General features: G+C 51.8%; 1 protein-coding gene across 3 annotated transcripts; it reads right to left on the bottom strand.

The window, feature by feature from the left end:
* Positions 1–29,649: 29,649 nt before the first annotated feature.
* On the bottom strand, positions 29,650–110,439 carry LPIN1 (lipin 1). Of its 3 annotated transcripts, none has more exons than XM_042933649.1 (21): positions 110,151–110,439; positions 82,342–82,542; positions 81,503–81,598; positions 77,583–77,890; positions 75,611–75,736; positions 73,172–73,279; positions 69,797–69,926; positions 68,149–68,458; positions 66,940–67,033; positions 66,114–66,304; positions 64,327–64,420; positions 63,596–63,665; positions 60,144–60,236; positions 57,032–57,111; positions 51,725–51,851; positions 50,581–50,729; positions 50,017–50,103; positions 40,079–40,231; positions 33,693–33,807; positions 32,812–32,915; positions 29,650–29,892 (listed from the first exon to the last, which is right to left on the bottom strand). In XM_042933649.1, the coding sequence occupies exons 1-21, from the start codon at positions 110,193–110,195 to the stop codon at positions 29,733–29,735; spliced, it is 2,841 nt and encodes a 946-aa protein (XP_042789583.1). In that variant the 5' UTR covers positions 110,196–110,439; the 3' UTR covers positions 29,650–29,732. The 3 variants fall into 3 exon arrangements, with proteins under 3 accessions (XP_042789583.1, XP_042789584.1, XP_042789585.1); XM_042933650.1 differs by lacking the exon at positions 110,151–110,439 and adding an exon at positions 98,411–98,432; XM_042933651.1 differs by lacking the exon at positions 73,172–73,279.
* Between the last annotated feature and the right edge of the window lie 23,539 nt (positions 110,440–133,978).

A 133,978-nucleotide genomic window follows, 5' to 3' on the forward strand; every position in this document is an offset into this window, starting at 1 on the left:
GAACTAAGACAGGAATGGTGTACATGTGCTTTATTAAGGAGTTCTCAAGAGAACCCTTGAAGAGGAGCGGGAAGCAGGAGAGGACAGTGGGAAAAGCTAAATGAAGATGCGGGCTCAGCTGAAGTCTACGTGGGACGTAGCTGAAACCACAGAGTCGTCTCGCCTCGAAACAACGTCGGTCTGGTCTTCGGTATCCCATTGGCTAGAAACCATCCTCAGGGACAGGGCATAACCTTCAAAGCACTTCCAGGGCTGCACCCGCCATCCAAGGCAATACGCAAGAGGAGGGAGCAGCCGCAGCTAAGAACGAACTATCAGCTAAAGGGATCTAGACGGGTGCCCACAATGGCTGCCTGGGTCCACTGCCTGCACCACTCAAACGCCCCTGCCACTCACATCAAGTTCACCCCATTTAGCTTCTTCAGGATTCTGACTGGCCATAATTCCTGGGGAAGCTTACAAGAGAGAGGCTGTTGCATTGGTGCCAAGGTCATGTCTGAAACTCATCACTTCCCTCCTCCTCCACCCACACTAAGTTTCTCTCCCTCTTAGCTGGCACCTCTGCTGATCTCTGTGGATTTTCCCGAGGAAGACGGAGACTTTCATCTTTGCCTTTCTCCTAATCACTGTGCCCTTATCAGGCCACAGCTTGCCCATTTACTGTGAAAACTGAGTGTGGGAGTACCTTAGAGATGCCCAGGGGACCACCTCAATGCCAAACTCATTTCTCCCGGTCCCCATTATGAAGCAGCAGCCCCACTTCCACCTGAGGGTCAGAACCAATTCCCGCTACCAATATGGCAACTCCTTCGGGCGCCTGATGGTGATTGGCACCAAAACACCAAAATGGCAGCGACGGCTGTAGCTTCAAGTCGAGCGGGCTTTTGCTATATTGCCCGGTGGTAACGTCTCCACTGTGGGACCCAAGACCTCTAGACCCTCAGAGCCTGAAATTGCAGAGCGGACAGGAAGCACAAATTCCTTTAGCGGGTCATGAGGGGTGATGGTGAGCAGAACTCTCGTCTCCTAGCTGCTGGACCCATGGGTCCTATGTATTCTACAGCTTGACTCGTTCCAGAAGCTATGCTTGTACCTGTCTTCCCGTGCCTCCTTGCCCAACGGCTCCTTGAGGGCAGGTCTGTTTTTCTTGATCTCTGTATATACAACAACCCACATTACCCAGGGAGAAGAAGAGCAAAGTGCTTTCTCATACCATATACATCATGCCTCTGGATGGGCTGACTCATATTCCACCCACAAAGTATCAGGAGGATGGTCCTAACACCTAATACAGGGACCGTGGGTCAGAATGTTAAGTTGGGACGACCCAGGATACCTGAAAACAAATGACTATCCAGTTTTGGGGGCAGTGCCGTAAAGAGCTAGCAAAGTTAAAAATACAATGAGCAGCGTCTGTGTGGTCTGGAAGAAGGAAGGAGATGGCCAAAGGCAAGGGTTTCCAAGGGCTCTGACCCTGGAGAAAATCAGACTTGGAAGATGAGATCCGTTTCCCTGCCAGGCAAGGCTCCCTGATGTGGGAATCAGGGCTGAAAGGGGTCACAGCAATGTCAGGTCTCTGTCCCCAGGCCACATCTGTTCTGGCTCTGGGAGCGGAGGCAGGATGGGCGGACGGGTGACTATGGAAATCTCCCTGGCCACAGCCAACCGTGGCCAAAGGGGGCCTGGAAAGGAAGCAGACTCAGAACAATTGGGAAAGGTCTAAAAACCACAGGAGTCTGATGAATAAGGCCACGAGGCGGCCCAGTGATGCAATTCACGGTAGACAAAAAAAGAAAGAAAAAGAAAATAAGAAAAAAAGAACCCTCCAGTCCTACCCAGGAGCATTCATCATTCAGCGTGACCTTCCAGGAATCTGCTGACAGACACAAAGTGTTCTGTGTGACTTTCTGCCTGGGTCCTGCAATGACTGGGGCCCGCAGAGAAGGGGAGGAAGACAGGAAAGGGGGCTGGAGCTCAGGGAGGTTGGGCCGGGTGGCCTCCGTCCTGGCACAGCATGGTCGGGCGCCATCTGCTGGTGGTGTGGGGAACCACACCCACCTCCCTGCCTAAACGTAACAAAACCACGTTTCTGAGAGAAGGTATCTGAACCAGAGAGGAACAAAAAACACATTTCCACCTATGATGAGCCAGATGCTTCCACATACCTTTCACCTCCTTCGGATGTTACATTCCTGTTCGGTGAGGACTGCTATGCTAGTTTTAGAAGATGGCCCACTGAGGTTCGGGGAGATGACTGATTTCACCGAGGGCTGGAACTGACCAATTTGTTCTCCTGGGAGAATCGTTCCTCGTTCTGAGCGCACGAGAGCTGAACAGTTCCTGGAGTGTAAATGCTCGCTGAGGGAATGACTGCATAAGGCCTGAGCAGCCTGTCTTTTTGTCATTTGTCTGCAGAACAGGAGAAAGTAAATACGAAGCTGAGAATGGGGGCTGTCTCTGCAGAGGGCACTCGGGAACCGCCCAGGGCATTGCCTGCGCCCCTTACCACCCTCCGGGATCACAAACTACTGGAAAGCCTGGGATGGGTTGTGTTGCTTGTTGACCTCTTCCTAGCACTGCGCTGTCCTGGAGAGGCCACAGAAGGAAGAATCGGGGACGCTGAGCTACACAGGCAAGTGCCAGATTTCAGAGACTCAGAGAGGTCAAGGTGACAGGTAGCAGGCCACCACGGAGGGTTCTGAAAAACCATTCGCTACTGTGACAGTTTTGCTCCAGACACCCCCTTGTGTCCTGTCCACACTGGGACCCTCCTTCCTCCCAAATGTCTAGCGATATTCGGGTACATCAAGCCTGTTCATGCTGGGCCCTACCTACCCTTCCATCCGTCTTCTCCTAACCACCGTTACGAGCGTGCACACACACACACACACACACACACAGAAACGCACCTATGCACCCATACTCCCATATACAGGCAAAAACCACACCAGTCATGGACTGTAGCACAGTCAGCCTCAACATCCCCAAACACACTGGGATCCGTCACATCTTTGAATCTTTATAATACTTTTATTTCTCTTATTCTCTCTGGCTGGGATGACTGCCCTCCTCGGACAAACTCCTATCCAACCTTCAAGACCCATCTCCAACATTACCCCCTTGCGAAACCTCCCCATTCACTATTTAGTCATCCCCTCCTCTGAATGCCCAGAGATTTTTTTTCATGTTTTGCTACAACACATAAAGCATCGTCTTCATCTGTGCCTGCCCTAGATAGAAGTAGATACTCAGAAAGTGTTCACTGAACGAATAAATGAATGAATGAATGAGCGCAGGCTTCTCCCCCTAAGAAGAGAGGGGAGGAGTCAAAGCTGGCTTGAAAGGGAACCTGCATGCCGCCAGCCACTACTATCCCAGATTTGGGCACAAGCCGCTCCCAACATTGTGGTCTGGTCTGGAGCCTCTCAACAGGTACGGCTGGGTTTACTGGAGGGGAAGGGGGAGTGGGAGGCCCCTAACTTTTGCAGGAACAACGCACAGCTAGTCGAGGAGAAGAATGATCCTACAGTCGGCAGCACAGGCCCTCCCAGGCCTCCCGCGCAGCCCCTGCACAAGTCTGGCCTCACTGGGCACTCGGTTCTTGTGCCCAGGCTCTGCTCTCTTGATTCGTACCTGGGAAAGGTGACTCCCAGGGTGCCTACGCTAGGAAAACAACACCTTAACTTCTTAAATGAACGGTTTAAAAATGAGAGGATAAACAAACGACCAAAACCAACGGCGAACGCACTGATCTGAGATTTTCATCCCTATCCCAAGACCCGGAGTCCTAGACTGCCACGGTCCTTCCAGGCAAGGAGAAGGACGTCAACATTTAGTAGCATCTACTGTGCCCTTGCTACTTGACCGACGCAAAGTGGCTTCAAGGTAGATGTCACCATGCTCTTCTGGAGGACAGAGGCTCAGAGACACAGAGAAACTTCCCCAAGGGTGCCCAGCATGTCAGTGGGACAGCAGGTCTCAATCCCAAGAGGTTGATTTCCGTTCCACCCCCTGCCCCATCCCACCGCACGAGCTGGCCTCCTGCTGCATACAGGGGGCTGGAGACCAGGCAACAAAGACAAGTGATTTCTTTCGGGGCTTGTCCTCTAAATGACCCCTTTGCAAATCTTTATCCCACTCAGGGATGATGTCAACTCTACAAAGGGTTTAAGAGAAACCTCCATCTACTGGGAGGGAAAACTGCAGGCAGGAAGGCAGCCCCTGAGCCGCCGGTATTCGCTCAGCGAGCACGGGCACCGCATGCCCGTCATGGGCCAGGTGTGGACCGGCCGATGGATGCTGGGCTGACAGACCAGGGGCCGAGGCCAGCCCACCCACGGCACACCGTGGATCAACCAAGCTGCCCATACCTCGTCTGGGAAGCCGGTTCCTCACGCTTCGGGAATCTAACACGAATTCTGGGTTGCAAACAGGCATGCCACCACTTTTTACTTAAGCTTGGCAAAGGCAGAGAAGCGAGATCAAATTTTGCAGGATGTGAAAGGAAGTTTCAGGCTAGCAACACTTGTTCAGCCTTTCTGTATTGTCACAGAGCATGACGGAAACGCTCATCGTAGAAGCCAAAACCGGCCTCGTTTTTGGAACACAGAGGCAAGGAAAAACACTGAGATCTGACTCTCACGGCGAGAACAAAGGGTTGATTCATTTATTAACAAAAACGCACTGTGTGATTCCCAGGTTCTGGGCACCGTCCCAGGCCCCAGAGATACCATGGGGACGAGGTGGACAAAACCACCTGTCTACATGTAGCTTCCGTACCAGCGGAGGAAGACAGAGACGAAACCGGGGAGTGAGTCACAGGCGACATGAGACGATGTGCACCACGGAAAAGACACAACCAAGTGGGCGAGGGGAACGAACGCGCAGGCAAGTGTTGTGTGAGGCCCGGAGAAGACCAGGGTGAGTAACGTCCTTCCTGTCCCCTGAGGAGCTACCGAGAGAGGACAGGAAAAGGCAGGCTTCCCAGAAGGGGTGACCGGAGAGTCAGTGTTGGGCCCCGCCACTCGGGCGAGAAAGGCCCAGGGCACCCGACCAGGCAGCTGTCCTTGGGGGTGTTGGCCAGCCCAATGTCATCGTCAGCTTGGGCTGCTGTAACACGATTCCACAGATGCGGACTTAACCAGCAGAAAAATTTCTTTTCTCACGGTTCTGGAGGCTGGATGTTCAACATGAAGATGTCAGCAGGTTTGGTGTGTTTGACTTGTGGATGGCCACTTTCTCCCTCCGGCCTACAAGGTCTTTTCCTTTGGGCACGTGTGGCCTTGGTGTTTCTGAATATTCAAATCTCCTCTTCTTGTGAAGACAGCAGTCATACTGATTAGCGTCCACCCCCAAAGACCTCATTTTAACTAAATCCCTTCGTTCAAGGCCCTGTCTCCAAATACAGTCACATTCTGAGCACCGAGGGTCGCATCGTCAACATGTGAATTCGGGGGGAACACAATCCGGCCCATAACCCTAGCTCATTAAGAAACGCCTTCCCCCCTCCCCGGGTCACGGGCTCGCTCTCTGAAGTGAGGTGTGTTCCAGTCCAGCACGGGCACACTGGTCCCACGCTCCTCCCACGGTGACTCCCGCGCTCCTGTCCCCAGGCTGGGTCCTCCCGGGGGGTGCAAACGGGGAGAACAACTACACGCCTCTGCTGTCGTCTCTCACCCCAGGACAACTAATACACCTGCCGACTCCCCGCACTTGGCCCAAAGGGGCGTTCGGAAAGACCCACCAACCCCCTCCCCCCACCATAGGCCTCTGGACAAGAAAGGGTAGACTGCTTCCTCTTCGGCTCTGGAAGGGATGCCTTCTAGAACACACTCTTCTAGTTGCCCAGAACTCCAGGCTTCCTCCTGTACCAAGGAGGGCCCAGGTCTCTACTGTGGGACCCTGGGTCTCTGTTGACCATGGAGGCTGGCTTAGCTCTGGAGGGTACCGAGGTTGAAAATACGGTCGCTTCACGTTCTGAAAATATGATTCCCACTCTAACAATAATAGCTAATATCTAGCGATCACTTATATGCACCACGTAGAGTGCAAAGAGCATTCTCTTCTCTTGTTTAAACTTCAAAGTAACCCTCAGAAGCCCAGCTTTATGGACGAGGAGAGGGGAAATGACTTGCCCGAGATGACGCATCTCATAAGGTTCAAGTGGTGGTGACTCGGGCACTCTCGTGCCTCAGCAGCACGGTGGGAGCTCCCCGGCGTGAGGACCTGAATTCCGATAGGCAGCCCCATCACCTGACCTGACTCCCCCCCTTCTTCTCTGACATCTCACGTGCCTGGAAGTCCCAGGCTCCCGGGCCAGCACCATTCCTGTCCCCCTTCTCTGGGCGCGTGCTTTAGGCTGATGGGGCACAGGCTCTCTCCTCCGTCCAGCCTGCATCATCCCAGGCACGCCTTCCGACCTCCCGACCACTCGCCTTGTCCCTGTTCACCTCTGCCGCTGCCCTAACGGGACGACCAGTCGCCACCCTCTGTGCTGGTGTCCGTCCTCACTGGGGACCATCTTTGCCCCCGTCAACCTCAACCATTCGGCCGCCAGTGCCTTCTGGGCATGTACCTGACAAGGACCACACCCCCCAGGCACTCTCAACTTCCGCTTCCCCTAACTGTCCCCTCATTTCCAAACCGGCTGCCCTAGCATCCCCGATGGAGCACGGCTCTTGCAGCGATGAGGCCGCCAATCCTGTGACCCCACCCTTATCCCCCCAGGCCATCTCTTCTTCCCTGTTCTTCTGCCCCTCAGTCACCCAGCCTTGCTTCTGCGGTCCTCCTTGTAGTCAGTCCGTGGCCCGCCCACCCGTCAGCCCTCCACTGGTTCTGCGCTGGATAGACCCCAAACCCCGTTAAATACAACCATTCGCCTCCTCGGGGCCTCCACCCAAGTTCCGGAACGTTACTGAAGAAAGTCCATGTACCCAACGCCCGCTGTTGGTTCCAAGTTCATGACCACAAATCTCAAACATGTTCTCACGGCTGCCCGGCTGTCTCTTCCCCTCCCTGAGACACTGTGTAACTCCTCCTCTCCTCCCCTCCAACTTCCAGCAGAGGAAGCCACCAGAAAGAAATCCTTTCATTGGCCCTCTTCTCCCCCCATTCAGAGGAAAAGGGCCCAAGGCGGATCTTTCATCTGTATGCCGAAAACTGGCCCCCTTCAACTTCTCAAGGACTTTGCTTTTCTATGACCTCCTCTCTCCTCCCCATCATGCTCCCCCTTTCTCTGGGGTCACTGCCTCCAGTGATCACGCAAGCCCACCTACCTCCTGTCTTCACCAACAGGGAGAGAGGCCACTTGGGTACAGGACACATGGTCCTGAACCATATCATTCTTTCAACTTTTCTGGAACTTTGAATTTTCCAAAATAAAAAGCAGAAATAACGAAGAACGAAACAATGTCCGGAAATGGGTTGAGCGTTTCGGATTGGATCCCCTCGGATATTTGTGCGGGAGTCCAGGAAAGATTTGAACTGCTTTTTTTAAAAAACAAACAAACAAAAACTCCCCTTGACCACACCACACCCATCCATTCACTCTTCTTGGCCGCTGAACTCACCCAAAGGGTCTCCCATTGGATAATGGGATAATAATAACTCCCATTACAGTTCCACTGCCCCACTTCTGTTCCCCTGAAAATGCTTTTGTTGGGATTTTAAAGACTCCCATGGTACCAGGCCCGGTGGGCCCACACATCCAACCACCCACTGGGTATCTTAAACCTTAACATGTCCCAAACCATGTTCAGTGGGCTCTGCCCTTAGTCTCCCCCAACATCATCTAGTTGAACCCCAAACACAGGAGATACCCTTGATTTCTCCCTGTCCTTTAAGACTCACATCTAAATAGTCAAACAGTCCCCCCTGGATCTACCTCTAAAATATTTCCTAAATCCTCCTATTCCCCCCTGTCTCCACTGTCCCCCACTGATCCCTTCGTCCCCCGCCGCCTCCTTGCTACTTATTCTTCCCATACCATCTCCACCCCCCAAAAGTACCTCAGTGACTGCCCCGCCCCACCTCCTCACTACAAGGCCCCGAGTAATCTGCCACCGGCCTTCTTGTCCCACCTCCTGTCACGTGACTCCCCTCTCCTGCCCGTCCTTCACTTCTCTGAACACAGCTGGCCCTCCCAGCCCCAGGTCCCTGCACCTGCCCTTCCTTCCGTCTGGAACGCTCTCTCTCCGGCTCATCTCACGGATGAATCTTTCTTCAGTGCTTCCCTCAAACACAGACCTTACCTGATGACTTAGCTAAAGTGGCCCACCGCCAGCCCCTGAAATCATCCCGCCTCACCCACCAGATAGCTTCCTTCACGGCTTCCTCTCGCGCGTGGTATGATTGTCTATGCTTCCAAGCACGGAGGCAATGCCAAGGTGGCGGGGACTTTGCTCCTATCGCTCCTGCCACGTGAACGGCTTGAAGCAGCCACAGGAAGGCAGAGGGATCGTGAGGAGACGTGAATGGAAGCAACGGGCCCCGAATGCTCACACGGCACCGTCCTGGACAAATACACATTCGCAGCCCTCGGAAGCCCCAGCATCACCCGGCTCGGGCCGCTCGGCGCAGGTGTCTCGGGAAGGCGTCAGTCCTGGCTGTAGCTATCTTAGATGCTCCGGAAGCACATCTCCAGCCACCTCCCTGGAAAGCATCCTCCCCCCTCGGCATTTAGGGGAGACCCACCAACACAAAGACTTCTCTCTCCACCTGTGTCCCTGAACACACAGGACAAAAAATTCTCATTGCTCAGTTTCGCTTTTCTCCCTGAATCCTTCAGCTGCTCCCTCTCACCGACAGGTCCTCGGATCCGGCCCCGGTTGCCCATTCGGGCCTCATGTCCTACCCCCGGCTCACAGCCGCAAGCCTCAGGACACCCCACAAGCCCCCATTAGGGCTTTGCTTACACCCGTCCCCCAACCTGAATCGCTCGCTTCACTTCTCCCCACCTCTCTAGAATTAAGCTCTTCTGCTCCCGAGGCAGCGCTGCACCTTTAAATGTATCTTTCCCCGCTGGGCCGCTTACATCGACTCTTAGATCAACAGATACCAGTTCACCCCCACTAGATGGTTGTAAGACCCTAACGCTAACGCTAATGTGTGTTAATAGCGTACGATCGGCCACGTGTCACCGCATAGGAAGGTCACGGCCAGGACAGGACAGCTAAGACGGATGCTACGGCAAGGAACACACAGAATGCAGCGGGAGGTGGTAGCGGGGCGGGGGGCGGGGAGAGAACGGATTTGGAGTCGGGCAGACCAGAGTTCAAGTACCACCTCTGACGCTTAACCAGGCAGGCTCACCCCCGACCTGCCTTCGCCTCTAAGCAAGGTCACGGGCCCGTGTCACGGTGTCACATGACAGTGAAGCAAGACCAGGTAGGGAAAAGACATGGCACCCGACCAGGCATCGTTCACCCCTCTTCACCTCCCCTCCCTGCCTCCCTAGGGACTCTGCAGAGAGCGGGCCCAGAGTAACTCATCTCCTTGCCCTTCCCCCGAAGGCATCTCGAGAAGTCGCACACTTGTTCCGGAAGAGAAGACCAGTGTGGCCGCTCTGCTCCCGCCTCCCGCTGCCGGCTCCGGGCTGAAGTTCTGGGGCTTCTGACGGACGTGTGCTGGGACGGTGCCGCCCCGGCCTGGCTTAGCCCTCGTGCCTCACCTGCCTGTTATTCTGAGGAAATAAGGCGTCTCCCTGCTCCAGCCCTGCCCCTCGCCTACCCCGGGGCCGGAGGGCACACGAGACTTCAAATCTCAGATGCCAGGCTCCGGTCCCAGCTCTGCCACGCCCGGGGTTGTGTGAGCCTAGCCTAGTCTCACCAGCAGAATGTGGCCTCGCAGGGTAGTCCCAACCCACTCACCAGCCCTAGACCGAATGCCCACGGCTCACGTGCAAATGCGCTTTGTCACCGCAGACCACACGCACACTCACCGCCGTCATCCTGAAGTCAAGAACGGCGTTGTCTCCACTATTCGCGTACCCGTGGAAATTAGGGTACTCGGCCCAAATTGCAGTCCTTTTCCTGTTATGGCATACCCCAGGATAATCTCCCTCTCTGCTGGGCTGTCTCTGCCACCTGACGGAGGGTCTCTCGCAGTCTCCTCTCTGTCTTCCACCGTGGAGGCACAGTCCTTGCCACAGAGGAGGCGTGCTCAGGATAACTCCGTTGTGGGTCAATGACTCACGGAATGAATGACTCCGATTGAACTAAATCTCGGCCCCAACATCTCTGGGCCCATTTCTTCATGCAAGATGGAGACCATAACACGTCATGAGCCAAATGGAGTGAAGGTTGTCTCTCTCAGCTTCTAGTACACTCTCGGGAATTCTCCCTGGTGAGATGCTCACCTCCTGCCCAAGTGCCAGGGGTCCTCGGGTTCCTAGAGGTGCCTCCAGCCAAAGGAAAGCCTACATGATGAACTGTAGACTCATCACCCTGCCTTGTAATAATATCAGCGCCTCTCTGAGCACCTCACCCGTTCAGGGACAGCTACACTCTCACAGAAAACCGATCACTTGGGATCAGAGGCGGAGGGAAGTAAATCCTGAAAACGGCTGGTGGTGACAATTCAGACACAATCCCTGGCAGGGAGGAATTCCCCCAGAGGAATACGTCTGGAGGACCTGATGTTGACCACCCAGCCAAATACCCATGGTGGGGGGGACAATTCAAGCCTGGCTACTTTCTAGCCCCCCGAGCCTCGGTTTCCTCATCTCTATAGAAAAGTGACAACAATACCTACGTGAAGCGTTACTGGGAGAATAAGTAGAGTTAAATGCACAGAGTGGATGGAATAAGTAGGTAGAAGAAGTCGAAATACAGAATAATTAGAAACACGAACCCATCATATAATGGGTATATTATTGGCCTCACAGTAAGTACGCAGCAAGGGAAACTAAATTTAGTATCCTGACTCTAACACGTCTCGTGTGACTCAGGCCAGGATATTTATTCTGTGGACCCTAGATTTTTCATCTGGAAATTAGAAACAACTCCTACCTGGCGATCCTGCGGAGAGCATAATACATGGTCACGGGGTAAAACCATTGAGCCTGCCAGGTGCAAAATGTAATTTCCTTCCCCTGCTCTGCCATCAGACAGGGAGTCTGATGTCCCATGCCCCTTCCTACGGCTCCAGGCAGATACAGAGCTGCCCAGAATCGATTCTGGGATTCCAACTGAGGCTCAAAGCAATTTTTGAAAACGACCCAATGAACCTCAAGTTGCCATCGGTTGACGTCACCACACCTACTACGCGCGAGGCCCTGAGATGACCGCTTCCCGCCTCAGTCCCAGGCGCCTGCGCGCGAGAAAGCGGACCTGAACTTGGTGAACGACAAACCTGTCGACAGGAGCCGGGAAGGCCTCCCGTGGAGACAGATCGGCCCTTCTCGGGCTGCAATCTGTCCTCTTCACAGAGTCTCGTAGACTAGGAGAGCCAGAAGGCACGTACTTTTTTTTTTTTTTTAGTTATTTATTTTGAGAGAGAGAAAGAGAGAGAGCATGCAAGCAGGACAGAGGAGGAGAGAGAGAGAGAGAGAGAGAGAGAGAGAGAGAGAGAGAATCCCAAGCAGACACCATGCTGAGCTTGACTCAGGGCTCACACCCACAAACCCATGAAATCATGACCTGAGTGAGATGCTTAACCGACAGAACCACCCAGGCGTCCCCAGAAACCACTCACTTAGTAGGTGCTGGGTAGTGCTCCAAATGTTCCCGAACATTAACTCATTTAACCTGCACGGGCAACCTCCGGGTACCATCCCCATTTTAAAGGTGAAGGAGCTGAGGCACAAGGAAGTTACGTAACTTGCCCAAGGACACAGAAAGGAGCCCGGGGAGCCTGGCTCCCGAGTGATTGTTTTCAATCACTGCGTACACGCACGGGGTCACCCTCCCAGGGTTCCAGTTATCCCTGCACATGTCACATGAAATCACACCGATTTACTTGTTGGTCTGTCTCTTCCACCACCACCCCTACCAACAGCCTACAACCTCCTCAAAGCCAATGATCCGTTCTTTGTGTGGTCATTAGCTATGCATTGGCTTGGCCTGTGCCCAGGGGGACAGGCCTTTAGCAAATGTTGAATGGACAGGTGCCTGAAGAGATTTCTTGAAAACAAACCCCCACATCAGTTTGAAACACACACACACACACACAGTGGAAAGGTACAATATTCAGTCGATATTAAATCTTTCTAATATTGCAAGATTTATTCTTATTCTAATATTTATTCTGATATTAGACAGATTTAATATTGACTGAATACATATTCTGTATCAGAAACTTTATGCATCTTATCATGTTTTAATATACAAGACAGCTCAGGAAGAAGTATCAGGCCTTATTTTATAGATGGGGAAGCTGGGACTCAGAGAAGTTAAATAACTTGCACAAAGCTCTTATCCTAGGATTCCCCAGGGTCAGAAGCCAATTTTGTAAGTCTATCAAATGGGAAAAAATGGATTCTTGGGTGTTCTTTCTAGAGCATCTTGGCAAAAATCTGCACCCGCTGCACATCTTCGTGCTATTTTCCAAACTCTGTAATTTGTAGAAAACTGACAGTAATGCAAATAATTCTTGTCCACGGAAATGCAAATGAAGTTTGGTCCTTGGAGATACAATTGATTATTGCCCTGTGGACACTGAACTGCCTTGCATCTAATTGTACATTCATTTCAGATGCCTGACTGCCTATATGTTTGTGTTCTCCCAATTCCTCACTGAATCTGTTTTTACATTTTACTGGTTTCCTCATTAATTAACGAGCGAAATAAAATCCTTGGCATGTATTCATTATATATTTCCATGAGAGTCATAATTTTACCTTATTTCAATTTTAGCACCAATTAGGATTCAAATCCGAGGCTGTTGGTTCTTTCCAATTAATTATACACAAACGCGCATGCACACACACACACACACACATCACTGTACTTCATCATTAACTTCTCTGTCAAAGGCAAACTAAGCTCTGTTAAAACATAAAAGCAATACAAATTTAAATAGGTCTTTTTAAAACTGTATTTTTCAATATTGTCTCATAAGAACTGAATCAGTGATGTCTGCCTTGAACACTATGGCAGGCCATCCATCAGTGACAGCCCTGGATTCCTACTTTCGCACACAAATTCCAGTCCTTTTAGTTCCAAAATTTTCTCTGCTTGCCTGCCTCCAGCTCCAGCAGACCCAAAGGGCATGAGCCGTGTGTGTTCGTTTGTTTTCTTCCTAAACTACACTGTGGCCCAGAGCAAACTGGCACATAATCAGAGCTAACTAAGGCAGGTTGGATTGAACTGCATTGAACTGAATTGACCTGAGCTTAGCTTCCTGCATCTATCCATGAATACTTTTGCCTCCCCGCAATGCCAGGTCCCGGAGAGCAGTCTTCCAGAGATACTCTACTGAGTCTTTTCTATAAACACAAATCCAGCAGGACGCCTTCACCTTTGAGGAGTTGCGTGGTGATAGTTGCAAATTGACTGTTCCCTAGAAAGCGACATTAGAGACACCTCTGTCTTCCGGAAAACTTGAGAAATTTGCCGTGTCCGTATCTTACCTGGGAAAATCCCAGGTTTCTTCTTCTATAAGGTGACGGGCAGTTTTTCATGGCAGGAAAAAAATGGCTGCTACAATCAGCAGACTCGGGCTAATAGTCCCAGTGCAACACACACACACACACACACACACACACACACACACACAAACAAGATAGGGTGATTCAATGGAACAAATTCTGGAGTCAGACAGCTCTCACATCCTAGCTACGCTAGTCAATACTTCGAGATTAAACGTTATCCTCTGTGCTGGTTAATTTTATGCATCAATTTGGCTAGACTATGGTGTCCGGATGCTTGGTCAAACACCAGTCCAGATGTCACCGTGAAGGTATTTTTAGACGCGATTAACATTTAAATCCGTAGACTTTGAGTACAGCAGATGCCCCTCCAGAGCGTGAGTGGGCTTCATCCCATCAACTGATGACCTGAAGAGAAAAAGCCCGAGGTCTCCTGAGGAAGAAGGACTTCTGCCTGCTGACTGCCTTTGGACAGCAGCTTCAACATCGCCTCTCCCCAGGTCTCCAGCCAGCCACGCTGGCTGCAAATTTCAGACTTGTAGTTTCCACAGCGGTGGAAACCTATCCCTTCATCTCTCCTCCAACTCTGATAGAGAAAATTATTATATGATGATCCGGGGGGTGGACTGCAGAGAACTGGGTTTTCCGGGATGTTGGAAAATAAGAAATTTACTTTCCTAGTCCCAGCAAGAGCCTGCCTTACCTGGCTAGTGTCCTGCAGATAAATGAAGGGCCAAGGAAACTCTAATGCATCGTAGCCCTCAGCTCTGTGTGACCACCTCAATTCCAGTAAATGTCTACATCTTTGGCTGAATAAATAGGAAACTCAGTCCATCCACAGAGTGGATATGTGCCTGGGATAAGGGGGTGTCAAATCCACAACCCAACCGAAATGTTGCACAACTAAAAATATTAAAGACGATTTATGACAACTCGATGTCTTTGGGGGACATTTCGCGAACCCAAGGAAGGTTAGTTTGTGTGCATGTTGTTGGAAGGCATTTGAATGTTTCATGGTGCCCACAGATCCCCGGGCGATTCTACGTGGTCAAACACAGACCAGAACCAACAGACTGGCCGCAGTCACCGGACATGGGACGCGTTCACCGGACATGGGACGCATTCACCGGACCTGAGTCAGCCGTACAAGCATGTCTATGTGTGCAGCTGTCCTCCCGAGGGGGCCCTCACTCCCTGAGCCACGAAGCCACTCCCTCCACGCCTACTGCTGCATCATGTGTATCACCAAAGGTTTTGAAATGGGAAAGAACAGGATATTAATTAACCCCCAGGTCACATTTCCCTTCTTCTGAAATTCACCCTCATTCGATTCCATGTTGTAAAGAAGTCGGTCCATATTGTCTAATACAGTCCTGGAGAGATTATACAGTGAGCCCAAATATATATCGAGGCGCACACACACACACACACACACACGTAACAGCTCTCCAACCGGTCTTAATTGTTAACTTGCTTGAAGCTAATGCATTCCTTGCTTGCTTACCCAAACTTCATGGTTTGTAGCAGAACTAACCTACTTCCCCTGAGATCCTGCAGACCGCTGGCCTTGAGGAACAAAGGACCAGACTTTCCAGAAGATAAGGCCTGATGGCACGCGAAAACAGCCACCATGGACCATGGGATCCTCGGCAAGAGATCCCTGGGAGCCTTGACTCCTGGTACAGGATCAGGAGTCTGGACTGCGCTGCCGGGATGCGGCTTATTGGCTGGGCTGCAGGGGTACCCTTCACTGAGAGACACCTGGGAGCGTTGACAACTGGCAGAGCAGAGGAATCTGGAAGCTATCACAAGGACAAATGGTTACCTACGGAGCACCGGCGTCTCCTGAACGTAACCCCCTCACCATCTCCCGAGCTTTTCCCTTTAAAATGCATTTATTTTGAGAGAGAGAGAGAAAAAAAAAACATGCACACGTGTGTAAGAGAGGTGGGGGAGAGGAGCAGAATCCCAAGCAGGCTCTGCAATGTTAGCACAGAGCTCCACGCAGGGCTTGATCTCACAAACCGTGAGATCATGACCTGAGCCGAAATCAAAAGTTGGACACTTAACCCCCTGAGCCACCCAGAAGCCCCTGAGTCTTTCCCTTTAAAATCCTCCTGCTTCACCTGGATGGGGAGATGGGCTTTGAGACGTTAGTCTGCTGTCTTCCCAGACTGCTGGCTTCCTGAATAAAGCAACCTTTCCTTTCCCACCAATGTCTGTCTCTTGTGTGTTGACTTTCGATCAGCTGAACCTGAGTTTGGAACCAGTCCTCTGTCTGGCCACATATATATGTGTATACAGATGTATATATACACACACACACACATATACATATGTATATATGTAATTGTATACACACAAATATGTGTGTATATATGTATGTATACACACACACGTATATATGTGTGTGTAGACACACACATATATGTGTATATGTGTCTATATACACACATGTGTATGTGTGTGTGTATATATATTCTATATATTATATATATGTACATATATATTCTATATATTATATATGTACATATATATTCTGTATATTATATGTACACATATATTGTATATATTTTATATATACAATATATGTGTACATATATATATTCTTTTGTATCTCAAATATGGACACGGTAAATTATTTCCCATTTTTTAATCTCAACATGGAAATTAAAGGCCAAAGAAATTGAAGTCTAAAATGATTCTTTCCAATTTCTCATTTTTATTGTACACCTGAAACTAATATAACACTATAATTAACTATATTAGAATTAACATTTTTTAATTTAAAATTTAAAAAAAAAAAACGAAAATTTTCATTCTGCTCAGTGTTTGAGGGAGAAGGTCCTGATGGAATGGATTTGAGATGGGTTTGTTCTGAAGCTGCCACTTACCAAACTCCTTCCAGTGGAAGGGGTATGATTTTTAGCTCCTGCAAAGGGACAGAAATCCAATGCCCATCTCTCATATGTCCCATTTTCCCAAAGATCCATTAACAGCCACAAGATTATCTTAGCGCCAATCCCACACCCATGAAAGTTAGAAAACCCTGGCAAATTCCAAGCCCTAGAGGATTATGATGGCAGAACCAGCCCCCGTAGAGGTCAGAGCTCAGCCAAACACCATAACAGAGACTTTATAATTGCTGGGAGAAGCAAAATAAGTGGAAAATACATGAAAAGGCTACATATCCTTGGTTTCAGCCTCACCGGAATACCAGCGTGTCTGGCCAGTTGTTTGACATGTTTTTTTCTATTAACACAAATCCAGCAGGACGCCTTCACCTTTGAGGAGTTTCGCAGTGATAGTAGCAAATTGTTCCCTAGAAAGTGACATTAGAGACACCTCTGTCTTCCTGAAACCTCGAGAAATTTGCAGCGTCCATATCTTATTAGAGGCTCTCTTCTGCCTCTTAAAACCTCTTCGTTTCTGTTTCCCCAGATGTTTCTGGCACCCTGATGCTGAACCAAGTATCGGATCTGTCTCCTCTCCCTCCTGCCAACTGAGCATGCCACATTTATTTTTAGCTTCTTGTTTCCTGATAATTCCATTTCGGGTTTTTTTTTTTTTTTTTTTTTCTCTGCATTACCCAAGAAGATGGAAAATCCCTCAGAAAACAACTGCTTCCCCTGGGTCACAAAGGTCTTCATCTTTTTATAGATAAAACCCACCATCATGCTGCTGTGGTTGAACCCACAGTCTGGGTCTTTCGAATCTACAACAATCGAGAGCTTATGATGCAAGCAGTACCCTGCCAAGCTGACCCCACTGGAGGGTGGAGATTCAGAGCCTCAAATTCGTTGGGTCTGGGGTAGGACTCAGGCATCAGGGATTTTTTTTTTTTTTTTTAATGTTTACTTATTTTAGAGACAGAGAGAGACAGAGTGCTAGCAGGGGAGGGGCAGAGAGAGAGGGAGACACAGAATCCGAAGCAGGCTCCAGGCTCCGAGCTGTCAACACAGAGCCCAAAGCGGGGCTCAAACTCATGAACCCCAATATCATGACCTGAGCTGAATTCGGATGCTTAACCGACTGGGCCACTCAGGCGCCCCTGGGCATCAGTGATTTTTTTAAAAACCCCTTCATATTAATTTTAATGTACAACCAAGGTTAAGAATCCCTGCTAGTGAGATCTAGAAGGTTCTCTACTCCTAATACCCCCCACCAGCATCAGCTACAGCTGTTTTCTGATGGCAGGACACAGCTGCTGCCTCCCCTCAGGACCAGTGAGACTCGAGGCCCACAGAGAGAGTCTGCCTCTCCACCAAGAATCTCCGCTTCGTGTAAAACTTGTAAGGTTTATTCTCGAAGATTCCTGGCCAAAATGCACCAAAAATGTATCAGTTACCACCCCCACTCAATCCCTCAATTATAATATGGATACACACAGAGAACTAACAGGCATGTAGGACGTAGAAGCTGGGAAGGAAATCACAGAAGCAGCTAGAATAAAGGAGAGCAGGAATGGAGAACACCTCTGGACCAGAGGCCAGCTGAGACTCTCTACCTACTTCTCCTCAGGTGTGAAGATGCCAGGGCCACTCCATCAGGCTTGGGCTGAGATGTCGAGGGAGAGGAGAACAGAGGCCTGAGGGCCTCACACAGGCCTTCAGGGCTGTGCCCCAGGGGGGACTCTAAGAGGGTCCAACACTTGCTCAACCCAGAAGTGAGACCTGTCCTGGCTCAGGGGAGGCCTCACTAAGCGTATCCGCCCTTCCTCTTCCTGTGAAAAGGCAGCCAGGCATCACGGCGGTACAGGGAAAGGGCGGAAAGCAGCTTTGAGAGAGGAGCCATCTTGGAACTCACCAGAATGGAACTTCTCTGGCAGGACCCGTGTCTCAATCTCTCCTGACCACCTTGCTGGAGACAACAAAGTTATGTCCAACCCGGACACCTTACCTGCTGCTTCCTGCCACCAGGTGGGGGTTCCTCAGGGGTCAACTACACGGCATGTCTCCAGCTGACGCTACAGCTGCCCCATCGGTGCCCTTGGCTGGTTCCGGGCACCTAGGTCCTATGATGGCTATTTGGGAGTTGTGCCGGATTCCCCCTGGGCTCCCCTCTGCGGCTGCTCCTTTGCCCCATGTCACTGCCCAGGTTTGGGCCCTCGGCCTTGCCCATCCGAGCTGCCCCAACAATCTCCATGAAGTCTCCCTGACGGCCCAACCCTGGGTCCACACTCACCTCCGGAGTGAGATTTCTAAATCACCACCCAACCCGGTGCCCCTCCTGCCCCGGCCTGACCCCGCTGGCTGCAGCCACCTCCAGGCAGGCCTCCATGTCACCCCACACCCCTCCTCTGACCATTGTCTGCTCATGGCTGCTTCCAGCTCACCACAGGACGCTCCCCAGCTGGAAAAGGTCCAGTCATCACTCCAGACTCCGTACAGGCACCCCCGCCAACCCCAGAGAAGGTCTTCCTCTCCCCTAATAACACCCACTGTATCCCCACCCCCGGATGAACTTGACCCTCCCTCCCTGCTCCCCTCCCAGGGCACATTTCTGCCACGGTACCTGCCCCACAACAGCGCACGATTTCTTTAGATGTCCTTCTTCCGCTGGCCACGAGCTCCTGACATTTCATTGGTCACATAGTAGGTCTTCAGTGTGTTTTATCCCTTCAAATGCTTTTTTTTTCCTCCAAAGTCCTAGCCCTGCAGTATAAGACACTACTCAGCCACAATGGTGATCATTTCAGACACACTCACTCCAGACATAACGCAGCTTATGAATAAATGGATTGGTACTCTCAAAACTGGCCACTAGATGGAATAAAAGGGATTGTCCTCGGAGAGACTGACTAGTGAGGAAGGCTGGTCCCTTAGAAAATACTCAAGAATGGAGAACAGGAGAGGCAAGGTCCTGGTCTGTTCCTCCCGCTAGTTCCTTTCTCCTCCTCTTCCTTCTTTCCTTCTCCTCTTTCCCATTGTTCTTTGGTTCCCTTTTCAATCTATTCTGTCGGCACCCTTATCCTTCTATAATTTTCACTCGACTTTTTTTCAAACCAAAATAATATAGTCACATCGTGCTAAAAGTCAACGAGTATTAACAGGAAGACACAGCACAAAATCTAACCCTGCCTTCCCCCCTCCCCTTAGCCCCACCCCACACCCCCCCCCAACCCTCTCCTCTCCTCGGAGTTTGGCTATTTATTCTGCTGTTTGCGTATAGATTTCTAAATGATATGAATATGCTGTCCTATTTTGATTAGTCCAATTTAGATACTACGCACTGACTTCCAGTAGATTTTCCCATCCCCCCAAACTCCTAATTACACATTTTTAATGTCTATAACTTTTGACTTCTTCTGGGGCTGATCGCTCCATTTTTTTTTTTTATTGTGCATCATCTTTTCAAAGTAGTGCTAACACCTCCCTCTCCCCCCGCAACACGGTACCCAAGAAAGCTTCCCAGAAGCATTTTGCATGTTGTCAAACCTATATGTCCTTTTTTCCCTCCTTTTAAAAACGAAAAAAAAAAAAAAAAAAACACCCTGTAAAACTCAGGCTGAAGCGCACTGACCCTCCCCGTCGCCAGCCCCCTCCCTGAGGCTGCTGGGCCACCGTGTCCCTCTCCTGTGAGACTCTTCCTTCATCCGCCCCCTCGCCCCGCGTTCCAGGTGGGTATGCTGGCTGCTGTCACAAATAAGCCTCTGAATCTCCGAGGTTATCACCATGGAAACATATTTCTCACCCCACAGCATCCATTTCAGTATCTGGAATCCTAGCAGCCACATAGTGATTCAGGGACCCAGGTTCCTTTGATCTGGTGGCTCTGCCCTAGAGACCCTGACTTCCCGTTGATGGATGGAGAGGAGAATGTCAAAAAGGCACACCTATTTTTTTTTTTTTAACTGCTTTGGCCCAGAGGCGATCACATCCCCATTGCCAAGTTGTAGTGCGGCGTGACCCCACCTAGAGGTGGGGCTGGGGCTGGGCAGCTGAGTCCTTGGGAGGGAGTCGCTCTTCTACCACAACTCCACAGGAAAGCGGGACTCTGATGAGGGCAGCTGGCCACCTCGGCCACACTCCTGAGTCTCAGGGTCTCCAAACTCCCTGTCCCTGCCCCATTTTCACCGGAAGCCCCAGACCAATGAACGTTTCTGCCAGGATATTATACACCAAACCCTCAGCAAGCACACGAGTGTTCTCTTCCTTTGCGTTGTTATGCTGTTGTCGTACATCGGAGGCAAACAAAGAACAGAATACAACTCCTTTAGTCCCGTGCCCCAAACACCATGCCCTCAGCTCAGCTGATGGGTCCGATCGGTAGGTTTCAGGCACCCTGGCAAATCTTCCGGCTCAGCCAGGAAGAGGGTGCCTCTGGCAAGAGCTTCATTATATATGCCTCAACCTCCCCACCCAAGCATGATGGGTCCTTGAGGGTATTTCTGAGCTGAAAGGCCCAGATCGGTCGGCGAGAGGAAGAGGGTCTGGTTTGCATCTGTTTCTGGCCCAAACAGGAAGTGCTTACCCCCATCTTATGAAACGTGTTAGCTTTTTTAAGAAGCAGTGAGTACGCTGTGGCACACACAGTGGTTTGACCCTGAGGGACAATGTGGCAGCTGCCTCAAGTCTCTCCACGGCCTGGTCCCTGCTCTTGTCCTCTTGTTGCCGTCAGCTCAGCCGGAAGGGACGTTGGAGCCTCTCCTGCGTGGACAGTCCCGGAGGCTGGCTCGTGTGATGGGACACGGTGGGACAGCCGCCCTGATCTTTGCACACTTCACCTCGGTCGTCCCAGTGGCCACCCTTACGCCCCCCATTCTGGCAGGGGGGGCAGGGGAAGGCTGATGATGCTTGAAATTGCACTGGACTTGGAGACCTGAGTTCCAGCTCTGCCTTTTCCGAGTCAGAGGCCCTCCAACCGTCTCTCTGAACTTCAGTTTTCTCCTCAATAAAAAGGAGTGCGTGACGGCAAAAAGTGGTCTGAAATAGCAATGATTAATAAAGCTCAGAGGTGTGCCAGATCTCCCAGTAGCTAAAGCACACGCCCCGCTGTATTATGCCGTTATTTGCTTCGTGGCAACCCCGTAGGACCAGCAGGAAACACGATGATCTCCCACTTCACAGGTGAGAAAAGCGATACCCAGGGAGGACACTGGAGGCCACGAGGAGAGACTGCAAACGGAATAGGAGACAGTCCAGATCCTCTCAAGTCAACCTTTCTGGGAACGTACAAGGTGCCAGGCGCTGCGCCAGATGCTTTGCCACGAAATATAAGAGCGTGACCTTACACGGGGCTCAGGGTTGACCGGGGATGACGCAGGACAACTGGACAATCCCCATTCCCTGGCCCGGCCAGGCCTGGCTCGGCGAGTGTGGATGCACCGAATGAGGTGCCACTCTGCAGCCAACCAGAGGGCCTCGTGGGGGCCAGTTTGCAAGAGAGCCTGGGGAAGGGGAGGCCAGGCCCAAGACGTGCTCGAGACGCGCGGCGAGGAGAGGCGGCCGGCCAGTCGCCAGAGAACGTTCAGGCCTCCGCAAACTGTGATGACACGCTTCGGGTGCGTTCGTGTAAATACAGTCCACGGGCACGCCGGTGGAGGGCTCAGGGCCCGCTTCACTGAACATATGAACAAGCCTCTCAACCGTTTGTAAACTGGCTCCGAACAGCCATGCTTTACTCACGTGCCTGGATGAGACGCTCCCCCGGACACGTAGGGACGCGCTGTTTCGACGTTTGCCCTTTTCATAGCTCGTGTCTTCATCCGTTGTCCGTGGACAGCTTCAGACCACGCCTTACGTCCGGATTTCCATTTTTATACATTGGCTGAGGACTTAACTCTGCCAAGATGTTACCAATCGCCAGGTGCTGCCGCTGCTGCGGGAGAGGAAGCCAGGACTCCTGTGAAGCGCGAGCCGAAGCCATTGTCCTCTCCTCCTCCTCCATGGGGATGGCAAGGGCACCTCAGGAAGGGTACTTCAGGAAGCCCCAGGTCTGGAGCTTTCTCATCGGCCCGGTGTTGCAGGGGTTGGGTGGTGCGGTGGCTCAGGTGGGACAGAGGAGACCCAAGGTCCCGCTATCTCAAAGTGTCAAGGTAAGATCCCTCCCCCAACCTTTTCTCCAGGTGCTGAGTCGATCGGGACAGACACTGGGGTACTGGGGGAGCGCCCCAGGTCCCCTGCTGCAGCTCCTGCCAGGCCAGCATCCCCAGTCCCCAGAGAAAGCCACCTCGCATCCCAGGGTCCCCCCTAACTCCATATCAAAGGCTCTCACCCGACCATCCCAACTTGCTCCCAAAGCAAACAAAACCGTATTTCCAAGTTCCAAAATAGCTTTGGCCCTCTAGAAGCAGAACCGGCCGCCCTGAAGGGTGTAGGTGCACGCTGAGACCACAGGAGGCTCCACATTGTTAGAGTGACCACACACAAGCAGGTTTAGAAGCGGCCGTCCCAGGGTCTCCGCTCAGCGGCCCCTTCTTCCTCCCCACGAACGGGCAGGTCTGGGCGGCGGGATTCCTGAGCCTCTGCCCACGGGACCAGAGCGCAGGCCAGCCGTGCCCAGAAGCAGGAAGCGTGCTCTCTCCCTTTCCAAGGTGCTCAGGCACTGGAGGCGGCTCTTGAACCGGGGAAAAGACTACTTGGGAAGCCCCCCACCTCCAGGGAGCCCGAGAGGGGAGGCATTCTCCAGCTTTGAGGGTGAAGAGATATTTAAAAGCTTCAACTTAGCTTCAGGCAACTTCAGGAACTCCCATCGCTTTGGACAGCAAAGCTGACCCACGCGTGCTCATTTGAGTCGGCTCACGCTCCATCAGTCAGAATCTTGGAGAAGGGTGAGGGGCGCCCCACACCCAATCCCCAAGTGTGCTGATGCTTGAAGCACACAAAATGATGGCAGTAACGTCCACACGGAGCTCTTGTGGCACGTCAGAGAAAATTAGGACAATGGAGTCTGGGCGGTTCAATCCAAGCCGGTGCTCCATTTGTCCCGGGACAGGATTTACCGAAGGCCCCCCCCCGCTGCTTGATGTAAAAATGTCTAACAGTTCACTGGCGGCCAGCGTAGACGGAAATAGGTGATAAGAACTTTCCAACTGCTGTATTTGGTGGAAGTCAGTGTCAACAAAGATTTGAATGGTGACCTACCATGCTCAAGAGTTGAAAAGACTCAAGATGACAAATGAAATATCAAAAAGAAACACAAATGCCTCTCTTAAAAGCCCGAATCCAACATCATTCCGCTAGGCTCAAGTTTCCATGATACAACACTCACGTTGATTTGTGTTACGGCTGTAGTTTAGCTGCACGCCATTTTAACTGCATTTTGGTTTTATTGTTACTTACGAGCTACGGTTTTACGTTTGTACCTATCTGCGTTAAATTACACAAAAATAATATAGTTTGTTGCAACGTGTTGAAGATGACCGTGTTATTTGGAGAGAAAAAAAAAGTACTGTCTGGGGGTCTGTCCGCTTAGCACCCCCTCTAATCCTAAGAAATGCTTCTATTCAGATACCACAAACTGAGTTCTGTGCAAAATCAGACGAGAACGTTACCGTAGAAGACATGACCTCCATCAGTCATCATGCTTTGTGCCCTGCGTGAACGCGAGAACACAAACTTTTGTCCAGAACTAAGTCTCTCTCAATAAATCAGAGGTTAACCACCTCACTGAGTCAGCAAGCGCTGTTTATTTTTAGGATATCCCTGAAATATGCATCCAGGAGACAAAGAACAAAAACAAAACTATCAAGCCTGTCTGGAAGGAAAAATACGAAGTTCCCAAAGTGAACGTGCGACTCGCGAACCATAGAAACCATTTCTTCTTAGCTTGGCTCTGTCATCCGTCTCGGAAAAGGATGTTTTTACAATCAGAGCAGAAATATGACTGGCCCTCCTGCATTTACATTTCTTTGTTGCAAAATGAATGTAACTTGTTCAGATTCCAGCAGCGGAGAAAGCAGCAGAGGTGGTGGTTACTTTCCAAAGTGAAACTTAAAACCACAACCTCCGGGGCACAAAAGGCAGAGTGAGTCACCGGAAGAGGCCACTTGCTTGCAAAACTCATTAAAGGCAATGCAGGGCTGAATGGACTTCCTGCACCAGTGAAAAGAGAGCTGGCATCAGGACAGCCCCTCCAGGCTCCCACCATTTGGGGGAGGAAGGGAGCCATCAGCAAATCTGGGCACGGCCCGGGTCTGCTGTTCACACGCACCCGGCGGCCCGGGCCGGCTCGGCAGGCGGAGTCCCCTGCCTGCCACCAGCAGCCCACAGAGATGCCGGGGGAGGTGGCTGAGCCTCAAAGGGTTACCGCAACACCTTGTGACTCACTCGAGCTCCCATACTGGGTTTCCAGGGGCCACTCTCCTGCAGGTGGTCCCTTCTGTCACTCTGGCCAGGCCAGGTTGGTGCATTACACAAGCAGCCCCCCCCCCCCCCCCCCCCCCCCCCCCCCCCCAGGGAAAGGATCTGCTCCTCAGCTGCGCCCTCCGGAACTTGAGCACGCATCAGAACCCTGGGCCGGACTCACTAGCACGGGACGTGGGACCCACGCCCCTGGTGTGGTTCAGTGGGTCTAGGGTAGGGCCCAAGAACTTGCATTTCTGACAAGCCTCCCGGTGCTGGAGCTGCAGGCTTTAAGAACCGCGATCTACGCGGTCCTTGGACCCAGACAACGGTCAGCCACAAACCGCTCCCTCCTCGGAGCTGGTTGGTGATGTCTGACCTTGGGCTGTGCCGACCGGAGGCACCTCGGTGCCTGAACATTCCCCATGGGGCACTCCCCCCCCTCCCCACAGGCCGTCAACACACCTGGCTGGTCTCCAAGACAAGCACCAGCCGGAGGCGCCTTTGTCAAAGCCGCCGGGATCAGGTTTTGAAAGGCTGTGCCTCCAAAGCAAACCTGATTGTGCCCCCAGGTGGCCATACGGGGCCTGCTGACTTCCGGCGATCACTTCCAACAGGTCACGTTCAGGCTTCCTGTGGACACCAAGCTTTCCCGCCCGAGCATGGGGGCCTCACCACCAATTCTGGTTGTCGCCGGAGTGTGAAAAGGGATCCGAAGCAGGAGGGAGACATTAATGGTGTTTTAAGCACTTGTGTTCAGGGCAGGGGCGGGGGATGCCCTCCTCTCCACCACCCGCCCCGCCAGGCCCAGGCCCACAGAAGCAGGGCAGTATGGCTCCCACTCAGCGCCCCCCCTGGTCTGAAGACAAAGTACAGACGTACGAAGGGAGGAAGAGGAATGAGTGCCGGGTGACAGGACACAGCTCCTGGAGCAGCCGGTTCAAAGGACGCTCCTGCTGCGAGGAGATTCAGACTCCGGTGGTTTTTCATTTTGACGAGGCCCGCCTCCCTTCCCTCCACGACTGTTCTCCCGTCCCAGCGATGCACCATGGGCCTCACGCATGACCTTTTCTAGGAAAGGGCACTTTGAGGCCTCACGTGGGTGGGCACTGGCCCCCCCCATGTCAATGTCCCTCCCTCTCGGGTTGAAAAGGGCGATGGGCCTGGGCGGGTGTGTCGATTTCGCACTGACAAGATACAAAGTATTTTAAATCTTCCAGGTGATTACAGCTGAGACCCTGGGAAAATTCAAGCGGCCCACGAGTTTTTCCAGCACATGTGTGAGAGCGGCCTGCATGCCGACAGAATGGCCTAGGGGTATATCACTGAGGGAAGAGTGGCCCAGGGCGGGAGCAGGTGGGGGGCCACCGGGCCCAAAGACTCCAGTTCACGCTGATTTTGATTCTACGAGATAAGAGAGCCTACACGGTCTGAAATCAGTGGTGGAAATCAATCGGTGATGTTCCCGGGCACGAGAGGGCTTGTTGTGTTTTTAAGATACACAAGCATTAACCCGAAGACGCCCGGATGGCCCGCTTGGCTCTCGCTTCATGAGAAGCTCAGGGGGGCCCCAGGGATCCATCATTTACCCATGTGGGGACCAATACTCATAAACATTTGTCCCCAAACACTCGGGCTGACCCAGGCAAATCGGCGGGATGTCTCAGGCATGCCAACGATGCGCAAAATCCAATCAGGAAAAACGACGGCTTTCGAGGGATCTGGGTCAACTAGTCAAGGGCTCGGCCTGACTCAAAATGAAAAACGAATCAGGTATACCACAGACGAGCGTCCAAATTGAGGACAGTGAATGCGGGCAAGGGAACCTGTATAGTCTATACATTTGTTTTCTGTATATTATTAGTGTTTTGACATCTTAAAACCCCTCCTGGTGGGGAGACACCGGCTTAGCCGCTTCCAAGAGGTAGCAAGGGGCCCAGGCAGAGCCTGCCTGTAACGTGCAAACTAACCCACCCACAGCCCGCCCTCCTCTATCTGGTCTATGCACCCAGAAGGCATAACCTTAATAATCCTTAAATATCCCAGGATCTGCTTGTGTTGAGCATCAGTTACGGGCCGGGCCCGGGAAGATGTGCATATGCAACATTTAACCGAGCCCACCCGGCTCTCGAGTCCCCTCCACCGGGGTAGGGCGAGCCCCGGACACGGGCCCCTCCCCTCTACTCCCTCCCAAGTGCACACGGAGGCTCAGTATTGCACCAAAGGCATCAGAAAAGACTGGCTCTTTTATTCCAAATATTGAGCAGTTCATCACCTCAAGGATTTTTTTTTTGAGAATAAAATATGCTTGATCTCACACACTAGAAAGTCAGCAACTCAATAACTTACCAGAAAACTCTTTAAAATTCACACGCCTGACTTTCAGAGGAGTCTCTCATCCGTCTCATTTATTACGTTTTCTAGCTTCGCATTCAGCACAACACAGCGGAGCATCTCAGGGGTGTTATCGTGGTACCAGCATGTACAAACACAGACCCAAGTTTGTGGAGAAAACACATTTAAAGTGGGAATCTAAGCCTAAAACTAAAGAGGGAGCTCCCTCTGAAGGTGCAGCCATCCCTCCGTGCACCAGGTATATAGTTTTCTATACAGCGGGTATATATGTTCTCCCTCGTCACACGGGATGATCACCTGATGACGCCACTAGGGAGGGATTCGTTTCCACCGGGCGACCTTGAAATGTGTGCTGCAAATACGGCATTCCAGCACGTGACCCCAGGGTTGCCGGGTGAAACACACACACACACACACACACACACACACACGTGTGCGGCCGTGTACAAATCCCATCTTCGGAACCCGCGAGGGGTCACGCCCCGAACTTGACGCACATCCGAGCGTGCGACCTTCTGGAAGCCATGCTCTGTTCCGGAGTGCGGGGGGGTGGAGGTGTAAGGTGCATCAGAATCAGGAACACAGAGTTGCATGCCCTCCTACCTAGAGAACGACTGCAGCTGGTCATCCCGATGAAGGGCGCACGGGACGGCACGACGCGGGACACGCTACGTGTCCTCAAAGCCCAATCCCTCCCAGCACAAGGGACAAACCACGTCAGCCTCCGCAGGCCCGCGACCTCACACGCGGTTCACAACACTTCGAGCTCACCCCAAGATACCCTCATGACGGAAGTCACGTAGCTTCGAGAGGTCACTAATGAACAAGCCTGGAGCAGTTAAGGCAGAACAATTTTTAATCATTTGTAAAAGGGAATCTGCACATGCACGTTCACGTCGCTAGGCAAATCCGGGATCCACAACACGCACGTGTTTGCCTTTCTCTGCGCGGCCACGCGAACCGTTCAGGAAAGGCACCCCTTGCTAACAGAGCCCTCCCCCCCCCCGGTCACAATGAAGGCCACACGCCTGGATTTTCTTTCACAGAAAGAGTAAAATGTCATTCAGCTGTTGCCTTTTCTGCCCCCTAGGACTCTAACAATATGCGATTTAAGTAGGAAAGCACTTCAGTCATTGGAGTAAAACACTCTTTAAAAAAATAATACTTCAAAAAGTAAAGCAAAATCTTTTACCAAAATAATTCTTTCACTTTTCGAACTGTTCTCTCCACAAGCCAATTTCACAACCAGGGAATGGAATTCTCTTCCGCCGGCTTAAAGAATGTCACTCAAATTATTATTTATCCCCTTGCCCTTAATTCGAGGCGGAAAAGTGAAGGAAAACGTATTACCCAGAAATTCCAAAAGAAGGTCACTGTCATGAGACATACAGAATAAGGCTCTTTGGATGGTCTCACCTCTACATCTTTTTAATATATTAACGACAGTTATAATAGGAGGGATATGGCTAAAATGCTCGTAACAATAACCCAGTCAGAGTGAAGTAATAAATAACCGTGCCTACAAAGAACATAACTTCTTGGAACCATTTTCATAAAACCACCTCGCTTCTTCTGAGAGCTCCCGACAGAGCTCCCCATCGTTCCCGTGTGGCACGAGCTCAGTTCAAGTCCACGTCCACGGCACCGCCCGGCTGGATAGAGGCTGCTGGCAGGGAGTCGAGCGGATGGCAAGCACTGCCCTAGTAACGTCTACTGTCATCCGAACTTAAGGCGCTACAAAGTTACAGACAGCTGGACAAAGCACATTCTAAATAAAACGTCTGCCGCAGGTGCATTAAGGCATAAATATTCCAGCCTCGGGCCACGAAACTGAGGAGGCGGGGAGGGGGGGCGGCAAGGGAAAGACGCCCATGACCTAGATTACCTTTCACCAAAGGAACCCCAGAACTCCTCAGCTAACAATCAGACCCGTCGGCAAATCCTGCAGGGGGACCCCGCGGGCCAAGCCAGCAGGGTGAGGGCGGAGACCCCGCAGAGCCAGGGACCCTCAGCCCTCCCTGCACCAGCAGGAGGTGTGGCACACAGGCCACCAATGGACACGTGCCCCTCCTCTACCGAAGTCCTGCGCATCTGGCGTTCCTCAGCCGAACTGTCATCGGCAGGGACCCCCCCCCGCCCCCCCAGGCAGCCACCTGTGCCATATGGCCCGTCAGCCCATAACGAGCTGCTGCGGGAGCGGGCGGGACCGGACGGGACCGGACAACGTTGCCACTGGCTTTCAGCCATGACCGAGACATGCCTCCCACGCTTTAAACGCACCTGATCCCCCCGCCCCCCAAGCCTGCAAAGCACCCCCTTCACACTTCACTCAGAAACGCCAACCCCGGGGCACCGGGAAGGGGGAGAGACGCCCCTCCGATTTCTCTGCTCTTAAGCAAATGACGGCACGTCAGGCTCCTGGGCTCCTGCTCCACGGCTCCCAAAACCTATCCTTTAATCGGGGGCGCCGGGTCTTCACACGACGTCAGGAGGCTGCTTGGGACGTTTCATGCGGAGGAAGAATGAACATCCTGGTTTTCGAAAGGTGGCGGTGGCTCTCTCCAAAAGGTGAAATTACTGAAAGTATCCGAGCAGGGGAAGTCCGAAGAATGGCTTCTTTTCAGCAGCGGGAAAACGTGGTCAACCACTTCGCAGAGTCGCACGTACCTGGAAGGAAAACGGACAGCGTCACTGCCCCCGAGGGACACCCAGCCGCGGGGACACCTGCCTGTACCCTGCGCAGGGCTTGGAAGTTAGGAGACATCCACCAACCCGGGGACACAAGCCACCTGCTAACGCTATGGCAGTTGTTCTAGAACAATTCCTCACCAATTCACAGGCAGTCAGTGAGGATGGCAAGAGGCGTGGAGAAGGCCCCCTGGGCAAGGCGGGTGGAACCTGACTTGGCAGGAAGGACAGAAGAAGGGGGACAAGCGGGAATCGCTGTGGAGCTCACGGACGAGCACAGGGAGAAGAATCTCAGATAAAGCCCATCTCTGGAGCATCAAACAGAGACTGCTGCCACTGTGCAAGGAAAAGAGCCTGGGCCTTGGGTCAAGGGGACACAGACGTGACCTGCAGCTCTGCTGAGTGACCCTGGGCAAAGGGCTTCATCCTTCTAAGCCGTAACGTCCTCAACCGAAAGGGAAAGGAAAAGAAAACTGCCCCAGTGTTCGCATGAGAATTAAATAAAATACCAAATGTGACAATAAAATAATGCAGATTCAGTGCTCGAGGAATTTCTTCAACATACATTATTAACATTAGGAAATAATCAGCCCTCGCTAATCATCAGCCTTAGGGAAAAAGCCTCCCACCTTATTTGCTGTGCAACCTTAGGCAAGTGTCTTGCCCTCTCTGGGCCTCAGGCCCTTCATCTTTACAGAATATGGAGTTGGGGCTAGATCAGTGTTTCTCAACATTCCCTGCAATAGTCTCCCATGCCATTTTGTGTGTATTCTCAAGACGCCGCGTGTTAGTCTCTGTGGCCTATGCTACAAAAAGGAAGTTGCTACACTGAATATGCATTTTCAGACCTCCGGGCGCCTCCAACTAGAAACTCCGACAGGCCCAGACCTCTCCGCACCTCCCCAGAGTCCTCCCCGACAGTCACTGGGTCCCCCTCCGGTTCCAATTTTCTAAAAACCAAAATGGGCTTTCGACACAAACTCCGGGAATTCGCATGTTCTCAGGCGTCAAATAACTTATTCCATAAGGACAAGAGTGTGTATTTAATAAAGGACCCCCGAAGGGCTTATGCGGAACCTCGTGCTTGCACAGAATCTCCCCTAATGAGCAAGAATGATGCGTTTCCTGGGGAGTGAAACAGATTTTTAAAACGCCTCCCGGCTTTAAGACCCATTTGAGCTCTGTGGCTGTGGGAGGCGCCCCCCCCCCCCCCGGCCCCCCGCGGGAACAGCCCCTCGGTGGCAGGCCTCAGATCCAAACTGTGGAGTGCTCCGGGTACAGGCTGGGCCCGTCTGCGCTCCACTGGCACTCTACCCGGGCCCCGCGGACCGGCAAGGCTCCATCGGAAGGCGGCTCAGGGGTTTCTCAGGGACAGCGTCCCGGGATCCGAGGTGACGGCCCCAAGTTCAGTGCCAGAGACAGGAAGGAGAGGTGCTCCCGCACAGGGAGGGCTGCGGCCCCCACCCAGCGTGGGGATGACAATGGACAGAGTCCCTCCCGCGCAGCCCACGCAGCCGCCCACCCTGGGCCCAGAGACTCAGCGAATGTGACAACCTCACAGGCCTCGGGGGCGAACCCTCCTCCCACGCCCCCTTGTGACGGACCTGCTACGTGCAGCGTCCCATCAGTTCAAGTTCTTTGTGACCCTGAAAAAGAGACTTCTTCTTAGACCTTCTCCAGACCAGGAAACCCTTGCACATGGAGGGCGCTGTGCTGGGGAACATGGGAGACGGGAGACCCAGGTGGGTGCTGTCGGGGCCAGGCCGAGCACGGCGGGCAGAGAGACCCTGCACGGCTGGTGGGAAGGAGGCAGTCCGTCCCCACTCTCGTCCCGCCAGTCGCCAGTCGGGAGGCAACCTCACGTTCCAAGGACGGAGGAGGCCCCTGGCTCCATTGTCCTTTCTCCCCACGTGTCTTGCGAACTGCCTAGAAGCAGGCACGACTGGGGGAGGCAGCTGAGGGGGGCAGGCCCCAGGGCTCCCTCCAGCCTGAAGCTGGCCCCCGTTTGGGCTCCACGAAGCCTGAGCAGGTAAAAGGATCATCTTGGAAGTAAAAATGTGCTCTGGGGGGAACCTAAATCTCTCCTCTACCTAAAACCACTGGAGGTATCTGCAGAACACCAACCCCCCAGCTCCCCTCCTCCCCGTGAGGAGGGTCCCACAGGCCCCCGTGGGGTCACTCGGGCCCCGGGCGCTTTTCTAGGTCTGAACACACCCTGCAGCCTCTGGAACAGGCCAAGCAGGAGGGCAACCGTGTGCCCGGGGTCGCCCGGTGGTCAAAGCTCACCACCACGAGGGCCAAGGAGAGGCTTCCCACTCTGAGGAGCTAGGAGGCCAGGGTGAAGCACCCCAGGGTCCAGAGAGATCCTGCAGCCGGCCAGGACGCCTCGTTTCAAACGGGAGCCCAAGTCAGCCCCCTGCCTCAGGCGGACGGGGCTCCGACCAAGGGGACGAGAAGAATTCTTACATTTCTGGTAAGCGTCATCTCAGGTCCGTGTGTGAAAACACCTAGAGTGTCTCGCCTGTAAATACAGCTTCACAGGCTAGTTCAGTCTGGTTACATTTCCCGTTTGCGTGCTAGGCTTTTCAAGCCTAGCTTGGCAAATCTAAACCACTAGTTTTGAAACTCGTTCCGTTCCACTCGGTGGCAGAACCTGTCCACGAAGTTTAGACTGTGGGGATCCAGAGGGCATCTGAGTTCATGCAGACGGTCCAAAAGTGAGGTTTTGGACAAAATACAAGGAGTTAAAATACATTTTCTTGGCAGGAACTGAAGATTAAAATACAGGAAACAAAGGATAAAAAGGCATACTGTGAACCTTAAAACATCATTCCAAGAGGGAGACCGCAACGACAACGTAATGACCCAGGAATCCCACAAAACGTGCGCGATACTCACGAGGAGGTGTTGGTCTTTGCGTGCTCCTGTACAAGTTCTCCTTTGGGATTGACAGTAAATATTCTGTTCAAAGACACTCCTACTTGCTTATACGAATACACATCCTGTATTTGGTGAAGTACAAATTAGAAAAAAAAAAAAAGAGTTCATTGTAAATACGAATACGCAATATTCCGGATCTGATGCAGTCTTATAAAACTCTCATTAACCACAACTATACTTCCAAGGAGTGTAGAGGAAGAATATCTCTGGATGTGAAATTATTAAATCAGATTTCCCCCCGGGCCTCGGTTCGCTCATCCATGCAAGAACTGAGCTAATGAGTAAACAGCCTACCTCGTCACCTCGTCCCCTGCAATTCTCACACCCCTTGAGGCTGTTTTATTCTCTGACCCGTTTTCTCAGGCATAAGTTTCAAAAGGGGAAGTCTCTTCCTGGGAAGTTAGTACCCAACTGTATTATCCAGACTGCTAAACTCTCCAGCAAAAATGTGGGTAGTACACATTAAAATCTTTTACCGTAGGCAACAGTGCTCTTAAAACCTGTGATGCCAAATTCACCGTGGCGTTAAGGCTTGGCTTTGTGGTACCCTCCTGGTAGAAAGGGGCCAAGCCTATTCGATGTTCTTGTTTTACTAATTCAGCAAGTCATTTGGAATCTGAAGTTTCTAGTCCGACACTGCAAGCTTCAGATTGAAATCCACTAGCCGAGCTTCCAAGGAAACAAAAGGCCACGAAATAATGTGCAGTCTCTCCTTACAACTACTGCTGGTGGGAGGGGATGCTGGCGCCACACTGTCACCCAGGCCCACCCTTCCGATGACCGCTGTCAGAAAAGACAGTAAGTTTCAAGAGCTCTCACGCAGCCCGTCTGTTACTTACGGCCGGTCGGTTTCCAAAAGCAGCGTAAAAGGGTTCCGTGTTTGGAAAAAACAGATTTTTGATATCTGTCAGACACTGGACTTTAAACTTCTCGGGCTTCTTTTCAATCACTTCTCTGTGAAAACAAATAAATAATCAATGGATCAGCCTGAGAGGAGGGGCTTCAGGAGCATCAAACTACTTTTAGACGCCGAAGATGCCGTGACGCCAAGAACATTCCCGTTATCTTCAAAAGGCAACCATGCGTAAGTCAGGGCGGCGGTCCCCGAAAAGCACGAGAGAGAAGGCAGAGAATCTGTACTTTCCAGTCTTCCCACAGAGCAAACACTGAGGACAAGTGATTTTACCAAAGACCTCCACCAGGCACCCGAGTTACAAAGAATTCCAGACACACAAGAAGGGAGAACGTCTCGACGCTCATTTTATGAGGCTAGTGTCACCTCAAACACGAGACTCAGAGGAGAAAAATATGAGCAAAGAGGGGGCCAACCTCACGAGTGAGACGTCAGTGCAAACGTCCTAACTAAGTATGGACGTGCAAACTGACTGCAACAACTTTTTGCGCATGAGTTTTATTCCAGGAACGCAAGAGTAATTCGATACGCTAAACCAAGTAACGCAGTATAACAGGGTAACAGATTCAAGTACCAGAAAATATACCGGGTCAATAGACACAGGCAGGGCATTTGATACAATGTGGTATCTACCCAAGATGAAACATCTTAAACCCGGAATAGCAGGGAATGGTCCACACGCACGGCAAGTGCCCCGGTAAGAGTGGAACAACAGGTGGCCCCTGTGGCCATTTCGCCCCGACAATGCGCTGCGGGTCCTCATTGGCGCGGTGATGTAAGGAAAACATAAAAGTTATCAGGATAGGGAAGGAGAGAATAGAAGCTCTCGCTATTCACACACACAAAAATAATAATAATAATTGATTAAAAAACTAATCCACAGACGAATTACCATTATTGATAAGAGATCGATCCGATGCTGGCTGTAAAACTGGTATAGAAAAAAAATTAATGTACAAAAATCAATTGCATTTTCACGCATCAGAAGAAACAAACAGGTAAACATGTAATTCTGTACACACAACTCTAAAATCTCAAAGGTCTAGGAATAAACCTACTAGAAAGATGTGCCAGACTTTTATGGATAAAATTATAAATGTTATTGAAACATAATAGGGAAGACCTAAACGAAATACACCATGTAAGTGAACTGGGAGATTCAATATTATAAGGAGATACTAATTCTCCCGAAATTGAGCTACAGATTCACTGTCATTTCAGTCAAACTCTCGACAGGATTTTGTCTGTATGCTCTTGTAAGACTTGATAGTCAGTTACACACAAGAGCAAAGGCCAGAAACCAAACCACACATTGATGGACACTTGATTCACGAGCACGACGACAGTTCAGAGCAAGAGGAAATGGGCAATCATTTCAGTAAATGGTGCTGGGACAACTGAACATCCCTTTAAGGAAGACAAAAAAAAAGAAGGGAAATGGACTCTCCCACACTCCACACGCAAAAATCAATTCCTGGTGGTTTACACGCCGAAACCTGAAAGGCAACACCTTTAGATAAAATACAGGAGGCTACCTTCATGCCCTCGGCCAGGGAAGCCCTTTTTTAACACACAAATAGCACAAACTACAGGGGAGATGATATGTTCAAGTACATGAAACTGAGAATTTATGTTCATCACAAGCGATAGACCGGGGGCCAGCTGTCTGCAGCGCTCATAACAAAGGCTACATATATACAATCTGTAACACACACTTACGAACCAAAAAGGAAATTGAGAAAGAAACGTGAACAGGCACCTCACAGAAGATGAGGCCCAAACGGACAACACACACACGCAGACAGACATTTCACACCCACCGGACGAGCAAAAATGTAAACAGCTGACGTGCTGGCAAGAAAGTAGAGCGGGGGGGGGGGGCATTTCCACACCACTGATGGTGCATAAATGGGTTCGACCACTTTGGAAAACAGTTTGGAACAAACTCGTAACGCTGAATGTGTGCCTATGCTCTGTGGCCAGAAATCCCGCTCCTAAGTGTTCACGCTAAAGCAGCTAGTGAGTGCGCCCCCAGCGGGCACACACAAGAAGTGCAGCTCTCAATGGTAAAAAGCTGGAAGTGACCCAAGTCTCCATCCGTAGTGGCACGGATGAACCGTGGTAGGTCCTACAACAGGAGCGCAGACAGACGTAAAATGAATGGGTTACAGGTCTACTCAACAGTCACGGGAACATATTGTTGAGCGAAAACAGCCAGCCCCACAGAACACACGGTAGGTTTACATAAAGTTCACACGCGTGCACGATTAAACGTATCGGTTAGGGTCACAAATGTATGTGATAACACAGCTTAGAAAAGCAAGGGATGTTTCACAAAGATTCAGGGACAGTGGCTAACGTCACTACTAGGATTTCAAAAGGAATGGTCTGTCCCTTTGCTTTCACTGGATGGTGGGTATGCTGGTGTTCACTCTTTGATTATCGTTTATACCCCGCATATATCTTAGAAATAGTCTTCTGTATCTGCTCAAAATGTAATTTAGGCGTGCCTGGCTGGGTGGCTCAGTAGGTTGAGCATGTGACTACGGCTCAGGTCATGATCTTGGGGTTCGTGAGTTCGAGCTCCACGTCGGGCTCTGTGCTGTCAGCACGGAGCCTGCTTCGGATCCTCTGTCTCCCTCCCTCCCTCCCTCTCTACCCCTCCCCTGCTCGTACGTGCTCTCTCTCTCTCTCAAAAATAAACAAGCATTTTTTAAAAATGCAATTTAGATGCTGCTGCTGCTGCTGATGGTGGTGGTGGTGACATAGCTTTAACCTGAGTGTCAAAAACCCCAAAGGCTGGTCCTGGCTCTGTACTGACTTCTGTGGACTCCAGAGCCCTTCTTAACCTTAACACTAAAGAGTTTTATATTCTATATCTTAGGACCCTTATGGGTAGAAACATGGCTGAGGTCTGATTATGAGTCTCAAACTTCAATCCACCTGGAGGACACCATCCAAATTCAGCTTCCTGCTTCAATCTCTCTCTCTCTCTCTCTCTCTCTCTCTCTCATGCACGCACATACCCACAGCCTGTGTGCTTGAGGGTGTGGGTAAGTGGCAGGTGGGGAGGAAGGTGTCTCCACGCGCACATACCGGGTAAAAAAAATACACACTAAGAAAACACGCCGTGGCCCCACGCCACTAGTGCAAGGCTCCTCGTGGGCACTAAGGTGACCCGGGAAGAAGCGGTGAGGGCTCCTGTCCAGAATGCTCCCTGGCACGGCCTGTCTTCAGTGATCTGCATTTGCAATTAGTCCCTGGTCACTCAACTCACCCTTGAGGTAATCTTCCTCCAGGAAACAATTACGTGTCATTTATCCAAGTCTCCGAGCACCTCAGCAAACCCCGAAGGGAAAACGTGGTCGCTGTTGAAACAGCTTCTCGTTTCCCAGAGACGGAGGCCAGCCTCTGTCTCTGCCAAACTCCAGGAAGGTCACATCTGCCCAGGAACCCCGTCTTGGGACTTGGCCAAGGCTAATCTGTCCAACCTGCCTGTCATCAGTGAGATCCCCCCGCCATGAGATGCGCCGTGCCTTACTAGGAATGTGCCCTGTGTTCACAGAGGGCTTATGAAAATGATCTAAAATGCCCTGACGCCACAACAAAAAAAAAGGCCAGCTGACTAAAAAGAATCACATGACTCACAGCCAATTTCTACTTTAAAAGAAGAAGCTCCTGAACCAAAAGATCAGGTGTGTGAAACAGATTCCATCGGCTTCTTTTTTTCAGACACGTTTCCTCGAATCATAGCATTTCAGGGCTGGAAGGGACACTTGAGATCATCGAACAGAACCCTCCCATCTGGCAGGTGAGGAAACAGACCCAGGAAGGGGAAGCACCGCTTGCCACACCACCAGTCAGTCTCCAGGCAGCATCAGAGCTTGGGGGGGGGAGAGGGGGGCGCGGAGAAGGGGGGTCCACTTTGGGGGGGGGGTCTCCGTCCTCACTTCAGAACCCTCTCTGCTATCCCTACAGACCGTGCTCTGCCCACAATGTTTATTTTCCTTCATTCCAATTTAGACCCAGGCGGTACAATCAAAACTGCCCCCGGGGCACCTGGGTGGTTCAGTCAGTTAAGCGTCTGACTGAGGCTCAGGTCACGATCTCGCGGTTTGTGGGTTCGAGCCCCGCGTCGGGCTCTGTGCTGACAGCTCGGAGCCTGGAGCCTGTTTCCCATTCTGTGTCTCCCTCTCTCTCTGCCCCTACCCTGCTCATGCTCTGTCTCTCTCGGTCTGTCAAAAATAAATAAATGTCAAAAAAAAATTTTTTTAATTAAAAAAAAAAGAACACCCAATGAAAGCATCTTGCTAGGGAAGGTCATTCTGGCTCCCACAGACTTGCCCGTCAATTCTAGAAAATCTGCAGGGCAGCTAATACCCAGAACAGCTCGGGCTGGAAAGTAGTATTAGAAGGAACAGGCTGTTGGCTGTGACCATCATCTCCGACCTCTGAGAGGGCACACACATTGTGAGGTTTCCTGGTTTGGTTTAGTAAGTCCTCACAAGGAAAAGGCAATAGATCTTGGACAGTGCTATTTAAATAAGAGGAAAAAATGAAAAGGATTACCTTAAACATGTATTTAGTGGTAGGATATCAGAGTAATAATGTCAACATTCTGCCTTGCCTCGCAAATCCTCAGTACTTAATACCTGATAATGAGTAGCTTGCTACAAAGTGTCGACATAAGTCAGGGACCTCATTTCACTCAAGTCTGGATTTGTACCCAGACCTACACTGTCAGGACAGCTCTCAGGATCTGAAATGCACTATGGCATCCATAAGTTTTGCCCAAATTTCTTGCCCAGAAACTACAAGTTTCAACGGGAGATCTTTTACTACAGGAAAAAAAAAAAAAAAAAAAAAAAATTACAAATCACACAAAGCAAAGCTGTGATAGAAAAGGGATCCACAGATGGGGTGCCTGGGTGGCTCAGTGGGTTAAGCGTCTGACTTCGGCTCAGGTCACGGTCTCACGGTCCGTGAGTTCGAGCCCCGCATCAGGCTCTGTGCCGACAGCTCAGAGCCTGAACCCTGCTTCGGATTCTGTCTCCTTCTCTCTCTGCCCCTCCCCACTTGTGCCCTGTCTCTCTCTCAAAAATAAATAAATACAAAAAAAAAATTTTTTTTTTTTTAAAGAAAAGGGATCCACAGAGCTGAAGAACAAATACCCCAGGAGGAGCCAATATGGCGCTTCAGGCCCATCTGGATGTTTCTGTCGTTTGCATGGTTAGCGGCAGCAAGCAGCTCATCGGGTCGTCAAACTGAGGCAGAATCATACCAAAGCCTGTCACTGGGTCTTGAAGACAGAATTCTCTGATACTTAGAACCAGCCTTTGACAGGACCAACGTCCTATTACGACCACAGTAGATTGTGCTTTGAGAGCAGTCAGGGAGGCTGTCCTGGGCCTCAAGCTACCGGGAAGCCCGGTGTTCTCCTCTCCAACGCCAGGAGGCCAGACTCAGTTTGGCCCGGCTTCTCTGAACGCGGCTGTGGCGGGGAAGGGGGTGGTGTAGGGAGAAGGGTAATCAGAGGCTGGCTAGCGACGTTAGAGGGCCATTAAAACAGTGTTGGGCGCCTGGATGGTTGAGTCAGTTGAGCGTCTGACTCTTGGTTTCGGCTCAGGTCATGATCTCACAGTTTGTGAGACTGAGCCTCATGTCAGGCTTCGCAACTCCCAGCACAGAGCCTGCTCTGCCTCTCCCTCTCTCTCTGCCCCTCCCCTGCTCACTCGCTCTCCCTCCCTGTCAAAATAAATTTAAAAAATTAAAAACAAAACAAAACAAACGGCGTAACCAGAACTCCCAGAAAGGGTGAGTGTTCTGGGAGACCAAGGCCAGGCGGCGGCTGGTCGAGGGGCCACTTAACCCGGTCCAGGCCCCCGATTAGACAGAATGCAAGTTGATTCTCAGAATCCTTAAGACTCAGACCGGCCACGGTGGAGGGACAGCTGCCCACACCGAGGGAACAGCATGTGCGCACACTGGAGGCTTCAAGTAGAGAACTCTGTTCTGGAGAACGAGTTTCAAAAACTGCAAAGCAGGGCAGGGGCGAGTCAGGAAGAGTCACGTGACCCGAGCTCATGAATGTGGACTTGATCCTGAGAGCCACGATGAGCTGAAGGGTGTGGAGGAGGTGACAGAACCAGACCTGCATCTTAGGACGAATCTGCTGGTGCCCACTGTGGCTCAGGAGATGGGCCAGGGCAGACCAGTTAAGAGGCTATGCTTGCAAAACCTTGCAGGGAAGAGGGGCGGGGGCGGAACTGGCCGGCAGATGTGGGGCGGGAGGTGTGTAAGCGAGAGCCATACCTGTGCAAGGCCGAGAAGAGACTGCTTGGGCTCAGCAGCAGGGGCCCCTGAGGCAGCACCGTGCCCCTCTCGTTGACCCAGTGCAAATAGCCCCTCGTCATGTCCGCCATCCCGATGGCACGTGCAGAACAGTAGAGAAACTTATATCCGTTTCTGCAAAAGAGACAAAGCATTCGGGTGTCACGGCATCCCGCGACCGAACCGCTCTGCGTTCACACACCCTGACCTGTGCTTCTCGAAGAAAGGCATTGCTGCAAGCTTCCTCACCAGCAGAAGGCCACCTCCTATACAACACTATTTGGCACTGAGAGGGAAGCCTGAATGCTTTTCGCTGTCCCTCACTGAGCCCACGTCCCTCACTTGGTTTGATCCTCACGGCAAGTCCGTTCGGTAGGGCTTTTCCCTCCGCTTTATGCTGGAGACGCTGAGGCTCTATGCAAACTGGCTGGGCTACCTGCCCCTGCACTGCTCATCTTCCGGGTCCCTGCTCCCCGGAAAGGCCACCCAGCCACCAGCACACAGGGCCCCTGCAGGTGCACCGCAGCACGGAGCCCGTCCCCCCGCCCCCGACACACGCCATCAAATCCTCCCGTCGGCGGGATGATTCCTGAAAGCACATAAATACGTACCCGCCCCCTCTCATCTCGTCCTAAACACAACCACCGCCTTGGGTTTTCCTTCTCAGCACCGATCCCCGTCGCCCCGCTCTCTCGGCCTTGTGTCTGCACTGACCACACTTCTCCACCCGCGTCACCCCACTCCAAGCGGACTCAGTCCCCTGCCTTGCTAGCCCCCCCAGGTCCCTGCGACGCCGCATAGGAACAGACTTCGTGGCACACCCAGCACGTGTGACGGTCCCTCCCTCTGGAGCGTCTCCGTCCCCTGGCTTCCGGTCCCCACCGTCCCCAGTCTTCCAGCAGCAGCCGGCTCTTCCCAGATAGGCCTGGGCCCCGTCTCCACCCAGGCTCTAGGTGCCCGAGTCCTGGGGTCCTCACCGCCTCACTCCCCGCGGGATCACACCCACTCCCCGACGGCCCTGAATGCCACAAACAAACCGGAGCGGCGTGCGCTATTTGTGATGTTGTGATACGATACAGATCTCTGTGGTCCTCATCCCCGGGTCCCAGCACAGAGCTTCCAGACCCTTGGACTTTCTGAGTGACCAGGCACCTATTATCCAACACAAGCCCCTTCCTCCACACACCCCTGAGTTTATGCTGATGAGGGAGGCCACGGTTGCCATAGGGACCAGCCATGCAATCGGAGGGCTGGAACTTTCATCCCCACCAACCCCCCCCCACCCATCCCCCCGCCCCACGCACACAAATTCTGGGCAAGGCAGAGGGGCTGGAGACGGAATTCAATCACCAACAGTCAATGATCTAATCAATCGTGCCTACACAAAACCCCTCAACAATGGGGTTCAGGGTTGGGAGAGGCAGGTTGAGTGCCTCCACGTGCTGGGACACACCCCCACCCCGTGGAGACGAGACCCTTCCAGACATCGTTCTATGTGCCTCTGCAGCCGGCTGTTCATTTGTATCCTGTAGAATAAACCCGAGCGTTTGCCTAAGTTCTGTGAGCCTTTATAGCACATTATTAAACCCGAGAGGCGGTTGTGGGGACCCCTGATCTGTAGCCAAGTTGGGCACAAGCGGGGATAAACTGGGGACCTCCTATTCGCGGCTGGCATCTGCGGTGGGAGGTGTCTTTGGACCGGGCCCCTAACCTGTGGGGTCTACCCTACCTCTGGGCAGCTGGTGTCAGAAGTGGACTGAATTGTTGGGACACCCAGGTGGCGCCTGTAGGGAATTTCAGAACCGCGTCGTGCGACAGCCCCACACGTTGGGTGCCAGCAGTGTTGGGAATGAAACACAGATCGCAGGCCAACTCTTCGATGACATACAACCTTACTGCCTGAGCAGGACTGCACTCCCCTCGTTTTAACCCTTGAAAGCTTAGTGACCAAAACGAGATGAGCTGTTAAGATCAAAGGTATGCCACGTTTCAAAGGCTTACTGTAAAAAAACAGAAGCTATCTCCCGTTAGTAATTTTTATATTGATTTTAAACGGTAACGGTTTCCATGTACGTATTGGGCTAAATAAAATACACTAAACGTTTTTTAAACACGATCTGTACCTGGCATCCTTCCAGATTTATACTTCCAGTCCAGACGCCTCTCTTAAGCTCCAGGCCAATACGTGCAACCACAAACCGCCCCGTCACTAATGAGACAGACGACGTACCCCCGACGCGGTGTGCCCACAGTCAAATGTGCACGGGCGCTCCTGCCGCGTCCTTGCTAAGCAAGTGGCTCTCGCTGGCCCAGGTGAAAGGTCAAACCTCAGGGCCACCTGGGAGTCTACTTCTCATGACCACTGCCCCCCACCGCCCCCACGGCCTCAACTCCACCCCAGCAAGGACCCCAAACCACCCCCGAGTCCCCTGCTACCGGGACGGGGCCTCTCACCTCTATTCCCACAGCAGCTTGAATCGGCTCCCAACCCCCCCCCACCCCCACACCAAGTCTGGACACAGAAAGAAACCTCAAAACACACTCACGGCGTGCTCAACACCCTGAAGAGCCTCGACATCTCTCTCAGACACAATCCAAACTCCACAAGGCCAGTGAGACCTGGTCCCCATCGCTCTCTCCAACCCCATTTACTCCCTCACTCCCACTCACCAGAAAGATGCCCTTGCCAGTCTTCCGAGGCACCATGCTCATTCCTGCACTGGGCACCTGCACATGCTGTTCCTTCTGCCTGGAACACTGTTCCCCACACCCCAGGCTTACTCCCTCACCTCACCTAGGTCTCTGCTCAGACATCACCTCCTCAGAGGGCCCTTCCCTTGTCCCCCTATTTAATAAAACACACACTCCCGGGGCGCCTGGGTGGCTCAGTCGGTTAAGCGTCCGACTTCGGCTCGGCTCATGATCTCGCGGTTTATAAGTTCAAGCCCCACGTCGGGCTCTGTGCTGACAGCTCGGAGCCTGGAGCCTGCTTTGGATTCTGTGTCTCCCCTTCTCTCTGCCCCTCCCCTGCTCTTGCTCTGTTTGTCTCTCTCCCTCTCTCTCAAAAATAAATAAGCATCGACAAAACTTTTTTAAAAAATTGTTTAAAAAAAAAAGGGGGCTGCCTGGGTGGCTCAGTTGGGTGGGCGGCCGACTTCAGCTCAGGTCATGATTTTACAGTTTGGAGGTTCGTTGCGTTCGAGCCCCGTGTCGGGCTCTGTGCTGACAGCTCAGAGCCTGGAGCCTGCTTTGGATTCTGTGTCTCCCCTTCTCTCTGCCCCTCCCCTGCTCATGCTCTGTCTCTGTTTCTCAATAATAAATAAACGTTAAAATAAAAAAAAAAAAAGTAAAACACACACTCCCCTATCCCCACTTCAGCGACAAAACCTTTGCACTGCTTTAGTCTTCCTAATGGCACCCATCACTAATGTTACAGTATAGTTCCTGGTTTGAAGGTGATCTCTTGTTAATCCATAAGCCCCCTGAGGGCGGGGACTTGGTCTCATGCCTCGCTGTAACCCCAGGGCCAAAAACAGTGCCTGGCAAGCCACAGACACTTAGTAAATATTTGCTGAATGAGAGAACACAAACTGCCCACTTCTCCCTGACTTAGTCCTCCAGCATGAAGATTTGATGCTGGTTAAGGGGTTCATCTCTAGACTTGCTTATGAATAAATCTGGCCTTTTGTAGCAACGTGGACGGAACCGGAGAATGTTATGCTAAGTGAAATAAGTCCTACAGAGAAAGACAGATCCCATGTTTTCACTCTTATGTGGATCCTGAGAAACTTAACAGAAGACCATGGGGGAGGGGAAGGAAAAAAAACAAAGAAGGTTAGAGAGGGAGGGAGGCAAACCATAAGAGACTCTTAAATACTGAGAGTAAACTGAGGGTTGATGGGGGGTGGGAGGGAGGCGGGGGTGGGTGATGGGCATTGAGGAGGGCACCTGTTGGGACGTGCACTGGCTATTGTATGGAAACCAATCTGACAACACATTTCATATTTAAATAAATAAATACGTCCTTTAAAACCAAAAACAGGAAACTTTTAAGAGGGAGAGAATCCAGAAATACCAGCTTGTCTGGAATCCAGGGATGCATCTTAAAATCAAGCAACCTTTTTACTCAAACATCTTTGTATTTTAGCTCTCTGATTAATGCAGTCTTTAAAAAAAATACCCACTCTTTCTGTATATAGCTCTTCACATCGGAGTCCTAAAAGCGGCCACCTGCAGGGGTTTGAGATGCTAATTTTATTCAAAACCTGATTTCCTAATACATTTCAGGGTTTGATCAGGCCACTCACTGCCTCCTTCTCACCAGGCAAGTATTCTGCTTCAAAGGCCATTACTAAACTTGGCTGGAAAATCAGCGCCAAGACTCCTGGAGGAGCTGGGGGGGGGGGGGGGGGGGGGGGGGGGGGGAATGGCTTGTTGATGGCAGAGGCTTCGCCCCCACGAAAGCCGCCTGAAATACCAAGCGCTCCCATCAAATGCTCCGGTGACGCCGAGTCACCAAAGCTTACTCTCAAGGGAGCCCCTGGGGGGTAAGACTGCTCACTCCTCACTCAGAAGGGCAGGACGCGCTGCTCCCACCAACACCTCGCCTGGGCTCCGGGTGCACACGGGGCCGGCACAGCCCTGCCCTTCGGGAATGGGCAGGTGGGGAGACCTACCCTTGACGCAAAAAAGGTGGACTTGTGGGCTCCCCGGGAGGGAAGGGCGAAGCCTGCCCGAGGCGAGCGTGCGCACAGACGTGCAACACACACGTGGGTCACACTTACCCCTCTGAGATCTCGGCAACTACAACAGGACTCGGGAGATACCAGAGCCAAAAAGAAAGAGGATTCCACGTCCCGGCGTCCCACTGACGGTTTCTCCATATGTCTCAGCCTCTTGTATCTCTCTGAAAACACTTGGCCCAGGCAGATATTAAAATAGCTTGGAAAGATCACCCCTGGGGCTATTTGCCAAGAGAAGCGTCTAGGCGGACGTTTCTCCACCACTGACATCTTGGCCTGGATAAATCATTGCAGGGGGGCCGGGCAGAAGCCCCGACAAGGCCGCCCTGTTGGACGTCTAGCAGCATCCCTGGCTTCCACCTGCTAGGGGTCCTCGACACACCCCAGGCATGGCGACCAGAAAGGGGCTCCGGGCATTGTCATGGGTCCCTGGGGGCCAAAATCGCCCTCGGTGGAGAGCACTCTTGCAGAAAAAAGGGGCCCCTGTAGCCCCGTCTGCAGGCCCAGAGAGAGGATAACCGCTCGCTCCCTTAAGGATGGAAGGCTGTAGGCCAAGCTCAGACTTGTCCTCAGCCCGGCCTCTGAGGACCCCTGCCCAGAGCCCCCCTTCCGCGCCCACCGTGCTCACTCCGGCCTGGCTCTCAGCCCCACCTCCTCTCGCCCTGCCTCCCCCTGTGACGAGTGCCCTTCTCTCAAACCCTGAAACCCTGCCCACCCAACAAGCCTCGGCTCCGGGCCTCCTTCTCGCTGAAACCGTCTTGGATTTCTCGCCCCTCCGATCAGATTTCATCTCTCCCTCACTTCCGTCTGAGAAACCTGCATCTCACCGCGCGTCCCCTTCCCTGCATCCTTGCAGGGTCCCCATCACCCACTGCTACAGGATCCCGAGCTCCCTTACGGAGAGGCACCGGCACAGCCCCTGGTGTGCAGCAGATTCCCAATCAGAGTCCGCTAAACCCGGGGGGTCCTCGCAGAGGCCGGGCGTGGAAAAGAACGCCCAGCTGCACGACACACACACTTGTGACAGCAACCCCACGACGTGCGGGCACGGCATTTCTGGGCTGGCGGTGACCTCAGGGACCGCCCGGCCGAATTTTCCCCTTTTAGAGATGAGGAAACCAACGCTGGGAGTGGGGGACGAGGTCTAAGCGGCCAGGGTGAGCGAAGGGCCGTCCCCTTCAGATTCCGGCCGTCCCCCCGACTCCCCATCAGACTCTCCACCCTTACTGTCAGACGTTAACGAGTGCAGTCCCCTAAGACCCGGAGTGGGAGAAAAAAAACATCGGCGAAAAGGAGAAAAGAAAGACCCTAACGCGTCTGCTAATGATGCTTTCCGCTTTCAGAATCCTGGCTTCGCACAGCAGTCTCCACGCCGCAGACGAACCCATCCATCCACGAAAACACGGGAGCATTCATGCTCGCTAAATCACACACACGTTGCTTTCTGCTTCCATCACTATAAAAATACCCATCAAGGAAGGCAGAAAATCAGAGCGGTTATTGCCCACGTCTAGCCCCTAAAAGACCCACGGGCTCAGTGAGCTGGATATTTTAGGGAAGAGTCTTTTACTTTCCTTGTGCAAGCTGACCGATACTTGAACGGGAGGGGAGAGTCTCACATCTTCCGTTTCTATCGGCTGGCGTTCTTCTTAATCAATAACCAAGCCGGCTCCTTTACACCCCCTCGCTGAACAAGGTAACACTCAGCTCCACAGACAATTTCTCACAGCTGACTGTATTCGAAAAAGTAATTACATTTGGCAAAAATAAAATGAAATAAAATAAAATTGCCCTCATTTTCTGTGGTTGTCAGGCAAGCGGCTATCGGCGAGACTGGTTCTCCCGTTAGATAGATACTGCAGTGCAGGAATTTTAAGCACAGCCTACATTCCAAAAAAGCAGAGTGAGGACAGAGTGATCCGTCCCCAAATCCTAAAGTAAACAGCATCACCTTCCTGGAACCCTAGAGCATGCCAAAGAGCTCTCTCACTAGGCCCGTGGGTAATCACAGGAGGACATCACAAGAATAGCACGGACTCACGAGAAGAGGGGGTCACCGCCACCCTCACCAGTCCTCAGTCCCCACACTTGTCCCGCTGCGGCTGCCCAGGACCCCAGAGGAGGAAGCATGCGGGGCGTGGCCAGCATGCAGGTTCACTCTAACCAGCAGTCAGCTAAGGGCATGTCGCACCGAGCCCGACCTGCGCCAGGATGCCAACAAGCCAACCCGGGCCCCTGGGTGTCAGTAAAGAGCTCAGTAAGGAGGTAAGAGCCACCCGGGGTCGCCGACTCTGGCCTGGAAAGGCATCATGAGGACTATGGCGTCTGAGCTGGGCACAACAAGCTGAAAAGAGACAAAAATCAGAGGTACGAGCATGCCGGGCAGAAGCCATCGTTTGAGCGTAGGCGGGAAAATGGGAAAACGAAGCACGGAGTGTGGGATGCGGCCTGGATTAGAACAGGAAGGTCTGGGGAGAAACTTGGAAAAGAAGGGCCTCGCAGAAGGCGGGGAAAGCCACGCCAAGGAGCCCCCGGGAGGTGCTCCGTGCAGAACCCCGGAGGCCATGGCCGAGCTGTGTGTGCAGACTGTTCCGGAAACCTAACCGTGTGGGAGCCGCTGAGGACACACATCAAACTCAGCGAATGAACAAACGTCAAGCCCCTTCCTCTTGGCCCAAATGAAAATACAGGAAGCAGGGGCGCCTGGGTGGCTCAGTCGGTTAAGCGTCCGACTTCGGCTCAGGTCATGATCTCGCGGTCTGTGGGTTCAAGCCCCGCGTCGGGCTCTGTGCTGACAGCTCAGAGCCTGGAGCCTGCTTCCGATTCTGTGTCTCCTCCCTCTCTCTCTGACCCTCCCCCATTCATGCTCTGTCTCTCTCTGTCTCAAAAATAAACAAACATTAAAAAAAAAATTAAAAGAAAATACAGGAAGCATTCTGTACTCATTTTGGACCACCACCCACAGCCCTCACTCACCTCATGCTAGGCAACCAATGTAAAAAATGCTCAGGCGTTCTCTGCTAAGCTACCCTACTTGACTTTCCACGGAGATCTCTTTTCTGGGGGACAAACAAAAATGCAACTGTGCCCTTTTATGTTGTAATGTCCAGTGAGGAAAGGAGTGGATTTATGTTCCAAAGCCTAAAACGATTCAGGCCGTGAGCTTCCCGGTATCCTGATGCGGGAGAGTTTCTTCCAACTAAAAATAGATGTACTTTTCGGCGTCATGCGAGTCGTGGCAGGTCCTCGGTGGATTAATCCTTCCGAGCGAGAGGTCAGCCGTGGTGAGGCCGTGGGGAAAGGGGCCAACACACATGCTGTCTGCCAGACTGCGGGCTGGGCCTACCTTTGCGGAGGGCGATCCGGCCCCACTGAGCAGATCTGCTCATGTGCTCGCCCTCCTACCAGAAATTCCGCTTCCGGGACTCCACTTCACGCCAGCCCCGCCCCCCGTGTGTGCCGTCCTTATTTATTTATAGGCTCATCACACACAACGAACACTGCGTTTGAGTGCTTTGTGCGTCACCGTGGGAAACGGCGAAAAGACTGGTAACTACCTCCTCGGCTCGTCAACAGAGGCCTTAGTTACACACAGAACGGTTGACCCATGTTACACGATTCGTGCAGCAGTGGAGAATGAGGCAGATCCCACAGGTGATGAAACGGAAAGATGTATTACTAAACGACGCACGCACGCGTGCGTCTCAGGGGCCTGGGGACAGCGCGCGTGGATTTTAAGGACAGCGGGACAGAACAAAACCGGTCACGGTGGCTCCGTTTCTGGGGAGCGGATCAGCTCGGTGCGGAGCAGAGAGGAAGAAGACACAAGCTCTGTACTCTCCAATTTCTCTAACTTTTCTTACTCCTCTGCATTGTTTAAAGACCCATGTATTACTTTTGTGATTTTTTGCGGGGGGTGACATCTGGAGAAGCTCAAACCGATGAGCCGGGCATCCGAGAAATCTGAGTTCTCCAACCCACCAGGGGCTGAGGGCCGCCTCCCAGCCACCCCGCCCTCACCGCGGCGTCAGGCTCAGGAGGCCAGAGATCGTGTCCGCCTCATGACATCCCCCATGCCCGTCCCTGGGCTAAGCACACAACAGGCACTCAGTAAATGCTGGACGAACGAATGAATGAGGGGCAGGAAAGGCTACTCCATTCATCTGTGCTCAGAGCACCGGCATGGCTTTGAGTGCCCATCCCCCCACCCCATCGTCACCTACAACGGGCCACAGGTGAGCGGCTCAGCCTGGGAATCACGGCCTGGTTCTCTGGCCTGACATCTCCTAACTCTGTGATTCCTCACCTGCCACCACCATGGCAAGGTGGTGCTGTCCTGGGTTGGCCTAAGGCACCTTCCAGCTCTGAGAGGCTGGAGAACAGGGGCGCCTGGGTGGCTCAGCGGGTTAAGCGTCCGACTTCGGCTCAGGTCATGATCTCGAGGTTTGTGAGTTCAAGCCCCGCGTCGGGCTCTGTGTTGACAGCTTGGAGCCTGGAGCCTGTTTGGGATTCTACATCTCCCTCTCTCTCTGCCTTTTCCCTGTTTGCGCTCTGTCTCTCTCTCTCTCTCTCTCTCTCTCAAAAATAAATAAACATTAAGAAAAATCTTTTTTAAGAGGCTGGAGAACAGAAAGCCTTGGAGGGAGAGGTTTCACTGATGAGGGAGACTCTAGTCCACAGAAAGATGGAGAAAGCGACGAGCCGTGTGGGGAGGGAGAGACCCTGACGGGCCCTGACCCTGGAGACAGACCAGAGCAGACCGGGGCGGCTGTACCTCCTGTTAGCGGCCGGGGGCCTGTGGATAAACCACTTCAACCCTCCGAGTTTCTCTCTCGGTGAATTAATGCTATCAATTCTTACAGTAACTCTGAAAGGCTAGTAAGTGAAGTGACGCGTGCCCGACACAGGACGGCAGGTCGTCCCCCCCACCCCCCCAACGCTAGCACCCTCCTTCCGCCAACGATTTTTGAGCCTCCTATCACTTTCTTTCTCGTCTCTGGGTACCGAACTCACACTTGGGAGCCGGCGGGATGGGGACTCACTTGTGTACTCAGAATCCTCCACCCGCCCCCCCCGCCCGGACCCCGCCCGCCTGAGCCGCCCGCACCCCTCTTCACAGCCACCCTCACAGTCATGGCCCGTGCCATGATGTGATGGGGGCGAGGGCCCGGTACTTACTGGCTCACTTTATGGTACAGCTTAGCAATGCCCTGGTGGGTCCAATCCTTCCCGAGGGTGGGCAGAATGTGGCCAAGAGTATCTGACCTAAACAGAGAAACGAGAAAAAGAAAATAAAAAGGGCATGCCGAAAGGGGGGGCAAAAGCCCATTCCAGCTCACTGTACCAGAAATACCTCACGAGGGGCGCCAACAGGACCCGCGACTTACTTTCCGGAAAAGCCCAAAACGAAAGAAATCACATGAGGACGCTCACGGAGGGATACGTTAACACACGAAAGGGCATCTTCCAACTATCACGCCTCAAGGCCGTGACTCGCTAAGTCAAAGCAAAAAGGCCGTTCGGAAAGTCGCGCTTAGGAAACACCCACGAGAACAACAAAACCAGGGAGGCGGGAGCCCCGATGGAGACGAGCACCGAGCCCGGACTGCGCCTGTTTAAGGCGAGGGGCGAAGACCCCAGGACCACGCCGGGAACCGAACTGTACGGGCCCCACACGGTGCCACAGACCGCAAGCAGAAATGCCGGCTGCAGGCCCCAGGGCCCTGACACAGCCGGGCCCACCTGGTGATGGTCCCGTCGATGTCCGAAATGATGACTTTGTCGTCCCAGTCCCACAGGTAGATGGTGCCCTCGCAGCGGCACGTGCCTTGGTACTGTGTGGTCACGCTAAAGACCACGTCGTTGGGGCCGTTCTTCAACTTCAAGCTTTTCTGAAAAACATGAGCCGTGGGGCCGCTTGAGGGGAAAGCCCAGACTGAGGGCTATTTGGCCCCTCTTCCAGGAGGGGCGACGTCGGGATCGCTTTTCGAGCTCTCTGCCCTAGGCCACCGTACAACTCCTCCTTTCGCTGTCCCGCTCTCCGTGAGGACGGTTCTTCCCGGGGTCCGGCCATCCCGAACCCCAGGCCCACCTGAAAGGCAGCTCACCCACTCTCTGCAGGGGGCGGGAGGTGACGGGCAGGAAGCCTTGCCCTCATCGTTCCAACTTCAGAATAGGACCCACTCACTACTCCGCGACTAAATATGAAAGGGGACACGAAGCCAAGTGGGGAGACGTTTCCCGGAATAACCACAGATCCCAGGACTTCACAGCAGGCTCAGAAAGCACGGTTACCCTTTGGAGGTTTTGATCTCAGTGCTGGGACCCTCAGGTGCACACCAGCTGGTGGAGACTCAGGGTCCCCCCGGCATCGCTGGCCCGAGCCCAGTGCCACACCACTGCACAAGAGACTGCCAGGCGAGCTGGTGGCATTGAGCGGGAGTCTGGGCCTGACCTTTTCCCATGAAGCACCACGCCCGGCCCCCCGCTAACTCTCGGGACAGAAGCGAAAGAGTGGGGACATGGCTCGCTGGCTGTTCGTGGGAAACAAGGGGCAGGGCAGGAAGGGTCTGGTGAAACCTGAAGAAGACACTGTGACCATGACGGCCCCCTGCCACCCAAGCTCTCGAGAACCCCCCCCGGCCCTCGCAACTGCTTGACCTCCCCCAGGTTAGGAGATGCACAGCTCTCGCAAAGTGGAAAGAGCCTGGGAGAGTCGAGTCTATCAGCCACTGAAACCTGAGGATCAGTTGGCTTTGTCAGGCTTCCCTCCTCCGACACTTGGCAACAGGAGCCGGAGGGGCACCCAGACGCCCAAGCCAGCCGCTGAGTCTGGGCGGCCACGCCTCGGCCGGGGCGCACGAACACGAGGGAAGGACACACTCACCAGCTGCTCCGAGGTGAGCCGGAGGGTCTTCTTGTAGCTGACGCTGGACAACAGGGGGAGGTGGCCCGCACTTGGGGGCTTGGAAGCCGCGTGTTCGTCATCACTGGAGGATGACTCATGCTTTATCCTGGAACACACAGTGACGTAACCACCACTTAGGACATGCATCTGGGCAGCCGTGAAAAATGCATTAGGCCAGAATCAATGGCTGAGTCGATCGGGTCTCTCCCCAGTGCCGTCTCTCGGGGGGTCATTTACCATATGCCATGACATTTCCCCGTGAAGGCCCGCTAACTCCCATTCATACGCCTCCTGCATTATTCATCCGGGGCTGCCTCTCCTCGTTCACGTCCCTACTCACTCGCTATCATCACTCCACTTTCCACCAAGACTCTCCTCTTCCCGATAAACAGGGTTAAGCTCCCACCTTGCCGAGGGAAACATTCTCTTCTGTTCCCCGAGGCTGCTGGCCAAGCACGAGAACTCTGAATTTCCACACACCCTGACGGATCAGTTCTGTGTTCACACCTCTCCAAACACACGTTTCTTTTTTTTTTTTTCAGTGTTTATTTATTTTTGAGAGAGAGAGAGAGAGAGAGAGAGCATGAGCGGGGGAGGGGCAGAGAGAGAGGGAGCCACGGAGTCCGAAGCAGGATCCAGGCTCTGAGCGATCAGCACAGAGCCCGACGCGGGGCTCGAACTCACGGACCGTGAGATCATGAGCTGAGCCGAAGTCAGACGCTCAACCGAATGAGCCACCCAGGCGCCCCACCAAACACACATTCCCAAATAACCCAGCAGGTGCCGGTGAAGACAGGGAAGACATCAGTCCTTCTCCAGAACCCCCCGAGCCGGCTGTCCTACACACCTCGTCTGCCTGCGCAGAACCCACAGGCCAATGCTCCTGAGTCTTCCAGACTTCTCTGTCTGGTGAAGGGCTGGGAGGTGCGGGTGGGAAGCAGGCTCGTTTTCTTTAAACAGCTCATGTAAAGCCTATCAGTAATTACTTGTTCCCTGGATTAAAATCCCGCTATGGCATAATCCCCAACCCAGCGGCTTCCCGCCGCTTCCTGCATCCGGGGACCATTATCTCCAAAAACGTCCTAACACTGTACGAAGTTAACAAATGTTGGCTAAGGCTAAGTGGAAAAGGCTGAGTGGCCCCAAGCAGGCAGGTCCCATCCTCATGCCTGCCTCCAGAGCTTCCTGCTCGGGACATCCCTTTATGCAAGACTGATACGCTCGGGAACAAGCCTGATACGCTTGGGGACAAGACTCATACACTTGGGAGCTCCGTCTTCTCTCTTTATCTCCAAGAGCTCGGACCTTGCTAACGCCCCCTTGTCCTCTGGCCTCCCACTCTCCCCGCCTCCCCTCCCACTCCTGTGTGGCCTGTTGCTTTCCCACCCCGTGTGTGCATCCCAGAGCAACGCCTACAATCCACGGCTGCCCCGAACTGGAGAGACCTGAGGGAGGTCACCGGACCCAGCTGTGCTGTTACTTCTTCTGTTACTTCCGCTACCTCTTCGTGGGGAGGAGCCTCCTTCCGCAGCTAGAATGAGCTGCGCTTCCGTGAGCACCTGACGCCCTGGCCCCACAAGAGGGAGCCTGAGGGCTTCGGGGCTGGGGGGCTGGAGCTCATCCATCCAGTGCTTGCGACCGACGGCTGTCGCTTCGGCAAACAGCCTGGCCCCCGCACTCCCGGGGCTTTCTGTCTCAACAGTCACAACACAGCATGGCTTTAAGTGCTATGATCGGAAAGCAGACTTGGCCATCTCCAGGACACCGGGACCGTGGGGAATAAGCCATGGGAACGGGCCACTGGGTCCACAAAGGACGACAGAGCATGGGGGCGCCTGGGTGGCTCAGTCGGTTGGGCGTCCGACTTTGGCTCAGGTCATGATCTCACAGTCCGTGGGTTCGAGCCCCGCGTCGGGCTCTGCGCGGACAGCTCAGAGCCCAGAGCCTGGTTCGAATTCTGTGTCTCCCTCTCTCTCTGCTCCTCCCCCGCTTGCTCTCTCTCTCTCTCTCTCTCTCTCTCTCAAAAGTAAATAAACATTTAAAAAAAATTTTAGAAGGACAGAGCATGGAGGCTAGACTCCAGGCTAGTCCACGGCAGGGCTGGGCTACATGCAGATGAATCTAACCAGTGACATCTGTGGCCGGTTTCTAGGTAAAGTGCAGACGGCACTGGGGTTAGAACCGGAGAAGTCCGTGTTGGAAGTCCACGGGAATCAGGCCGTTTGCACAAATCGCTTCGTTTTCTTTCAGTCCTGATCTCCTCATCACCACATGTAGAGGAACAAACAGCATCCCCCCCCCACCCCCCACCAAAACACTCAAGATGCAGGCAGATGACAGACAGACAGAACCAGCCCAGGAGACACAAGCCCCGATGAGGCCTCACAACTGGAGAATCCCCTCTCTGGGCCCCTGGCTCGTCTGTAAAGTGACATGTTCTGACAACAGCCCTTTCCAGTCCCGGCCCCCGTGGGTCCCGTGAACAACGCTGGTTCTTCTGAACCACCGGCCCGCAGATTTCCAGATGGGTCAGGCACAGTCCCGGAGCACCCAGCTGGCAACCCAGAAAGAGACGAGCTGCAGGCCCCTCGCTGAATCGGAGACTGTTTACGCTCCAGCCCAGCAGCCTGGAGGGAAATGAGATCCAAACGCGAACCAAAGCTCGCACGACACCAGACTGATGTGCGCCTCTGCCCGTGGGGTGTGGAAACACGAACGAGGCGGAATCACCGTTAATTTCCATCTGCCGCTTTGCAACCGAACAGCAAAAAACCCACTAAATCCGTGCGGCTGGCCGTGCTGGAGGGAAAACAGACGCAGACTCTGGAACGCAGCTATCCAGTTGGCTGCCGGTAGAGCGGCCGGGGGGCGAGGACGCCACCCCGCGCAACGGGGGTCCCGCCACAGTCCGCTGGGGCTCACGAGGGCCCGGGAGCAGGGCCGCTTCCCAGCACCGGCCAGAAGTGACGCCACAAAAGGGCTCAGCCCGCTGGAGAGTCTGTGTTCGCGGAGCAGCTGTGAACAACACCCGGGTTAGCGCCCGTCGCCGCGTACATTCTGCAAGCGGAAGTTTCACGACTCGTATGGCGACAAGCAGCTTGCTCAATGAGGCGGCTTCGGGGCCTGTTCTGTCAATCAAGTCTGTCAGTTACGGCAAGGCGCCAACGCCTTCTCTGAGTCAACGGCACGAATCGAGCGGGGAGGCTGAAGGCCTAAGACGTTTCCCCTTCTCGAACGAACTTTCAAACTCCCGATCCCTTCTCGCAAGAGTCAGCGCTTCGTTTTTCAGGGTTAATAAACGAGCATAGCGTGATGAACTCAGAGCGCTGCGGGCTCTTAAATGGGTTCTGTTTGGCCGCGAACAGCATTTTCGGCAATGTCCAAAGAGGACTGTGTCAGGCGGTGAGAAAACCTGCAACGATTCCGAGAAACCGTGCCAGCTGAGGCTCCGGCTTAGCGGGCAGGAGCCACCCTAGGGTCACGCTGCTCATCGCCCTTGGTCCCCCTCGGCCCCCTGAGCCCCCACCGGCCCCCTGCGCCCCCCTCGGGCCCCCATGGCCCCCTGCGCCCCCCAGCTCCCTCCCCGGTCCTCCACGCGGCCCCTGGGAAGCAGAGAGGAACAGTATCAGAGCCGCTGCATGCCACACTGCCCGCGGTCGTCACGCTCTGTGCCTTGGACCCTCCGGCCGGGCCCACCCCAGAGCCACCCCCCGACTGTCCTGCTACAGCTGCACCCCCCGCCCCCAGCCGTGCGGCCCTGTGGGGGTTGCGTTCTGGACCTCCCTCCTCATGGAGGGAACCGCCCGAGCCGATGTATGTGGGGTTGGCATCATTCTCCCCATTTCACAGACGGAAAGGAGACACCGCGGGGCTGACGATTCACCAAGGATCGCACGGCAGGCCGACACAGCCTCGGCTCTCCGTCCTGCTCACGCTGCCTCTCGTGTTCGGAAACCATGGCTAGGACAGAGAAGGTTCTTCGAAAGAACGGGAGAGCAGGAAGTTTCTGGTGGAGCTAAATCACTGGTTTAAATGCTCAAGGCAGGAGAGCCAGCGCTCCGTCTGTGTCCCCTGTCACCGTGCTGCCTCCCGGGCTGCCTCCCCCGCTGCTCTGGACACGACACCTGCCCCTTTGCTCGGATATGGAGACCAGTTTGCCCGAAGCCAGGACCCCAAACCAGGCCCGCCCGACTCCAGGTCTGCCGTTCGCAGCCCGCGGCTGGCCACTCACAGGCGTAAGCAACGACCCGCTGAAAGTCCACCGGCTTCTATCCCTTCAGAGGCCAGCACGTTCTCGGCCTGCGCTGCACCTTGAGCACACCTGCCTTCTCCCTTCCGGGGAGGTTTTCCTACTTCCGCCTATATTTTCTATTTCCCACAGCGAATTCTAGAAACAAGATAGTTTACGATGCAGAGCGATGGCCGGGAGGCTGAGAACTTGAGATCTAAGCCTGCCCCTCCTATGAATCAACAATATATTGGGTAAAACTTATCAAGTCAGCAATAGCTCCGCAACATTTATGAAACGCCTGCTGTGTGTCAGGCATCAGCTTAGCCCCCAGGATACAAAAATGATGAAGATCTGCGTCTTGCCTTCCATTAATTTGTTCGCTTTTTTCTTCCTGCTAAATGAGGAACGCAATCCTGAGTTTCTTAAGCACGGGATTACTCTAAAGGTAAGGTGACGCATAAAGGGCGTTAGGTTGGCTCATTCACTATCTACGTACGTTATCGACATCCTAACTGGTGCACGATGGCATTGCCCTCAGATCAGAGTTGCCCTCAAATCCCGTAAGAACAGATTAACCTGACGGCGAACATTCACAGTACGTGTGAGTTGCCAATACGAACCCCTGTCCGTACTTAGGAAAGTATCAGCAAAAGTCCCAGGAAGTATTTAGATGATAGGGAAAAGCAATTCCCTTCCGAAGGAAACTGATTTCCACGTTACTGTTAATGCTGGTGCTGGCCACCATCATCGCCACCGCGGCTGTTTTCTGCACATCCAGGGCCATCAAACACCGAGACCACGAGAAGGGCTCTAGTTACAGGACGTGCCCGGAGTCTCACGTTCACTTCGCAAGGTAGGTATCTAAGGGCACCACTGCCACCATTTGATTCACGGGAAACGCAGTTAACTGTTCCAGTTCGCCCACGGCTGCAACCCCGGTCCGCCTGGGTCCCAGGCCTGTATGCTCGGTGAGCCCCAGCAGCCCCCAACGGCCACACGTCATGCCCTTGGACACAGAAAGGGGCCGCAAGGGCCCCCGCCAACGCGCCCCGTACCTGGTGGCCATGCCGAGCTGTGACGGCTGCTCCCCGGGGCTGTGGCTCTTGCCAGCCAAGCACTGCTCTGGCTTACTTTCCTGGAGAAGGAGACGAGAAGGAGTCAGGGGAGTACCAGAGAGAAGGGCCGGTGTGCCACGACGGGCTCCCCGGAGCCCAGGGCAGAGCCCCGAATGCCGTCCCCAGTGATACGCGCCCCACGCATGGCAGGTGCTGATTAGTGCTTTGCTTGGATGCCTTGAGTGAAGCTGAGAAAAACTGTTTGACAGAAATGAGTCTGTTTTCCAGAAGTGCTGGTGGCACCAAACCAAACTTCATAATCGCCGGAGCTTATGCAAATGCTTTATCAAGGGCTGCTTGGATACCCGAATATTTTCAAAATATTTTCTTATAATTGCTGATAGAAATGCTTGAAAATATTTTCACACCACATTTTGCTTGGGAAAATGCTTCTCTCCTTCTCAACACCACACACTCCTCATAGAAAATGCTCCTCCGATGTACCAGAAAGAGCTCTGGGACTCTAAAGAGATCTGGGCTCAGCTCTGCTTCTCTTGCTTGGGAAGCTGGGGCAAGTCATGGAAGCTTCCAGAGCCTTGTCTCCTCACCGGTAAAAGGGGGGATGATAACATCTACGTCCTAACGCTGCCGTGAGGTCCACAGAGATGCTGTGCCCACACAGAGCCTGGCCTGCAGCAGGCAAGGGACCAGAAGACATCCACCAGCCCCCACACACGTCACGGGAGTCATCAGATGGGAGGACCCAGGGCAAAGGGTGTACAATTGAATCCCACTATTTGCGATCATCTGGTCAGGAGGCAGGTTAGTGGCTTCAGTGTTAATAAGAAAATGAGCAACATAAACATGAGGGTGACCATCGTAACATCGGATGAGTACAAACTATACCCAAATATTCGTTAGCTCTTTATAAAATTGATGTGATAACATGCCCAGTAACTTTTAATCTATTTAGCCACCACTGCCAACAATCCTTTATTAGACTAGTTCAAAAATACGTAACTATCTGAAAAAAATGTATTTCAGTTTTTTTAAGAAATACTTAACTTCACAACTTCATGATTTCCTTCATGCTGGCATTCCCCTTAATTCAAACTGGTGCCAATGGGGATACTCTACAATAAATAGGCCTTTGAAATAGCAACCAGCCCTCTGCCTAAATTCTAGAACATTCTGCTCTCTAGGAAGGGAACTAGAAAGGCCCTTTATGTTTTAAGTCACCTAAAGTAAAGTATATGTTTGCTCTAATCTGTTCATACCCTTGGAGATAACGGAATAATCACCACCAATCAGGTATGCTGAAAGAAAATGTCAAAGAACAATTTCCTCTTGACAAAACCTTCCATGAGACTTTTTCCCTTTGAACTCATGAAATAAACAAATTGAGATCACTGGGGTTTCTGTCAGTATTGTAACAACCGACTTGACTACTGTCCTTGGGGTTTCTCTACACTATATTCCAAAAGTAATCAGCATTCCCTCAAATATTTGCCAAACCCCTGCTCTGAGTCCAATGTGGGCACCCAGGATACCCAGGGATCAGAGCCAGACAGGGTCTCCGCCTTCATGGAGTTTAGGATTTAGAGGAGAAAGAGATGTTAATAGTCACACTAATATGACTACGAACTCTTGACAAAATTGATGAAGGCAAAGTTTCACAGGCAGGACTATGAGAGCAGAGAGCAGCAGCCCAGACTAGTCTGCCAAGAAAGGGCTTTTTGAGACACTAGTCAATTAAGTGAAGGGCAGTGAGAGGGGTCCCAGGGACACCAGGCAGTGTAAATGGCATATGCAAAAGTCCTGGGGTAGAGTGTATGTTCAGCCAGTGAAGCTACAGTAGAGAAAGCAGGGGGAGAATGACCAAAAAAAGTTTAAAGAGGGACGCAGGGGCTAGGGTACAAGTGTCGTAAGCCATGTTAAGAATATTGGTCTCAACCATGGAGAGACCTGGGATCCCAGAAGGTTTTAAGCAAGGAATAATATAAATTGGACCCGTCTCCTAAGTCGACCAATGCACCTACGGTACAGACGATGAAGAAGAGAGGGCGAGAGGAGACCAGTCGACCACCGGAAGCAATCCTGGGAGGGACGGCGCCAGCCTACGTTTGTGGGGGTGGGACTGGAGCGAGGTGGGTACATGTAAGAAATATTTAAGATGGAAATTGGTGGGACCTGACGATGAATTAAATGTGAGACGTGAGGAAAAAGGAAGGGTCTAGCCTACGGAGGGGCACCGGCACCGTTTTTCCGACCGGGGTCCGGCAAAGGAAGAATTCACAAGAAAGCTGTGAGGCCAGTCTTCGAAATGACCAGCTTTGAAGTGTCTCGAAACATTCACATGGAATAGCCACGTAGTTGGCTACTTGGTAAGCGACCATGGAACACAAAACAACGTCTGGTTTGCAAATAAGAGGAGGCATCGCACGGGCATGGGTGGGGCTGCCCGGGGAAAAGGAGGCCCTAAGACAACCCTCGATGACCGCCCCCGCCCCCCGCCGGCCGCCCTCACGGTCGTGGAGCCAGAGCGGGGACAGCCTTAGGAGGAAGGAAGTCGGGTGGACAGAGGGGCATGGAACCTTCAAGAAATAGGTTGAGAGGTTGACAGAGAGCTGGGAAAAAAGCATAGGCATCTACAGAAAGGGAAACGAAAGCCATGCATATTGAGACGCGCCCTTTCAGTGACATGACTAACGGGAATCGGTCTACCACGAGGAGTGTGGCCCCATTCCAGCTAGACTCACAAGCAGCAGAGGGCTGCTTAACTTTAAACAGAAACGTAAACTCTCAGACCGAACCCCTTCTTTTCACAGATGCAGAAATCCCAGACGGGCAGTGACTTGCCCGCAGTATCCCCCGCCAGCCAGGTCGCAGGGCCAGGAGGTGAACCGAGGCTCTCTGGCCACACCTCCCCTTCCTCGGCCCCTTCTCCCCACACCCTGGGAGGCCTCTCGCTGCTTCTCGGCAGGGCTGGCTCCCAGAAACCCAGTACTGCGCCTTGGGCACATTCCGCTCCAGTCCGGAGCACGAAAATGCACTCCACAGACCCAAAGTCGTCTGGGCTAAGTAGAAGCACCCTTTGGTGGCCCGTGCTTACCTCTTTGATCGTGGTGTTTCTTCCCCTCCATGAAAACCACCACCTTCCGCCCTTTCTGGGCATCTTATCCCTCACGAGAGCTTCCACAGTGGCCTGTTTTAAACGGATGGGAACATAAATAATGGAACCAAAAAAAAAAAAAGATCCACTCAGCACAGTCAAACCAAAAGACGCACGCATGCAAACCAAAGGAAGATAAAAAAAAAAAAAAAAAAAAAAAAGAAGAAGAAGAAGAAAGAAAATCAGAGAAAACACGACATACTCTTCGTGGCTGAAAAATTTCCGAGAAGCAAAACCTAATGGCATCCAAAATTACATGAAGATAACTTAAGCACGAAGACTTAAGAAGATGGTGAAGGGATAAACAAACAACAAATGAAAATAAAAAACATGACGACAACAACAAAAAAAAAGAAAGCATTGAAAATCATTAGTGATTAGTACGACCAGAAGTTTGCAAATTAAAGTGATCTACGGGTTAACATACCGTTACTCTCAACATGATGAGTATAAAATAAAAAATGAAATGACCGACATGACGTATAGGGTAAAAAACCGTTTTTAAACAAACAAAAATAAATAAATAAAATGCACAGGATCTCTTTAGTGAATGTAAGTTGCCAAATTTTGACCGACTGAACCTGAGTAGATGCACTGGGGTCAAAACCTCACGTATTAACAAGAAAACTCATACTCTTGCCCGAAAGAAATGAGCATTTAATGGGGGAAGATCAAATAATAATTCATAATTTTCTAAGTATTTGCAAAGAAGAAAACATCAACCTTGAGGCAAATCCCAGCACCAGGGAAAGGGTTCACAGAACTATCAGGGAATCATCACCCCCGCTAGTAATGAAAAAACAGTTTACGTCTTTCAGCCAAACAGACTGCAGGTAAGCAGAAAGAGAAATCATTCACATGTTTCGCCTGAAGCGTGCTTCTTTCAGTCACTTAAAGATCCCTACCTGATACAAAAGAAACTCCTAATATACCAAAAAGCAAATCCTTCATAACCTAGTGACAAAGAGGATAATTCGTACAGATGTTGATTTCCCCATTCCTCCTAAATTCATCCATAAATGTAACAAAATCCCAATTAAAACAAAAAAACAAACTACCAGGATTATCTTCATACCTAGACAAAGCGATTCTAAAGTTCATTTATAAAACAAAAGATCCCAGAAAATTCGTAGACAGAAGAGTATTAAGTAGGTCCAAACCGCACTGGATGTTAAAATATGTTTAAAAGCTACAGTAATTAAAAGAGTGTTACGTTGGTACGTGAGTACACATATAGATGGAACAGAAGACAGACTCCGGAAATGAACCTAAATCCATAAACAAACAGAATACATGCTTGTAGCCGTAACTGCCTAGCAGTGGGGGAAAGAGTCCTCTAACAAAAGGTACTGAGATACTTAGGTAGCTACGCCAGACCCGGTGACTTGATGCTCTGGGCACATCATCCCCTTTCTTTCTTGCCAACAAATCTAAAACCCTGTTCGAGAATCAGGTGCAGTATGTTCTGACCTCGGTTGGCCTACGTCAGTCATCGTCACTGTTTTGCCCGCAACTGCTTTGGAGGTGATCCCGTGACCAAGTGGTAGCCAGTTGAAAGTGAGAAATCTGTCTCCATCCTTCCTATTTGGGACGTGGCTGTTTGAGAAGACGATGTGGGGGGACAGTCGCCTTGTGAACATAAAGGGAAAGCCAAGAAAATCACAGAGAAGCTAACCCAAACTCATCAAGCCTGAAACCACCAACCTCTAAGACTCTTACTGAGTCGGATAAGAAACGCCTATTATTTAAGTTACTTGTAGTCATTCTGTTTTCTAGAAGCAAAGCATCCTGATGCGATAACCCACTGGAAAAAACAAAAAGCGAAAAAACTGATTTGGGTTCCCGATACCTCTCTCACTCTCAGAATAAAACCCAGCCCGGTCAAAGATTTAAGAAAGTACTAGGAAACAAGATGGTCTATTTTCCCAAGTTTTGCAAATGAGAAAGCAGGGCCATTCGAGGGTGATACGAGACCATAAAAGACAGACAAAGTCTACATGTAAAATGAATTCTATATTAACAAACACAATAAGCAGGGCGGAAAACTTACTGACAGCTCGTAAAAAGACTTAGGATGTGTATCACAAAGACTAAGTTTAGGGGCCACGCGCACTCCTCCTGTGAGCTAACTCCTTTAAGGTAAAGGAAACTTCAATTGCATTGGTCCTTTTTCTTACTGCTGTGCAAGAGCTGAGAAATGTAACATAAAAACGTATCCTGGGCCGGGGCTCCTGGGTGGCTCAGTCGGTCGAGTGTCCGTCCGACTTTGGCTCAGGTCATGATCTCACGGTTCGTGGGTTCGCACCCTGCATCGGGCTCCATGCTGACAGCTCGGAACCTGAAGCCTGTTTTGGATTCTGTGTCTCCCTCTCTCTCTGCCCCTCCCCTCCCCTCCTCGCGCTCTGTCTCCCCCTGTCTCTCAAAAATAAATAAATGTAAAAAAAAAAAAAATTTTTTTTTTTTTAATGTATCCTGGGCCACGGATACCAAGGAACCAGGCGGGGACAAAACAAAACCAGCAAGGGAAACGTGACCTCAGACAAAGTACCACCACCGACGAGGTTGCAGTCTCCAAATCCCAAAACGCCTCCCCACGCAGGCACATGCGTGTGCAGGAAGGGGTGGGCACGGACTCAACAAAGTCAGAGGAGACTTTTCGAGAACCTCAGATATCAGAACTAGCTGATCTGCTACAACACCAAACGGCACAAAGCACTTGCTAAGCGGACGAGGGAGACAAGGGGAGGCACGGTCTTGGGAGCACGAAGAATGTATAATCCAGCAGGAAGACGCAACGCTGGAAAACTGAACAATTCCAAGCCCAGTGTGCAGCGGGTCCCGAGGGGAGCGTGAGAGCATGCTGGGCCACGGCAGGCCACCAGCCCTTCTAACCCTGCCTCCTCCTTGCGGCCATCACGCTGCCTCGGGTGGCTTAGGAACTGCCAGACCCTGCCTGCTCCCCGCTTGGGCCGCTCGGCCCCGGGGCCTGCTTCCTGGCTGAGCAGCACCGATACCCCCAGCGTCTGATGCGCCGTCTCCCTGCACCCAAACTGCCACCTGCTCCAGCCCTTCTCTCTCGTCCCCTCGTCATCCCTGGGCTCTGACATCCGGGCATCTACCTGCCCACCCTCCGCTGTGTCCCTAGCGCGGCAGGTGTCGGGAGAGGAACCCTGGGGGCAGGATTTGATCTGGAACCGGCAGGACTGGGAGGTCTCGCCCTGAAAAAGGAGGGGAAGGCCATTCAGCGTGCGAGAGAGGCGGACTCCACGAGCTCCAAAAGGACATCATGTGATGAACTTTGTGGTGCTACGAGAACGGTTACGTTCCAACCACCCAGAGGAGTCTCCCCGTCGCTTGCAGGGCCGCCTCTTCTTCCTCGTGTTAAAGCTCACCTTTGGCAAAGGCTTCTGGAAGGCCTGCATCGCCAGGAGCAGAGGGGCCGCCGTTGTCCAGTTATAATACCTGACGGGAGAAAATGAAACAGATGTCAAAGACCAAGGCTCACGCTGCAAGGTCTTACGAGCGTCATGAGAAAACAGTCATGGAAAGTTCTGGAACTCCAGCTGGGTCCCCAACAGGCCAACACCCTAGCCCTCCCCCACACGCCCCTCCCCGGCAGGGCCCCTCGTCCTGCTGACCCCACAGCAGCCAGTCCCAGGGGCCAAGCACAGCCAGGCAGGCGCGGTGGCCACGGTGCCACCAACGTGCCTGTGGCATTTCTTGCCACGTTTCATAAAAAAGGCAACCAGGTACCCCAACTTAATACCTAAATACCCTTGACTTCCCCTCAGGGAGGAAAGCTTGCCAACCGGCTACAAAAACACCTGCACGTCCCGTGACCTCAGACACCCAAGCCGGGGGAGGTACGCGGTCTATTCTGTTCCCGCCTACGTACTACACAGGCCTGAGGCCCAGGGGCCAAGTGCTGAGACTGGACACGTTCCGTAATAAAACTAGGTAACACCACAGGACTGTGCCGCTAGTGAAGAGCTAATAATAAACTGGAACGAAGACCTCGTTTTACACCGCTGAGGTTTATACGCCGTCACCATCTCTGCATCTGAAAAAGTGCATTTCCATCAGCGTGGCGTGACAGTCAGAATGACCTCCCAGAGGAACCTACTTATTCCCGATCTTCACCACAAGATTGGGGTCATCAATGAGAGCTGGGTTGTCCACAAACTGCTGATACGACACGGCTTGTTCCAGAAATGCATCTGTGAAGGCAATCGTAGGGAATAAGGAGAAAATATAAGGAACGTTCGTTAAGGCAAGTAGGCTCGCTTTTCACTCACTCGCTCGCTCGCAAGTGTCATCCAGCCGTACAGACAATTCTTCCACTGCGCTTGGAAAGGGGCTTCAGTTAGTTCTGGGGACGGGGCCTGTGCGGAAACGAAGGGAGGCTGGGAGCAGTCGGAGGGGTCGGGGAAGCGTACCCGCGGGCAGCGCGGCTGGGAGCAGGTGTGTGGAAAAGACGCTTTATACACGCATCCGCGGAAGCAGCTGAACGGTAAGCGGGCCCGGAAACCAGGCCACTCAGCTTATCAGTCACGCTTATTGGCGTGAGCTTGTGGTGAGCTCGTACTTCACCCCCCCCAAACCTCGGTTCCCTCGTCTGTAACGTGGGGATGGGAACCACGCCTGCTTCCTCGGGGGCTATGAGGCGGGACAAGGTGATGCACGGAAAGCACGGCGTCCTGAAGGGCTCACTCAGAGTCAGGGCCCCGGTGCTGATCCCTGTCACCTGTTGCAAGTGCCGGAGGCGGCGTGAGACCCGCCCGCCCAGGCCCACCGCGCTCCGAGAGGCGGGAAGGCCACCGGGTCAGGAGGCCCTGGACCTCAGCCCTGACTCCGGCTTCCAGAACGAGCTCTGACCCAAAGCCCTGGCTTCCACTCGAGGTCCCCCATTCAGCTGGGCCATGTCTTGAGCCTAGATGAGGGCTCTGACCACCTCTGTAACCCTAATTTGTTCCTACCCTTTCCCTTGGGGGGTCCCGTATCCCCTGAACGAAACCAGGACCCAGGAGACCCAGGACACTGAGAGTCACCCCTGTCCAGCAGAAAAAAAAAAAAAAAAACCCTGGTCATGATGCCAACTCGGAGTGCCCACGACCCGGATCTTTGGAATCCTGATTCATACCACCAGCTACTCTCCTCGGGGACTCCCGGCCATGGGAATCTGGCCTCATCTGTACGGACCCCCGTGAGATGACGGTGGGGGCGAGTGTACCAGAGAAGGGGTACCACCGACACCAGCCTCCTCCCACCCCTTCCCCGCCCACAGAGTGCTCCCCGCTTCGGGGCTTCAGAGTGGCCGGTGCCCGAGATTCGGAAACACAGTGTGGCTGGTTATTAGAGGGGGAGGGGGCCTGAGAAAGACTTCCTGTAATGGACCCGACCAGCTGGGTCGCATTGAGCAACTTCTTTCAGTCCATCACCAGCTGCCGGATCCGCTGGTTCAGGTTCCAGAATAAAGGGCCCCAGCCTCGCGGAGAAACTCACGAAGCCCTGAAGGGACATGAGGACGGAGACAGGAGTCTAGGATGGCTTCTCGGGGCAGGAAGGGAAGATGATGGCTTCTGAGCGCCAAGGGTTGAAGTGCACACCCTCACCTGCCGGAAAGCACCACCCCCGGGGAGGGGGGCGGGGTGGGGCGTGATGAAGAAGAACAGTGGAGGTAGGAGGAGTGGCGTGAACGACAGAGCCCTCTGGTCGGCCAACTGCAAGCCGGCAACATTTGGGCCTTGAGCGACAATGAGTCACTTGCCCTACCCCTGAGGCAGCCAAGAGGAAGGCGACCTTGGACGGAACTAGAGAAACCCAAGCCTCCGGACGTTGCGGCCGGTGGCCACCAGGGGGCGCCCGTGGCTCAAAGACGGGCTCCGAGGCCAGGCTCTGGGGCAGCGCTACCTTTGGTTATCTCCCTGTTGTCGCTGAGGCCTCCGCAGAGGGAGATGGCGATGGACGGCAGGTCCCTCGGGCTGTCCGAGGTGCTCTCCACGCCGCTGTCGATGCCAGAGCTGCCCACGGACTGCGGGGACTGGTTGGCCGACCGGGCGCCGTTGTCGCTGGTGTGTCTGGCCAGCCCGGAAGGCTCTCCGCTGGAAGGACAGGGGGAGAGGCTGTGACATCGAGGCCATCAAACGACTCCCGCCACACGACAGCCCTCGAAGGAGCACAGGAGGTCACCTCAGGACCACGACAGAGAAAGCCAGGCTCAACAAATCACCTTCGGAGGGAAACAATTATTTTAGCCTCCTGGGGTCCCCTCCCAAACCCATGGGAAACGAACTGAGGAGAAGGCACGCTGTCCTAAGAGGCCACGGGACCGCCCAGGGGCCAGCCCTCCCTGCAAATCCCAGAACCGAACAGGGGCCCCGAGGGCCACGGGAGAACCTCTCCTGGGCAGGGAACCTCTCCCAGGGGGCGGCTGCCCGCTCTTGGCCACCGGTTCAGGGTGTGGGCCACACTGCCCGCTGCGACACGACCGTGGGTGTCACCGTGGGAGCCAGCCGCGAGCTTGCGTTCCTGTTCCGAAGGTGGGAAGCCAGCCGCACGGAGACCCCCACGCGCGTCTCCAGGGGAAGCCCACTGTCGTTACCGGTTGCTTCTCACAGTAAAATCTGAGCCTCCCGCTGCCTTTTTCTCCCTCGCTCCTTAGTCAGCCATGAAGGAGGAAACCAGACTCACACAGAGTCACCTAGACAACGGTAAGAGGAGTGAAAATAAATCTTACTTTTTGGGAAAATACAGCGCAGCCACTTCCGGGTCCATATCGGTGAGGTCGTCCAAGTAGACGCCGTCGGCACCAAGGTGTCGGCTTCGTTTGTCTGCAAGAGCAAACGGGCCAAGTCAGAACAGCGACCTTCCAGAAGCGCGGACTTCTGAGGCGCACGAGACGGCACTTAAGGCGCAGTGTGCAACTGTGCTCACAAGCGGCCCCCTGGCCCAAGAGCACAAGGGTCAGAAGTCAGCGGCCCGACTCCAGACGCCGAGCGACCCCAGTGCGCACGTGACCCCATCACCGCCAGGCGTGCGACCCTGACCAAGTTCTGTCGCCCTGCGGCGTCTCTGTCCCCCCGCGTGCGAAGCGCCTGAAGGGTACTAGGTGCTCCGAGCGTTGAAGCGATTCCTGTCATCATCCTCATTAGCATCACATGATGAAGGCACTCATGAAGCAGGCCCTTCTCTGGGCCAGGACTCCCGGGGACGGCAGCCGAAACGGTGCAGGGCCGGTCGCGGCGCACCAGGGCCGCAGACCCCCTGCCCACCTCTGCCAGGGCGTCACGTCACCGGCTCACACACGCCCGGAAAACCGCACAAGGCTGCGCGGTTACCAGATCAGGCGTGACGTCAGCGCCTCCGGGTAGGCAGCTGGGTGTGTCTTAAGAGAGCAATTATGGAGCACCGACTGTGTGCCAGCCGCCATTCTGAGCGCAGGGGACACAAAAGGAAACCAGACCAGAAGAGTCTTGGTCTCACGGAGCACGTATACGTGAGGAGGGGCGTTCCCGGCAAAAACGGGCCAACACCCAAATGCTCATCGGATGCAGGGATGACACGGCGCTCGCGGCAATGAAACCAGGGCAACGTGCTAGACGGAAACCCGGGGCAGGGGGAGAGGGGACCAGGATGAGCTCCCTAATCAACTTCCTACGTAGCCCCAAGTGTGTGAAAAAGACTGCATCCCCGTGGATCCCAGCACCCCGATCTACAAAGTGAGGGGGCTCACTGCACCGCCCCCAATGGATCCTTTCGTCTGATTGTCTATAACTCAATTCTGATACTTTAACACCTTCAGCAAAAGGGCACAAACTGAACGCGACGGCTGTCCCGGTCCAGCACCCACCCTGACGTATTCGGAACAACCGAGAGAAGGAACCCAAGCGTGCAGACAGAGCACCAAGTTCACGCACAAGGAGCCAGCACACGCAGGCCTTCCCACCTTTTTTCCTGGAAGGAGAATCTGTCTTGCTCGCCATCGGGGCCACGGTGGCAGACAGGGGCTTGGGGTCTTCAATCGCGGCTAAAGGCGGGGCCGCGGCTCCTAAGGCCTCGACATCTTCTTCGTTCACACACTGCATGTCCGTTGGAGGCTTGCTCGACTCTAAACCGGGCGGCACGGGAGGCCTGGCCAGCGTCGGCGACTGGTCACTGAACGCATCTGAAGATTCACTCTGAACGGTCTGAAAGTGCGTCTTATCACAGACTTTCCTACCGTTCAATGGACTGCAGTCTTTCACCTTGTGTGGAGACTAGATCAGAAGGGCAGAGAGAGACAGACAGACGGACACAATGGTCAGAGCGTGGGCAAACAGGAAAACAGAGTCAGCTGGGGAAAAACGATCAACCAATTAAAGATCTGCAGAACTGTCTGCCCGTTTGACGGACATTTAAGCCTCGGGAGCCACCCGGCGATTTCCATACCTGCCAAAAGATTCTAGAAAAACCAGACTATCCGTAGCAAATGAACTTTCGTATATAACATCAGCTGCCAAAGAGAAGTAAGTGGGATTAGTAAAGGCCGACAGATACAAGAGGCTCAAATAAACGTCCACCAGTGGAACGGGAAGTATATTCATACGGCGGGTATTTCGCAGCAATGACAAGAGATGCATTACAACTACACACAACAACATGATGAGTGTTGTCAAACCAACCTCTGCTGTTAGAGCAGGGGGCTGTTGATCCCTCTGGGGGGTCAATCTGAATAGTAACTACAAAGGGTGGGGCTTCCAAGTTGCTGGTTAAGCCCCGCTTCTCCGTCTGGGTGCAAGTCCCGTGGATACATTCGTAGTGTGAAAGTTTATTTTCTGCGCACTTATGATCTGGGCGTTTCTCTGGATGCATGTCATATTTTAATGACGTTTTACCCCCAAAATGTGAGTGAATAAGTAAAGATTTGGCGGTCGGTTCGCCTGAGTGGGAAACTAACATTTGATTCTACTTCTCCAAGGAGTTTCCAGTTCTGGAAAAGATTTATCCAAACAAAAACCAAAATGCAATTTATGGGTTAGAGAGAGAAGGGAGGGTATTCGTTTCTGGACCCGATCTCACAAGCTTCTAGCACAAATGAAAACAACACTACAGCACGTCTGTGGTTGGAAGCGTTTTGCCAGAAGAAGTGATGGGTTAGCATTTTCACGCCGTTTCTCCGGCAACAAATGACACGAGTTTGTAAAGATGCTTGGCTAGGTCAGCACTATAGCTTGTGGGCAGTGAAATCAGCATTTTTCTGTGAGAGCTAAATATAAACCCAGAAAAGGAAAGAATCCACAACTTTGCCCCAACAGACCTTTCCTGCAAAGGGTTGTTGGTCTGGATTCTTCACAGGAGTGCTTTCAGTGTTCACTCATTCATTCGTTCTTTCATTCGTTCATATGACAAATATTAACTGGGGTTACAAGACGCTCTAGCACGTTCTAAAGGCTTTACGATCTTTTTTAAAAATTTGTAAGAATATTCTCAAGATTCTTTTAGTAGACTAGAATATGAAACAAAATTTCTCGAAAGAAAGGATTATGATGCCCATTTCACGTTCTTAGAAACCACCTTCGGAGTATGGCAGAACGGAGGCAGGGGGAGAAACTTACCTTTGCAGCCTGGGGCAATTCTCCCCAGAGCCAGAGCATTTCTAGGTTATTCTTCTGCACCGTCCTATCCACGGCCTTACTGACCAATTCCGAATCACTTTTAGGTGTTGAAGGTCGGGAGCCTGAAGGACTTAAGGAAACACAAATCCACGATTAGACTGGGAAGAGACACTTTTTCTTAGATGTTTTCGGTCCACAATTCTACGGTTCCAACAGCCCAGAGAATGCACACAAGCTTCATGACATTCCCACCTGTGGCCACCAGGGGGCCACAGAACGCGCGGCAGGTGGAAGGCGCCTCCCAACGTGGGCCACCTGCCCGCCCTGCTGGCGAATTCCAAGAGGAGAAGGGGCATTTAGAAAGGAGAACTGAGGAAAAGGCAGATGACAATAGAAAGGGGGAAAAAAGAGTTTGTTCTCACCTCGCAACCACCCGTCTTTCCCCACCTCGCCCTGAGCTCACCTCCCCTGCGTTCGTTCTCCACGTCCAAACCAAGTCTGGTAGCTCTCGGCTGCGGAGGGGTCCTGCCTCTCTCAGACACGCCCCCATCCAATTCTACATTTAACACATTTACGAATCCGCGCTGGCTTCGAAAACAGGGACCTGTTTCGCGTGCCAACTTTGCCACAAATGCCGGATGCCAAAAATACACTCGCTTAGCGTGGCAGGAGCCTCTACGTGGAGATTTTTACAAAATACGGGATCTTCCAGGAATCCGTCAAAGACCCACCCGTTGGCTAAGGCTCGTTCTGTTAACAACACAGCCTGAGGCTGAATTCTCAGGCCAGCTTTTAAGTGGCTAGAACTTGTGTTCTCATCCCTCTATTTTCTGTATCTCTACTCTTTGGACAGGAACGAAGCCTTCCCTCTGTCCAGCCAAGAGTGACCGGCCAAGAGTAATCACCTTAATCTATAAACTTCTCATAGCATCCTGAACAACATCTGGAGGAGAAAAACATAACTCACTTAATCATTCCCTGCCTTTATTCTCCCACATCATTTCCCCCAGCGTTAAGCGATGATACTGCACGAAGCAGGGGATGACCCTCTTCCCCAGACCTTCTAGTCTTGTGAGCCACCACTCACAGCCATGCTTGGCCTCGCGGACCTGAGCTCGAGTTCAACTCCAACCGAATACACCTTCCCGTCAGGACGAGGAGCGGTCGTGGACGAAACCCAACTTGTATCAAACCAACAGGGACCCTTCATGGCCAAATCGGTCCCCAGCTCTGTCATCAAGCCATCTGGACCAGACTAACCACTCTCTCTCCCTCTTCCATTTCACACTGAGGTGCTCATAGGCTGGTTCGTTGCCCATGGCGCCCACTGCCCAGCAAACCATCAGCCCTCACGCTCTATTTCAGCGGCACGTGTACTGGACGAGTGTATACAACGGGACACGTCTCCCAATACACCAACACACCCTCTTCTGCCCTCTGGGAAGTGGTCCCGCAAGAGGAAGCCGGAGCACTCCCTACATCTGAGGGGTAACGTGCTCATCACCCTCCTACCTCTCTTGCTTCCCTCTGGTCCTACAATTACGTTTTTCTCCGAAGGGCCAATGGTCTTCGGGCACCGGTGTGTCCACAATTACGTATTCAACGTACGTGAGATCTGTGGAGGGGATGTCGTGGCCGCCAGCGTACCTACACAATCGTCATCACAGAAACAGCGCGCTGCGATCGGCTCCCTGTCCTCAACACCACTGCACCCAAATCTCACATCGTCTGCGTAACAAGCTCCTGCTGTTCGATTCTATCACATAAAATATGATCTCTATTTTGTTACAAAGTCCGTGGAACACGGAACTGTCTTACCCGCTGCGCTCAACGAAGTGAAGCCCTTGCCACTGAACTTGCCCTAGAGGAGGAAGGGGGCCAGCAAATTTTGTCTGGGAAAGGCCAGAGAGCAAACGGCTCAAGCTTTGTGGGTTACGCGGTCTCTGTCACAACTGCACAATCCTGCCACCGTGGCGCCAAACCGGCCCCGGACGACGCGGGAACGAACTGGCCGCGTGCCCACAACACCCCGAGGACGGATGGAGGGCCGCGGGTGGCCCCACCAGCTGCAGTCTGCCAACGCCTGCGCTACGAAGAAGGCAGATGCTGACCACCGTTCTCTCGCGGCACCAACTCCCGAATCCCTGATATTCTGATCCTCTGATGGACGCCACAAGCCATAGGTTTCCCGAGAAGTATCCAGGGCTGCAGATTCGCATTCACAGAGAACCAAACCGGGCGTGGAAGCCGTAAGCTAGGAGTCCCGTCTCTCCCGCTCAACACGCCACACAAATGGCGGCACGTGGGCACCACCGGCCTTTGTCCAAAGCATTGGGATCCAGGCTCCCAGAAGGTGAACCGGGGAGAAGACTCCCAACGCCGAGGGTGACTGATGAGAAGAACGGTGGCTCCAAAGTTTCCCACCACCACATACTGGGCTTTCAAGATCAAGGGTTGTTCAAAGCAGGAGGCTTACAAGGTCAGTGACTGATCTTCGTAAGTAATGCATTTATTTATTAGCCACGTTAATAGTTTTCAGGATTCTGGCAGCCCCAGTTAGGCAAGTCAGTTTTAACCGTTCACCGCTTAGCGTACTCTTTTTAAAATGGTCTCTCCTCCGCACGTGTAACCCCCAAATAAAGCACCTCCTGAGACCTGATTCTTTAATCACGAAGAAAAACAGTTTCCCACATAGAACTTAATCACAGCTTCGCCGTTCAAGGTTATAAAGTAAGCCATGTAGGTCCACCATGTAGCTTCGAGTATGGGCGACACGGGGGGAAGGAGGCCGAAATCGCAGACCACGGCATCCGAGGAATATACAAACCTATAAAATCCGAAACCTTAAGATCCCCCTGTGCTAGTCTCTGAAATTCCATTCTAGAAATGTTGTGGAAACATGACTCCATTATTCAGGAAGTCTAAAAAGCTATTTAAAGGAGTTATAATAACTTCCCCTATACTAAAGATCTTATAAACTTATTTGCTGAACAACCCTCGAGACAAAAGAAGGATCATATTCCCAACTTTTATTTCATTATTCTGTTTTGCACAGCACTCCACAAAATTAGGAAGGACTCTCTGCTTAATCACTACTAATGCGCAGAGAATCAAATTTAGTAGCGAAGAAAACATCTAATAATCTACAAATGCTTAAAAACATCGAAGGAAAATAATCATCTCTGTGTATTTGCTTCATAAGTAATTCGGTTAGTCGGATAGATTTGTAAGCGTTAGATCAAAATTTTCACTTGCGTGACCTCTACGGGTTTTCTGCATAAGTAATTTGGTCAATGGTAAACAGACTTTTACGTAAGAGTTAGAGCACAATTTTTATTAGGGAAGACATCCAAGTGGGGAAAAAAGCCCCTCTACCTTTCCGAAGCATAGAAGTGGGAAGGCTGTGAAGGACAAGAGCTAGAAAGGCCTCCCTCGGCCACAACTGCCAGGCGGGGGGCAGTCCCTTGGCAATCTATCAGGCTGCTGGATACCACGTGATAGACATTAAAAGAAAGAAAAATCATAGGTCAATTAAATTACATTTCATATAAATTCTTTGACTAACTCTCCACAATAACATTTGTAAGAAAATGAACATGCTTAGGCATCCGACTACCGCAGAGGACTAGGGGACTAGCTGTTGAAATCACTAGGAAATCAACACGAATTTTTTGCACCACAAGAACAGGAAACTGCCAAAAGACTCATTTCACTTTCTCTTTCATCCTTCTGCCCATAAAAGATTGTTTTTCTCTGGTCAGAATTTAGTGCTTGATCAAGCTGCATACACCAAAGACTTGATCATCTCTGCTGCCAGCTGTCTCTTTAAAGAAAAGAAAATGCATAATTCCAAGTATGGAAATGTATCTATTTATCCTAATTTGTAATTGCATTTGACAGCAGTCAGACCCACGCGATCTGACATGGTCGCTGTTCTGGATTCAGACAGGAAAACATGAGAGACAGAGAAACATACCCAGGGTTGAGTTTAAAACATTTGTTTTGGGACGCCTGGATGGCTCAGTCGGTTGAGCGACCGACTTCAGCTCAGGTCACGATTTCATGGTTCGTGAGTTCAAGCCCCTGCATTATGCTCGCTGCTGTGAACACAGAGCCTGGAGCCTGCTTTGGATCCTCTGTCTCCCTCCCTCTCAATCCCTCCCCCGCTCACTCACTCTCTCAAAAATAAACAAAAAATAAAATAAAACACTTCTTTTAAATTCTTAAAATGAATGTAGAGCGTTTCAACAGATTTTTCAACCCCTTAGTGGTTTCTAAAGTATTCCACATAGTTTTCTTTCTAAAGTACCATGCTTTTCCCTTAGGGTTCATCTCCACAGATCTAGGGGGACAATGGAGGAGGTTCCAGAAAGGTCTAACATCTGCACTGTCCATCACGACAGCCACAAGCCCCACGTGGCTACCTAGCGCTTGAAATAGGATGCGTCCCAACTGAGATGGTCCACACATGTGAAATTCACAATGATCTTACACATTGCGAAATACCTCGTCAATAACTTTCTGAAAACTAGTTATTTGATGATGTTTTGGATATGCTGAGTCAAAGGAAATACACAAAAAGTAACTTCATCAGTTTCTCTTAACCTTTTAAGGATGGCTCCTAGATTATTATAAATGACATACGGAGCTGGCCTTATGCTTCTATTGCACGGGGCTGGTCTGCAGACAGACCCCCACAGGGAGGCCTCACAGGCCCCCCAGCCCCATCCTGGTGACTAACACTCACTGTCACGATCCTGGCTGGAAACCAGGTATGGGACACATCTATTTTTCTGTGACTTCGACCCCAGTGCATGCTGCTGACCGTGCTGTGGCATCAGCAAGGTCACTCTAGTCAAACTTGAACCAGGAGTGTGTTTCGCAGACTCTGGAAGGCAGGGAGGCAGGAAGCCTTTGTGACAGGGGCTCCTACACTTTCACTAGAAACGAGAAGTACCTCCAACACATTAGGAACAAGAACGATCCCAGGAAGCCATCAGTTCGCACATTTGAGACTTTTTTCCCCCAGTGGCCCTCCCTCCACCGTGAAATTTCAGCCCCATGGCCAGACTGTGCAACTGCTTATGTGCTGTGGCCCTTCAGAGGCCACGAGCCGTTATAACATCTAAGAAGTCTTTGCTGCCCAGGAGCCAATTTTTTGGTCTCAGTGGGGGTGAGACCATCCCTGCTGAGGACACACGGTTTCCATCTGTCCCCTCCCCAGTTCTTCTGAAAAGTGCTCAGAGGGGGCTCACGTGCTCTCTGAGTTGGCACTGACAGAAGTCTCTGGAGTCTTCGGGAGGGCAACCTGCACAGGGAGCAGGTCTGGTCCTCCAAGTTTATACCGGATTCTAGGGTGACTTCAGACTTCTTCTCAGGGAAATAAATACCCTTGAATTCGGCAGAAGGCATTAAGCATGAGGACAGGGCATCATTCTAACAGCCCAGAACCACCTCGGGGGCTCCTGGAGCGACAGCTGTGCTCCTGAACCTTATCTGAGAGCTAAGTGTCAGGAAAGGCTGTCACCTGTTCTCTCCCACTGACACATAGCACTGAGTAACTTACGTGGTCTTTCCTTCAACGTCACCTATGGGGACCCCAGAGCCACGATGGCAGTTTGACTGGGATATCAGATAGAAGTTGATGGTCTGCCCATGGCCTTTTTCGATCCTGATCCGTACCTCCTACTCTAAACTGCATTTTTTCACTGTTTACGTCTACTTCACTCTTTTATTAAACACACCTCCTATAACTGACTTCAAATCCTCTGGACGAGGGTGCGCGAATGCACACGCTTTCCCCCAGCAACCTACCTTGCGCTGGGGGACCACTCTCTATCAGAATTAGGGTACGATGCTGACTGAGGGTAAGTCACGATGGGGGAAGGGTTTTCCTTAGAAACCTCTTCTTGGAATGCAGATAGATCATTAGGGAGAGTTCTGGAGGAAAAAAAGAAAAGACGAAAGTCAAGGAACTATAAGTGATAGATTCACACTAAAGGCAAGTTTCCATTTCATACCGATTATCTCTAAATTGTTTATGGAGTAACATGACCTCCTTCTACCACCCGGGTATACTGCGGGCAGTAGAGAGGGAAAAAGTGAGACAGAGACACATATAAATGTGTTTCGTGCGTTGGCCGAATTGCAAATGTAAAGTGACTGTATTCAAGCACCTGGACTGACGGACGTGTGTGATGGTTACACAGCCTGCTGTATACACTGTGACACCAAAACGAGACCCAGGAGGCTGTCAAGGTCTCGCTGTGCACGGGTGGGGCTGCCGAATAACTGAATGACCACACACGGATGATGCTTCATCCAGCAGAACAAATACGTGATAGAGACCAAAGGAATCTTGTAACTGCAAAATGATTGCAGATCTGTCTCGTTTCAGGTAGAATGCCTTCATTAAAAAAATAGGATGCGCTATTTCACTCACGCGGAGGCCATCTGTCCGTATGTTTGCTGTTCCCTGAGGTATCTATCACCAACCAAGTTCTGGAATGAAAAGCCACACAGGCATGGCAACTATAATAAGCCCAACCATCAGTTTCTGAGCCTGCAGCAGATTAGAGGCTATAGTTAGGAAAAGGGACATTGCCAATTTGCCTGTATTTTTAGCCAAGAAAAAAAATAACGTCCTATTTTGAATAATGAAGCAGAGGGATACGCCTGATGTCCCTTATCCCTTGTTGATGCTAACAAGACACAAAAACAGTCATCAAAAATGATACCGAATGACATAAAAGTCTGAACCATCAAGCTCCCTTACAAAGGAGTTTTTCTCTTTGAAAACTGGCGGTCGTCACCAACATAGTTAACACACAGAAGCACAATGTCACTGCACTGTCAAAAGCAAAGCCAAACAAGATGACCGTTAAACCTTGGGCCTAATCAAAATTGAAAACGGGGAAGTTTGTCTGGAGGGAAAACTGGCCATGTTCTACACGTACTTGTAACCTGAAGTCTATCACAGATCAGGCCCTAGCTAGAAGCCAGTCCGACTGCCAGGAACACAACCAGCGTCCAGATAAGAGGAGGCAGGTTCTGGGGTATCTGGGTGGCTCAGTTGGTTAAGTGTCCGACTCTTGATTTCGGCTCAGGTCATGATCTCACGGATCGAGCCCTGCGTAGACAGCGCAGAGCTTGCTTGGGATTCTCTCTCTCTCCCTTTCTCTCAGCCTCTCTCTCTCTCTCTCTCTCTCTCTCGCTAAATAAATTAAAAAAATAAAAAAAATAAAGAGTACACAGGTCAGGTTCTGAAACTATGGTTTGGTGCAGGAAGTATTAGTTTGCTCAGTTCTCTGTTCTTTGGCTCTGTCCTAGAGGTCGAAGTTACCAGACGAGGGAGGAGGTCTGATATTACCAGCTGCCTCAAATCTCTATGCTACTTTAAGGCTGGGTCCACAGAATTCTAAAACTCCATCTAAAATGGGGCTCCTGGGTGGCTCAGCTGGTTAAACGGCCGACTTCGGCTCAGGTCACGATCTCACGGTTCACGAGTTCAAGCCCCGTGTCGGGCTCTGTGCTGACAGCTCAGGGCCTGGAGCCTGCCTCGGATTCTGTGTCTCCTCCTCGCTCTCTGCCCCTGCCCTGCTCATGTTCTGTCTCTCTCTCAAAAACGAATTAAAAAACACTGAAAAAAAAATGTGTTTTAAACTCCATCTAAAATACATTACCATAAGAATAAGGAATTCTGGGGAAAAAAAGAGTTTGTAAGAATCATCTTAAAAAGTCAACGCGCCCAACTCGAACACAGGTCCTGCCTCTTGAGAGCACTTACCTACTACCGTCTGGCGGGTCGGCCTCCTCGTCGGAGCTCATCTCTATGGGAAACATGTCTTCGTCCTCAGATGTGTTCATGTTGTCGTCTCTTTTCAGGGTGTCCAGCTGGGACTTTCTCCTCCTTTTTCTTCTCTTCTTCACTAAAGAGCTGCTCGAAGGGGCCTCACTGGGAGGTGAGGCCTGGGCTGACGTGCTGGGGTCCAGGGTTCGGAGCCGATCTACCGAGCTCCTTTTCAGCTGGCACTCCATGTGGGCGGCTCCGTCCGACAGGATAGGGGACGTGGCCAGGTACATGGGGATCACTTCCTACGGGAAAAAATCGTTTTCAGAGTCTCATGAATTTGGGCATAAGGAGCAGGATGCTGCTAAAGGCCAGCCAGGGTCCCTGTAGGAGTCTGAGCGCCCCTGGCCAGGGCCGCGCGGGGCAGGCCGGCTGGACGCCACGTCTGGGGGGTGCGGCGGCCAGACCTGATAGCCGACCACAAAGTCAACGAGACATTAAATGCCATTTGTACCGAATCCTGCGTTTTCCTAATTGTAACAAAGCAAGGTACTTAGTGACTTCAGGCCACCAAAAGCCGGCTGTGTTTGAAATATCTAAAGCAAAGAGGAGAAAAGGGGCTTTGAGGCATTTATATTACCCTGGGATCTGGACTCAATTTTGCATTTCAGTGTGGGTAAGTGTGTGCGTGCATGCTTGTGTGCAAAAGGGAGAAAGAATGTGTATGTATTTTTTCATACGCACTGAATTAAAATGACAGTAATTAAAAAAAAAAAGGAAAAAAACACCTGACAGCCGCCATCCCCAAACCTGCCGACAAAGAGAGCACATCCTGGCACATAGCTGATGATTCGATACTGACTCTCTTCTTAAAAGCAAAAGGGAAAAACACACAGCCTGTCAATTTAACAGTCGTTTAACAATGATTTGGCAGTTTTTAAAAAACTGTAAAGATCACTGTATTAACGAAGGACTTATTTATTATGCGACACTCGGTAACAAGAAGTAAAGAACATACACGGGCGCCTGGGTGGCTCGGTCGGTTAAGCATCAGACTTCAGCTCAGGTCATGATCTCACAGCTGGTGAGTTCGAGCCCCGCCTCAGCTCTGAGCTGACAGCCTGGAGCCCGCTTCAGATTCTGTCTCTCTCTCTCTCTCTCTCTAAGAGGTTTAGAGAACATCCGATGTGCTGCACATATACAATGAACATCTCAGGGCCGAAGCCTCAGGCTGGGAGGGGAGAGGTCATCTCAGCCAGCCGCGCAGTGGGCCAAAGTGGAAATGTGGACGGCCTTGAGATGGGGTTAAGAGCAAAGAAGGGTCCACAGGCTGGATAGGGGAGAGGCGGATTGCCGCAGGTTGAGGGGGGAGACCGCATCCTGGGGCAATCCGGAGATGAGGGACGCAGGCTTCCCGGACTTCCGGCGGCCTTCTAGGGGTCGCCAGAGGCAGGCATAAGGGGCACAACGCACTCTGGCCTCCGAAGCCCCGTCCCACCCACAGGCACCCTCAAGGCCAGCACAGCAGGCCCCCGGGTCTGCACCTTCCATGACAGCCTCGCCCCAAACGCGTCTTCAACTCTCACAGTGTAAAATCTGTCCAGAGCTAAGGGACAACAGAAATGTAAAATGCAAGTATCCATCTGAGATGGAAAGAATCGGTAATTCCGAATTAATGCTTCTCAGAGCCTTCCCTTTGAATAGGAAGGTAAAGATTGGCAGGGACTCCCCCCTCCTGCCCCTCCTCCCAACCCCCCCCCCCCCCCCGCCGCCTGGGGTTATTAAGGGATGAAGGGTATGGGATGAGGACGCCGGTCCTCCTTTCATGTCACACCTTTGGGTGGGGACAGAGCCTGGGACGGTTTTCCTCTGAAACTGAAATTACGGGCATTCGCGTTAAAGCCTGGAGCTGTCGAGATCTGCTCGTTTCCCATAAAGCGGCTATCTCCCTGTAAAGGAACTCGTCTAGGTGCATTGCACTGAGGAATCACGACAGGATCCCTCAAGGTGGCTTTCTCGATGAAGGAAAGCGTTGAAAAGTGGTCTGTCTTAGAAGAAAACGTAGCGGTAAATCGTCACGACCTTGGACTTGGCAAAGGATGCTTAGCTAGGACGCCGAAAGCAGGAGTAACAAAAGGAAACGGAAAGAGATAAACTGGATGTCATCAACATTTAAGTTTTGTGCTCCAAAGGACACCATCAAGAAAGCGAATAGGCACATATAAGGAACTCTCAACAACTCAATAATAAAAAGACCAAAACCCAAGTTAAAAAAGATCTGAGTAGACATTTCTCTAAAGAAGATATACAGGGGCACCTGGGTGGCTCGGTCGGTTAAGCATCTGGCTCTCGGTTTCAGCTCAAGTCATGATCTCACGGTCTGTGGGTACGAGCCCTGCATCGGGCTCTGCGCGGACAGTGCAGAGCCTGCTTGAGATTCTCTCTCTTCCTCTCTCTCTGCCCCTCCCCGACTTGCGCTGTCTCCGTCTCTCTCCAAATAAATAAATAAACTTAGAAAATCGACATTAAAGGAAATATACAGACGGCCAATAAGCACGTGAAAAGATGCTCAACATCATTAGTCATCAGGGAGATGCAAACCACATCGAGGCACCCCTCCACACCCCCCAGGGCGGCTGGAATCGGTCAGCCGGCAAGTGTTGCTGAGGATGTGGACAAATCAAGACTCTCCTGCACTTCTGGTGGGAATGCAAAACGGCGCAGAGCTTTGGACAACGGTCTGGGAGTTCCTCAAACACTAACCACGGAGTTGCTACGTGACGCAGCAAGTTTACTCCTGGGTACACACCCGAGAGAAATGATAACATATGTCCACACGAAGGTGCAACATTACTCATCACAGCCAAAAGGTAGAAACATCCCACGTGTCCCTGAGCGCACGAAGGGATACACAAAATGGGGGACATGGATCAACGGGCTGTTATCTTGCCAATACGGGCTACAGAATGGATGAACTCGGAACACATGCAAAGTGGACAAAGACAGGCACAAAAGACAACATGTTGTAAGACTGAATTCATGTGAAGTCCAGAAGAGGAAAACCTATACCAGCAGAAGGCAGGGTGGTTGCTTAGAGCTCAGGCAGGAATGGGGGCTTGAGAATAGGCAGGTAGTGGCTAACGGGTACAGGGTTTCTTTGTGGGGTGATGAAAATGTCCTGAAATTGACTGGTGACAGTTGCACGTACCTTACAAGAGACAATACTGAAAGCCACGGACTCGTATCCTAGAAATGGATAGATCATCTGGTACCCAAACTGTATCTTAACAGAGCTGTTAAAGTCTTTAATAAAAAATGCAAGGGAGGGGCGCCTGGGTGGCTCAGTCGGTTAAGCGTCCGACTTCGGCTCAGGTCATGATCTCGCGGTTCGTGAGTTCAAGCCCCGCGTCGGGCTCTGTGCTGACAGCTCAGAGCCTGGAGCCCGTTTCAGATTCTGTGTCTCCCTCTCTCTCTCTGACCCTCCCCCATTCATGCTCTGTCTCTCTCTGTCTCAAAAATAAATAAACGTTAAAAAAAAAAATTTAAAAAAAAAAAAATGCAAGGGATTTGGTCACTCGCTAAACAAATTAGAACAGTCAGCCCTCTGGGATTTGACACACCAGTGTCAAAGCTGTATGCTTTGGACAACAGCTTGGATGTGCTTTGGTTCCCGTCTCCTTGGACACGGTGGGCACGCGGAAGCAGGACCGGTGAGCCTTGTGTGGACATAGCACACACCCACCCGTCTGGCGCAAAAACCCCTGGTACAGGGAAACAGCCACCCTTCTCTGCCGTGATGGTCTACACCGCCCAGCACGAGCATTACTTCGCCACACAAACTTCCGCTGCGTCCTCTAGATAAGCACTGCTCGAAATTCAAAACTAGGAAGTAACGCTGACCGCCCAGCCTTCCTTACCTGATCACTCTCAGTCTCTTGAACAAAAAACGCTTCTCCATTGTCGCCCAACTTCATGTGCAAATCCACGGATTCCCCGTTGATTTCTATGTCAACCTGAAGGAAAAACACACCCCACCACCACAGGAAACCTCATGGGGGATGCCGTGTCCTACATACACATATTTGAATCACATACATCCCCGAAGGATCTCACAATTCCAAACCTCAATCAATCCATCCAGACGTGCTCTCCGCCATCGGAAGTGGAGTCTATTTGCCCCCCACCCCCCACCCTGAGCCCGGGAAGGCTTGCGATTGTGCACAGCAAGCAGAGCACAACAGAAGTGGCTCTGTGAAACTCCCGAGGCCGGGTCAGAAGAAGGCAGGGTCCACCTGGCTCCTTTCCTCTGGAGATGCTCACCCTATATCCAGCCGCCGTGTCGTGCGGCCACCCAGGCCACATGGAGAGGCCACATGTGGGCATTCTGGCCAACGCTCTCAGCTGAGAGCCCAGCCGAGGGGCCACCAGCCATGTGAGTGACCGCATCTTTGGAGCGGGTCCTCCAACTGAGGCTCCAGATGGCAGAGGGCAGAGAAACCCCAGCCTGGCCACGCTCGGTCTGAATTCCTGACTCACAGAACCCACGAGCTTAATAAGTAGCTGGTTTTTGCCACTACGTTTTGGAGCAATTTAACACCACAGTTGGAGATAATATACTTGTCAATTCAGTGACCAGCCCCTTCCAGTGTGAAGCCACGATCCCAGAGGTCCAAAGCTCTGTGTACAGACAGAAATACGATGATTTTTCTCTGAAGAAAGAAACTGTACCCCAGGTCACCGGGTCCTACGCTCTTACCACTTTCTCTCGGGAGCGCAGGACCCCCATCTTCCCAAAGCGCACGTGGAAAGGGGAACACTGAAGGCTCCCGTTGGGTTGGCGGACGACGATGATATCAATACATCCAGACAGGGTGGCAGGATTCAAGCCCTTGTAGAGTTCCTTCACGGTGACGAACACCTGGCCCGCCAACTGCCCAACGTAATTCATGGTTTGAGTCTGGAAAACAGAGACACAAACACACACACAGACGCACAATTAATTCAGAGAAGGCCATCTCTCTAGAGTCAGTCCAAACGGGCTCATGGTCACGTCAAACACACGTGTTTACACGTGTGACTTTCACAGCTTGTTCACATCATCTTGGTCCACCGGAATGAGCCCGCTATCCATCTACCCCCGACCCGGTCAGCAAGCCCACAAACCTCCACGGCAGCGGCCCCAGGAACCCCAACTGGTAGCACTGGGCTCTTCCCCTCTGGGCCTACGGTTCTTGCTTACGGCACCCTTACGGCCCCTGCCAGCCTCACTCTGTCGTCACACGTAGGTTTTACACACGAAATCTTAAGACTCTCGAGAAGAGACTGTATTTGCTACCTCTTCGTATCTATCCGCCCCCCCCATGCCAAAGAGAACAGATATTCAATAATATGAGTTGAAAAAAGTGGCTGTTTTCACTTGAGAAGGAAAAACAATGACTTTTATTTAGAACAACCTCCATCCCGGTCTTGGCCTGCCTATCTGACTCTGGCCCATGACTCCAGGAGACATTCATCCGAACCACTTTGGTTTGTCTGCCCAGCTAATCAACTGAAGTCCGGTCAGCAAACACCCGGGTGTCTCCTCTACAAGGGGCCTGGTGGCGGGGACGCAGAGATAAAAAAGACCAAGTCCCTGTCCCCTGAAGGGATCCACAGGCTCATGGGGGCGACAGAAGTAAAACACAAGGAACTAGAATATGTCACTGCTATGTCTGTTCTAGGCAGACGCTAAGGGCCATGACCCAGGGAGGCGGAGGGGCCACGCCAGGGCAGGGAGGTGGGAAAAGGTGGACCAGAGCCCTGCAGGGGGTGCTGTGCCCGTGACAGAGGACATGCAGGGAAAAGATGGAGCGTTTGAGCCCCGCTGGGAGGTCCGGACGTTTCTAGGTGGCAACGCAAAGCCACCGCAGATTTGGGAACGACAAAACGATGATTCGATCCATGATTTCAAGTGAGTGTCATGATAATGACGTGCAGACTGGCCAGAAAAAGCCAGAGGCTGGAAGACTAAGTGGCGGCTGCTGATGATGGTGCAGACAAGACTCCGGCCCGAAAGGAGGCCACGAAGAGGCAGCCGGATGTGCTCGGGTCCAGGGGCCCGGCCGTGAGCTGGTGCCATATTCGGGCTCCACGGCCGCCTCAGTGCTGGTCCTCAGCGGCCCACCTGCCCACCTCGGCAAAGCCCACCCTCCGGTTCCATGGTCTGGCCCCGTCGCGTGCCCCGATGTGACTCACAGACTGGCCCACAGCCCTCGGGAGCCAACCCTGCAGCCGTCGTCTGCCATCCACTCCTCCTGGCTCTGCCTCCCCGGGCCTCGTGCTCTCAGAGGTGACTGCGCCCCCCCCCACCCCCACCCGGGGTACCTGTCCTCAGGATGCAGCTCCCTTGGGGCTCCCTTCTTGCCAGCCTGCGGGTCCCTTCTTCCCCGGCTTTGCTGACCTCAAGCGAAGGCCCGGTCAAACCTGCGCTCCCCTCTCCTCTCTGTGCACTTGACCGGGCCTCCTGAGGCCACGTGGTTTCACCACCTGAGCATGGAGGGTTTGCACGTTCTGACTTCCAATCGCTGGACCCCAAGACCTCACCCTCCCTCCCACCCATCACGCCCCGATTCGTCAAGGTGACCACCCGCCCTCCATGGGGGTGTGAGGGACCACGCTGAGCCCACCCATCTTCGGGTCCCTGACAATGATCCCGGCGACCACGACCTTGAGTACGCACGCCTGTCCCTGACCTGTTTGCGCAGTTCGGTTCTATGAACTTTCTCGCCCTGATGTGTCCCTGACTTAGCCCTGTGGTTTTCCTGTCACTTGGCGAAGCCAGATTGTCCCGGAGGCTAAGGACCAAGCCTTCTCTTTTCAAGTGAAAAAACCAAAAACTACCTTTCATAAGCCGCACCTCAACTCCTGTGACGTGTGGAAGTGAGAGCAGCACCCCAACCCCCCGCTTTACAAATGAGGAAACCGAGGCTCAATGCTGGCTGGCCAAACACCCTGCAGGCAGGGGGCAAACACGAACTGTTGATTTAGGGCCAACTTAGAACAGGCCAGAACCCCAACAGCAATGAACAAAACCTCCAGAGAAAAGAGCGCAAGAAGGCCCCGACTGGCTCACTGTACAATTTTAAGTGGCACCCTCTTGATCGCCACCACCCGTCTCCCCCAGAAAGAGACGAGCAGACCCTTCCGTGCACACATGCGGAGACGCGCTCGGGCCAGCCTCCCTTAGACGGGGTCTGCGTGACGCGGCCCGGCACCCACGGCTAACGCAAGTCACGTGGACGCGAAAATAGAAAACGGCATGATTTCTAAATCTGTGTAGCCGTGCAAGCTAACTGACTTCGTGTAACAGGGGAGAGGGGACCGTTCCTGGAGATGAACAATGCGGAAAAAAAAGCACTCCTTGGAACCTTGATACATCTTGGTTTTGTTTTAGGGTTTTTTTATTTGTTTGTTTTTTAAAGATTTTATTTATTTTTATTTTTTTCATTTTCATTTTTTTTTTTTTTTATAATTTACATCCAAATTAGTTAGCATACAGTACAACAATGATTGCAGGAGTGGATTCCTTAGTGCCCCTCCCCCATGTAGCCCATCCCCCCTCCACACCCCCTCCAGCAACCCTCAGTTTGTCCTCCATATTTAAGAGTCTCTTCTGTTTTGCCCCCCTCCCTGTTTTTATATTCTTTTTGTTTCCCTTCCCTTAGGTTCATCTGTTTTGTTCTCTTAAAGGGTTTTTTTTAAGGAAGCCTTATGCCCAAGGTGGGGCTCGAACTCATGACTCCGAGATCGAGAGTCGCAGGAGCCAGCCAGGGCCAAGAACCCTGATATTTCTTCTAGGGAATCATTTTACCGAAAAAAAAAAAAAAAAAAAAAAAAAAAAACGCACCACCTCGATGTTCAATGTAGAGTTTAACATACAGGACTCACCGAGAGGGGTAAACCTCTAACTCTATAGCCAAGTGTAAGCAGCATGAACATTTTGGTACGATTTCTCTCACATGACCAGGTGCTCGAGTGATTCTCACAACAGCGCCGTAGACACGAGGCCTTTCAGACAAGGAAACTTAAGGACAAGCAAAGGTGCAACGAGGCAAATGCCCAAGGTCACAGGCCTGGGTTCGGAGGCGACCTCTGATTTGGTTCTGTCAGTCCCCCTCCCTTCTCCCTGGCCCCTTCCGGCTTCATCACCCTCAGCCGTGGGCCCTGCTGGTCCCTGAGGGACAGGCGACTGCCTCCCTGCATCGAGGCCCCCAACCCGCGCCCCAGCCCCTGCCCCTGCTCACGCGGCCGGGGACCCACCGGCCAGCATGCCGTATTCCCAACAAAGAGAATGCTCGTAACTGGATGGTACTCCCACATGTCGGCATCCCAGCTCCTCATCTGTGAGACGAGGACATCTGCCTGGGTGACCTGCGAGGTCCGATGGCCTGAAGATAAAGCCTGAAAGGGCATCTTCAATAATTCAGACTAAATGGTGCTCTGCTCTCCCGTCCTCAAGAACAAAGCTTCCCTCCCCCGTGTCAGCGAGCAAACTCAAGGCTGTTGTGCAGAATCTGAAGATTTCGAAGGTGGCAGGACCCTGGGTTGTTATTCCGACACCTCGTTTGACAGAAAGAAGCCCAGACACGGAAGGTGACAGGCAGCGCTCCCCGTCTCCAAGAGACGGAGCGGGACCCCGACAGCCTGATTCCTGGTCCTGCGATCTTCCCTTCGTGCGTGGTGTAATTTTCCCACCACAAACAACCGGAAGTTACTTTGCTATCTTCAGCTGCCCCTTCTATTGAATAACGTATTTGCCGATCGGAAAATATCTCCATTTGGAAGCAGGGAGCCTGTTCCATAATTCTCAGCAAATGACAGGTTCGTGGCCCCACCTGGCAATATGCTCCTCGGTGTCTACAGGGACTGTCTTAACCAACCACGGAGAATCTTTTAGGAAGGGGACTGCTTGGACGAATACTATCTGAAACACGGGAAAAACACGGGTTGGCAAGGTTGGGAAGATACTGGAATCTATGTGTGTTGTTGGTCAGAATGCGAAACGGTGCGGCGCGGTGTATGAAACAGTACAGAACACAGTTCCTCAGAACATTAAAAACAGAATTACCGTATGACCCCGCCATTCCACTTCTACGTACAGATCCCCAAAAACCAAAAGCAGGGTCTCAGAGAGATTCTTGCACGCCCACGTTCCCAGACGCGTTATCTCGATGGTTCCACGAGGTGGAAACCACCCAAGTGTCCCTTGATGGATGATGAACAGATAAACAAGATGTGGTGTATACACCCAATGGGGTATTAGCCTTAGAAAGGAAGGCAATTCTGATATTCGCTACAACGTGGATACACCTTGAGGACGTCATGCTAAGTGAAATAAGCCAATCGCATAAGGTCAAATGCCTTATGTACGATTCCGCCCACATAAAGTCCCTAGAGCACGGAAATCCCTAGAAACAGGAAGTAGAAGAGTGATTATTACCCTCGGCTTCAGGGAGGAGGGAAGGGGAGTCAGTAAGAAACAAAAGCTGGAGCTGGAGGGAGGGATAGACGCGCCAACGGGGTGAAAGTCCTCATACGAAGGTTCTGAACTGCACACCTGCAAATGGCTGAGACAGTCCCGTTTTCTGTGACGTGTACGTCACCACAATTTTAAAAGGGGGTGAGCGAGAACACTGTACCAACCAGAAGTCATTTCAGGAAGATGAATAATGTTTGCCTGGACCTAGGAGGCATGGGACAGCCTTTCAGGGGAGGAGGGGGGCGCCCGGTTCACCCCCGGCTTCTGCTTGGCTGAGTGAGGGGTGCAGGCAAGTCGGGGGGCGGGGGGGGTTGGTCCATGGCTCTTTATCTCTCCTCTTGCAGGATTTCCTCTAAATAAGCGCTGGGCAAATACTGGGCGAACCCAAGAACAGACGAGCTGGACGCCAATCTCACTTCCTCGGATCTGTTCAAAGTGAAAGGGCTCAAGGAAGAAGGTAAATTGATTTCCCTCAAGATAGGAAGCCAGACCAGCCAGCCTGAGATGGACTCCGTCCCTTCACCGGCTCGTCAATCTCATTACCGTCCTCCTTCCCCACGGTCACTACCACTCCGGGTCGGGCAGCGAGGGGAACGTTTTGAAGAACAAAGCATCTTAACTACCTCAAGCATAACCCGAGTACCACCTGTAAAAACACAAAACAAAATGCTTACGCATCCAGTGGGACAGAGGGGCACGCTGGAGACACCTGCTCCTTACTCACCCCAGACCGAATCCCTGTGAAGTCTAGTGGTTTTCATCTCAAATATACATACAAATATACATATGTGTGTGTGTATATATATATATATATATATATATATATATTTTTTTTTTTTTTTTTTTTTTTTTTTTTTTTTTTTTTTAAACAGGGCATCTTCTAGCTTTCCAGAAGATATTCTGAAGCTATGAAATCTTATGGGAATAACGTCTTTCCAGACAGTTTTCCCTAAATTAGAAACTACTGTGGTACTTATATTAGAGCCAAACAGATAAAACACAAAATCCAAAAGCATAGGGGCGCCTGGGTGGCTCAGTCGGTTGAGCGTCCGACTTCCGCTCAGGTCATATCTCACGGCTCATGGGTCGGGCTCTGTGCTGACAGCTCGGAGCCTGGAGCCTGGAGCCTGCTTCGGATTCTGTGTCTCCATCTCTCTCTGCCCCTCCCCCGCTCACATTTGGGGTCTCTGTCTCAAAAATAAATAAACATTAAAAAAAATTAAAGCGAAAAGACAAAAAAAAAAAACAACAACAACAATGGGTAACACCAGTTACCCCATTTCTAATGCAGAACCCAGGGCACCAGGTGGGTGAGACGCTCAGAGTAGCGCGGCCAGCAGCAGAGTGAGGGCGGGAGCCCAAGTTGAACCCCGAGACTCCCCTGCTCTCCTCCACGTAGCGCTGCTTCCCAATCTCGGTGCATGAAACCGGTATAAATGGGTGAGGCCCAGTTAAAGAAAATCGGCCGCGTGGCTTTAGAAAAACAGATCTAAATGTCACGTAATATTCAGCCCCGGTGGACAGGGTACCCAGTGCTGTATAGACGATCATAGATTGCAATTAAAGTCAGAATTACGGACAGGACTTCCCAGAGCCGGGGGGCACAGTCTGTGAGACCAGGCTTCTAAGGAAACTGGCTCATTAGAGGGACTGAGCTCACCATCAGTGGTGGTCTCACCAAAGAGTCTAAACCACCAGGTGGCAAAAACGTTGTGGAGAGAATTCAAGAATTTGATGGGGCTCTAACCTGATGATTCTGTGACCTGCTCGCGGCAACACCATGAAATCAAGTCTTCACTCCAAGCAAGAAACCAAGGGTGGGGGGGGGGGTAGGGGTTTGGGTTGTTTTTGTTTGTTCGTTTTGTCCCATCACAAAAACATTCCACCCGGGCAGATCACCTCTGCAGCAGCCTGACAACCCTGGGAATGAGGGGGAAAGTGCTAAAATTTACAAACAAGAAGAAATAAAGAATGAGAATTGTGGGCTCCCAGGTACATAAAGTTCATGAAGACAACGCTGCAAACAAAATTCACTGCAAATGCATTCAAATAACAGGCTCTTAAGACATTTCTTGTCCACAAACAGGCCATGACACAGGAAGGAGAAGAGTCTGAAAAACAAGGGCACTTGGGTGGCTCAATCAGTTGAGCGTCCGACTCCTGATTTCGGCTCAGGTAGGAACGGTTCCTGGGATCGAGCCCCGCGGAGGGCTCCACGTGGAGCATGGGGCCTGCTTGGGATTCTCTCTCTCCCCCGCTGCCCCTGTCTTGCTCGCATTCTCTCTTTCTCTCTCTCTCTCTCTCTCTCTCTCTCAAATTAAAAAAAAAAAGGACAAAGTCTGAGAAATAGGAACTGCACAAAATATAGGGTCAGATGGTCGGACTTGATTGTCCCCCTGCAAAATTTGTGAGCTCTGTGCTTGGGAGTAAGGTATTAACACCACATCTCTGATGGAACCTCACCATCATGAGCGTGAAACAAGATAACTTAGGAAAACCCTCTGCCATTAGAGGACAGGTGGCAAACGTGACTCATTGTCACTACCTCCCTGAGTAAGTCACTAGACCAGTCGGACTCTGCGGTTGGCTCTCAAGGGGGTATTTTCGCCATTCACACCCTCTTCAGCTACCTCATCTCAGGGTCTCCTGGGAGGTAAATTCTAAGCCTTCCCCCACGGCCCTCAAGGACTAGAAGGTCAAAACACCTTTCTTTCTGTCGGAAGATTTCTCTAGCATTTTCCCCCACAGAATGATTCATCATTTCCTGGCACCAGCCTGCCCCTGACCCACTGCCCGCGCACACAGGGCAAACACGCATCGTCGTGGCAGGTGCCCAAGGAACACCTGTGGAATCTGGCTTCACGGTACATCCGGGAGCTTCGTGACTGGGAACCGACCCAGCATCAGCCTGGGGTGAAGCCTCGGGCTCCTGTTCCTCGGAGCAGCAGCAGGTTCTACCCGGACACAGAACTGCTGCTCTCAAGGGCCAACGGACACTGACAATTTAATCAGCCCCCAGCCTGCCAGCTACTTTGGCCAAAGGAGAACCACCTGAGAGGCTTCTAAATACCCAGAATGTACTGGCGACACCAGGCAAAGACAGTACAGCAGTGAACCGCCGTGGCACAAACCACAGTCCATTGTCACCTACCATGAAGGCTGGTACGCTGTCCAGACGGCGATAATAACAGAGTTTAAACTACGTATCCCTTCCTCACAATGGTGCGAAACAAGAGTTTTCCCATCTTGCAGAGAAGGAAACTGAACTGTGGAGTTTATGTATGTAAGTTGCTCTGGGTCCCGATGCAGGTAAGGGGCGGAAGGAGCATTCGAATCCAGGAGAAGTCTGTATCCGACTTTGGGACCACCCTACAAACCTCCCAAAACACTGGACAGTCGTATCTCTGTACAGAGACACACACGCAGACTTCAAGGGACATATGCAGGAAGCTATAAGGCGCAGTAGATGCAAATATGTCCGCTTCTCCAACGGTGAGGCCAGAGCTCCCCACGGCGGTCCGTCCTAGTAGGTCACTGCCTTCTCCTAAGCTGGTGCCCGATTGGGAGACTGGTCCGCTTGCTCCACAGATACACCTGTGCTTCCCAGTCGGTCCAGGAGCAGCAGGCCAGCCTCACCCTCTGCCATGTCCCGGGGCGGTGGCGGGGGTGGGGGGCACACAGGTGAAGCGGGAGCCCAGAAAGTGGTTCCTTCCGTTTGAGTTCAAGGAGAAAAGGGGCAAGATTTTACTGGTCAAGTCTGAATACTCACGGATAAAATCGCCCCCTCCTCCTTTTATCCTGATCCACCTTAAATGTCAGAAAGGTGTCCCTGAGGACAGGTGAGTGACCAACCAATACTGCCCCCCCCCACACACACGGATCATTCCTCCTGTCACGAGGCAGAGAGGACACAGATGCTCGCCGTGTACCTGGCTCTGGGTTTGACACCAGGTAAGATTAAGCCCTGTCCTTGAGAAGCTGGAAGTCCTTCTTTTTTTTTTTTTTTTTGAAGTTTATTTGCTCTCCGAATGTGACCATGTGTGTGAGCAGGAAAGGGGCAGAGAGAGAGAGAATCCCAAGCAGGCTCCACACTGTCAGCACCACGGGGCTCGAACCCACAAACCGCGAGATCATGACCTGAGCCGAAACCAAGAGTCGGACGCTTAACCGACTGAGCCACCCGGGGAACCCCGAGAAGCTGGAAGTCTTAGATCTTAATTGGCTCAGTAATTAACAACTGAATATGGATGCCCATTTAGGACTTTTCTGAAAACTGCAGAATTTGCCTTGGAGAGTGAGCACCCTTGTGTAGTATTTAAGTCATGTGACTTTTAGTTAGGACTGCGGTTCCTCAAAGATACAGTCAAATGTGCTTCCCTGGGGCTCTCTCCCCCACAGGTCCTTGAAGCCTGGGGATGTCTCATTCTTCATTGTCCTGAGGCCATGTGAGGACAGCTACGTGACTACCCCCCTGCGCCCCCTGCACCTGACAGGCGAGGAAGGTGCTGTCAGCACCCCAGCCGGGTCTCAGAGGAGTCGGGGGGCCTCCATTCACCACCCGGGCTGTACTCTGAGCACATTCTGTCTCTGTGTCCAGGATCCAAACCTGACCAGCTCGTTGTGAAAACACAAACATTGTGCTGCAGCTGGGGCTGCCCAAGATCACATTCACCTGGGAGGTTAGGAGCTGAGGGCGCATTTTCACCCAAAGCATTAAAAAAAGGGGGAAAAAAAAAAAGACAATTTCTAAGAAATCCTAAAAACGGTCTCATGACTAATAAGGCTTGCAAGAAAATGACACTGGCTTATAAATAGTGTGTCTGCCTCTTGTGATTTATATTAACCACACAGAAGTCTTTTTTCAGAGCCTGGTGAATTGATATTTATCAATCAGCAGGAGTGACAAGTTACACATAAACGACAAAAAGGAAGGGGTGACTGGGTGGTAGTGTGACGCAGAGAAAAGAATACCAGCCCCAAGGTCAAGAGGCAGAGAAAAAGGGGGCGCCTGGGTGGCTCAGTCGGTTGAGCGTCCAACTTCGGCTCAGGTCATGATCTCGCGGTCCGGTCCCTGGGTTCGAGCCCTGCATCGGGCTCTGTGCTAATGGCTCAGAGCCTGGAGCCTGCTTCGGATTCTGTGTCTCCCTCTCTCTGACCCTCCCCCGTTCATGCTCTGTCTCTCTGTCTCAAAAATAAATAAATATTTAAAAAAATAAAAAAATAAAAAAAAAAAGAGGCAGAGAAAAGAATACCAGCCCCAAGGTCGAGATCCGTATGTTTCACCCCTGCCCCACCACTCTGGCAGCACTCTCCACGGCCAACCTCTTCCCTCCTTGCCAGTTCTGGACTGAGCATGGCACTGCGAGAAGCTTCTTGAACAAGCGTCAAGTCCTGTGTGTGTCCATACCGATGAAAGGCGAATCGGGGCCTTTACTGGCATGCCAGCATCCATCAGGAAACACTCCCCACCACAGAAAGAAAACTCGCCAGAAAAGCTGGAGATGCTTCTAAAAAGCTTGCAGGTCGGACCACGAGTACCTGCTGACAAAAGTGATGAGGCGGAAAAGCCAGCTGGCCCGAGCGTCCCCCCACCAGGACCCTTTCTGAATTAAGGCGGATCATTCGGAGCCCTCGATCATCACAGCTCAGCTGCAGGACCAGAGGGAGCGGAGAGCCGGCTCCCAGGCGATCCCACGGGAAGGAGGGCGCAGCGGGAGGGGCACGTGTGCAGAGCGTGTCTGGATTGAGGGTGCTAATACCCTGCAGGAAATAGAGCAAAGGCCCAGGAAGTTTTCTCCTCCTCTGATGCCCCCCACCACGGGCAGGTGCGCCCCCCACTGGAGCTACTCTGTACAATTCCTGGCACGCAACAGATGCCCATAAGCATCAGTCAGCCCGTCTCACATGGTTCCAGAAAAGCAGCCGTTGGCTAACGCGTGGTCAGCAGGAGGGAGGTCTCGGAACTTCTTGCCTAGTTATTACATCAGGAAAATCAACGTTTCACCCACAATCGACAGAATCTTTCTCCAGACCGCACAACTTTGCCAAGACACTCTGCTTTCTTGGAATGTCTGCCAAAATGCAAAACCCCTGGCCACACCCGTTCATAACCACCCATCTCTAGAATCTTAATGTCCGTTGAAGGTGGCCTCACGCTAACTGTATAGAAAAACAAATGGACAAAATACAGAGAGGGTTCACAGAGAAAGAGATCCGTCTGGTCAATGACACATGAGAAGATCCTCAACCCCATTCATAATTTAAGATATGCAAAGGAAGTCTTTCAGATGGTATAAAATTGGAGCATTTCGTAAAAACCCCAGGGTTGGTGAGAGCAGGGGAAACCAAGTGATCACCGACTGCTGGTGGGTAATAAGTGGGGTGAACATTGGGGCCCGATCTGTCATTTTATGCACTTACTTCCCCAGCAACCCTACTTCTGTAAGGTCCATGTACCAAACGGTCATGGCAGTGTTGACTGTAATCTAGAAAATCAGAAACCACTTAAATATCTCTAGGACTCTGGTTAAATAAACCATGTATCAGAAGATCATTACGACTGCTTAAAAAAAAACAAACAAACAAAAACCACACACATGCACACACAAAGGGAGCAGTTCCCCAAATACTAACATGAAAAGGTATAAACTGAGTGAAAGAGGACAAAAACATTTATAACATGAATCCGCTTTTTTAAGAATTACATTCCTACATATTCTGAGATGCACACAACCAAAGAAACTCTGGATGGATTTACACACCAAATAAGGTTCACAGGCTCACCTCTGGGGGGTGTTCTTTAAACGCATAGGTATTACTTTGACGTTAATTCTTAATGACATCAGAGAACTGGGTGAGGGATGGAAAAGCCTGGCCCACTCAATGTCAGGGTCTCTCAGTCAGTGAACCTGCTGAGACATGAGGGCACAGTGGGGGGGGGGGGGGGGGGGGGGGAGGGGGGAGCTGCTTTGGTCAGAAAGGTCACAGGGCGACCACTCAGCTCCTCCTCCCCAGCTGGGATTTTGCAACACCCGGATCTTATAATCCCATGTGATGAGTGTTCGTGCGGGTCCTTGCCAAGGAGCACAAAAGGCCCAGACAGTAGGGGACGGGGACATCTAAACTACAGGGCGGCCCATGTGCCGGGCAAGACAGCTCCAGGCGTAGAGCCTGATCCTCTCTGGCTCTTAACCATTCGACTCACTGACCAAGCACGGGGCTCGCCTCCTCTCCTGACGCACCTCCAAATGCTCTCCGTCTACATCTGTGTGTTGGTCGAAAAGGACGTCCTGCCTTTGCGACTTCTATCCCTGTAGGACACCCACCCACTCCACCCCAGCAGTTCGGGAAGGGCTAAGTATCACCTGACGTTCAAATGTGCCGTCGACAGCTCAGGGGATAAGAATGCAGGCTTCCTGGAGGCAGGTGCTTGGTGTCAGTTAGATCCCGGGTCCTACTAACCTGTGCCCACGGGCCAATTACTAACCTCTCTGCCAGCCTCAGTTTCGTATCTGTAAAAAGGGACTGACGTCGTCGTCTGCCTCACGGGATTAGTCGTCCTCGGTACACGTTAAAGTACTCTGCAAAGCGCATACACCAAATGAAAGCCAGGCGCTAATCCTGTAGCCACAAAGGATTCCTCGACTCTGAATTAAGGCTCATGCCTTAACGATTTACATCGCACCTTCCCAAAAAAGACTGGGCCAAAGAATGTGGTAGATTAAGATCCACACAGATCTATTAGAAGGGTATTACTCTAGGGTGGTAGTACATTTCTGTCTGTCCACAACTCTGAGCACAAAGGCAACCCCAGGGTTGGGCAGCAGCGTTCTGTGATTAGGTAGAATTCACTGGCAAGAATCCTTGGCAAGAGCAGTGGCCAAGGAGAACGTCTCGTTGGGCGGTTGTGCCCTGTTATCCCATGATCTTGACTGACTGTATCCTGTCGTTTGTAAACCAAAGGGTATGCCTAGGGAGACCCAGGAATGCGGACAAAGATTTCACCAAAAAAGAGAAAGTACACGTATCCAAGGAGAGGGCGGGACCTTCGGGAACAAGGCGCGCGGTGCAAATGTGCTCACGGTGTCCCAGAAGCAGCCAGCAAACAGGCGTGTCTCGATCATAGGGTCTGTGGTCGGCTTTGTGAGCAATGCAGAGTACCTCACACTCGGGGAGCAGTTGACACAGAGCCACGACCGTTCTAACCGCCTGTTGCTTTGCTCTGGAAACCCCAGCATTCAGTACCAGCAAGAAGTTCTAAGTTCTCGGAAGAATCACAAAACTTGGTCGGTGGGTTGAGAGATGTGGCCATGATCACCGGCATGAAAAGCTCCCTGCTCCTCTCCAGATTGGGCCGGCCTGCTCCCTTCCTTCCTCCCCACGTCTCAGCGGGGGCAGTGCACAAGCACGGCCACCCTGGGCACATCCTCCCCACCCCCCAAGCAGGGACTTCTGTGGGCCAGGAGGAAGCCAGTGCTGGGTGGTGCGGTCCCTCCCCCCCACACACAACCACACCCACACCCCCATCTTCCCTCTCTCCACTGGACCGCAAACACACACACACACACACACACACACACACACACACACACACACATACACACACACACCCCACAGCTAAAACAAGTTCCACAAAACAGTATCTATCTTCTTTTCTGTCCTACTTCACTTTTTTTCAATGTCTGTGGGCCACCGAAACTGATTTTTAGGACCAGTGGGTCACCAACGGTGCTGTGACAAATACTGGCCTATGCCCAGACCCAGAGCTCTGGGGAGGCAGAAGCTCTTCTTCACAACACCCCAGCTGCACACAGCCCAGCCCCAGCCCAGGCTCACTTCTCATTTGCTGAATAAAAGGTGGGGAGGGGGAGAGGGGAGGGAAGAGGAAGAGGCACCCAGGGAAGTGTAGGGGACGCAGGAAGGAGGGGCCCGGCCAAGGGCACATCAGGAGGCTGGGGCTGCCTTCAGGGCCCTGGTGCCCCCCTCGTCAAGGGGCCTGGGCCCTGGTGTCCCGGGAACTGGACCCTGGACCCGCTGCCAGGTGCAAAAGTAGACGCTGGGCCCCTCACTCACCAGACCTTCCACTCACAGCTTAGAAAGCTCCCATTTCAGAAATGGCCAGCAAATGGGCCCTTGGAGGCTTCCATAAATTAAGAATTAAGTTAGGTTGGGGCAGCTGGGTGGCTCAGTCGCTTAAGCATCCAACTTCAGCTCAAGTCATGATCTCGCGGTTGGGGTTCGTGAGTTCGAGCCCCACGTCGGGCTCTGGGCTGATGGCTCAGAGCCTGGAGCCTGCTTCCGGTTCTGTGTCTCCCTCTCTCTCTGCCCCTCCCCCGTTCATGCTCTGTCTCTCTCTGTCTCAAAAATAAACTTAAAAAAGAAAATTTTAAAAAATAAATAAATAAACCTTTAAAAAAAAAAAAAGAATTAAGTTAGGCTTTGCCCGAATTGTTTCACAAATTCCATTCTGATTTTAAGTGAGTGGGCTTACGCCATAATAAACGAGGTCAGAGTTCAAGAACATGTAGAGTGGGACTTCACCCTTCCCAGGGGGCTCGCCCCAGTGCTGACAGTGCACCACGGATCCACCTGGACCTCGTGTGTTCCTCATCAGTACCTCAACAGCTCCAAACTCTTCTGCCCTGGTCATGCGGAGGTGCAAACAGGTCAAGGCACTAGCCCCAGTGTCCCAGTTGGATTGCGGCCTTCTCGGTGTTTCTCGAAAGTGTTCCAAAAGTGGCCCCAAATGATGCAACCCCCGCCCGCCCCACCAGGTCTCCCCCGGAAAAAGCTCCCTACAACCCTCCCCTGTCCCCCCATCTGAATGCTGGCCCAAATCAGTCTGTCCCCTGTGGGTTCCTTTGCGACCTTGAACCCAGAAGACGGAGAAGCCAGGAGATGCCAACTCACAATAGGAGAGGGGTGGCCGAGAAGGGGGGGGGGGGCCCAGAGTGATGATTTGCAGCCCAGAGGCCAGCATCGGGCACAAGTGTCTCAACCCTACAAACAGCCCTCCTCACGGGCACCCTGTGCCTCCAGATCCACAAAGTTCTGCCAGGGGCCTGGCTCGCCTCCCCAACACCACACAGCCCTACATCCAAACAGGAATAAAAGCTCCAAAACACACATCCATAAGCAAATGTGCTTGATAAGGATACAAATGTTGACAAATATGAAGAATTATCAAAATACAGAACTGTAAAACAAACAGATCTTCCAACGTGGGGTAAAAAAGAAAAAAAAAAAAAACTGTGTGTTTAATTTCTCAATTACTATCCATTCCTCACTTACTTTTATTCCTAAGACCCAAATTATAGAACAAAAGATAAACTGTAAATTTCGCATGCATCATGCCATCTCTCTGATTTAAAAAAAAAAAAAAAAACTTTTACAAGCTCATCTTTTCCAAGATACTTCCTACTATCCTGGGGAAACTATTAGGTTCTAAAAACTGTCCGACTTAATCCGTTGTTTTTAATTCAAGTTTCCTGTTTGGTGGTCAAACACTGGGTTGACATCTGGTTTCTTCAGCGACTACTCTGCACATAAATTACGTGCCAGCTGTCTACACTCTAGCCTATGGCACTTAGAGTTATGTCTAAGCCACTACTTTGCATCCTACATGTTCCTGGCCTTCCCCAAAATAAAATTATTCGCAGGGGCATGTGATAGAGCCGACTGGGCCTAGCACCCATAGGCTGCAGGAAAGATGCACAGAGGCCGGGCAGAGGAGGAACCAAACTGTAATCCGAGAACCAGATTCCAGCCCCGTTCAACCTGCCACCTAGCAGCTGTGTGACCTTGGGCACGAAGGTCAACTTCCCTGAGCCTCAGTTTCCTCAACTGCAGAGCAAGAATCCGAAGCCCCAGGGGACATTTTCGTAAAAGTTCCGGGCGCACGGCAGGGCTGCCCACTACACGGATGGAACCCACCCGTCGTCGCTGGACAGAGCGAGGTCCGGCCGCCCCTGGGGTCCGCCAGGCGGGTCAAGGTCAGCCCTGCGGGCGACCCAAAGGGAAGGCCCGAGGGATGCTCGCGAGGCCGCCGGGCCCCGGGCCTGTTTCTCCGCCTCTCGCCCCGAACCACGTCCCCCAGAAAGGGCCGCGGGGACCGAGCACGGTCCTCCGGCATCGGGTCACCACCTTCCCCCGGCCGGCTCCGGCGTCGCCGCGCGCGCCCACTCTCCGCCGGGCTCCGCCCCGCCCGGCCAGGCCGGCCGAGGCTGCGGCCCCTCCCGGTAGCGGCCCGAGCTCCTCCGAGGCTCGGCCTGGGGCTGGGCGACCGGGCGGCGCGGAGGCGTCTACTCACCTTGCGGCGCCGCGCGCGTGGCCTTCTTTGTATGCAAACACTCTCTGTCCGCCGCGCGCTCGCTGTCACCGAGGACTGCCCGCGGCGGCGGGGGCGGGACGAGGGGCGGGGCGGGGGCGGAGCGAGGGACGGGGCGGGGCGAACGGGGCCGCGCGAGGGCCCTCGTGACGCGCGAGCGGCTCTGCTGCTTTCAGGGCCCCTCTGGCCTCGGGGATCCGAGCCTCCTCCCTCGGAAGAAGGCTGGCACCCGCCAGCCCCTCCTGCGCCGCCCACCTTAGCTTTCCTGTGGGCACGGCACTTTAGGCCACGTTTCTGATGATCCTCCCCAAAGCCACAGTCCCATATTTTAATTCACCGGGCTAGACTGACCTGTTCCCGAAGCCTCGGAATTCAGGGGGCGTGCATCAGCTGTCGCGGTAGCCAGGTAAAGCGTTCCAAAAACCTCCAGGGCCTGGCGGCTGCCATCTCAGACCTACTCTTCAAGCAAGTCCCTTAACTGTTCTGACCCAGAACCTTAGTTTCTACAACCATGTCGCGGCAGTCAGCCTTACTGACCATACTGCAATTTATACTTAGCTCTTCAACCTAAGTTCACCTTCATCCTTTCTCCGAATGAACAAGCACCCCTGCTGCGTCCATTCACTAAGCATACTTGTCAAGCTCTGTTCCAAACACCGTGAAATGTTGCTCAGAACAAGAGACAGGACGCTGCCCCTTTGGAACTTCCATTCTCCAACAAGGAGACAAAGCAAGGAACAAATAATGAAAAAATAAATAAATAATCGGGTGGCAAAAAGAGGTAGATCAGATGATCACAGGCTGGCTCACTTAAACAGAAATCGTAAACGACAAGAAACACCGGAGTCCTACAAAGATGTGGAGGCAGAGCTTTCCAGAGATCAGAAGCAGCAAGTGCAAAGGTCCTGAGGCAGCCCTCTGTGAGAGGCTGGAGGGATAGCAGAGACCAAACATTTAGGATTTTGTTGCCCAACCAAGAAGTTTAGGTAGTCCAAGAAGGGCTTTAAACCTGTGAATTATAGGATATGGGATGATGCTGCTTTTTACTGAGGTGCAGAAGGAAGAAGCAGCAGCAGCCTTGGGAGGAAATTCAGGGCTGTGCTTTTGGCCACTCGAAGCTTGAGACGCTTTTCAGCCATCCCAGGGGAGATGTCGGGAAGGCATCACTGCAGAAGTCAGGCTGGCTCTAGATGGAAGATGGGGTCCTCTGCCCTGGAAGCTTTGCCCAGGTGACGTGTCTTCTTCCAGCTGGCCACCTGTGGATACATTCTTGCTGGCCTTCGGGGGGACTCCCATCTAGGCAGCCTGTCCCCAGGAAAGCAGGTGACCCCTTGCCAGGGGCATTTGGGAGGAGGGGGCTACGAAGGGGATCATCGATTACAGATGAGATTCCTCCACAGGGATGTGTCTCAGAGACGGCGGTTAGGAATGCACACCGCGGCAGGCAGACCCCCAGGAGGAAGCAGTCGTATACTCCCCACCCTCCCAGAACTTCTGGCCTTAGGGTCAAGAAGCAAGGCTACTTGGAAAGGCTTTCTGGAAGGAAGGTCCAACTCCAAGCCACTTCAGTGAAGAGCTTGCTTAAAATAAATCTTGAATTATTAAAATTTAGAGGCTTAGAGGTCTGAAAGCCTAACAAAATCGAGTCCAAAGCACTCATTTTGCAAATGAGGGACTTGGAGGCAGAGTGGGGTTGGGGTTCACCCCAAGTCACCCCAAGTGAGCCCTGGAACTTCCCCTGCTATTCCCATTACTGCCACAACATCTAAACAGCCAAATGCCTAAGGGGGGAGTCTTCTCAGACAAGCCCTCCAGAAGAGAGGATTACGCACTGGATCCCATTTCACGGTTCACTTTGCAATCGTGCCCTGTCTGGAGTCCCCCTGGGAGGGCCCTTGCTGTGTTGTCAGCTCCTGGGGCTGGTGACCCAGCTGTGACTCAGCCAGGAGAGCTGAGGTGATCCCCCTGGCCAATCCCAGCACCTACCGCCTTCAGCCCAACTCGGAAGATAAGAAGGAACCACAGGGATGAGGAAGAAGAAGGAAGGGCTGAGTGAAGCCAGGGCAAACAGCACACACACACACACACACACACACACACACATACACATCCTTGATTCTAAAGACTCAGTTTCAAAATCTGGAAAATGGGAAGCAGATCCACTTTGAGGATGGCAAAGTCCATCATGTAAAATTCAGAGGGCAGTTGCTGACCCGAAAGATTCTTAAATTCTGAAGACCCCATACATTAGGGAGTGGCGACGCCCTGAAGGATGTGTTCGCTCGGCCCCTCTGTGATCCAGAGAAAATGCCCAGCTCACTCAGCTCCAGGACTCAGCAGGCTGCTGGGCTCCCTCCTAGAAGGGACAGGCAGAGAGCACCAAAGAAGGACAGTTCCTCAAATGGTGCAGTTTCGCTGTGCAGTCTGCGAGGAGAGGGATCAAATCGGCCCTGTTCTAGCTGGAAACCTCCCGGCGTTTAGCCAGTGATAACAACTGTATTATCCTGGGAATTCTGAACTTTTCCAGATTTGTTACCCACACAACGGAAAGGGCTCTGCACAGGGGATGGGGGGGGGGGTGGCAGGAGGGGTGAATGCCCCTCTTCACGGGACCCCAGGAAACAGTGTCAGTAGGTATACAGATGACTGGTCTCCTGACAGCACTGAGAATAGCATCGGTCAGTTAGCTCAGAAAGTGCCCAGGGCAAAAGCGATACTAAAGAGAGAACAATGCATTTTCCCCCCAGAGGGCCGGGCTCTCAGGAAGGGAGGGGACCTCCTCGGGATCCAAGGGCAGTCCTTGGCTGGGGGGGCCCTGATGAGGTAGGGGGCTTCATGGACTTTCCCTTGTGGGGGCCTCAAGAATCAGGAGGGAATCATGAACCACCCAGCGGCACATCACCCCCTCGAAGGGCGGGAGACTGAGCAGCCTGGAAATCCACCGGAGACCGAGTGGGTCCCCTGGGTGTAGGTGGACAGACCGACCACAGCAAGTTTCATGGGGGAAGAAGCAGGCAGGAGAGGCCCCGGGTCCCACAAGGAGGAGGAGGAGGAGGAGGGGGATGGTGAACCAGGGGAGCAAATGTCTACAACCAAATCACAAAGGCCCACCCCCCCCCAAACTGGAGTGAGGGTCACAGATTAGGGCTGAGGCACCCAAGAGAGCAAAAGAAGTCTCAGGGAGAGAAAGGGGAGAGGCTGACAGCTGGCCACGCCTGGACGTTGGAGGCCACGCCCCCCAGTTCACCCTAACAGATACAGGAATTGGGCAGCATCCAGTACCGGCCCTGGGCTGGCAGGCAGGCGCTCAGCGGTTGAAGGGGTCGCAGGACCCAGGCACACAGAGCAAGGCAAGGAAAACCCAGGGCTTGGGGCAGAGGGAGATGCGCCCGCCCGCCCGCGGGGCCCGCACCCACTCCCTCTACAGCAGCCACCACCCACGCACACGCACGCTCATTTCTTGAGCGTCCACCCTGCGCCAGGCCCTGTGTGGAGTGCTGGGGCTTCCACGGGGGCGCAAGGCCAGACGGAGCCGCCGTCCCCGGTGCGCGCACGGTCTGGGGTAGTGATCACGGCCAATGGCACAAAAACCCATGAAACACTGTCGCCGGGCTCAGGGCTGCCAGGAACTGAAGGGTGGTACATTGCCACGGGATTTGACCTGCTCGAACGCGGAGGAAGAGGGTTCAACTGACCTTGGTGACCTGAGCAGGCGCTCGCATGGGCTAATCTAGGCCAGGTGTGGAGGCACAGAACTGTGGGCGTGGGAACCGCGTGTGCAGGGCAGGCTGGTGTGTGCAGGGGTGAAGGAAGTTCCTGACTGGCCTCCCTTGGGTGAGGGGGGCCACAGCAAGTCCCATGACTGGCCTGGCAGAGCTCCTGGCCTGTGTCCCCTGCAATCAACAGGGGCTGGGACATCCTTTCTCCTCTAGCCAAATGGGGATGATTCCTAATGAGCCAGGCTAGGGCCAGAAAGATACTTTTGCCGGGACTAGTACCTTGTTCTTCCCTCTTCCCGGTCCCCTCGAGGCCTGCAGGACCCAGGACCCAGGTCTCTATTGCTAAAAAGAAAGCCACCAGACCAAGATGGAATCCCTTGCCCCCAGAACAGCAGAGCAAAAGGAAACTGCACTTTCAACCTCTCCAGGAGTGGAAATTTGAAGCCAATAAATTTGGAATTTTCTGGTCAGCACCAAAGAGGTGATCTGTCAGACAGACAGACCCTCTCCACCCCCTAAGGGAAGAGGAGATCAGCCACCTACTAAAAGCTCCCCGTCCTTCCCCCAAGGGAAGGTGGCCTAGCCTGAACCGATCCTTTCTTTTCTTTTGCTAATTTCTTGCCCCAACCCTCCTCCCCGTTAAAACCACAGTATTTTGTGTGGCCCCTCTCTACCTGCTAGACGGGAATGGCTTCATAAGGCCAATGAGATCTTCCAATGTACTCCGTTGAATTTTGGTTTTTTGACCTCTACAAAGTAGCCCACACACCTTGGAAGTCGTGGCCTGCGACGGAAACTCCAGGTGAGTATGTCTGAGCGGACTTTTACGGACTTCACCCTTCCCGGCTCTTCCCCAGCCTTGCAGTGAACAGTCTCTGCCAGTCCCCGGGAATGATCGTCACACTATTTGGAATGGCCTGAACATGTGCCAATCACAATGGACACCAGGCGCGGCAGAGCAGAGTCCAGCTGGATTAGGGAGGTGAGGAGGGGAAGGGAGCGGGCAGTTGAGGTGGCAGGAATAAAACAAGGCCACTTAGGGAACTGGGGACAATGACCAATAATCAGTGTTTCGGAACTTCCAACATTTTAACCACTGGCAAGGCCATATGAGTGTGTCCGAGGTGCATCTACCCAAGAAGGAAACGTATTTGGAGTTCCACCGAGAGATGCATTTGCTGTGGACTGAATGTTCACCTCCCCTTCCCACAAATTTCTATGTTGAAGCCCTAATTCCCAGCGGGCTGGCATTTGGAGATGGGGGGGCGGGTGGTGTAGTTAGGCTCAGGGGAAGTGGTGAAGGTAGATCCCCTCCAGGAACCCAGACCACACAGCTAAGCACAGCCATTCAGCCTCTGACCTCAGATGGCTCCAGAAGAAATCAGGTTCCCTCCAAGAAGACACTGTGCAAGCCAATTAGTTACAGTGGGGTGAGGTCAGGGCCAACCTCAGGGTTAATTGCTCGCCTACTGGGCTTTTCCGTGCATGGGACTTTGCTACCAGTTAAGATAAAATCTGTGATGCTAAGTGAATACAATCCTTTGTCAGCTCTAAACAAACAGTTAGGAAAGCAGACCAGGACTGACTGGATTTGCCAATAATTGATAACATCTGGCAACACACAGAATTCAAACGCTGCTCTGCTCGGCCTACAGTCACCCACACTGGCACCTGCTTGTTGCCTCGAGCCTAAATACAACCTCTTTAATTGTTGACCTAGAACCTGGGGTTGTTTGAGGAAAGTAGCTCTACACTCTGAGGATTTCAAGTCCTGAAAAGCCATTCATCTCGTCTCTTGTTCATAGAATAAACAACGTCCTGCTAGAATTGGATATTCTAACCCGCACCTAATATGCTGAAGCAATGTTTCCCACCAAAACTCGCCACATATTGGCATCACCCGGGAAACTATTAAAATTCTCGGGGCCCCCCGGCGGGGGGGTGCCTGGGTGGCTCTGTCAGTTAAGTGTCCCACTCTTGATTTCAACTCAGGTCATGATTCCCCGGGTCATGGGATTGAGCCCCACATCGGGCTTGGGATTCTCTTTCCCTGTCTCTTGCCACGCTCTCTCTCTCTCTCAAAATAAATAAATAAACCTAAAAAAATTTTTTTTAAAAACTCTCTGAATGCCCAGACTACAGTCCACATGCATTAACCACAGTTTCTGAGGGTAGAACCCAGCATCGGTTATGTTGCAAAACTCCCCCATGAGATTCTCCGGTCCAATCACTTCTAAGAACTCGTGCTCTAAGAATCTACTTCCCTTCATCCCGTATCCTGGCCACGGCCAGTCTCTAGCAAAGCCCATCCTCCCCTCTCCCAGCCCCCCATGCCGAGGGCCACCGTATAACGTACATTTCTTCCAATTGTCCATACAGTGAAACCCATACAAGCCAGCTCAAGCAAAGTGAGTGAGTGTGTGTGTGTGTGTGTGTGTGTGTGTGTGTGCGCACGCGCACATGTATGCATGAGTGTGTGTGTGTGTGTGTGTGCAGCAAGACATGTTCAAAGGAGCCACAGAGAGGTGCTAGCGAAAAGCAGAGAAGGCAGGGTCCACCAGGAGGCAGATAGGAGGCGCCCTGGGCGTGGTTCCAAGCTGAGCCGGGACTGCTTTACCTCTTGCTAGGTATTTGATCTCAGGGAAGGCACATTTGCCCTCCCTGACCCTCAGTCTCCTTTTCTACTAAACTGGGCTCAAAACACCTGTTTCTCGGGGCTGTTTGGAGGAATAAATGATCTAGAGCACTTAGTGTGATGTCTGATTCACCCTACATGGTCCACTCTGTGAGCTTTGCGGTAATAACGATGATAATCACTATTATTTTTATTTGCGATGAACCCTCAGGAGCCTGCTGTCAAATACAGTATCAGGTTTGGGGCCTCAGGATGGGGAAGACTTTTGGCAGACGACAGGTCCCGCGGGAAGGCACAATAAAGGCGTGGGGGGGATGGGAGCTCTGAACGTCCTGTGCTGCAAATGTGGGGTCGCCTCCTCAGTTTGAGTGTGAGAAGACACTCATATTCTTCTCCTCTTTTCCCCCAGTGTCCAGTGAGTGCTGGGCCCAGAGGGAGGCCTCAGAAGACATGCTGAGTAAACGCCGAAATGATGGGCTGGGTTCAGTTAGCCCAGGAAGGAATCCCTCAAGAAAGTGAAAGTCGATTTCCTGGATTGACGCACAGGTTCCTTGGACTCAGGAGAGCCGAGCTAAATTTTCCTTTCACCCAAGGCAGAGCACTCATATCGCACAGAAGTAAGACGGCAGGCCCCTGTAAGGGATATCAAAGATGACAGAGCACTATTCCCTTGCCTCAGCGTCCAGGGGAACACTTCCTCAGTATCCTTCCAGCCTCTCTCTCCAGCCGTCATCCCTCCCAAGTCTGGTGAAGGGCACTGTCCAATCGCAGCTCCAACGGCATAAGGGTCAATACGAATCAAGAAAAAAAATGCAGTCCTCCCTGGTGCGCTCAGAGAGAAAGAAACATTTCCTTTCCCCCCTTTCCTTAGAGCCCTAACTATACAACACTTATTATAAATTCCTTCTCTGCCCCTTTGGGATGTGAGTAAATCTCCTTAAAAGGGAGATAAACCTCTGAGCACCTGTGCAACTCAGAAGCGCGTTGGGTCTCTCCCAGGGCTCAAAAGAGGGTGAGCACCTGACTTTGGCCATGCCTCGCTCTGGGGTGCAGAACTAGCCCCTGTCGCACAGGATACCAGAAGTTTCCTTCTGCCTTTGGGTAGAGGCCATGAGCCGACAAGATGGCCGCCCCATTACCAGGTAAGCTGGGACCAGGTGCGGGTGACAAACGGTGCTGTCAATGCTCCTGCTTGACAACCAGTTGTCATTTCACGTGACAACACTGTGCAGCGCGTTGTATCAGCCTGACTAGACAGAGGGATGAGACTTCTTCCCGTCACCGTAATCTCTCAGCCGGTCGCCTGTGATGCGCATCCTGTTCCGGTTTGATGCTTATTCGGCACACTTCTTTTTTTTTTCTCTCTCTCTCGCTTCATGGAGAGGTTTTCTGGGGGAGGGGGAGATTTTGGTCGAGGCTGACAGTACAGGGTAGCTAATGTTAATTCAAGAGAGATGAGGTGCCCACCTGATTGTGGTCACAGGTCAAGGTCGAGTTGTGATTACTGTCTTCCATGCCTCATCCCGTGAATTCTCCCTCAAAGGGTACTAGGTAGGAGTCCAAAGGGTCCACGGATAGAAAGCACAAAGCCATGAACTTATCGTGGCAACAAATTCAGTCTTCGTCTCACTGACTTCTAACTCAAATTTACTCGCATCTCCTTGCATTGTGAGGGTCTGTAACAAACGCGGTCGTATTAACCGTGCCTGTGACCAACACCCACACCCGCAAAAAAACCTCGCGGACATCTTCGTGCCACATCAGAGTGGGGGCAGACACCGCAAAATATCGTGGACGCTCCTTACTACTCGAAGATTACGGTTGCTATTGGATCTGCTGCTTGGGGACAGGAGACACGAGGAAGTCAGGTGTCCAAGACCCGGAGACAGGCGGCCGGCCTCCACAGAGGTTTAGTCAAAACAACAGAGACCCTCTACCCCCACCACCCGACACCGTCAGGCCAACGGGAACCGCAGGGCAACGAGAAGAGCCAAGGAGAGAAAAAAATAACATGCCAAGGAACCCTCTCTGAAGTTCAGCGCAAAGGGAAGGTCTAAAGCATATATCTCCGATAAACCCACCCCTAGCCTGCAACACAAAGTGTGCCAAAAGGAACCAGACAGGTGGGGAACTGAGGGTGACCACCACAGTAGCTCATGCCTCCACACCAAAGGCCCACCAGGAGGGAGAGCAGGTCCCTCTCTGGAGATAAAAACAAAACTCGTCTAAGTCTCTACGGTTCTACCAAGATGTCCAGCTTCCAAGGACAAAATCATGAAGCAAATGAAAAGGTAAGGAAAACAACGACAATAACAATACGCTCCCAAGAGACAGCGATAGTAAGAGCCAGACTCGGGTATGACATAGATGTTCGAACTATCTGATGTGGATTTTTTTTTCTAAAACGAACAAACAGGTGAAAGTCTGTAATGCGTAAGGTAAACGTTACGCAAGGTCAGATGAGTGATTTCATTGGAGAGATGGAAACTGTGGGAATCCGATGGAAACGCTAGAAATGAAAACATACCGTAATGAAAATGGAGAACAGGGCATCTGAGAGCTTGAGTCAATATCAAACGGTCTAACCTTCATCTAATGGAATCGCAGGAGAAGACAGGGAGAGAGCAGGGCAGAAGAAATATGTAAGGATATAATGACCTAGGATTTTCCAGATTAGTGACAGGCGGCAAAGCACAGATCCAAGATCCTCAAAGAACACCAAGCAAGCCAGCAAGATAAATATCACACACATGTGCACACAGGCATGCCGTACTTGAACTCGTGAAAATAAAAGCAAAGAGAAAACCGCAAAGACAGCCAGAGAAAAGACAAATTACACAGAGAAACAAGGTAAGAGTTACAGATCTGAACTCGTTTGTTATTTGATGTATGGATGTATGCATGGATAGATGGATGGATAGATGACCAATCGACTAATCGATCAATGTGCATGTGGTCTAAGCATGGGTTACTATACATGCAAATATTTTTATCTCTTTCCACTGAGAGGGACTAGAAGCAGTGACCCTCCAGTAGCAATGAACACACACACACACACACACACACACACACACACACACACACACCCAGGTCTTGGTTTTTCAATACCATTTTCCAGGGGCGCCCGGGTGGCTCAGTCAGTTAAGCGTCCGACTTCGGCTCAGGTCATGACCTCACGGTTTGTGAGTTTGAGCCCCATGTTGGGCTCTCTGCTGACAGCTCGGAGCCTGGAACCTGCTTCGGATTCTGTGTCTCCCTCTCTCTCTCTTTCTGCCCCTCCCCGTGCTCTCACTCTGTCTCTCACTCTCTCTCTCAAAAATAAACACTAAAAAAAGTTAAAAAAATAAGTAAATACCATTTCCAATCAAAGAAACTAGGGTTTGTTGGAGAACTGATTCCAGGGCCTAAGCAGGGGAAATAGCAAAAGCTCCTAGAGAGTCTTGTGAGACCACAAAGTAAGGAAGTGCCAAGAAAGAAAGGAAGAAAGAAAGAAGGAAGGAAGGAAGGAAGGAAGGAAGGAAGGAAGGAAGGAAAAGGAAAAGGAAAAGGAAAAGGAAAAGGAAAAAGAAAACGAAAAAGAAAGAGAAAAAGAAAAAGAAAAAGAAAGAAAAAGAAAGAAGATGGGCAAGCATGTCGGAAGAGTACAGGAACCGACCCAGAAGACCTCCCAATGGCCGAAGCTGGACCTTGTTCAACAAGATAACACTATTAGATTACAACCCAAATAACTCGAAAAAGTTTACGAATCCATACGGATATAAGTAATAACTGAATTAAAAGGTGAATGATGATGATGTAACTCTTCCTTAAAGAAGAATTCCAATTAATAAGTTTAGAAAAATGGGGGAAGTAGGAAAACCACCATTATAAAACCCCAGTAATGACTGCCATGGGCAGGACCCACCAATGGAAGCTAAGGCTGGTGCGCAAAGGTAAAAGCAGGAAGAGAATATTTACAAGGTTTCAGAATACTTAGTAATTACAAAGGGAACTCGGCGTGCAAAGTCCTGGCCTACACCGCGTCGACCAGGCTATTGAGGCTAACATCTCGGCGATGAGCAGTGACGCCACGTGTCCCCCAGTAGGACGCACTGGGGTGGTACGTAATCTCTGTTACCTTTTTCCCAATAACACGACAACTTCAACACGATCATGGAATAAAACATTAGACAAGCCCAAATTGAGGGACCTTCTAACAAAGCAACTGAGGCAACTCTTCAAAAGAGTCGGGCTCAGGAAAGAACGGGGATTGAGGATTTGTCACAGACTTGAGGGGGACCAAGGGGACGGGACGACTCAGTGCCATTGAGGATCTGGGGTTCAATCCTGGAACAGGAAAAGCAGCTGGTAGAAAAACTGGTGAAATCTGAATACATTCTGCAGCTTTGTTTTTAAAAAATGGATCGCTCGTCCAACATTGCCACATGTTTTTAATATAAAATGGTTAGTAAAGACCCAAAGCCCCAAGGAGTCTGGGAGAAAGAGCTGGGCACCGACATGGAGAACTTACTCCATGCCAGATGCCAGTACATAGGTCTAAATGGCATTTCCTTTGCATTTCCCATGTTAATAAGATAAAATATTGGAACGATCATTTTTATAAATTAGAATTTTATAATATGGCCATGGTTTATCCTTCTTAGGACTCCATGAGAGGGCGCGTGGGTGGCTCAGTCGGTTAAGGGTCCAACTTCGGCTCAGGTCATGATCTCGCGGTCCGTGAGTTCAAGCCCCGCGTCGGGCTCTGGGCTGACAGCTCAGAGCCTGGAGCCTGCTTTGGATTCTGTGCCTCCCTCTCTTTCAACCCCTCCCTCACTTGTGCTCTGTCTCGCTCCCCCTCTCTCTGACTCTCTCTCTGAAAAATAAATAAACATTAAAAAAAAGAATTAAGTTAGGCTTTGCCCGAATTTTTTTACAAATTCCGTTCTGATTTTAAATGACTGGGCTTACCCCATAATAAACTGGGCCAGAGTTCAAGAACATGTAGAATGTGACTTCAGCCTGCTTCGGATTCTGTGTCTCCCTCTCTCTCTGCCCTCCCCCGCTCGCACTCTGTCTCTCTCTCTCTCAAAGATAAATAAACATTTAAAAAAAATGTTTTTTAGAAAAAAGGACTCCATGAGAAGGCATTTACACTTAATAGATGATGGGATTTGTATAAAACCCCGGAGCAAACCAACTAACGGAAGGTAGAGTTGAAATGCCAAGAGCCTTGGTATAGGCTTTAGGGTCCCTGAATGTCAGTCAACTGATTCCATCCTCCGGTGAGCTCTGGGCCCGAGAAGCCAGCGTGGGGGAGATTTTGACATATAATATAGGCAAACCGTTAAAACCTCATTGTGCTCCACCCTCCCCCCCTGACATTTACCTTAGCTGCTAGAAAAAAGCCTTCTCTCTCCAAGTTGAAGGACATATTGGCAGGACATCATTCAACTTCGTTAACTTCACACGGAGGTCCCTGCTCACGGGAGCTTTGGCCTGCTGGTCAACCTTCCTCATTCTCCTTGTTGTCTAGTTCTCAGCTGGCATGGCCGCCCCTTACTGGCCTTCGTTAGAATAGGCATGGCTGGCTCCTCCCTGGTCTTGCCCTTCTCTCTCCTTCCTCCTCATCTTGCCCCGAAGCCCTCCTCCCTCCTATTTTCTCTTCTTCTTCATCATCCTTTCCTTTGTAAGGGCTCCAGGAAAAGCTCATTGTTAGGTGGCCCACTATGATGACACCGCTGGGGCTATGATGTCAGTACTTGGGGGTGCCCAGATGAGAGAGATAAGAGAGATGAATGAGGACGAAGTAGGGCTGCTCCATGGGGCAGGTTTGAGCCCAGCCCTGGATTCAGAGCAGAGCCTGGTCCACACTGGGGCGGATAGGAAGCTGGGAGCATAGCATCACCCAATTTTTTTCACGGAATCGGATTTTGCCTTGCCGATTTCTGAGTTCACAACGGGCTAACGGGAGGGGACTTGCAAAAAAGCAGTCCTCCAACAAACTGAGGATATTCTGAAGGAGGAAAATAACTCACCCCTTTTTTACCAAGCGTGGAAAAATTTGGAGTTATCTAGTACATCTATGAAAAGAGATTTTTGTATTAGATACTGTTGCAGGGGGAAAAAATCAATTCCCAAGAAATTTAAGGCTATGTAAGAACTCTTAAGTCATATGAAGCCTAACTCATGGGGGGGGAATTATGAATGGTGGCAAGATACAAGTGTTGAATTATTGTCTAATCAACTAAAGGTAGTTTTAAACTGGTGGTAAATGTAAGGTTATTCCACAGTCAGAATGGAATCCTTCGAAATTAAGACATGACTTCCACGCAAGCATCAAAAGTCTTTGCTCAGATGGGGCCCTGAGAGCCCAAAGTTTTAAGATTAGAAGTGGGGTTCTCTGGGCGCCTGGGTGGCTCAGTCGGTTGAGTGTCCAGCCTCGGCTCTGGTCATGATCTCGAGGTCAGTGGGTTCGAGCCCCGTGTCAGGCTCTGGGCTGACAGCTCGGAGCCTGGAGCCCGCTTCGGATTCTGCCCTCCCCCCCTCGCACTCTGTCTCTCTGTCTCTCAAAATAAATAAACATAATTTTAAAAATTTTTGAAAAAAGAAGTGGGGTTCTCTGTTCTTACTACCAAATGTTACACATCAGTGTAGAAGGTGAAATTTGAAAATACCCATTCATGGACCACTGGCCACCTCATTCTTCAGGAAAATCCAGAGTGGGAGCCAGCCCTCTCAGTCTCCCAGACGTCTGCCTCTGAAACCTGCCTCTCCCTGCCCACGTCTTCTTTGGATGGTGCTTTTGAATCTTAATGGAAAAGGCACATTTGAAGGATGAGTTCTTACAAGGAAGAGAATTTTTTTCTTCCGTCTCCAGCTCTTGGTGCCTTGGATAGCTTTGTGGTTACCGCAGAGTCCTAAAAAGAATGTTCTAATGTCAAAAGGGTGGTAGGCTCTGGTAACCACCTGGGATTTGCACATCGCTTTTACTGACTTGTCCTTATGCCATGCAGCACCTTTTAGTGAATTGCGCAAACGTGGCAAGTTCAGCTGTCCTGGGTAAGAGAAAGCAGTGGAAAGCAGTGGTACATAAAATATTTACAAGTCCTTTCAACTAAATACTAGTTTTTCTTTTTTTTAATCATTATATTTTATTTTACTAACCTTTTCTATAGTTTCTCCAGATCTTGTCAACTCTTCCTTAATGAAAATTTGGGGGCTAAAAAATATTCACTTGCTCCTTGAGTTGTGATTCTCATCTTCCAAAGTGTACTCCAGGGTGCAGTACTCTCCTGAGACCGGAAGGGGTGTTACCAAAGCCAGCATGTTCAACGGGCCATGCGATTCCAGCTCATGTAACGACCTGCCAGCCTCAGGAGAATAAGATCACGTAGCTCTGCGTTTTCCCAACCCCGTGACATTGGGCTGCACAGATACGTCTGTTGGCCTGAAACAAAGGAAATCCTTTTTTCTAGTCTTCTCTGCAGGTCAGACCGCACCCGCAAAGCCACATCCAGGGCTGGTCATCAGACCTGAGAACCGTAGGGATGGCAGCATTTTCTGGTTGGGAGAGAACGATCCAGTGTGAAAGGGAGGGCTGGACCCCTCTCCGAGTGTAAGAACCGAAGCTGTGGAACCTGCGGGAAGCCCTGTGTGAGGACACAGAGCAATGGAAGTCTAGTACCAAGGGCTGATAGGCAAGAACAAGCTTATGTTTGTCTGTAGATCCCAATGTGTGATGGCGGCGATAAGGACCTAGCGAGAGAGGTCAGACCCGGGCAATCTGTACTGGGCCTGCAGCCCAGGGGTTCCCAGCCGGACCCCTGATCGGAAAGGGCTTATGGAAGGTTTTCCAAACATGAGGCAGCAAAATGAACTGGAATCCCGACTGCTACTCCCAGCCCTGACTCAATGAATTAGCTCTCTCCTTCTTCCTGTCTTCCAGACGGAACTGCTCTGTCTTCTGCAGAAGCAGTGTGAGAATTCTAGGTCAGCAAAAGACACAGAAACACTGATTCAAAGGGAAACGTGTTCCCCTCTGTGTACTGCAGCATTAGCTACAAAAGTCAAATTAAAGAAGCAGCCCAAGCGATATACACAATGGAATATTACTCAGCCATTAAAAAAAAAAAATCTTGCTGTTTGCAATGAGCCAGAAAGTAGAATGCTAAGTGAACTAGGTCAATCAGAGGAAGACAAATATCAGATTATTTCATTCATATGTGGAATTTAAAACACAAAACAGATGAACATATGGGAAGGGGGGAAAAAAGAGAGGGAAACAAACCATAAGAGACTCTTAATGATAGAGAACAAACTGAGGGTTGCTGGAGGGAGCGGGGGTGGGGGGATGGGCTACATAAATGAGTGACGGGCACTAAGGAAAGCACTTGTGATGAACGCTGGGTGTCGTATGTAAGTGATGAATCACTAAATTCTACTCCTGGAACCAATACTGCACTGTATGTTAACTAACTAGAATTGAAACAAAAACTTTAAATACACACACACACACACACACACACACACACTGATCCCAAGAATAAGCTGATTTCAAAAGACAGTTTCAGATCTGTCCCTGAGCCAGATTCTACCTGTAGAATCCGGAACCCAGGTTCTATCTGTAAGGTAATCCAAGTCCCTACAGGGAAAGTGGCTACCCCCACTCTTCACGCTGGATTTGACCCGCGCCTCAACCAAATGCTGTATTTCCCTCCCAGAACAGTGAGCATGTTTTTTGTGTGTTTTTTTTTTTAATTTTTTAATGTTTATTTATTTTCTTGAGAGAGAAAGAGACAGAGCATGAACGGGGGAGGGTCAGAGAGAGAGGGAGACACAGAATCCGAAACGGGCTCCAGGCTCCGAGCTGTCGGCCCAGAGCCCGACGCGGGGCTCGAACCCACAGACCGCGAGATCATGACCTGAGCCGAAGTCGGACGCTCAACCGACTGAGCCGCCCAGGCGCCCCAGTGAGGATGTTTAAAAAAAAAAAAAGAATCCCACAGGTTTTTCAGGAATCTAGGGTATCCTAGGTAGGGTGTGGCTCTGGGGAACCTGGATTCCAGTCTGTGCTCTGTCACTTATGAGACCCTGCACGTGTCACCTCAAGACCTCGGCCTCCATATTGGAAAGCGAGGAAATGGGCATAAAGGATCGTGAGCTCTGACCTGTCTGCAGGGTGACTCCGTGGGCCCAGACGTGCATCATCATCACTGCCCGCCCATCCCCCCAAACACACAGGCGTAAGCGTGAATCCGGTGTCCGTGGCACCCCTGGGCATCTCTAATTATTTCAAAGGATGCTGAGATAGTTTCAAAAGAAGAAACTCATGTGAATTCACTTTAATTTTAAAACAGATAACATACTGGGGCGCCTGGGTGGCTCAGTAGGTTAAGCGTCCGACTTTGGCTCGGGTCATGATCTCTGCCTCACGAGTTCGAGCCCCACGTCAGGCTCTGGGCCGACAGCTCGGAGCCTGGAGCCCGCTTCGGATTCTGTGTCTCCCTCTCTCTCTGCCCCTCCCCCGCTCACGCTCGGCCTCACTCTGTCTCTCAAAAATAAATAAATGTAAAAAAAAAATTTTGTAATTGTTTGAAAAATAGGTGACACATTACCAGATACTTTCTCCTCTCCCCCCGCCCCCACCTCGCCTGGGAATGCGTAAGTGAAGATTTGGGCGTCACTAACCTAATTAGAGGACGTTCTAAGCCCCGTAAGACCAAAAAATCCATTGGGAGCTTTTTGAATTTCAAATGGGAGGGATGGATGGAGGCCAGGAGCGAGGGTGGGCAGGCAAGGATGTATCCCTGTGCCAGTGCTGTTTAGTTCTATCACGTCCTGCTCTGTTCACGTTGAATCCACACAAGCGTGGTATTGCTCAGCCAATGCTCTGCTGGGCCACAGGGTCCTCGGGAGACCCAGAGACAGATGGATCAGCTAGAGAGCATCAGAATGAGGGCGCATCACCCTCACACACACGTACACACACACACACACACACACACACACACACACGTGAGTGCGCACACACACTCCTCCAGAGCCAGCATCACACATCTGACCGCACGTCAAGTGTCACTGCTGCCCTGGCTCCCCTTTTCTACGTGCAGGCCAAGCTCAAGCCACACCGGATCATTTCCATTCCTTTATGCTTGCCCTGTTCCCTTCTACCGCAGGACCTTTGGACATGCTCTTCCCTCTACATGGAATCTTCTCACCTCTTCACCTGGTTACGCACTTATTCTTTAACCTAATTCAACCACCACTAACCTCCCTGACTATATCAGTTCCCCCTGCTAGACACTCTTACTGTTCTCTAAGTCTTTTATTTGAAGGATTTATCAGAGTTAGAATGTTCCATTTGTGTGTACGATTACTGTAAAATCCCTCTTCAGCAGATAGACTCTGTAGGAAGGAAAAGACCATTTCTGTGTAAGTATCTAGCACAGTGCCTGGCACACAATATCCGCTCCATAAATATTTTTTTAAGTTTTTTATTTAAATGCCAGTTACTTAACATACAACGTAATATTCGTTTCAGGCATACAATATAGTGATTCTTCAGTAGTATTTTTAAAGAAATGTTTAAATGTCATTTCATGGGTCATAATGCCTGGTTGCAAACACATATTCATCATAGTAAGAAGGATAAGAACCCAGCTATGATAAAAATATAATCATCCTAACAAAAAGAAATGAAGCACGTATTAGTGTTAATGCCAACACCCTTATCAAGAACGAAGCAGGAGGGGAGTCCCCAAGAATGCACTCATTTATGCAACAAGCCATTTCTGAGTGTTTAGCATGTGATACACTATGGGGATAAACCATGAAGAGATGCCTCTGTTCTCAAAGAGACCAAGATCCAGAAGACAGATAGCGTCTCCAGCAAGGGAAAACAAGTACACAAAATTCAGAACAAGTTGCCCACTGGGGAGGGGAAAGGGATTGGTAAAAGGGAGGATTGTGAATACACGCTAAAATGAGACATTCGTACGAGATTTCAACTCGCAAATGAAAAAGGGGTTCTTGGGATATCTCTATACAATCGAAGAATTCACCGAACAGAAAATGACCATTCTCTAGAAGTTTCTAATGAATTGCACTATCGCTTCATCTGGTTGTGCTAGTACGGTGTCACTAATCCATGCGGGACAAACATTGCAGAGTGGGGTTATAATGGTTCTTGCTAAAAAACAAAAACAAAAACAAACAACCAATTGGCTGCAAGAGACACCACAGCGCATTTCTAGATGGGAACGCAGTGACTGTCATGGGGCACCTGCTGGACAAGGAAGAAAAGGGGCCACCAGCCCAGGAGAACCTCAAACAGGTGCCCGAGCCAGAGCCACGTGGCCCCCGGGGACACAGCCAGCTCCCTGGCTCTTTATTCCAAAGGAACTCCAGCCATCGGTGCTCCCAGGCAACTTTCCTGTTCCATCCATGCTAACTAAAAACAGACAACCACAAATCACCAGGCATTTGAGGAAAAGCAGCAACATGAAATGATAAACAGGAGGGGGGAACTCCACCCCTGAAGAAATTTAAAGATGATGGAGGGTCAGGGCACCAGGGTGGCTCAGTCAGTTAAGCATCCAACTGTGGCTCAGGTCATGATCTCACGGTTCGTGGGTTCCAGCCCCACGTCGGGCTCTGTGCTGACAGCTCGGAGCCTAGAGCCTGCTTTGGATTCTGTGTCTCCCTCTCTCTGCCCCGCTCATGCTCTGTTTCTGTCTCTCTCTCTCTCAAAAATAAATGAATATTTTTTAAAAATTAAAAAAGAAAAAAGGAAGTCAGTGAAACGACGCATTCACCATTCTGTGAAACATTATTATCAGCCTCAAATTCTAATTCCCACCAAACCATCAAATGGGAAGCCGAATTTATTTTTTTGTTATTTTTTAAAATGTTTATTTTTTTATTTTTGAGAGAGAGAAAGAGCACGCACGAGGAGGAGAGGGGCAGAGAGAGAGCGCGAGGGAGAGAAAGAATCCCGAGCAGGCCCCACCCTGCCAGCACAGAGCCGGATGCAGTGCTCGAACTCAGAAACCGTGAGATCACGAGCCAAGCCAAAATCAAGAGTCAGGACAAGTCAACCGACAGAGCCACCCAGGCACCCAGGAAACCACATTTAAAAAGAGTTCAAGACATGCAAGGATTCGAAGACTTGTCTTCTGTGTCCCTTTTCTGGGAGGCCGCATAAAAAACGACCTCCAGCTTTTGGTTATTTGCAAAGAATAAATTAAGAAAGAAGAAAACAAGAACCTGGGTGACAGCGGACCTCGTGAGGGCCTCCGAACATAACAGCTCTGATGCAGGATTTAAGAGCGAGCGGGAGAAGGGCCGTCTCCAGGAAAGAGATTCTAGGGAAAAGGGCACCTGCACAGAGAGCGAGTCTGGGAAGGCAGAGGCCATGCTAAGGGGACTCAGTGCAGGGAGTAAATGACGAGAATTAGAAACGGCTCAACAAGAGAAACTTCTTTCGGACGCAGCTGGTGATAGTGCTTAGGAACCAAGTCTCTGCAGCCGAAGGCGTGGCTTCAGATCCTAACCCCGCCACTTACTAGCTGTGTGACCTTGGGCCAGTGGCTCAACATCTCTCACACGGAGACGATAACAGGACCAGCTCACGGGGCTACTGTGAGAAGCTAAACGAGTCAGTGTGGTCGAAATGCTTTTAGGAAAGAACCCATCACATAAAGTACCATATAAAGGTCTATTAAATAAAGAAGAAAACCAATGAACTACATAAAAATCGTGGTCATCCAAATAGAAAAAAACAGATCCCAATGACAGCAAGTTAATATTTTAAAGGCTGTTGAAAACAGCTTAAGATGTTGGAAATGTGTTAAAATGTTTAAAATACATGTATTTGGGGCGCCTGGGCGGCTTGGTCGGTTAAGCGTCCGACTTCGGCTCAGGTCATGATCTCACGGTCCGTGAGTTCGAGCCCCGCGTCGGGCTCTGTGCTGACAGCTCAGAGCCTGGAGCCTGTTTCCGATTCTGTGTCTCCCTCTCTCTCTGCCCCTCCCCTGTTCATGCTCTGTCTCTCTCTGTCTCAAAAATAAATAAATGTTAAAAAAAAAATTTTTTTTAATACATTTATTTGTATGTGTATTTATATAAATGTAAAATTTAAATATGCATTAATTCTTAAATTTTAGTTAACAGACAGTGCAATGCTGGTTTCAGGAGTAGAATTCAGTGATTCATCACTTGCCTGCAATACCCAGTGCTCATCCCAGCAAGTGCCCTCCTTAATGCCCATCACCCATGTAGACCCTCCCCCACCCACCTCCCTCCAGCACCCCTCAGTTCGTTGTCTATCGTTAACAGTCTCTTGTGGTTTGTTTCCCTCTCTTCTCTTCCCCCCGCCCCCGCCATATGTTCATCTGTTTTGTTTCTTAAATTCCACACATGAGTGAAATCTTGTTTTTGTCTTTCTCTGATTGACTTATGTCGCTTAGCATAATACATTTGAGCTCCCCGCCGTTGCAAATGGCAAGATTTCATTCTTTTCGATGGCTGAGTAATATTTAAGTACATATTAAATGCACCTTTTAAAGGGCACATCAAAGATATTGTTAAGTAAGTATGGGCTTAAAAATCATGAAAGCGATGGTTTCCAAGTGATAGAATCAAGTAAAAGCTTAAGGACAGTGTGTCAGGGCGGGGGACGGGGTGGGGGGGAGCAGAGAGTGGGAAGTACACATTTCTCCTCCTAATGAGGCAAAAGCATCCAGGGAAAACACACCTCCCCCAGGAAGAACACATCGGGGAAAAGAACCCCATATATGAGAAAGGCAGAGTCTGAGCACAGAACCAACTAAACCAGGGTGAGATTACACATAAGCGGCAGAGCGTAAGAAACAAGAATGCCTTTGCGCCTGTTCCATGAGAATCAGCTAGATTCTCCTCCATCAGAGCGGAAGCCTCAGGATAACGTGGAGACAGGTAAACAGACCAGAGGTAGGACCAGGAGACCGTGACCCTCTACCGTGGCTGGTATTTGCTAGTTGATTTTCTAGAAACTGGGTACCCACAGTGCTTTGATATAAGTTTTCAAAACTAAATTTAAATCTGGACAGAATCACTTCCCGCCCCGCCCCCCCCCCAAATATGCTCCCTCCAAAACGACTGCATTTTAAATCCAGTCCTTTAACAACTTAAAGACAACTTTTCAAACCCAAAGCAGCAAGTCTCAAGTAACTGGGCCAGGGTAACCCAGGTTTCTGAGAAATGCTGCTCTTCTAAGAACTGTTGCAATCAAAGCACAGGATGGCCAAGGGGGAGGTATTTTCAAGTACATGCCGCTGGTCGTGAGCACAACAGGGAAGATGAGCCAGGCTTCACATAACACACTGTTCCACCACATTCCCTCCCCTCCCGGAGCAAGATGGGTTTAGCAGCTTGGGCGAACATTTCATTGCTCAACGGTCCCTCCAGAATTCAAGGCCTTTTGTCTTGAATGAACCTCTGTCGGGAAGGTGGGGGGAGGGGGGCCGGTGGAGGCAGCAGGTGCGTTGGTGAGGGTGTATTTCTTTGGGCTTCTGTTGCCCAGAGCTACGGTATTCAAACTGAGAACTAGACTTTGTGGGGAAGCTTTCCCGCAGACGTCAGATCCACGAAGAAGCAGGCAGAGGCTTCTCCGCCCTAATGAGCCACGCGTGACTCCGTTATGGCCCGTGTCACCAGGTGCTGTCCCTGTGTCATTCCGTATTCTGCTGCCTCTTCTACTGGTTGGTGAGCCCTCGAACCAAAAAAGACTGATCATGACACATTCATCACTGAATCCCTGGCACCTAGCACATTTGCACAGAGAGAGCCAGAGGGACAGGACGGGCACACAGAGCCCTCCCTTGGAGGCGCCAGCCGCACAGAGTGCCGTATCTCCAGTCCACACCTTGCCCCCGGCTCCAGACCAGACTTCTACCTTCTAGACACCTCCATTCAGACGGTCCGCAGGCCAATAATGAACTCCTCACGGGCCCCCACTGCTTCCAAGCCCACCCCATGACTAGCCTCTAAAGGGGCTGCAGATCTGACGGGGCATCACCTGCTTAAGGACCTTCCATGCCCCCCGCCCCCATTATCATTACCTGGGGGGTAACGTTCACGGTCCTCGGGAAAGCAGACGCGGCCCCCCGCCACTGGCACCCCTGCTTCCTCCTCTCCTCCATTTTCATCTGCCACCGCTCCCCTGGTCCTACCACATGCTCCGGGGTCCCCAGGCTCACCATGCTGCCGCCTCCCTCCACGCCTGGCTAACCGATGGCTCCTTCAAGACGCTACAGAAGACTCACTTTGCCTCGGAAGCATATTTCTGAATCGCGTCTAAGCTCTCCGCCCGCCCGCGCTGAGTCACAAACCCCTCTTCTCTTCCGCACGACGCCTTGCGGGCAACAGCAAGCACGTCGTGTCTGTGACCGAACGAAGCCCCCGTGTGCACCCAAGGTGCCGGAGCTCGGAGTAGGAAGCGAAAGTGCCCGATGACACCCGGACCCTGTGGCCGAGCCTCAGGTCCGAGGCCAGGACTTGAACTCCTAATCCAGCTTCCCTGCCTTAGATGGTCAAGACTCTCTGTCACTTCTCCCCCGAGACAGAAACTTCCTCCTTCTCATCTGCTGTCCCTTGTCTCCTATCTTGTTGGAATGGGGACTCGGCCCTGGGAGGTGGCCTCGGACTGCCTCACGACTGCCAGCCTGCCAGGAGGAGAGGCTCACTTACCAGGACTTCCTGCCTCTTCTCTCCACCATGGAGGATGGCTCCCCTCACTCTGGGCTCAACTGCCACTAACTGCCCACTGGCCAGGATTCCTGGCCTCTGATTGGGCCCCGTCCCCTGCCAGTCCCTTCGGAAACAGAACCGCTCCTCACAGAGTCTGTGCGGCAAGGCCTTCTTCATTCATTTAACTGAGGCCTGCGGGTTCACCCCCCGGGAGAATCTCTCACTCTGGCCAACACCGCATCCGGCCTCCTGAGCCCCCTTGCAAATCCTTCTGGTCCACATTCTGTTCCCGAGTCCCTCTCCAGACTGGTTGTTCTTGTTTTGTATGGTCAAGGCTTAGGACAGCCCACAGAGGGCCAAAGCCGTGTTCAGGCCTTACCACTTCTTCCCCGGATCATTCCAACAGCCTTTTCTTGAGCCTGGCCACCCCCAAACTTAGCCCCTCGAGTCTATCCTCCACAGGAAAAGATCTCTGGGGTATATAAGCAGGTCGTACGCTGTTGCTGCAGCTTAAGGTATATAGTTCCAGGGCACGGCGAGGGCACGATGAGGAAGGAACGGGAGGCATCGGAGGGGACCACGAGATTTCCCTCCCCAGCAGCAAAGGCTCGGCGAGCCAGACCCATGAGGAGTCGAGAAGCTGGGCCTTCGGTCAGCTGAGCCTGCAGCCTCGGGAGATCCACAAGGAAGCATCCGTGGACAGAGTGGGAAGAAAAACACTAAATACAGTCACAGGGACAATCCAAAGGGCCCAGCCTAAGGCCTGGGGACCAGGCACAGGGCCGTGGGACCGAGGCAGGACAACAGAGGAGTCAGAGGATGCAGGAAGAAGATTCGGAACCTGCAGAAGGGGCTTAAGGGGCTTGGGGACAGCTGCAAGGGCTTTTATTAGATACACGTGACCACACCCACCACGAGGACCGTCCAACTGGCGGCCATGGGCACCAATATGACCTTTTCTATTGGCACTAGCGAGCCGTGGAATGCTTTTTAATCACAGAGGTGACAAAACCATTTCCGTGCCTGAGGGAGGAGGGATTCAGGGAGAAGAGGTTAGAAACCACCCAAAATGCTGTTAGCTCTGTCCCGGACATCTCAGTCGCTCCCAAGGAGCTGCGGGCCAGCAGAGCAAGCACGGGGGAGGGGCGGAGTGCTGGTCACGAGGCACGCATCCGTGCGCTGCGCCACCGTGTGTCAGAGTACCTTCTCTCATCTTTGAAACGCAAAAGCAAACTAGCCCATTCACAGCAACTTCACTCACATTAATGTTCGAAGACCACACGTTTCTGATCCATCCAGGGTCTTTCATCATTGGAATCTGAAAAAGAAACACGTGAGAGATCAATCACTGGAAACGTCCTGGAAAGGGACACCGGGACCGACGGCACAGCCTCGTGAATGCACGAAAACCCACTGGCCCATACGCTTCAACGGGGCGAATTTTACGGTATGTATTTCTATCTCGAGAGAAAACAGCGGCGGTGAGGACGTGTTGAGTTCTCTCTGAGCGTGTTTGCGGAGACTGTGAGGTCTGGGTTACCTAGGGCGCATGACGAGGTCGTAAGTCTCGCTCCTCCCTCTCTCTGTGTTCACCTCTCCCCCTTCCCCAAGCACACGTGGGGCCATGTGGAGAAATGATGGGAGTCGGGGTCAGAAGGCACGCCATCAAGGGCTGCCTGCACACTTCCTTAGCTGTCGCTGCACAAGGCTTGTTTCCTCTTTTCTTTTTTTTAAATGCTTATTTATTTTTGAGAAAGAGAGAGCAGGGGGAGGGGCAGAGAGAGAGGGAGACACGGAATCCGAAGCAGGCTCCGGGCTCCGAGCTGTCAGCACAGGGCCCGACGCGGGGCTCGAACTCACGAACTGTGAGATCGTGACCTGGGCGGAAGTCGGACGCTTAACCGACGGAGCCCCCCAGGCGCCCCAAGGTTTGTTTTCCTATCTGTAAAATGGGCGTAACAGTAACCCCAGACCCAACGGGTGTGTTGTAAGCATTAACGGAGTGCATTCATTCGGGTGGAAGGGGACACGAACGAGCTGGGGAGACTGCCGGTGTGGCCCCCACCTAAGGAAGCAGGGCCTGCCCTGTCTCCTTTTCCTACAGGAGCCCCAGGGGGAGCCCCGAGGTCCGGCCCCCACACTAAGGGACGTGTCACGTTTATGTAGGCCTCAAATCACACTCAAGTGATACTCAAAAACATACACGTTCCAAGTTCAACTACGGCAGCCCGGAGTCAACAGCCTTTGAAGCCCCTTTGGCCTGTTTCCCTTGTCCTGTCACCCTCTCACCCTGTCACCCTACCTGCGACCCACTGGACGCATTTAGCTTTTCCAGTCCATGTTGCTGATCGGCTGATAGTTCGTGGTGTTTGTTACTTGATATCACTGTTTATCGGGTTTCTCTCGGGGGGTCATGTACTGAGGGAGGCAGTGGGAATGCAGAGGTGAATAAAAATGCAAACCTTGCCCTTGAGTCACTCGTAATCTAGCAGGGGGTGGCCCGGAAGACAGGTAGAAAATTTGTCATGGCTGAGGCCACCAGAACAGGCCCAGGGTCCCGTGGGAGCACAGGAGGGAGCCAACAGCTTTCCTGCAGGGAATGCGAAGAATCCCGTGCCATCCACAGAAGGTCTGAGCTGCTTCTGAAGGATAAGGGGGCTCTTGGAGAAGAGAGGAGGGAGAAAGGCCTTCCCAAGCAGGGAAGAGAGCAAGTTCAAAGAAACAAAGGCATCGTATGTTTAGTTGGGGGAGGCCCCCGTGACGGGAGAACAGTCACTGCAAGGAGACACGAGGGGCCCTCGATAGGTCCACGGTCAGGAGACGTGGGGACCGTGGGGCCATTTTCTCCTTTAGAGAAAAGCCCTCCTCGAACAAAATCCTTTGGGAGGCCATACGTAACCAGACAGAACGGGAACTGTTTCAGTCGTATCAGGGAAGGGGCCCAGAGTCCTTGTCTTGGCTGCAGAACCCTGAGGTTCCAGAGAACACAGTCTGAGAACAGTCGGTGGGCACAGTGGGAGCCCCAGGGAGTGGGAGGAGCAGACCTGTGTCTTACAGGATCATTCTGACGTCTGATATCGGAGGCAGAGGAGTGAATTTAAAGGCTATTCCAGGGGTGCCTGGGTGGCTCAGTCGGTCAAGCGTCCAACTCTTGGTGTCGGGTCAGGTCACGATCTCACGGTTTGTGGGTTCGAGCTCTGCGTCGGGCTCTGCACTCACAGGGTGGAGCCTGCTTGGGATTCTCTCTCCTTCTCTCTCTCTCTCTCTCTCTGTACCTCCCCGGTTTGTGCTGTCTCTGTCTCTCTCAAAATAAATAAACTTAAAAAAAATGTAAAGGCTCTTCCAGCAAAGGATGGTCAGGAGGTGAGCCAAGGAGAGGGCAGGGGGGTGCTGAAGAGGGAGGGGTGGCTGAGAGCCCCTCCTCGCGGTGGGAGCGGTGAGTGATTTGGATTGGCTGGGTGGGCGAAGAGGGAGATTTCGAGGGCGACTGAAGTCCCTGGCCTGGGTGCCTAGGTAGATGATGGTATCATTAATAACTAAATGAGAAAAATCGGAAGGATACATTTGGGGAGGACTTTTCTAGTATCCTGGAACCACATCTGGAGTAAGAGGGATAGAGTTTCCTATGACAAGCCCTGGGAAAGGCGGCAGACGCGGGTTAAGGGATTCCCCCTCCCCTCTTCCCACCCCCGCCAAGTCTGGATCTTTGTTGGGAAAGTGGGGCACGAAGATGGGGTTCTTCATCTATACACTGCTTAATGTGGTCCTTAGTTCAGTCCCGATTTCTTTTTTTTTTTTAATTTTTTTTTTTTAACGTTTATTTATTTTTGAGACAGAGAGAGACAGAGCATGAATGGGGGAGGGTCAGAGAGAGAGAATCTCTCACAGAATCACACAGAATCTGAAACAGGCTCCAGGCTCTGAGCTGTCAGCACAGAGCCCGACGCGGGGCTCGAACTCACATACCGCGAGATCGTGACCTGAGCCGAAGTCGGACGCTTCACCGACTGAGCCACCCAGGCGCCCCATCAGTCCCGATTTCAACAGAAACACTTCTGGGAATCCAGCTACTGGTCCCATTTCAGCTCCCGTGGAATATCACAGCATGCCTCTAAAGAATCATGCAACTTGGATACAGAAGTTCTGGACCATCCAACTCAAATTCCTCCTGGAGCACGAGCACGCGCTGGGCACAATGGCTCCACTCACTTCAGATTCACGAGGCCGGCCTGGAAGGCCAAGAGCAGTTTAAATCCACAATGCTTGCATTTGATCCCGATTAAAGACCACGTTTCACATCGAATACCAAATACGTTCTACTGCCAGGGGAGCTTTGAACCTTCCACGCATCTGGTTTGATTTCAGAGATTAAACATAAGCACAAGAACAAACAATGGCAAACTCGTGTCTTTCAACCAGTAATTCCTCTCAAAATTAAGAAGAAAATGAATAATCTCCTCCCCTCCCCCCCCCAACTGTTTGTCTGCTGCTTTCCAAAATTCTAACGCAGAATTGGAAGTCCAGCCTTCGGAGCCTGTGCGCCACACAGGGAACAGTCACGGTGGATCCCAGACATGAACTTGGGTTTGAACCTCCGTTCTCCCACTAGAGCTGTGTGGCCTTCGACGCAGAATTCCAGCCTCAGTATTCCCATCTGTGAAGAGAGGGAAACGCTGAGATGGTTTCCTCAGAGGCGACGTAAGAATGGCGAGATAATATGCCGTGTAAAACAAGAACGCACCACACGCGTATCCGCTGCTGCTCATGGGTGATGACCCTACAGTTCAGACTCATTGCCAGGAATAGATGAGCGTCTTCCCAACAGCTGGGTTGTTCTTCCCTTATTTATACTCTGAGCCGTATAACTGCTCGGGTCCTTCTGTAGGTAGGAGTTGCAGATTCACGTTTCTGTTCCACCCCTGCTGAGTAGGACCCCGTGAAATGCACGGTGGCACTCGCCTCATTCGTGGCTCTGTTTTCCATCTCTACATCTTTTTTTTGTCCTTTCAGTCCTCATTTAATTTATATGTAGGCAACTGCCATGGACCGAATGGGTGTGTCCACGCAAACTCAGATGTTGATGCCCTAATCCCCCGTTCTATGGTATTGGGGGTGGGGCCATTGGGGGCTGTTAAGGTCATTAGGGTAGAGACCTCACGAAGGGGGTAAGTGCCTTGTAGGAGACATAGGAGAGAGATGTCTCCCTGCCGTGCGAGGACACATCAGGAGGGTGGTTTTCCACAAGCCAAGAAGGGGTCTCCCAACAAAACCCCACCATGATGGCACCCAGATCTCGGACATCCAGCCTCCAGAGCTATGAGAAACGTGTGTCGTTTAAGCTCCCCAGTCTATGGTGTTTTTGTTAGAGCAGCTTGAGCTGGCTGACAGAGATCCTGTTATGTTTCCAACCATCTTCTGTCCATGGTCATACACAGTGAAGGATACAGAGGTGATGGACAGATAAATGGGTAGGCCAATGGATACAGAAAAATGGGAGACATGCTTGGGGAACAAACCCAGTCAATGTGCACAGATGAACAGACAGAAGATAGCCAGACCCTTCCCTTCTGTCTTTTCATTTTCTGCTGTGTTTTGCCTGCTCACCTGACCACACTGATCGGTACAGGCTAAGGACTGGTGCAGGTTGAAACAGAACCACAAAGACTGGTCCTAGCCTGGCCAGGGCCTCCGCCAGTTAGAAGTGGAGTCATATGGGGGGCGCCTGGGTGGCTCAGTCGGTGAAGCGTCCGACTTCGGCTCGGGTCGCGATCTCACAGTTTGTGGGTTCGAGACCCGCATCGGGCTCTGTGCTGACAGCTCGGAGCCTGAAGCCTGTTTCGGATTCCGTGTCTCCTTCTCTCTCTCTGCCCCTCCCCTCCCCCCAAAAATAAATAAACATTAAAAAATCATGCTATGAGAGTCAAGCGAGAGGCGTACTTGGAGGTGACCAGCACGTACCGTGTACTTGGGGACGTTGAATTTGAATCTCAGTTGCATATTGATGAAGATCAAGTTCCAGGCCACAGTCCCTTAGGTTCCTCATGGGTTCAAGGCTCTGTTACACCCCTTCCCCACCATTTGCTAGAGTTTACATGTATGAGCCCTGGGTCCAAATTCAAATTCAGTCCTGTGTGGCTCCAAAGGTCTTGCTTCAGTTTCGTGGATGGACAAACATTTGGACAGCAGGTTCCCACCAGCACAGAAGGGGGAAGGCGGGATCTCCAGGCAGAAACGCTTCCAGACTGCCAGGCGGAGAGGCCACAGCGATAGTCCAGGCGGTGCCCGTTTACAAAAGGGGTCCCCTAAAGTTCATTTGTGAACTTATCTCTCAGCAGAGAGTAACATTTTCACACAGAAACAGTTCTAGCCCAATGAGTTCACTTCTCCGGGGAAGGGGAGGGCAGAGGAATCCACACCAGAGCTGAACAAACAGCAGTCCTTCCGGCTGGGGTCGTAAGAGCACGGAGTTCCATTTATAAAGCCTCCTTCTGGGGGAAAATTCATTCCAACTCCAACCGAAGTTTCCAGGAAGACACAGGAACGGTCCAGGACACAACGGAAGGACCGTTGCTCTGGGGATCTAGCAATTCAGGCTCTAGCTCCGTTTCTCACGTGCAGGGGGAAATGGAGGAGGCTTGGGCAAAATACTTCCCTTCCTTGGGTCTCAATTTTTCCATCAGCCAAAAGATGGGAGTTGCATCTTTTGGGTGACTCCTCGGCACTTTTTATCTCCAACATTCGGCAAGTCTAAATGTCCACGCCCTCCGACACCATGAGCCCAATGACAAAACCCCCTTTCTTTTCTGTCGCTATGACTTGAAGTAAAGGAAGATGGTAAGGGACAGTTTGTTCTGGCTGGGGGGCAAGTGGGGTGAAGCGGACGAGGCTGAAATCAGTCAAAGTCAGGCCCTAACCTGGGCCCCCTGAGAGTTCCCCAGGCCCCCCCAGAAATGGAGAGAGCATCCGTAGTCCAGGGAATTAGATGTAAGCCCTGGCTATAATATTTAATAATGCTCGGTGTTGAGTAGATCACTTCATGTCTGAGAAATTCCTTTCCTTCAATTACGAAATGAGGTAAATAATCCTTCTTCCGCCTTCGAAGCCCGCAAGGGCAAAATGAGCGAGCGCTTCCAAAGTCCCAGCTCTCTGACCCACTGTCTGAGCTCATGGGATTACATTGGGCCCACTTGGATAATCCAGGCTGATCTCCCTATTTTAAGGTCCGTGATGAGTAACCTAAATTCCATATGCAACCTCACTTCTTTTTCTCCGCGTAATTAATAATACCCACAAGTTCCAAGGATTAGGATACCTTTGAGGGACCACTGTTGTGCCTGGCACAGCCTCCTGATGGGATCGCCCACATCCCCACGTGCCATCCTGCCGTTCAGTCCCCGTGCTGCAGCCGTGGTCATCTTTGTTGACAGGCTGGTCACGTCACTTGAAAATCATTCAAGGAAATATATGCAATGTTTACAATGTTTTAACCTCTTCCTTAACTTGGTGAACAAAGTTCCCACCCACCTGTCCAGTCTCCTCTCCCTCTTCTTGCTCCTTGTGATCTCTCTGACTCAGTCACCCTGGCCTTTTAACCCTTCCTATTCAACCCACTTCCTCCAGCCACAGGGCCTTTGCACGTGCTGTTTCCTCTGCCTGAGACACATGTCGGCTGATTAGCTACTACTCATTGCCAGACCAGACCACCGCCAAGCGTCACCTCCTCAGAGAGGCTGCCCCTGGCCTCCTCAACTGGATCACATCATAACTGCACCCCCCCCACAATACCCTTATCGCTCCTTAATAGCACATAACACAGCTTGCAAGGCTACGTTTGTTTGCCGAATTGTTCGGCTAATGACAGTTTCCTCCATAAGGGACAGGACCTATGGTTCTTATCGTTGTATCCCCAGCCGTGCCTGGCACATAGTAGATATTCAATAAATACGTACTGAATGGAAGAATAAAGGCATGATTTTTTCAATATACAGATGAGGACCCTGGAGCTCAGAAGGTCGAGGGACTTAGACGAGGTCACAGAGCTAGCGGTTGTGGGGGGGAGGTGCGAGCTGGGATGTGACCCAGGTTTGATTGACTTCAAAGTCATGGCATCACTCCGTCTGCATTTCAGCCTGTAGGGGTGGAAGGGGGCTATGCGTGCCCTGATTTGTGTGCACTTTTCCTAAGGGAAAGAGGAAGGTGATGTTGGTCCCCGTGGCTCTCTGGTGGCTTCATGTCTTAGGCCTTTGTCCGACCAACGCTGTGGCCTGTAACCACTAAGGGGAAGTTTTCGCCTGGCCCTGGCACGTCCTCCTGGTCACGTGTGTGAGAGCTGAGCTCGCGCAGGCCTCACCGTTGACCGGCGGTGACCGCCCTGCCCCCGCGCCCTGCGGTCACCCAGCCATTTGTCACATAAGTGCACCTGTCCTGGAGGGGTGCTCAGCGCATGGGGTCCCAGGCAGCGGGAACCGCATGGGATACAGGCCCGCAATGGGAGTCGGGGTGTCGGATGACCCAGGGCTATGGGATCCCAGCTTGTGACCATGAGCGTTTGCTCCCTTCCACTGGCCTCAGTATCCCCGTGTGTACCATGAGGGGGCTGGAGTGGACAGAATACGTCCCCTTCCTGCTCGGGCAGTCTGTGTTCTCCTGGGTATCCGTGGTATGCTCGGTGAGTCCACACTGAGCCCGCCCTGCACGGTGTCCTGGGGGAGGGACTTCACTTCCCGGATAGAAACCCCTCCTCACAGAGAAGTGAGCCCGGCCAGGCTCCTCCCCAAGCCCCGTCTTCCACTGCAGCCACTGGACAGACGGACGAGGGGGTCAGCACCCTGCCCGGCTCTGCCCAGGACACACGGCCCTCACCACTGCCACTGCTTCAGGCCCAGACGTGACCCCAGGACTGTGCTCAGCAAAGGAAGCTCGAGCCTCACGTGGGGCGTGTAGGCGGTGTGCATGCACACTCGTGTGCATTAGATGGCCTCGGGTTCTTTGCTGTGGCTCCCAGCGACAGGCCGAGTCCAACAGCCCTGCCCTACAATGCGCCTATTTATGAAAAGAAGCCGCACAGCCCGTAAACGTATGCACATGCGTGCGTGTGTCGATACAAGGATAGAATAGGCTGGAAAACAAGAACACGGCCTCTAATCAGAGGGTTCTAATGGGGAAATTTGGTTTAATTTAATTGAAATTAACTTACTACAGGCAATCATTGAGCACCCAGTATTTGCCAGGCACCATGCCAGGAGTTAGCAATCCAGAAAAACGGAAGAGCCGGTCCGGTGCTCTGGGAAGGGCCAGGAGCCCGGGGAAGACCCCAGGGAGGGCGAGGGTTAGACCCCAGGGTTCTCAGGGCAATGACTTCAGGCTGCTTGGGCGCTCGAAACCCTGGCCTCCAAGCCTGGAAGACTGGTGTTCCGAGTCTACCAGTGGGCAGCCCGGAGCCACGCCATCCCCCAAGCAGCGCAGTGGGTCCCAAGGCCTCTCCGGGGACGGGGGTGCAGGTTGCACAACACCAGCTCCGTGGCGGAGAGACAGATTTGGAAACATTAGAGGAAACAGAGATAAAGATGCTTTTCCTTCATAGCTTCTCGGTGCCCGTACGTCACTGGACATCACCAGCCTCCAAGAGGAAACATAGAAAGTGGCATTTCCCCAAACTGCGTAATCTTGAAACCCCCTTTTCACTGAATAAATGGTGGGGGTTGTAAGTCAGGGAACTTAGTTTGGAGAAATTGTGCCGCAGAGGTAACAGGAGCTGTGTCCAACGCTGGGGGCCATTCACGCAGCCTTCCCACCTCCTCCGACCCCCCCACCCCCAGTGGAGGATAAGGTAGCAGCTTCAAGAAAACCATGTCTGGGGGTGCCTGGGTGGCCCAGTCGGTTGAGCATCTGACTCTCGATCTCGGCTCAGGTCATGATCTTACGGTTTGTGGGTTCAAGCCCCATGTCCAGCTCCTCACTGACAGCACGGAGCCTGCTTGGGATTCTCTCTCTCCCTCTCTCTCTGCCCCTCCCCTGTTCACACACTATAAATAGATAGATAACTATATGATAGATGATAGATAGATAGATAGATAGATAGATACTTTTAAAAAAAAAGAACGCAAGTCTGAATGGGGAGACTCATGGAAGGAGCGAGAGGAGGTAAAATAAACAGTGAAACAGGAGTAGATGTTTCTGCACTGAGGCCAGAGTGAGGGACGGTGACCCAGCCCGCCCAGCTTGTTCCTCACACTGTCCTTGCTGCAGAGACCCCTGGGCACGCACCAGGAATCCCTTCTTCACCAGGCCAGGCCAAGCAAGCCAAGGTCTGTCTTTCTCAAGCAACCCCTTTACGTGCTGTATTAACCACGTGTTTTATCTTCTGCATTTTGATGCTCTAACATTTAGGACCTTGCTGACCATGAAGAGACTGCCCCCTCCCCCAGACCTGCCAAGGAGAGAAACCAGTACCATCTCCACACCACAGAGCACTTACTCTTGTGACTAAAAAGGAATATCAGCAATATTTGTTTATTTTCTTAAAAGTAAAAAACTCGGGCAGGGGGGTGGGGCGCCTGAGTGGCTCAGTCGGTTAAGCGTCCAACTTCGGCTCAGGTCATGATCTCGCGGTTTGTGGGTTCGAGCTCTGCATCGGGCTCTGTGCTAATGGCTCAGAGCCTGGAGCCTGCTTCAGATTCTGTGTCTCCCTCTCTCTCTGCCCCTCCCCTGTTCATGCTCTCTCTCTTTCTCAAAAACAAGTAAACATTTAAAAAAAAAAAAAAAGAATAAAAAAAAAAGAATAAAAAACTCAGGGCGCCTGGGTGGCTCAGTCGGCTAAGCGTCCTAGTCTCGATTTCGGCTCAGGTCATGATCTCACAGTTCGTGAGTTTGAGCCCCAGGTCAGGCTCTACGCTGACAGCACAGAGCCTGCTTGGGATCCTCTCTCTCTCTCTCTCTCTCTCTCTCTCTCTCCCTCCCTCCCTCCCTCCCTCACCACTCATGCTCACTCACTGTCTCTCTCAAAATAAATCAACTTAAAAACAAAAAAAGAATAAAAAACTCTTACTAGTGACCCAGTTGAAATCCAGCTTTCCACAATTGGCTTTTTTGGATCCCAGAGCTCGGTGACATTTATGAGAAGTGAGAATTTCTTTCCTATGCAAACCAACCAACAAATCCAGAGCCCATAATTCAACCACCTCCTTGACAAGGCACTCACACTTGGCAACCATCCACCTGCCGTCCATCTGGTACCGCGGGGCCAGGTACCAGACCACGAGGAACAGCCCTAAGCCCCAGAACGTGCCGGAATCATTCACACCAGCCAATCCAACGCCCGCGTACCCTACCTGCCATTCCTTCCCCGTGGAAACCACAGTAAAGGCTCCTGCCCACGTTTCTCTCCTTGCTCCCTCTGCTTCCACCTGTGGCCCCATGTGGGGTGTCATGCCTCCCGTTTCTAGGGATCTGTGAGTATTACAAAATTCTTCCTTCGTGACAGTCATTTCCATGTCTGTGTGTCTTACCACACCTGAGGAAAACAACTCTTAGGTGGCCTCAGAACATCTGTCTTCCTAGTGCTGCAAGACCGGAAGGTGAAACTCCGCAGAAACAGCCCTGGTAACACCGGGGCATTGAATGCCCAGGGGGGATTACGCAAAGTAGTCAAGGAACAGCTTCAGCACTGCCACTGATGAAACCAAACAGATACGCAACCGACCAGAAAGGACACATCAGCCCTGGATACACCAATGGGTGATACAAGTAGATTTTTATGGGGTAACTACAACAGAGACTCTAGAATCTGACAGGCTTGACCTCAAATCCTAGACCCATCACAAACTCAATGTGTGGCCTTGACCTGGTCATGTAACTTTTCTTGTGCTCCAGATTTTTCAACCCCTAAAATGGGGATAAGAATATACTGTAATTATATGGAAGACTAAATATGGATGAAGTTAAAGCACTTGGCACAGACACCATTATACATTATGCATTCAGTAAATGTCATATAGGGGCACCTGGGTGGCTCAGTCTGTTAAGCATCTGACTTCGGCTCAGGTCATGATCTCGTGGCTCCTAGATTTGAGCCCCGTGTTGGGCTCTGGGCTGACAGCTCAGAGCCTGCTTCGGATCCTTTGTCTCCCTCTCTCTGCACCCCTCCCCGACTTGCACTCTGTCTCAATCTCCCTTTCTCAAAAATAAACATTAAAAACTTTTTAAATAAAAAATAAATGCTGTATATTATTATTATTATTATTACCATATTTATAAATGGCATTACTGCAGATCTGGTGCAGTTACTCATTCTTTTTTTTTTTTTATTTTTTTTATTTTTTTGAATTTACATCCAAATTAGTTAGCATCTAGTGCAACAATGATTTCAGGCATAGATTCCTTAGTGCCCCTGACCCATTGAGCCCATCCCCCCTCCCACAACCCCTCCAGTAACCCTCTGTCTGTTCTCCATATTTAGGAGTCTCTTCTGTTTTGCCCCCCTCCCTGTTTTTATATTCTTTTTGTTTCCCTTCCCTTATGTTCCTCTGTTTTGTCTCTTAAAGTCCTCATACGAGTGAAGTCATCTGATTTTTGTCTTTCTCTGACTAATTTCACTTAGCATAATACCCTCCAGGTCCATCCACGTAGTTACAAATGGCAAGATTTCATCCTCTTTGATTGCCGAGTCATACTCCATTGTATATACAGACCACACCTTCTTGATCCATTCGTCCATCGATGGACATTTGGGCTCTTTCCATCCTTTGGCTATTGTTGATCGTGCTGCTGTAAACACAGGGGTGCATGTGTCCCTTCGAAACAGCACACCTGTATCCCGTGGATAAACGCCCAGTAGTGCGATTGCTGGGTCGTAGGGCGGTTCTATTTTTAGTTTTTTGAGGAACCTCCAAACTGTCTTCCAGAGTGGCCGCCCCAGCTTGCATTCCCAGTAGTTACTCATTCTTATTGACAATCCATCGTGTGGGCCACCTGGGCCAGGGGTTGTGGACACACTTGAACGTCGAGAAACCAGCGAGGACTAGATTAGTCAAGTCCGATCATACATCGATCAAGCATTTGCTACATTCCACGCCCTGTGCTAAGTATCTAGCTCATCACTGGGGCAATCACCAAAATGACTAAGACATGATCACCCAAGTCATTCATAGTCTAGCAGGAAAAACGGTGCAGAAATGAATCTGAATACCCTACCTAGCGAATGCTATCGTGGAAGCATGAGCCAAGTGCTGGGGTAGTTCCGAGGGACGACGATCTCCTAGGGAGAGATGAGGGAGGCTCAGGAACGTCATCGCAGAAGAGCTGGGTGCTGACGATCGAGCAGGAGTTCACCAGGCCGACAAGGAAGGGTGTGGCAAGCGGAAGTAAAGGCACGTGCACAACGAGACGCAAATAACAGCGTCGTCAGCCAGCGAGGAGACAAACAGAGAGCGCGGAGAGCAGAGCTGAGGAAGAGCAAGGACTCTGCCATTCGGGAGGAGGACCTGAGGA

Source organism: Panthera leo, chromosome A3 (assembly GCF_018350215.1).
Source record: "Panthera leo isolate Ple1 chromosome A3, P.leo_Ple1_pat1.1, whole genome shotgun sequence".
In the NCBI taxonomy this organism is placed as follows: Eukaryota; Metazoa; Chordata; class Mammalia; order Carnivora; family Felidae; genus Panthera; species Panthera leo.

What these genes read in the sequence shown, in the direction of transcription:
- LPIN1 (XM_042933649.1), bottom strand. Translation starts at nt 110,195, where the DNA reads ATGTCCTTCAACTTGGAGAGAGAAGGCTTTTTTCTAGCAGCTAAG. An exon ending in CTGTACCATAAAGTGAGCCA is followed by an intron (nt 40,232 to 50,016) that starts GTAAGTACCGGG and finishes TCTCTTTTGCAG; the next exon opens with AAACGGATATAAGTTTCTCT. An exon ending in GCAAAGACCAACACCTCCTC is followed by an intron (nt 29,893 to 32,811) that starts GTGAGTATCGCG and finishes TTTTCCTTCCAG; the next exon opens with GTACGTGCGACTCTGCGAAG.